Source organism: Pseudonaja textilis, chromosome 6 (genome assembly GCF_049901715.1).
Source record: "Pseudonaja textilis isolate UNSWEBS1 chromosome 6, rPseTex1.2, whole genome shotgun sequence".
NCBI classification, from domain to species: Eukaryota; Metazoa; Chordata; class Lepidosauria; order Squamata; family Elapidae; genus Pseudonaja; species Pseudonaja textilis.
Genome location: NC_141995.1, coordinates 7,630,797 through 7,774,650, shown reverse-complemented (window position 1 = coordinate 7,774,650; position 143,854 = coordinate 7,630,797). Strand labels below are relative to the sequence as shown.

The following is a 143,854-nucleotide window of genomic DNA, read 5'->3' as shown; positions in this document are numbered from 1 at the left end:
GCTCAATTGCGGTCGTAAGTTGAGGACCGCCTGCAAATTGAAAGCATAAGATGAGATCCGCGATCCTCTTCCAATCCTGAAGGGGGCGCAGCGCTCCCCTTTTGAGGAAGACGGTTATGAGCAGCTCTGCAATTTCGGATCTCGGATAATGCCTGTCTGATGACGTCACTCACGAACACCCGCGCGGATGAGGCCAATCGCTCCGCCCAGTTGCTGGAGCAACCATCAAAACTGTGCAACCAGTTTTGATGCCCTGGTGAACGACCGTTGTCGTTCATAGAGCTAGAAAATGAGAGTCCCACCTCTGCAATGATTTTTGCATGTAGTGTATATACCTCAACACGTTCCTCTTTCCGAAATTCAATCGACCATGAATCGAGCCTGTCACCTCTGACGACGCCGAAGGATTTCTATGACATAGCTCTTTTATATATAAAGAGTTTAGAATCAGAAAGTGTAAACCGAGCTCTATTCTAAAATATCGTAGATCTATAGTCCGCCTTCGGACCTTCTCTGTGGCTCTGTTTCCGCCCGGACGGAAAAAGTGACCGGACCTTTTGGAGGCTGTTGGTGGGGGCTGGTATTGGTGTTGCTCGTGTCTCGCCTCTGCCTCATGGCTTTCAACTTCGGGGCGGCTGCTGGCGCCGCGGCCGCCCCAAACCCGGCGGGTGAGTGTGGAGGCGAGGAGGGAGGCCAGAAGGCCTTGCCGGGACGAGTTTCCGGGCCGTGAGGGGGGAGGGAGGGAAGGAGGGAAAGCTCCACCCGTTGAATGCCTGCCTGGCTCTTGGAAACCGTGGCGGGGAGCGGAGGAAGGAGTGAGGAAACCCGCCGGGGTCTACGTGAGGTGATATTGTCGGTTTATTAAACCGCCGGATAGTTTACCTGAAGGGTTCTGGGCGGTTTTTGCGATTTGGGCTCGCTTGGAAACCACAAAGAGGGAGAACAACGAGGGAGGAAAATAAAATTACCTCACGGAAAATGGGGGGGTGTTTCAAGAAAAATGGAGGAGGGGTCAAGAGCCAATTCTTTGAGGCCGCTTCCAGCAGGCAGGGACCCCCCAACCAGCTGCCTACCAGCCCCGGCGAAGGAGCGGAAGAAAACTTGTACAAAAAATGTGGTTTATTTATTTATACAGGCGGTCCTCGACTTACAACAATTCACTTAATTACCGTTCAAAGTTACACCGGCCCTGAAAAAAAAAGAGACTTTATGGCCGTTTTTCACAGTTAGGACCTTTGCAGCATCCCCATGGTCACGTGATTAGAATTCCGGGTTTTTAAGAATAGAAACAGTACCTTAATCTGAAATGGTGTTGAGCAGGGGGCTGGACTAGAAGACCTCGAAGGTCTCTATTCTATTTCATATTTTCTATTCTATTTTCTACTCCATATTTTTTCTATTCTCCATATTTTCTATTCTACTTCATATTTTCTATATTATTCTCCTATTCTATTCTACTCCATATTTTCTATTCTACTCTCGATATTTTCTATTCTACTTCATTCTATTCTATTCCTATTCTCCATATATTCTATTCTATTCTCCATATTTTCTAATTCTACTCTACTCTATTCTATTCCTATTCTATTCTACTCCATATTTTCCATTCTACTTCATATTTTCTATATTCTACTCCTATTCCTATTCTATTCTACTCCATATTTTCCATTCTACTTCATATTTTCTATATTATTCTCCTATTCTACTCCATATTTTCTATTCTACTCTCGATATTTTCTATTCTACTTCATTCTATTCTATTCCTATTCTCCATATATTCTATTCTACTCCATATTTTCTAATTCTACTCCATTCTATTCTATTCCTATTCTATTCTACTCCATATTTTCCATTCTACTTCATATTTTCTATATTCTACTCCTATTCTTATTCTATTCTACTCCATATTTTCTATTCTACTCTCAATATTTTCTATTCTACTTCATTCTATTCTATTCTTATTCTATTCTACTCCATATTTTCCATTCTACTCCATATTTTCTATTCTACTCCTATTCTATTCTACTCCATATTTTCTATTCTACTCCATTCCATTCTATTCTATTTTTATACAGGTAATCCTCAACTTACAACAGTTCACTGAGTGACTGTTCAAAGTTATGATGGCTCTGAAAAGAGTGATTTATGACTGTTTTTCACACTTATGACCATTGCAGCATCCATATGGTCATGTGATCAAAATTCAGATGCTTGGCAACAGGTTCATACATATGAGTGTTGCAGTGTCCTGGAGTCATGTGATCCCCTTTTGTGACCTGAATGAGGAAAGTCAATGGGGAAGCCAGATTCACTTAACAACCATGTTACTAATTTAACAACTGCAGTGATTCACTTAACGTCTGTGGCAAGAAAGGAAAGGTCACTTAACTGATGTCTCGCTTAGCAACAGAAATTTTGGGCTAAATTGTGTTTGTAAGTCAAGGACTACCTGTATTTGGCATTTCTGGACTGCCTCTCTTCCTCAGATGAGGACTCTGGGCGGTGTGCAGTACAGTATCAAAATATAAAATGGCATATGAGCATTCAAAAGTTTAATTTTTAAAAGATTGTAAAATTATTAGAAATCAACATTCTAACACCAAGCTTTGAGGAGCCTTGCAGTGACTTTCCATAGTTCTGTTGATTGGAGCTGTTAGGAACACGTGTTCTTACATCCCTGAAAAATTTCTTATGTTCCCCTTTGGTCACCATGATTAAAAAAAGATGTTGAGACTCCAGAAAGAGTGCAGAGAAGAGCAACAAAGATGATTGGGGACTGGAGGCTAGAGCATATGAAGAACCATTGCAGACATTGAATATGTCTAGTCTAATGAAAAGAAGGACTGAGGCTGACATGATAGCAGTGTTCCAATATTGGAGGAGTTGCCACGGAGAGGAGAGGGTTGGCCTGCTTGGTGCCTAATGTTGGTTATTAAAATTAAGTTGTCCTAAAGAATTAGGAACAGAAAAACTCTTGTGTTTTATAATTCCTGCTATTGATATTATTGTATTTCTTCTAGTACTAAAGAAATGGATTTATTGCTTCGATGTTTGATTTCTTACTGACTCTACCTTGCTTTCTTTATGCTTCCCACTCATCAGGATTTGGTGGGCTTGAAGCAGCAAATTCCACTGCCACTGGGTTTAATTTTGGGGGTTTTGGATTAACTGCTAATCCTGCAGTGAACTTTAATATTGGGAATTTTGGTGTCTCTACTACTTCGGCGCCACCATTTAATTTTGGTAACAGTCTGGCCAGCGCAGGTAGAGAATATTAATGTGATGCTCATAATTATTTTGTTTTTGGAGGGATCCAAGAATTCAGTTTATACTTGCCAGTTTTTTAAAGTTCATCCATGAACGAGTTGCATTAAAATCTGTAAAAAGTCCTTCAAGCCAAGATTTGACAAAACATTTCTCTGCTTTTATTATTCATTTTAAAAATAATTTACATATGATTTTCTACCTGAAATGCTTTATTTATAAAAGAAAACCCAGAGTTTATGAAATGGACAGCCTATACATTTAATAAATAAAATGTATAACTACCCCAATCTGTTATGACTCTGGGTGGCTTACAAAATATATTGGAAAAATAGTCTGCCTTACAGTGAAATGGGCAGCAAGATTAATAAATAATAATAAAGTACAATTACCAGTAGACCAGAATAATAACAGTCAAAAGCAGAACATTGTTCAGGGGTCATCATCCAAGCATAAGGTCTGAAGTTATAGCCAGGTCTTAAGGATGCACTAAATAGTTCCAGAAATTTGCCAGATTTCTTCATTGTTTTATCAGTGATAATAACTAAAAATTCAGCTGTGCTTAGAGATGTAGGAATTATCATGAATAAGTGTTCTCATTTCTAACGGTAGCTGCATAAAAAATAGCAGAAATCAGGTTAACTCAGTGGCCAAGAAATTAAGCATGATGAACTGAGAGCAAATGTAAAATTTGCACAGAGCTGTAAGTTGATTTTTAATGCATTTCCACTCAGATAATAAATGCATAGCAAGAAGGTACACAGTCTTGCTGATGGAAGGGACACACATATATACACAAAGACTTGTGCAAATATGTGTGTACATGTAAGGTAAATAGTGTTCTGGCAAATATTCTCAGTTATACTTCTAGTGTATGTCTTTGAGTCTGTGTATATGAGCATGTTTTCAAATCATATGGATCAAGATTGGGATATGATTTTTTTGCCCAAACAAGATGAACCCAATTACCTTATAATACTTGCAGGGATACAGGGTTGTAATTCTATGGCATAAGGGCCAAAACTATTTCATAATTTAAAGGTATTTGTTTCTGTTTCTTGAATTCTTGGACTCTGCTACATTTATATATATTTTCCATTTCCTGTGTCTCTTCATTGGATTTCAATCATGAATCCACCATGCTTTTCTCAAGGTTCTGTGGAAAAACAAATTGTATACGATCAGCACCCAAAAAAAAAAAAAAAATTCCCGGCTGGCTCTGATTCAAAACATTCAACAACAAAGACTTTTTGTTTAAAAAAAATCTATTTTTGCTGACTTTAAGAGTAATTTTCTCTGTATTTACCTCTATTTTTTGTATATTTCTTTTGTATTAATTGTTATAGCTGCTCGTATATGAAATTATCTTCATTTCATAGTTCCCTTCATTTCTGTGCTATGTATGCAGACATTTCAACATTCAATGCATTGTAAATTCACATTCACTGTTAAAACAATCACCATCTTAAGTAGTAATCCTAATAACTCTGTTTTGTGATTCATTGGAATTGTTTTCTCAGTGTGCATTTTCTGTGGAACTGGTTTGCAAGGAAAAATGAAGAAGGATACAGAAATGTGATTTGATCAGTTCAATTCATGTAGAAACTGTGCTGCTTGTTTAGATAGGCTCATAGAACTTGCAAAGATGGTTCAGCAGTTATTGCTATCCAAGTAGCAATAACAAACCACTTCTGATCCTTCCCATATATATTAAATTGTTTCCCTGTGCTTGAGAGAGTCCCAGAATTATTAATCCATCCCACTTGCTTATATATGGTGGGACTTCATTAACATGTTCTCTCTCCTAGCATACTTTAGCTAATCTGGAAAAGAAGTTTAACAGGATTTGATCTGGTTAGTATTTAGATGCAGGTTAACCTGGAAAACTGTAGGCTACTCTGAAAGTTTGAAAACAAAAGTCCTGCAAGAAAGTTATAATTAATCCTTATCATGTTCTTATCAAGATAACTACATGAGGGCGTTCATAAAGTTTCTAGGAATTGAGCTTAAGTTCACTTCCTTCCTTCCTTCCTTCCCTTTTTTCTTTCTTTTTCATTACCACTCTCAGTGACTCTGGGCGGCCTACAAAAATTTATTTATTTATTTAGTGTATGGCAAATACATGGATTTATCAGACATTGGGCCGGAGTAAGCCCTTGATGGACATTTGGACACAATGTATTTTGTTCAGGAGCACCACAGTTACACTGGATGGTATTGTATGCTGCCGTAAAGTCGATGAACACATGTGGCTTTTAAGTCTTGCTGGAAACCAGCCTCGATATGTCCTGTTAGGCCCAATCTGTCTTGTATCAGTTGCCATGTATTTAGAGAGCCAGGAGTTCTGCAAAGATGTCTGGTTGCCAGCTGTCATTAACTGCCAATTCTTCAATGTAGTCTGGCTGCCAGTTGTTGCTAGTCGTTTGGTTCACACTACCATGCAATCCAGGGTGCACCATGAGGCGAACTAGCATCACACCCCTCCAATATACAACATAAGAATAATAACACCCCCAGCCTGATAGCAACAGAAAAACTGCTTGATGGGCTTCATCCTGCTGTGGGTTCCTTTAGGTCTATTGGCAAAACCAGGTCTTTGGGGTCTTGCAATAGAGGGTCAAAGTAGGGGGGGACTATCTAATCTCTGCAAGGATGATATTCCAAAGGGAGGAGGAGCCACCACAGAGAAGGCTCTTGTGGGTCCCACTGGGTGTACCTCTTTAGAAGAGGGAACCCACAACATTCCTTGCCTCCCTGCTCTAATGGGTCTGGTTTACATGACTGGGAAAAGACGATGCTTCAAATAATTACAATGATTATTTAAAAAAAATGTTTTCATTGTATGGTTGGCTGGGGAATACTAGGAGTTGAAGTCCACACATTTTCAAGCAGACAAGGCTGAGAAATACCAGCCTTCAGTAAATATGTCTCCTCCTCATCCGAATTGTGAGCAAATATATATTTTTACTAGATTTTCTCCTTCCGCCTAAAAAAGGGTCACAAGTGTATGTACATTTTCTCTAACGATGAACTAATGCTGGCTATTTTCTGCTGTCACTGGATCTTGTGTGAGTATCAGATCACATCAGCCTCATTCATTTGTCACCATCTCTCTTCTCCAATCAGCATGCTGTCATTGAACAATTGACTGCCTTGCAAGAAGTGATCCTCCTTTTAATTTACATAATTTGGTTTCCTAGGAGCTTTTGGGGGCTTCGGGACCAACACCACCACCCCGGGATCCACCTTCAGTTTCTCAACTCCTACAAATACAGGTAAGTGGCCGAAAGTCACCTATTGTTCTCGCCCAGCCTTGGCAAGTAGTGATAAGATGTTTCCTTGCGAGTAAAACAAACATTTTGATAACAGGGCGGGAACAGTCTTTTATTCACAGGGATAAACAAAAAATCAAAACGTAAGTAGTCCCAATAAACCTCGGTTTATCCAAGAATTCTGAATTGTTTGCTGTATGTTAAAAACAAATGGTCTGTGACAACTGGCCATGCCCAAAGCCCTCCTATTTATTTTCCAGCCAGGGAGGGGCTGGCTAATATTTGCGTCTGCCTCTCCCTGAGAGCCGGTTTATTGTCTTCCATTACTCCTCTCCCCTCCCCTTCACATGTATCTGGGCCCCATCTGTTCCTCCCCCTCACCCAGCTCAGGCCCCAAAGGCATCTGCGCCTCTACCTGGGGAGGATGGACACCCCCCCGCTGCCTCTGATGCTGTCTCTTTATCAGAGCCTTCCAAAGGCTTCAAAACTGGCCCAGGCTCTCCCTCCACCTGCTCCTCATTGACTGCAGCTATCTCTGCTGGCAGGCGAGTCAGAACACCTGTATAGATATGGCTTTCTGATTAAAATACATGCGCATTAAGGGAAATTAGCTTGCTTCTTGGCTGACGTTCTCTCTCCTTCCTCCAGGGTTGTTTGGAGCTACCCAGAACAAAAGCTTTGGGTTTGGTACCACCTTTGGAACAGCACCAACTACAGGAACTGGGCTTGGCACCGGCTTGGGAACCGGTTTGGGATTTGGTGGTTTCAACACTCAGCAGCAACCAAGTAAGTAGCGGTAATACTTGACTTAACGACCACAATTAAGCCCAAATATTTCTGTTGCTAAGCGAGACAATTGTTATGTAAGATTTGTATCATTTTGCAACCTAAGGGAATCACTGTAGTTGTTATGTTAGTGACACGGTTGCTCAATGAATCTGTCTTCCCCATTGAGTTTGCTTATCAGAAGGTGGTAAGAGGTGATCACGTGACCCACGGGACTTTGCAACCATGATCAATATGAACTAATTGCCAAGTGTCCGAATTTTGATCACATGACCCCGGGGATGCTGCTACGGCCATCAGTGTGAAAAACGGTCATAAGTCACTTTTTTCAGTGCTGTTGTGACTTTGAATGGTCACTAAATGAACTGTTGTTAAGTCGACAACTACCTATAGTTAGAGGTTAACTATTTTCAAAGAGTTTATGTAAACTCTCTGTGTTAAGCTGGAGAAATCTCCCTCTTCAACAGGATAGTTTTCTCGTCTTCTTTTGACCGACCTGCAGCTAGCCGGGGCGAAGCCACTGTTCTCCCACCCCTTTGTGAACTAATGAGTGCTCTGTGGGCGAAGAGACAATATCCTCAATCAATATTCCAATCAGCTATTTCCAGAAGTCATCACAGCTATTTCTGAACAGGACTTTGAAATAATAAAAAAAAAAAAGACGCTGAAAGTGTTTTTGATGAAAACGTAGGATCACATAGAGCTTGTCAATCATCACTGATCAGACAATACAAACCTGACCTACTGCAGGAGCATTCTGGGAAATGCCCCAATTCATTTGGGGCTGTCCCAGGTGAGACAAAGCTGAATTACGTTGTCGGAGGCATCCCAATGCTCATTCCTAGCTGCTCTTAAATTTGGTTTGGTTTTTTTTTGAATCTGGGACTTAAAACAGTCATGGGACTTTTTAAAGCAACTTTGCATGCTCCCTGGAGTTTTCAGAGAAAAAGGAAAAGTCCATAAGGCATTTCAGTCTTAACAACTGGTAATGCCTGAAACAAAAGTTTCCAGTATAGGTAGTCCTTGAGTTACAACCATTCATTTAGCGAGCATCCAAAGTTACAGTGGCGCTGAAAAAAGGTGACTGGTTCTTGCACTTACAGCCCTTGCCGCATCCCCAGGGGCACGGGAGCAAAATCCAGGTGTTTGGCAACTGGAACACATTTATGATGTCTGCAGCATCCCAGGCACATGTGATCCCTTCTACAACCTTCTGGCAAGCAAAGTCAATAGGGGAGGCTAGATTTGCTTAATGACTGGGATTCACTTAACAACTCTAGTTATTTGCTTAAACCACTGTGGCAAAGAAGGTCATAAAAATCAGGTGGAACTGACCTAATGACCACCTTGATTAGCAATGGGAATTCTGGTCCTAATTATGGCCTGTGGTATTTAATCATCTAAAGTCACCTGGCTGTATTTCATGCCTGAGGCAGACCTAGAACTCTTCATCTTCTGGTTTCTAGTGGTGCCTTTAACCACTAGACCAAACTGGCTCTCTAATTCTGTAGATCAGTGTTTCTCAACCTTGGCCACTTGAAGACAGGTGAACTTCAACTCCCAGAATTCCCCAGCCACTAAAGAATTGAAGTTGTTGAGGTAATTCCCCGTTAGGAGAATGAGCGTATACAGGGAGACGTAATGAGAATAATGTTGAATAATATACACACAACACACAGATACACTGTACAGTAAATGTAGTTTTTTTACTTCCAATAAACGTTTAAGCAAAGTTCAAACACAGTCCAAGTCATTCACAGTTAAATCAGTCAGTTTTCAATCCAGGGATAATCCAATAACAAAGTCCAGTATCAAAAAAAGTTCAGTAACAGACTTACATCAAATCCAAGAATAACAGTCAATTAGGAGGAACGGCAATACTCTCCAACAGAAGGGAACAGAAACTCACTGAGACTGAGACTCTCTTCTGAGACTAAACAACCCAGGTTTCTGGCTCCATCTTATGGCCGTTTTGTAGACTTGACCTGCCTTTTAATAGTGGATCTTCTAATCCAACTTTAGCACTTGGAGGTCTCTTCAGCCAGCCTGCTCAAGCCCCCACACAGTCCAACCAGCTGATCAACACAGCCAGTGCGCTTTCTGCCCCCACCCTCTTGGGAGATGAGCGAGATGCCATTCTGGCCAAGTGGAATCAGCTGCAGGCATTTTGGGGCACAGGCAAAGGGTATTTCAACAACAACATTGCCCCAGTGGAATTTACGCAGGAGAACCCATTCTGCAGATTTAAGGTAGGAGGTCTTTCTCTCATCCTTGTGTCTGAACTATTGAACTATTACCATCTGGCAGACGGTACAGAATAATAAAAACAAGGACAAATAGGCTTCTATCCCAGGGCAGTAGCTCTTTTGAATTCTGTTGTGTTGGTGTGGTGTTGGGGGTTTCTGGTTCAATGTGTGAAGGGTGAAGGATGTGTGTTTGTGTTAATTTTCATGGTCATGGTCATGATGTGCACTGAAGATGGTGTTTGATTTCATTGTATGAGGTGCAGTGACAATAAAGTAAACTAAATCACTAAAACTGGATTGAAACATTTGGTTGGCTGGCTGTGGGTGAGCTGTTCCGTCTGATGGGAATTTAAAGATAATCAGCTTTAATCTGTGTCAGCTCAGTGTTCACTTTTAATGTCTCCTTAGCACTTCTGTTGATACAGAAAAAGAATGAGCATCTGCAACTGAAAAGACCGTTGTCTCTTTTACAGGCCGTGGGCTACAGCTGCATGCCCAACAACAAGGACGAAGATGGCTTGGTGGCACTAGTCTTCAACAAAAAAGAAACAGAGATTCGTGGTCAGCAGCAGCAACTTGTGGAATCGTTGCACAAAATCTTGGGTTCAAACCAGACGCTTATGGTCAATGTAGAAGGTGTAAAGACAATGCCAGATGACCAGTAAGACAATTGGGTACTCTATATAAACCCAGAAAGAGCTGTGGGGGCGCAGTATTTCAGACTAACAAGAAAGATTTTTTGTAGCTCAGGATTGGAATGAGGGTCCTTGGTGCTCTCTGAGCTTGGTGGTTTTCTTACAGATGTTTCATTACCCAACTAGGTAACATCATCAGTGTTGATAATGTTACCTGATTTGAGTAAGAAAACATCTGCAAGAAAACAAGCTTAAGAGTACCAAGGACCCTTCATTTCAGGCCACTTCTGCCCACAGCCTGGAGTTCGATTCTGACCAGCTCAAGGTTGATTCAACCTTCCATTTTACCATGGGTAAAATGAGGTCTGAGATTGTTGGGGGCAAATATGCTGTCTGTAAACCGCTTAGAAAGGGCTGTAAAGGACTCTGAAGCGGTATATAAGTCTAAGTGCTATTGCTATATTTGATCCTATCAATAAACAGCCTGAAGTTTCCCAAACCAAGGCTAAACTTAAGATTTATTGTGTTTAGATGGCCTCCGATAAAACTCTCATTCATTTGTCCTCTGCCCATCTGCTCAATAGTCTGGTTCACACCCCACACTTTAAGAGAGAGGGTTTTTTTTCCCCCTGAATGCATCGGGTGAACTCCATCGTTATTTTTAAACAATGGCTTAGATTTGGGTTGTATGAAGAGAATTGTAGTTTATTCAGTAAATGCTGGCTAAACTAAACTGCAGATGTGTGGAGTGCTACTTCTGACCTATTGGTCTCCCTGGTAGCAAAAAAAGTGAAATTCATCCAGAGGTTTTTCATCCTGGGGAAATTCACCTGTACCTTTTCCCTCCGTACTATAATCCAATAAGACCCAACAGAAAATGGATTCTTTTTCCTGCACTCTGATTTTCAGTGCTATGAGATTTTCCTTTGAAAACAACAGGAACGGGGACATCTTACTTCCTTAAAACATTCAGTCGGTTGAAGTTTGCGGCGTGCCACTTGACGCCAAATAACTACATAATTCAAAAATCTTTCATAGGTTAATCCTCGACCTGCAAACATAACTGAGCCCATAATTTTGGTCATGGTCATTAAGCAGGCTGCCATGTGATCCCATCAGATTTTTACAACCCAAAATGCAGCCATGTGACTACAGAGAGGCAGTCATCAGAACTTCAGATCTTTTTCTGAGGCCTATCGTAACTTTGAACAGTTGCTAAGTGACCAGTCGTAAGTCAGGGCCTGCCTGCCTTCCTGCCTGCCTGTCAAATCTGAATCTTTTCCCTGATCTTTTAGGACAGAAATAGTGATCTATGTGGTTGAACGGTCACCCAACGGGACTTCCAGGCGGGTTCCAGCCACCACCCTGTATGCGCACTTTGAACAAGCCAACATCAAAACCCAGTTGCAGCAGCTTGGCGTGACCCTCAGCATGGCCAGGACGGAGCTCTCTCCAGCACAGGTTAAGCAGTTGCTGCAGCATCCTCCTGCAGGTAAACCAGGCTTGGGGTGGATAATCAAGTATTCCTCTCGTACAAGTGAGCGAATGAATGGGTGTTTTTAAGGAAGTGAGTGTTTGAGCAGTTCTTGGAGCAAATGCCTTATAAAGGAAGAGCTAGCTTTGTAAACAAGGATGAGGACTCGGTACTTTTGACTGCAAATGGTCTTCTCACTAAATTCCTGTGAGGTTGTTTGGACAGTAATTACAGTTTCAAAAGATACTGCATTAGGACAGGAAGGAAAGAATATTTGTTGAGTCTGTCAGCACTGAACATGAAACCAGTGAGAGGCCACTACCTAAGAAAAAACAATTTCCTGTGTTTGTGTTACATTTAAGCAAGGGAAACTCTATCATTCAGTTGTCTTTGACCCATTAAGGAGAAACTGCCTTCCCTCCCTCCCTCCCTCTCCCTCCCTTCTTTCCTTCTCTTTCCCTTCTTTCCTTTTCTTCTTTCCTTCTCACACAACCTCCCTCCCTCCCTCCTTCCTTTCTCACACAACTTCCCTTCTTCCCTTCTCTTCTTTTTCACACAGTCTTTCTTCTTTTCCTTCCTTCCTTCCTTCCTTCCTTCCCTTCAGCTTCCTTCCCTTCTTTCTCTTTGTTCTCACACAACCTTCCTCCCTCCCTCTCTTCTCACACAACTTCTCTTCTTTTTCACACAATCTTCCTTCCTTCCTTCCTTGCATCCATGTTTTATATGGCTTCTCATATCACATAGTGCCGCTAAGCAGCCTACAAAGACTAAAACTACAAACACGCGCGCACACACTCATACTAATGTAACCCCTGATATTAAAGGATTTGGGGTTTGTTACATGAATGAGTCTCAGAAATATGATTATGTTATTTATTTACTTATTAATCAAATTTATATAGCTGCCCATCTCACCTGAGACATTTATATACACTACATTTGCTTATATACACACCATTCCTTTGTATTAGAAAAGGGAATCTTTACATGACCCTGAGGATCTGGTTTAAATTGGTTTACCTGCTAACTTAAAAGGAAAAGCTCTTAGATCTTAATTGGCATGGTATGTTTATTATTTCAACTAGAATTTCCAGTATTTTACCTAAACTTTAAAGATTAAACCATAAGGGGTATTTCCTGTTCAAAAGAAAGGCAAACCTTTTTTTTTAATCCTTTGTTATACTAATAAAAGATGGAGAAGAAATCAGCTCTATTCTTCTCCCTTTTACAGGTGTTGATCCAATCATTTGGGAACAGGCCAAAGTGGACAACCCAGATCCTGAAAAGTAAGCGGGCTTGCAAGATGACTCATAAGAAGCTTACCTTTGGAGTAATTTGCGGAAAGAATAACAACATTTTCCAGAGGAGGGATGGAGAAATTGAAATAATTGGTTCAGAAAATAAAACAAAACAAGATTCTTGCTGCAAAGCGGCTGCTTTGATGTTTGGAAGAAGCTTTTTTCTCTCCCATATTAAATTACCTCTTTCCTTCTCATCTCCGCAGTTTTGTTCTCCATTCCTTTTTCCTTCCCTTCTTTCTTAGTCGGTCTTCATTTTTCTTCTTTTTGTTAATGAAAAACATCTAATTTTATAAAGTAAATCAAAGGCTCCTAATTATTTCTGTAGGAAATGTTGTATTTTTTTTTCACTCCTTTATGATGTACAAAAACATTATTACTCCGCAGATTCATAGCACTCCTATTTCTCCCCTGGCACCAACAGTATTTCATGTAAATGAGTGTTTCTCAAACCTCAGTGACTTTTTAAGACGTGGATTCCAACTCCCAGAATTCCCCATGGTTGGTTTGAGAAACACTGGCTAAAATTATTGTTCAATCTACGATCTGCAAGGTAATAATTGCCCCGCCTTTTAAAGTGTGTATTTTAATTTTTTGCATTTATGTTCATCTTACTTTAGGATAAATAGCTTTATTAATTGGTTTTTTAATTGCTCTCTGTGTATCACACCGGGGCTCCTTTGGCAAGAAGGGATTGATGGCAACGGTTGCCATTCCTCTATTTTTTGCTGATTCCATGCTCTTAACGTCCGCAGGCTGATTCCAGTCCCAATGGTTGGCTTCAAGGAACTCTTAAGGAGGTTGAAAGTTCAAGACCAAATGACAAAGCAGCACCAGAGCCGGCTGGATGTAAGTGTCTGCTCTTTGACCCCATCCCTCTCTTCTGAAGTACTCAAGGCTTGACCACGGATGGTGGAGATGGCAGTAGCACTTAGACCTGTATACCGCTTCATAGTGCCTTACAGCCCTCTCTCCACCTCCTCCCCCCTGGCTCTCTGCTCCCCACTTGTCCATCTTCTTTACGAGTCCTATGGGTGTATTTTCTTCTTCTTTGTTTATTATTTTTTTCTATTATTTTATTTTCGCTTTGTTTAAACTTCCTTTTTTATTATTGTAAGCCGCCTAAAGTAATCCCATGGAGAAATAGGTAGCAAATAAATGTAATAATTATGGCAATATTCAAGTGTGGGGTTTGTCACAGATGAGTTTTAGTGCATGTGTGTGTGCATGCATGTGTAGCTAGACAGAGAGAGAAAAAGAATTGAGAGCGATCATTTATTTCTAAAATGACAGTGACTCCAAATGGAGTTGCTTCCAGTTCCAGAAGTACCCAAGAGAAAATGGAAAAGGTGAAAAGATTCTAGGGATGGAACCAAACTGATTGTTCAAAGTGGGTTTCTTTGTCTGTACATCTGAGCCAATCTTTTATCTGTAGATAATATCAGAAGATATAAGCGAACTTCAAAAAAACCAGACTACAACCATGGCCAAAATAGCTCAGTACAAGAGAAAGCTAATGGATCTTTCCCATCGAACGTTGCAGGTAAGCCTGTGCTTGCAGATTTTTATTTTTATTTTTGCCTTTCAGTAAAAGAAAATAGAGCCTGTTTGCATTACATAAACTTAAAAATGTAAAAGATCCAGAAAACTTTAGTTCAGTCAGGAAGTCAACCTGATGAGATGGCTGGAGAAGAAAGTATATGCTAGTCCAGTGATGGCTAATTTTTTCGTTGTCGTGTGCCAAAAGTGCGCACGCACATGTGCCTGCACCCATAATGCAATGCATGTGTGACCTCCTCTGCCCCCCCTGGGCATGCATGCACGTCTCCCACGTGCCTGTTTCCCCCTGCGCATGCGCGGCAGATATCTGACAATCGGCTGGCTGGTGGGGGCGCATGCACATGCACAGTGAATCAGTTCCAGGCAATGGCTCACGTGTTGGCAGAAATGGCTCTGCGTGCCACTTCTGGCATGCATGCCATAGGTTCGCCATCATGGTTCTAGTCTAATAAATGTTCAGAAATGCAATTGTACTCTTAGAGTTACATTTTCCAAAGGTTGCAGTGCTGTTTTAGCCATTTATTAAAGTTATATGTAGTCCATCTGCTAACCTACAAAAATATATGTATTGGGAACAAGAATATTCATAAATATAATTTAATGTATGCATTAAAAATAGGATATATAATATATAGTAGAAAATTGCTTGATGAGGAGAGAAATGAACAAAACATTTGTAAAGGGAAATGCTTATATTAAGAGAAATATACATAGAAATACTTCCAGATTTTGGCAAGATTTTGCAATCGGTGTAAGAATGGGAAAATAATTAGCTAAATAGAGACTTAATTGCTAAGGTCTGCTACAAATCCATTCTTTTCTCTCCTCCCATCTATTATATATAAGATAAAATGGTGCCAAGTTCTGCAACCTTAATATAGCTAGCCAGGTGAACTATGCCCTTTCTCTCTTAGTATATATGTTACAGGTTTTACATCTCACTGTGAAACCTTCACATTGCCCTTGAGGCTAAAAGTAGGTAGTAAGCAGCCCTCACCAATCACAGAGAAACAGAACAACATTGTGAACTGACCAGAGGTGCTTCTTTATTGTTGCTTGCCTGTTTACAGGAATCTGGCCAGGCTGACTACATTCTACTGGTAGAAGAGAATATTTATAGCTCAGGGTTGAACTTTGGGATCCTTGGTGCCCTCTGAGTTTGGTTGTCTTCTTGCAGACATTTCGCCTCCCTGCAAAGGTTCCAAGCTCATCAGTCTTCTCACTCCTCCCCCAGCTGGAGGTTCCACCACAACGTTCTTGGAATGCTGTGGGATGGAGCTCCGTCGGAACAAACCTGGGCCAGGTTCTCCCTGCTTCCCAAAGGATTAATTTTCTTTAGAGAGTGCAGCCTCTGAGACGTGTAATTATTTTTTGAAACATTTGTTGCAGGTGTTAATCAAGCAGGAGATCCAGAGGAAAAGCGGGTATGCCATCCAAGCGGACGAGGAGCAACTCCGGGTGCAGCTGGATACCATTCAGTGCGAACTGAACGCCCCTACCCAGTTCAAGGTGAGCAGCTCAGAAGGTTGCAGTGAGACCCACCACAACCTCAGACAAAACTAATCAGAACAGATTCCCAAGAATGGATCAAATAGATTTCTGTATTGTTGATTGCCATGTTACAAGAATCTCGCTAGATTGTCTGCCTTCCCTTGTTAAACGGCAGGCCTAAGCGATCGACCTTTGGTTTCTCCTACCAAATGGACTCTTAAGATGGAGCGACCTTTAACACACACATACCCCAGTCAGGGTGTCTTCTCCCAGATAGTCCACCACACCTGGTGCCCTACAGGTATCCCTCAAATTACGACCTACAATTGAGCCCAAAATTCCCATTGCTAAACAAGACAGTCGCTTAGTGATTTGTGCTTCATTTTACAACCTTTTATTGCCACCGTTGTTAACTAAATTGCTGCAGTCCTTAAGCAAATACGGCTTCCCCCGCATTGAGGAGCTACAAACAATGGTCATATGACCCTAGGGTCATTCAACATAAATACCTGCCAGTTGCCAAGGGCCTGAATTTTGATCATGTGACCACGGGGGATGCTGCAAAGGTCATAAGTGTGAAAAGCAGCAATAAGTCACCTTTTTTGGTGTCATTGTAACTTCAGTCACTAAAGGAATGGCTGCAAGCTCAGGTCTACCTGTATGAGCCTTCAAAATGAATGTTTACATGCCATATCAGTCTTAAATTGCATTTAAGCTATTGGGAAAAGACCTCTGCTGTTTCTGAAGCTCCCTTGAGGGTTTCCAGAGAGATGCATCCAGTTTTAATAGCAGAATTCCTCTTTGAAAACCTTGAGTAGCAGATTAAGCCTGTGGTCCTTGAACACCTATGGATTTGTTTCAAATTAGATTAGATTAGGAACAGAACAGAACAGCTTTATTGTCACTTTGAATGTACGCTAATCGGCGTACATTAAAAATAAAATTTCATTGCATACAGCTCTCAAAGGGTCTCCACCTCCAATATACATTACCTAACCATGACTGCAACTTTAGTGAGAAGTTAATGAATTAGATCATCTTTCACCGTACCCAAACGCTTTTAAATTGTAAGCGATGAAATCACACTTTTGAATGCTTTTCCATGCCAAACAACAACAGTGAAGATCCCTTCCATCTGAGGCACTAATTTTATACACAGAATGGATTTTTTTGCAGGTAGGAAAATGTAAACGAAATAACACCGCTCGCTCTTCGTCCTTACTTCATGAATGCCTAAACCAGATTTGAATTTTGTAACTATCTTTTCCAGGGTCGGCTGAATGAGCTGATGTCACAGATCAGAATGCAGAACCACTTTGGAGCTGTCAGATCCGAAGAGAGATACTATATTGACGCAGATCTCTTAGGGGAAATCAAACAGGTGTGCAGTGGCTGGTATTTATTGTGAACCAAATCGATGAACATGGGGCTGAAATCTTTGCTTGAATCAATGAGCTCACCTTCCTTAGTGACTTTATCTAGATTCTTTATCATTGATTTTGAAAAAAAAACTGAATTGTAACTCTCTGTAAACATCAGACACATACAAAATCTATTATGAGTTATACTGGGACTCATTCTAGAGTTCCATCGTTAAAATAGCTATTTTGTGCCTTTAATGGTAATATTTCTCACTATTGGCAACTTTAAGAAGCTTGGTCTTCAACTCCCAGAATTCCCATTTCATGCCTTCTGCATCCAGTTATACAGACCTCAACTCCTAAAAAACTCAGGAATAGAATTCAGGGAATTAGTGTGTGTGTGTGTGTGTGTGTGTGGATCTTTGGTTATTCGGGTTTTTTCCCGCGTAAGATTGGAAGTATCTAGGCAACATTTCGATGAAGTCTCATTCATCATCTTCAGGCTTGTGTCTTCGGCTCTGTACTTCTCAGAGTGAGGAAGACAGAGCCGAAGACACAAGCCTGAAGATGATGAATGAGACTTCATCGAAACGTTGCCTAGATACTTCCAATCTTACGTGGGAGAAAACCCGAATAACCAAAGATCCACATACTAATACCCGCGAGAACCTCAGAAAGTGTGTGTGTGTGTGTGTGTGTGTGTGTGAAGGCTATCTATACTGGGAATGTCTGATTTAAAATATAATAGCAGAACCGTTAAGATTCTTGCATAAAAAGAAAAGAGCCAACAGTTTTTTTGTTCCACCATTGTGAAGGATGGTGTGAAAGAGGTAACAGTACTTTCATTTTTGATAAAATGGCTTAAGGAAACTGAGAAGCAAAATTTATGGTAGGGTGTTTAAAATAGAACCATCCTGTTCTCAAATAAAATCTTACAATGAAACCTTGCTGGAATGAGTTACATTCAGAACCAGAAATGCCAGTAATAATATTTTGTTAAAATGAACATAAGCGACAGAATGTTGATTAATGTTAATTAATTCTGTAACTAATTACAGAAACATGGTTGCATTAATAAATTCTAATTTGGAAATGTTGTGAAATACATGAATAGTTCCCGGAAATAATTGCTTCAAAATGAGAGCAAAACACCACAAGTTTCAGTGTGAGTTCCTCTAACCTCTTTCCAGGATTCCTTTCCTCTGATTACATGCTCATCTTTCCTCTGTCACCCCCATTTGAGATTTCAGAGAGAAGGGTGAAATTTGTGGGGGGGGTTTCAGTGTGCTCATAAAACGCCAAGTGGCAATGTTCAAAATCTGAGCAAAGCTTGGAATACATTGGAGCCAATTTGATCCAGTGGTTAAGGCATCAGGCTAAAAACTGGGAGATTGAGTTCTCGTTCTGTCTTAGACATGAAAGCCACCTGGTTGACTTTGGACCAATCACGCTAGGACAGGGGTCTCCAACCTTGGCAACTTTAAGCAAAGCTGGCTGAGGAACTTTGGGAGTTGAAGTCCACAAGTCTTAAAGTTGCCAGGGTTGGAGAGCCCTGCTCTAGGAGACCATGGATTCTAGTCCCACCTAGACATGAAAGCCGGCTTTTGGCCAATCACTAGGAGGTGATGAGTTCTAGTCCCATCTTAGACATGAAAGCTGGCTGGGTGACTTTTGGCCACTCTCTCTCTCTTCAACGCACCTCACAGGGTGGTGGTTATGGAGAAAAATAGGAGGAAGGAGGTGGTACATTCACCCCCTTGAGTTATTTATAAAACGAATAAAGACAGGATAAAAATAACATAAATAAATGCTCAAAGGAAGCAATCTATATGCAATTTTCTCTTTCTCTTTTTTAGCATTTGAAGCAGCAGCAGGAAGGACTGAGTCACCTGATCAGTATTATAAAAGATGACCTGGAAGACACAAAGCTGATAGAACATGGCTTGAATGAGAGCATTCCGGTTAGAGGGGGCATCTTCAGTTGATCGATGGGTCCTTTCCATTGACTCTATACCTTGTTTTCCTTCACTGAAATTCACCGGGTGGTTCTTTGGACCATAAATCTTAGTGAAGGTTCTGAGAGAGTGCCAGGTATTTGGCACTCTACCCTGAAGGTCAAAAGGGATAAAGGTTCTAGGAAGAAAAACCAACTGCACTTGATTTTAAGGTGGAAGGATACTTTAGAAACCGCTCTGTGATTTAAGCCTGCATTTCTATTATGTTCAACTAGGTCTCGGTTTTGTCTCTTGATTTTCCGAACAACACTTCCAGTGTTCAATTATTGGTGGGGAAAATAACACACCTACTCTGTATGAGAAACAACACAAAACAACTGGTTTAAAGGTGAAACACACCTGCCAATGTTTGGGAAAGAAACACAGGGCAAAAGTGTGTTCTCCACCCCACCCCACTCCACCCACCTTGTGCTTAACAATAACAAAACTCTCATAATTTTATATCAGTTTATCAGAATTTACAATGTTACTGAAAGGTAATAAAATCTGCTTTCTTTCTGTTATTTGCTCTCTGTAGTGGATGACTTGTTTTCAAGATTACTACAGATGGGAACTGGGTCTAGGAGTTTTAATCTTGCCCAATCACTAATTAATCTGTTGGCCTAAATATCCTATGAGATTTGGAGCTACCAACATCCCTATCCACCACCTTCTGCTTTCAAGTAATACAATAGAAACCTTCATTTGAAGCAGTGCCTGTAGCTTTAACCCAGGACTCTCCAAACCTGGCAACTTTAAGACTTATGGACTTTAACTCCCAGAATTCCTTAGGCAGCCATGCCTCTCTGGGAGTTGAAGTCCACAAATCTTATTTGGAGACACACAACCCCCCCTCCCACCTTTTAACGTCCTTCTCCTAATGTATGGCACAGAGGAGGAATTGTGCCCTCTGTGTTATATTTCCTAAGGTGAAAATGAAATCCTGCGTGCGAAAAGTTTTTTTTTTTAAAGTATTGCTTTACTTTACCTAGTGCCAACCTTTCAGATTTCTTGGCAGAATGAAACAGCAGCTCCTGTTATTAATTGCACCAGGGAGAATAAAGGCAGACTGTCAAACTGGACTGTGCTTACAAGTAGTTGGCTGCACTAAGTCATCTTGGCATCACTCCAAAATGCAAATGATCCATATCCAACTGGAATGAAAAACTGTATTTTTGAAATTTAGATGAGCAATTATGGTTAGAACCCAGTTTCGACCATTCTATGTTATTGCCTCTGCACAATGGTTTTGAAAAATTAAATAACTGTATACTATAGTGGTTTTGGAAAAATCTTAAACTGTTTGACAAATCAACATGCAAATGAAACAGACCTGAAACAAAGATACTTTTTGATTTTGGATTAGACATGATTGTGTAAGACTTAATTTTAAACCTTTCTTTTGCTAATGTATTAATCAGCCAAACTTGGCAATGATAACATTTTTTTTTTATTTGACCCACGTTGAAACTGTAACATAAAGGAAATGTCTGGTCATTGGATACTGTTGATAAAACTTTATTTGTATTATGCTTTAAAATGGAGTAAGACATTAAAAGCAATGTGGCTTTGAGTTTTTTCAAGCACTTTTAAAAAAAGCTTCAATGCTTGAAATTTACTGAGGGGGAAAAAAATTCAGATTTTTTTTTCCTGTTGAATTAAAAGTAAAAATAGCCCCATTTGCAGCAGTAAATAATTCACAATTTGGAGTTAGCTCAGAGGCAGATTTTGGAGTAAAAGAGGAGTACAGAATTAGCAACCTTGTTTTGAGGCAGCAGGTTTTACCCTACTAGCCCAGTTCATGGTGGCTTTGATCTTCACTAGGAAGGTGGTTGTTTGACTAGGCGGAATGCCTCAAGGAACTCATTGAAGTCGATTTTCCCATCCTTGTTGAAATCCATGCTGCGGGCCAAATCACGGATGTTTTCATCGGAGATATCAATATTCATATGGGCACTGAACAGCTTCCACATTTGATGGAACTCTTCGAGACAAATAAATCCTGCAGGACGAGAACAAAGCGCAATCTTTCTTGGGGTGGGAAGGTCGGAAATAACAGTAATATCACTTCTGTGTCTCCCAATTATGTGATTTTTTTTTAAAAAAAAGTCTGCCGCTTTTTAAATGTACTTGATTTGCAAAAAAAGAGTCTTGATTCTGAGATTGCAGTGGCCATCTTGACTCGGCACCTGGGGTCATCTTGTTTCTCTGTTTAGGTAAGGAAATGCCTCTGAAACTGTGACTCAGGAATCCCCTGGTTATTTAGTTCCTTATAAAATCAGCAGCAGCATTGTTCTGGCCTCTGCCGGTGTATTATAAAATGCTGGGATAGAAGTTAATACTATTGTACCTTCCACGTGCATATAAAACCATAACACTTAGCTTTGTACACGAATGATCACTTTGGCTATTAAAAAAGGAAATTGGCAGATAATAAATGGCTTTTACCTGAACAATCGGTGTCAATGAGGGAGAAGATCGTCTCCAGATTGGATAAATTTCGGTAAATGCTTTCCAGCAAACTCGACTGAAGGCGCTGAAAGAAACAAGCATGCAAAAACCCCTTAATCTGTTTTCAAAGCGTGGCTAGAATTAGTCAAATAGACTTAACATAGGGTAAAGATATGACCTTGAAAACAAATTTATGTTTTGTGAACGTCTATGGAATGATGGTTCTTCAGTCTCCCTGGTTCCCACATTGTCACCAAATTCCATAGTTGGCAAGAAATTTCAGGAAGAGAAGGAGAAAGGGAATAACAGAGTTGGAAGGGGCCTTGGAGGTCTTCTAGTCTAACCCTCTGCTCAAGCAGGAGACTTTATGCCAAGTCAGCTCCAGTGACGGAGCACCCACAACTTCTGAAAGCAAGCTATTCCACTGATGGTTCTTCTCACTGTTAGGAAATTTCTCCATAGTTCCAGGTTACTCCATAGTTCCCCTTGATCAATTTCCATCCATTGTTTCTTGTTTTGCCTTCTGGTGCTTTGGAAAATAGGTTGACTCCTCTTCTTTGTGGCAGCCCCTCAAATATCGAAACACTGCTAGCATGTCACCCAGTAGTGGGATTCAAACTTTTTACCACCAATTCAGTGGGCGTGCTTTGCGTGTGCGCAGAGGGTTTGTTACTGACGACCTGCAATCCTGCACTCTCCCTGTGTCTTCAACAGCTGATAGCTGCGCGAAGCAGCTGAGCTTCAAAACCAGGAAATAAAGGTCAGAATAGAACCTGGGAAAGTGGGCCCAGCAGCTGATCGTCGGAGCAAACCGGTTGGCTCACAGATGATACTTGGAGCTACCGGTTCAACTGAACCGGGCCAAATCGGTAGAATACCACCACTGATGTCACCCCTAATCCTTATTTTCAGTAGACTAGACATATCCAATTCCTGTAATTAATCTTCATGTGTTTTAGCCTCTTGACCCCTGATCATTCTTGTTGCTCTTCTCTGCACGCTTTCTAGAGTCTCAACATCTTTTTTATATTGTGACCAGACCTAGGTGCAGTATTCCAAGTATAGTCTTACTAAGTCTTTATAAAGCAGTACTGATACTTCACACGATCTTGATTTTATCCTTCTGTTAATGCAGCCTAGAGTTGTACTGGCTTTTTTTGGCTTCCGCCACACGCTGCTGGCTCATATTTAAGTGATTGTCCATTAGGGCTCCCAAGATCCCACTCACAGTTACTGCTATTAAGCTACGTTTCACTTAATCTGTATCCGTACGTTTGATTTTCCTTGCCTAAGTGTAGAAAAGGAACGTGACTATTGGTACGTGATGCTGGTTATCTTCATTCCCAGAGACCCTCTTGTCCGGAGGTCCCCAAACTTGGCAAATTTACGACTTCAATGCTGGCTGGAGAATTCTGGGAGTTGAAGTCCACAAGTCTTAAAGTTGCCAAGTTTGGGGACCTCTGCTCTAGTCTAGTGCAATACCTCTTGGGTTGAAGATTTCTCTTCTGTCACGATGTCTTTCAGCCACGCCCTGTAGTCCACTCTTCCATTGGTCAGCTGCAATATCAGATGTGGTCTCAGCATCCGCCATGGCAATCCCAGCTGGAGGACTGACTCGATGGCCTTGGCCCAGTCGTTTACACTGATGAGGCCTGTGAGAACACAAAAATAAAATGGTTTCAGAAGGACTTCGTGAAGGACCAGCCTTATACGTAGGGTAGTCCTTGAATGATGACCATAGTGGATCCTGGGTTTGGTGGCCATTAGGTGAATCGGTTTTTAAGTAGAAGGGTTGTTCAGGGAGTGCAGCAGTTGTAAAGTGAATCAGTGGTTCACTGTGGGCCACAGTTTTGCCAAAAACCAAAAGTAACCCAGTTTTTGGCAAAATTGTTGTAAAATGCAGTCACATGACTGCAGGGTGCCTCTGACAGTTGTAAATCTGCCTGGTTACATATTAACAGAGTTAGAAGGGACCTTGTAGGTCATCTACTCCAACCTCCGGCCCAAGCAGGAAACCCTACACCATTTCTGACCATCTCTTCTTAAAAGCCTCCAGTGATGAAGCTCCCACAACTTCCGAAGGCAATTTCTGTTCCATGGGTTGATTGTTCTCACTGTCAGAAAGTTTCTCCTTATTTCCAGGTTGGATCTCAGTTTCCACCCATTATTCCTTGTCTGGCCTTTGGGTGCTTTAGAAAATAGCTTGACCCCCCTCCTCCTCTCTGTGGTAGCCCCTCAAATATTGGAAGACTGCTATCATGTCTCCCCTGGCTCTCTTCACTAGACTAGCCTTGCCCAGTACTGTGGTCTCCTGGCAGCCTGCAGAGACGGCAGTAGAGTCGGACAGTGGGGAAAAACATGGGCCAGTCCTGGAGTCTGGGGGGGACTCGGACGATGGTCCTGTGTCCCATACAAAGATGGGGCCAGGGCCACGTGGAAGTTATGTGCTGACTCCGGAGCCTGCAGAATCTGGCAGCAGCGAGGCTGAGGAACCAGAGGAGCCTGTTCCCAGTGTGCCTGTGAGCAGAGCTGCCTGAAAGCAAGTGCAGTTAAGACAAAAGGGGCGACTTAGGAGTAAGGCTTGGAGGTGATTGCCCTTCCTATAAGATATAAAGGAAGTGCAAAGGGACAGGAACCTTTGCAGGAAGCAACATTGTTCACTCTGGTCGGTTTGGAACCTGGTGAATTTGTGCTCCATTTGGTTTTGTAAGACTAATTGGGACTTTAGCACTTCAAATAAAGATAAAGGTGCATTCTTATCCGACTTCTCCGGAAGGACTTTGGCAGACTTCCATGGGACTATTTATAACTGGTTGAGACTCATTATGGGCTGTGAAGGACGATAATTCACTAAAATGAAAGGGGTTTTGGATTTAACGTGTGTTTGTTGGTGTCTCAGGAAGCCTTGGTTAGAACACCCAGTTCCTGCAACCATCCATCGTATGTTTTAGCCTCCAGTCCCCTAATCATCCTGGTTGCTCTTCTCTGCACTTTTTCTATAGTCTCAACATTTTTTTTATAGTGTGGTAACCAAAACTAGATGCAGTATTGGTATGGTTACAAAGCACCAAAGTGACCATCAAAGCTTTGAATCTGGGTCATAAGTACGCCCCCCCAGGTAAGTCTCTTGGAATTTTAAACTGTCGCTAAACAATTGATCCTAATTCAAGGACTACATGTATCTCTCAAAGAAAACAAGCTTCTACCCGTGCCATCAAAACTCTGCCACATTTTTATGGGCAGAAAGACCATTTCAATAATCTTTTCTTTTTTAAAATATTTATTTTTTATTTTAATTATAAGAATACACGGTGCAACCGTTCTTGCATTACAATGGTTATACATATATATTTTACTTCACCATTTACAATCCTCTTGTTTGACACATTGTTTACTAATTCTTCTAATCATCATTGCTACTTATGTTCTGACCTTGCCTTCTTCTATGCAACCACCGATAGAATTTATTCCATGTTTCATAGTACTCAGATTCTCCCTTGTTTTTTAATTCTAGGGTTAACCGATTCTGCACAGGCCATAATTTTTCTTATTATCTATTTCTGGTGGTATGCTTTCCTTCTTCCAGTATTGCGCATTTATTATTCTAGCTGCCGTCAACATATGTACTTATTGATAAATTAAATCTTTCCCATATTTTTCTGGTATCATTCCTAGAAATTTGGTATCATTCCTAGAAAATTTCAGCTTAAATTCTCAACTTTCTGACCACGTTCATTCCCTGTCCAAAAAAAAAAAAAAAGTCTCTTGTTTAATCTTACCTGTGTTCCTCTTATCGTAACCCCTGAACGCTGCGATGAGTTCTGACCTGTGAGCAAACAATTGCTCCTTTAAAATTTGGTACGCTGACTCCTCCACTCGGCTGGTCCTGGGAGAAGAAGAGAAATTTCTGCCATGTGAAATCGCAGAACAAAAACATTCAGTCTGTGCCCTTTCGGGATGGCTGGCTTTGAGAGACTGGTCACATAACAGAATTGTCTTTTGTTTCCTGGAATAGATCAGCTGGATTGTGGAGTTTTTAACAAAAGAAATCCTTTTCCTTCACCTGAATTATCATTTAATTTTCTCCACAGATAGTTCTCGACTTACCGATGGTCACTTAGCTATGATCAAGTCCTAAAAAGGGTCCTTAGTGCTCTCTTGAGTTTGGTTGTTTTCTTGCAGACGTTTCATCACCCAAACTAGGTAACATCATCAGTGCTAGAAGGGAATGGATTTGTTCTCCCTTACTAGGCCGGCAGTTCGGCGGTTTGAATCCCTAGCGCCGCGTAACGGAGTGAGCTGCCGTTACTTGGCCCAGCTTCTGCCAACCTAGCAGTTCAAAAGCACGTAAAAATGCAAGTAGAAAAATAGGGACCACTTTGGTGGGAAGGTAACAGCATTCTGTGCGCCTTTGGCCACCACAGGTGTTAAGAGAATTTGTTCTGACCTAAGTTTCCCCAGAAAGCACTAAGCAGACTTTTTGTCCTGGCAAAACCCCTTTTATTAAACCAAGGTGAATTTCTTGCATTTATATTCAGCCAAAGGCCTGGCAAATAGTCTTTCAAGGATGTAATTAGGAGCACAGGCCTTATCTAGCTTGGAGATCTGCCAAGTAAATATTTCCAAACACAGTGCTGACAAGGAAGGACTCGGCACATAGTGTCTGTGATGCACAGACAACTCTTCACACTGCAACAATGAACAAATGGTTTCCTGCAAAAGCCCCCTCTCCTTTTGTTCCTCTTTTAATCCCTGTGGGAGGGGCCATTCACCGTCCACCTATGCTATGGGCTTACTCCCACATCGACTCTTAGTTCGTAATTGTTCTTTTCTTTTGGCAGCTCTGTGCATGTGCAGGCTGAGAACCGGCTCCCAGCTGCTTACATTACACAGCTCCCCTGTGTAATACAGTGGTTAAGTGGATCTGGCTTCCCCGTAGACTTTGTTTTGTCAGAATGTGGCAAAAGGGGATCGTACCTCCTTGAGACCATCATAAATATGAGCTAGTTGATCATGTGACCACGGGGATGCTGCAGTGGCCATAAGGGTGGGAAATGATCATAAGTCATTTTTCAGTGCTATTGGGATGTCGAACGGTCACTAAACAAACTATTGTAAGTTGAGGAGTACCTGTCAACCCTGAAGCTGACCTGGCTGAAGCCATCTTGGAGCTTCGGTGTTGCCACACTGGAGCTGAGGGATAGGGAGGGGGGGAATTTAGATAGATGGGATTTTGTAGCCAAAACAAAACAGAACATAGAATAACAAGAGTTGAAAGGGACCTTGGAGGTCATCTAGTCCAACCCCTGCTCAAGCAAGAGAGTCTATTCCAAATATTAGCGTCTACTTAGGATCGAAATCACAGCCTCCCGATTGTGAGGCGAGAGCTCCATCTCTAGGCCACCAAATACTTTCTCTTGGGAACCAAGGACATTCTCACACTTGGCCTGAGGAGGGAGGAGTGATGTCACCAGGCAACCAGACAGCGTCATGATTGGACCATGTGACTAATTGTTTGAGGGAAAACATTTACTTTTAATTAGGTGAAAGTGGCGGGAACCTTTAGAGTCGGTTTTCACCAGTCTGTGCCAATATGATATATCCAATAAAACTTTTCGTTGAGGAATCCGCCCGCATTGAAGTTTTGTTTGCTCTGTACTACATTTCAAGACCAACATATGCCTTGCTGGTTTGTAATCTTTTCAATAGTGGTTGGGCTACAACAACTGGCTGACCTTTGGGTTATGCTTAGTTGGCGGGAGACTCCTTTGGTGGCTTGAAACTGGACAAAATGAGGGATGAGGTCAGGTCCCAGTTTGATGTAGGCGCCCCGGTTGCTGCCTGGTGCATAATAGTTTGAAGCCGAAAATATAGTGATGACCTAGGTAAGACAAAACCGAGCACAACAGATTTAGAGCAGAACACATGTTAAAGTCTCCAAAATCCACATGTTAATCTTTGTTTTAATGCACGTTTGTGGGAGCGCGAAGCTCAGTGGTTAAAGACGCTGAGCTTGTCAGCTGGAAAGCTGGCAGCCAGGATTCGAGATGCCACAGGGGGAGCTCCCATTCATCACCCTCAGCTCCTGTCCACCTAGCAGTTCGAAAGCATGCAAATGTGAGTAGATAAATAGGTACCATTTTGGTGGGAAGTTAACAGTGATCCCGTGCCCCTTGGGATATAACAAGAAACTCTGGCAAGAAACTCACCGATTGACTACAGTAGTTGGATCTCATGGTGTCTGCTAGTGAGTTACTAGCAGAAGAAACGGGATGGCCTATGGAGCTTTACTGATCTCCATGCTGTCGATTCAACCCATGTTTTTATTTCTATGTGGTAAAAGTAAAGGTTCCCCTTGCACATATGTGCTAGTAGTTTCAGGCTCTAGGGGGCGATGCTCATCTCTGTTACAAAGCCAAAGAGCCAGCACTGCCCAAAGATGTCTCCCTGGTCATGTGGCCGGTATAACTAAATCAGGGGTGTCCAACCTTGGCAACTTTAAGACTTGTGGACTTCAACTCCCAGAATTCTCCAGCCAGCAAAGCTGGCTGAGGAATTCTGGGAGTTGAAGTCCACAAGTCTTAAAGTTGCCAAGGTTGGACACCCCTGAACTAAATGCTGAAGACGCATGGAATGCTGTTCCCTTCCCACCAAAGTGGTCCCTGTTTTTCTACTTGCATTTTTTTACGTGCTTTCGAACTGCTAGGTTGGCAGAAGCTGGGACAAGTAACAGAAACTCACTCCATTATGCGGCACTAGGGATTTGAACTGTCGAACTGCCAACCTTTCTGATCGACCAGCTCAGCGTCTTAGCCACTGAGCCACCACGTCCCTTATTAAAAAATTTAAAAAAATATTATTTATTTCTATAGGTCCTTGTTGACTTACAACTGGTTTCTTAGAGAGTTGATATGTATGAAACAGATGCTGAGGTCCTAGAAAGAAATGTGTCAGCTGTCCCAACTTGGTCAGTCAGAAAAGGAAAACTCTAAGGCCCATAATCAGCCAAAAAGTATAGGTTATCTAAAGCCAAGCACTTACAGAAGCAGCAAAGCAGTATTTGGTTAACTTCGCCCCGTCTCCTTCCACCCAGCCTCACCTCAGTTTTCAAGAAGTGTCCAATTAGGCCTAACAAATTGTTTTGGGAAACAGTCCCAGTCTACAGCTGGCATTCCTTTGCCTGGCCTTGATACCACTTCCTTATAGGACAAAGGCCTGAGTCCATTTCCTCATTGTATCCCTTGGCAAACCGCCCTTGCATGCATACCCTTTCCCTCCCCTTCAATGGCAGGTTGCCAACAGCAAGCCAGATGCAGCGTAGCATAATGGCAGCCCTGCCTGACAGAGAAGAGAATCACTGCACGAGCCGTGGTGGCTCAGTGGTTAGAATGCAGTCCTGCAGGCTACTTCTGCCGACTGCCTGCAATTTGGCAATTCGAATCTCACCAAGCTCAAGGTTGACTCAGCCTTCCGTCCTTCCGAGGTGGGTAAAACGAAGGCCCAGATTGTTAGGGGCAATATGCTGACTCTGTAAACTGCTTAGAGGGGGGCTGTGAAGCACTGTAAAGGGGTATATAAGTCTAAGAGTGCTATTACTATCAAAGATGACAAGCATCCGGATGCAAAAATCATAGGATGGAAAGGCTGAGGGGTCTAGTTATGTTTAGGCCAAGCAAAGGAAGGTTTAGGAGAGACATGATAACTATCTTCCAATACTTCAAGGGGATAGAGCTTCAATTTACTCTCCTTTGCACCCAAGGGCAGAACAAGAAGCAGTGGGTGGAAGCTTGTTAGAGGCTGATCCAACCTAGAAATAAGGAGGGTTTTTCTGGCAGTAAGACGAATTAATCAATGGAATAGCTTGCCTCCTGGGATTGTGGGTGTGCTCCATCTCTGGAGGTTTTCAATAAAAGATTAGACAACCATTTGTCCAGGATGGTATAAGGAGTCCTTCCTTGGCCAGAGTGTTGGACTAGAAGATCTCCAAGCTCCCTTTCTATGATTCTATGAGTTTATGATTTAGTGATGACTCTGTGATATTGTGATTCTGTGATTGTTTGATTCTTTCATTTTGTAATTCTATGATGGTTTGATTTTGTGATTCTATGATTCTGTGATTCTATGATTCCGTGATTCTATGTTTGATTTGGTGATTCTATGATTTGGTGATTCTGTGATTCTTTCATTTGGTGATTCTATGATTTTGTGATTCTATGATTCTGTGATTGATTGTTTGATTTTGTGATTCTGTTGACTGTTTGATTCTGTGATTCTTTCATTTTGTGATTCTGTGATTCTTTCATTTTGTGATTCTGTGATTCTATGATTTTGTGATTCTATGATTGTTTGATTTGTGATTCTATGATTCTATTCCCCGTGCGCTTTTGCATTCCAGAAGCCTTTGTGGATAGCCTGCATCTCTCCAGCAGCATCCTAGAGGCTGAGCCTACCTTCCGATTGTGATCAACTTCATAGCCCTCTGGCTTGCATTCATGAGAGCGGATGATGAACTGCAGGCGATGCTTCTGCAAAAACGTATCTGTCACGTCTGGTCCGAAGTAACAGCCTCCGCCCCTTTCTTCATTTTCTGTGCATCCAGGTTTAGGATCGGGGTCACTCCATAAAATATCTGTAACCTACAAGCAAAGCCACAGTTGCTTTATTTTTAATATCTTGTGCACGAGTCAGGTAGGTAAGTCCACATTCAAAACAAATGTCGGCAAGGCATAGCGTCAACATTTGAAATTCTGGGAGTTTTGAATTTGTATTAGTTTATCAACAGATGAAATACAAAACTACAAAGAAAAAAAAATAAAAATAATGGAAAAATAGGGGAAAGAAAGGGAAAAAAGAAAAAAAAACTAGACTAAAGAGGGGAAAGAAAGAAAAAAGCATTGACTTCCAACTCCTTTTGACACAGTAGAACCAGGTAATTACACACAACCTCAACTTTTTTACTTCTGTGTAATAATACTGTGTTTCTCCGCCAATATGGCCTCCACCAATAGTAAGGCCCAGCATGATTTCTAGGCATGAGGTGAAATTAAGCCCCAGCCCCCAAATTTAAGCCTATTTAAACCATGCATTTCCCCGCCATTTCTCACATCGTTCGTTAGAACTACACGAGGAAAAGAGAAATGGGGGGGAAGGGCAGGGGGGGGATGGGGAGAAAACTTACCTTTAGGAGTGCCCTGCAGGTAGCCTAGGCTAGAATACCCCGATCTACTACCAACAGAACATCAGCCGATAGAAGCTCCCTGAAGGCAGAGTCCCCAGCCGCTTCGGGCCGAGGCGTGGCTGCCCGTGTCCCCTCACCATTAGGCAGTGTCTTTTGGGTGATGGAAGCTGCCCAAGGGCAGTCACCAGCCACTTCGATCGGCCAGTAGAAGCGGCCTCGGGGCAAGCGCACACACACACACACACACACTCCCCTCACCGCGAGACCGCTTCTACCGGCTGATCGAAGTGGCTGGTGACTGCCCTTGGGGAGCTTCCATCGCCCGAAAGACAGTGCCTAATGGCGAGGGGACACGGGCAGCCACGCCTTGCCCCAAAGTGGCTGGGGACTCTGCCTTTGGGGAGCTTTTGTCAGCTGATAGAAACAGCCTCGTGGAGAGGTACGTGCACATGGGCCGCTCTAGGTGGGGAGGAAATTAAGTCACCCCCAAAAGACGGACTAGCGGTTTTTGGGGGAGTCAAAAAAAATAAAATAAGGCCCGGCCTTATTTTGTGAGAAACACAGTACATCCTAACAACAATCCTATCAAATCAGCAAAACTCAAAATTAAAGTTTCATTTTGATCTACCTCGAGCACAGCATCCAAAAGCGATTCCAAGCAGAAACAAAGTTAATTGCATTCTTTTCTTTAAACAAAGCCATCAGTTTTGCCTTCTCTTCTAATTACATCAAGTTTAGGCAGCCATTCGTCCATTGAGTGAATCAAAGTACCTTTCCATTTTTGTGCACAGAATATTCTTGCCGCCATCTGATTACATAATGTCAAAGTTCTATTATTATTTGTTAGGAATGTAAGTCACCAAACAGTTGGGTTGGAAAATATATAAACCAGGATAGATATTTTAATACTGTCTCTTTAAGGGAATGCTAAAATTGTAATTGGGTGTGGTTCCTCAAGCAGCCATAAGATGGAGCCAGAAACCTGGGTTGTTTTGTTCTGTTGTTGCCGTTCCTGCATTTCCCAATTGACTGTTACTGATCATTGTTATTCTTGGATTTGATTTGAGTCTATTACTGAACTGTTTTTGATACTGGACTTTGAATTGGATTATCCCTGGACTGAAAACTGACTGCTTTAACTGTGAATGACTTTGACTGTTTGTTGAACTTTGCTTAACCGTTTTACTGGAAATAAAAACCTACGTTTTACTATACAGTGTATTTGTGTGTTGGTTGTATGTTATTCTTCACCACTCTCACTACGTCTCCCTGTGTGAGCTCATTCTCCTAACGGGGAATTACCTCAACATTATTATTATTTTCAACTTCTTTATCCAGACATTTGAGACTCTGGAAAGGTTCCCTTGTTCAGAATTCAGTTCACCTGGAGCCAGGAACATGGGAAAGAAACCATGATACACTAATTTGGGAGTCTAGCATCAGACTGGGAAAACTCGCCCCAGGCGTCTCTCCCTGGCTGACTCGCTGCACTCAAGTTGCCAACTGACAATTCAACATGGGATAATTCCAGAAAGGGACAAGCAGAATTTCAGCTTTGAGGACTTCTAACTTGAGAAGGTTCAAACTTAAAGCAAGACAAAGGCCAGAGGTGGTATTGAGCAGGTTCTGACCAGTTCTGGAGAACCGGGAGCGGAAATTTTGAGTAGTTCAGAGAACCAGCCAATCCCACCTCTGACTGGCCCCACTAACCCCATCTATTCTCTGCCTCCCATTGAGTCCCAGCTGATTGGCTGGGTCTTCTTTGGTGGCCCTGCACAGGAGAACGGAGCTGCAAAGCAGGTTAGTGGGGTGGGCGGGAATGGAGATTTTACAGTAACCTTCAGTGGTGGGATTCAAAAATTTTTACTACTGGTTTTATGGTTGTGGCTTGGTGGGCATGGCTTGGTGGGCGTGGCTGTGGCAGGGAAGGGATACTGCAAAATCTCCATTCTCTCCCCATCTCACTAACCTGCTTTCCAGCTCCAGCTCTAACGGTTCTCCAGAACTGGTCAGAACTGGTTGAATACCTCCTCTCTTTCATTTCTACTTTTCCGCTTGCTGTAATTTTGGCGGTTCTCCAAATGCTTACCTGTTCAATGTCATCATCCTCATAGCTTGCAGAATCATTTGAGTCTTCCGATTCCAGAGATGGACTGGGTCCTAAGTTTTTCTGGGTTCCAGATGACTTGACGGCGGATTTTGAATTTGTCTGTTGTCCTCCTTGGGCGACATTGATTGTGGAACCACTCCGGATCAGTGGGCCACCTTCAGAGGCAGTATAGTCCAAAGTTTTTCTTTGCTTTGGTACTAGCACCGAGAAAATCTAAGTTGAGAAAGAGACACGAAAAGGATATATGTGACTTAGAATCAGATCTTTTCTAGAACCAGATTCTCAATCCAGTTATGCAGGGGTGGGATTCTACAGGTTCGCACCTATTCACTTGAATCGGTTGTTAACATTCTAAGCAGTTTGGACAACCGGTTGTTAGAAGAAATTACTGGCCTAATCCTGTAAGGAAGGCAGGAAGGAAACATTCTGGTGTTGCTTATAGAAACTGCCTCTCTGTTAACCCTGATTACATTCTTGGCAGGACTAGACTTCCTGTCTCTGGAACTTCTCTGGAGTTTTTTTCCCCCTCCTTTGCTGGTACTTTGCTTGTGTGGAGTGACCATTCAAAGTTACAATGGCACTGAAAAAAGTGACTTATGACCATTTTTCACACTTATGACTGTTGCAGCATCCCCACAGTCATGAGAGGCCAGGCAAGGAGATGCGTGCCTCGATGTGAGTGATGTTGAGTTGACCTCGCCCAGCCAGTCACATGACCACCAAGCCACGCCCACCAACTAAGTCACGCCCACAGAACCAGTTGTTAAAAATTTGAATCCCACAACTGCAGTTATGGAATTGGAAAGAACAAAGTGAGTCATCTTGGAGTGTCTCTTTTCAATCTTGTGTTCAGTTCCAATCACTACAACACAAAAAGGACACATGAAAAATTTCTAGCTGCTGACAAATGTTTACCAATGTTTTGTAAATTGAATACAAGATCAGCATTCTCCATAGAAATCTTCCGTAGTAAAACTATGAAATTGCATTTTGCTTAGCAAATTTAAAAGAAGTGGTTCTTTTGTGAATTCTAAATAATACTTCAATGTCCTTTTAAAGCATATCAAATCTAAAATATATAATTTTCTGGAAAGGAATTCAAGTATTTATTTTCTTTGTGTAACGTTTTTGGGCTCCTGTGCCAAAAATTGCGAGCGTGCCAGCATGCCCACACTCGCGTGCCAACACCCAGAATGCAATGTGCGACCCTGTGCCCTCTGCGCATGCATGCGCAATTCTCCCCCCACACCATCCCCTTACTGCCACTGCGCCTCACAGCTGATTTTTCAACTGGTTTGAGGCCTTTTTTGGCCTCCCAGAGGCTTGGAAAAAGCCTCTGCAGGTCCTTTCAGGACGAATTATAGGCCCGTTTCGTTACTTCCAGTATTACAGGAAGTGATGAAATGGGCCTATAATTCAGCCTGAGAAGCCTTGCAGAGGCTTTTTCCAAGCATCTGGGAGGCCGAAAAAGGCCTCAAACCAAAAAAAAAAAAAAGAGCTGTGAGGCATGCACATGTGCAGTGAGGTAAGTTTGCCTGCGGCTCATGTGCCACTTGTAGAACACGTGCCATAGATTCACCATCACAGCTCTACACCGTAACTAGTACAACCATACTAATATATCTCTTCGTCTGATCTGTTGCTTGACAACATTCAACTGTATTTTCTCTTGTTTTTTGAATAAATTATCATGAACTATATTGGAGGGGTGGGAGAGGACACAGGTAGTCCTCCACTTACAACCATTTGTGGAGTGACCATTCAAAGTTACAACAGCGCTGAAAAAAGTGATTTACGGTTGTTTTTCACACTGCAACATCTCCATGGTCACGTGATCAAAATCCGAACACTTTGCAATGGATTCATATTTATGACAATTGCAGTGTCCCGGGGTCATGGGATCCCTTTTTGCGACCTTCTGACGAGCAAAGTCAATGAGGAAGCCAGATTTACTTAACAACCCTGTTACTAACTTAAGAACTGCAGTGATTCACATAAGAACTTGGGCAAGAAAGGCCTTAAAACGGGACTATCTCTCTCTCTCTCTCTCTCTCTCTCCATCTTCAGTGCATATCATGACCATGAAAATAAACACAAACACACATCCTTCACGCTCCACACATTGAACCGAAAACCCCCAACACAGCACCAACGCTGCACTATACAGCAGAATTCAACACAGCCACTGACCTGGGATAGAAGCTGTTTTTCAGCGTATTTGTCCTTTTTATTATTGTTGTGGTTAGCAGGCAGCAGGTGCAGATGGCTGAGGAGAGCGATGACTCTGATGAGGGGCCAGGACCATCAGGGTGTGGACTGCTGCCTTCAGGGATTGGGGGGGCTGGCAGCAGTAATGAGGAGGTTCCCGAGGAGCCTGTGCCAAGTGCACGTGAGCGCAGGATGATTCATAGAAGAGAACAGCTGGAGCAGCACAGGCGACTCAGGAGTAAGGATGCAACTTAATGGCCCCTCCCTCCAGGGAATATAAGCCTGGTTTCAAAAGGTTTTTGCTTTTGCAGAAAGCAAAAATGTTCTAAGGACTCAGCATTGTGTATGGAGACTCTGCCTTATCTGAAGAATTCTGTCAAGGCTTTTCTGGTTGGACTAATTGGCTGCAAGCCATCTTTTATCTACAAAGAAGCTTGTTTGTAGATTAAAGCTGTGAAGGTTTGAGTTGCTGCATTTGTTTGAGATTTTCTTGCTGGTAACCGGGTTGGGTCAGAACAATTATCCTGTACTGTCTGCTAGATGGTAGTAGTTAAAAAAAAAGGGTTCCCAGGATGAGATGGATCTTTGAGAATGTTTTGAACTTTCTTAAGGCAGCGGGAGCTATAAAGCTCTTCCAAAGAGGGGAAGAGGGCAACCAATGATACTCTGGACAATGACATTAACCCTCTGGAGCGCTGTCCTATCTGCCACTGTGCTATTGGCAAACCATCCACAGGTGCAGTAAGTTAAGATACTCTCTATGGTGCAGCGGTAGAAGGTCACCAGCAGTTTTTCATCCAGTTGTTGTTTCCTGAGAAGTCTCAGGTAGTATAATCTCTGCTGGGCCCTTTTGACCAGGGCTGCAAGGTGAGCACCCCAGGTCAGGTCCTCTTTTAGGGAAACTTACAACTTAAAACTGGCCACTTGCTCTACTCGGTCTCCATTGATAAGCAAGGGCTGGATGTGTGATCTGTTCCTTCTATAGTCCACTGTAAGCTCCTTGGTCTTATTGGTGTTGAGGACCAAGTTCTGCTCTGCCACAAACAAAAGCAAGTTCTCTTCTAATGCCATACCTTACACCTCTCAACTTTGGCTAGCCGTTCCAAATCGGTCTTATCAGATATGCCTCCATGTACAATCAGGACCTTCCTGTCAATCACAGTTGCCAAGGGGATGCTGCTAAAAATGTTCTTGATCACCGCCAGGAGTCTGTGGGCATGATCCTAGAAGGAATAGGAGCAGAGTGCAAAAACTGCGACGGACAGTCCGGGGTCACCCGACAACACAGAAGATGCAACAGGTAGGCAAACTGGGGTACCTTATATTTCCGTGTGACTTCTTTGGTGAACCCGTAGCTAGAGGCAGAAGAGAAGGGAAGGTTTTAAATAGATGCCTCGGAAGGAGAGCAAAACAACAACAAAGACAATATTAAAAGTGGCACAGGTAGTCCTCACCTTACAATGGTTCATTTAGTGATGGTTCAAATTTTTGAAAAATATGACTCATAACCATTTTTCATAGTTACAACCTTTGTAACATCCCCATGATCACGTGACCAAAATTCAGATGCTTGACAACTGACTCATATTTATGACCTTTGCTGTGTCCTTTGGTCATTTGATCCCCTTTTGTGACCTCCTGACAAGCAAAGTCAATGGGAAAGCCAGGTTCACTTAGCAACGGGGGTTACTATCTTACACACTGAAGTGATTCACTGGACACCGTGACAAGAAAAGTTGTAACACACCACATAGAGCAAATAAAGAGGACAGTCACCATGTGTTTTACTGCTCAACTGTGCTATTGTAACAGGAAACCAGAAACTTTCCTCAGAAAATAAAGAAACCATGGATGATAACCATAGATGCACACGAAACACTGCCATCTACTGGCTGAATAATTATGTAGTTGTTGCAATACAAAATACATTCTAACATATATTCCAACACTTTCACAGTAACTTTCTTGGCCAGGACTCAAGAACCAGGGCTAAGGACACAGTGACTAAATTAGTAGACACAGTGACTAAATTAGTAGACCAGCAAAATACTGTAGACATAATATATTTAGATTTCAGCAAGGTATTCGACAAAGTAGACCACAACCTACTTCTTAGTAAGCTAGAAAAAAGTGGAATAGATAGCACCACCACTAGATGGACTTGAAACTGGCTGGCAAACCATACTCAACAAGTAGTCCTTAATTGGTCTAAGTCTACATGGAGGGAAGTAAGCAGTGGGGTTCTGTCTTAGGCCCAGTACTCTTCAATATCTTCATTAACGACTTAGATGAGGGAATAGAAGGGGAACCTACCAAATCTGCAGATGATACTAAGCTGGCAGGAATAGCTAACATCCAAGATGATAGGCTCAAGATCCAGATGCATCTTGACAGACTAGAACACTGGGCTGTATCTAACAAAATGGAATTCAATGTAGAGAAAAGTAAAGTCCTACACTTAGGCAAGAAAAACCAAAAGTACACATATAGACTGGGTGAAACCAGGCTCAATAGCAGTAACTGTGAGAGGGATCTTGGAGTCTTAGTGGACAACCAGCTAAATATGAGCCAGCCATGTACAGCAGCTGCCAAGAAAGCTAATGCAATCCTAAGTTGTATTAACAGGGACACAATCAAGATCAAGGGAAGTACTAATACCATTCCATAAAGCCTTAGCAAGACCACACCTAGAGTACTGCCTCCAGTTTTGTTCACCACACTATAAAAAAGATGTTGAGACTCTAGAAAAAGTACAGAGAAGAACAACCAGGATGATTAGGAGACTGGAGGCTAAAACATACAATGAAAGGTTGCAGGAACTGGGCTTGGCTAGTCTAGTAAAGAGAAGGACCAGGGGAGACATGATAGCGATCTTCCAATATTTGAGGGGCTGCCACAGGGAGGAGGAAAGGGTCAAGCTATTTTCTAAAGCGCATGTAGGCTAGACAAGGAATAATGGATGGAAACTGAACAAGGAGAGGTTTAACCTGGAAATGAGAAACTTTCTGACAGTGAGAACAATCAACCAATGGAACAGAAGTTGCCCTCGGAAGTTGTGGGAGTGCCATCAGTTGAGACTTTCAAGAGATTGGACTGCCATTTGTCAGAAATGGTGAAGGGTCTCCCGCTTGGGCAGGGGGTTGGACTAGATGACCTACAAGGTCCCTTCCAACTCTGATTATCTGTTATCTGTTACCACTTAGCTTGTTAACAGTTCATCCAGGTTATTTCCTATAGCTTTTACAGGTAGTCCTCAACTTATAACAGTTTGTTTAATGACTGTTCAAAGTTTATGAATATATATATATATATATATATATATATATATATATATATATATAATCAATCTTTGGTTGTTGGTTTCTCCCGCGTAAGATTCAAGTATCTAGGCAACATTTCGATGAAGTCTCATTCATCATCTTCAGGCTTCTGTCTCCGGCTCTGTGCTTCTCAGAGTGATGTGAGATTGCAGCTGCTTCTTCCTTTTAACTGCTAGTGGGGGTGGGACTTGATTGGGTGGGGGCTTGGCTGTGTTCTGATTGGGTGGGGTGTGTTCTCATTGGTAGGGGGTTTGGCTGTGTTCTGATTGGTTGGGGGTTAGCCGTGTTCTGATTGGTTGGAGGCGTGTTCTGTTCAGGTGGGGGCTTGGTTGTGCTCAGGTTAGTCTTAGTTGCTGGGGATTTGAGTTGGTGAGCTGTGATCTTGCTGTTTGGCTTTGAGTTCGTGGTCGTGCTGCATCTTCATAGTGGGTGTCGGTTTGCTTCATGTATGGCTCGGAGGGGTTTGAAGTGGGTAGTGATGCAGCTGCAGTGCAGCTTCTGGTCCATGGTCGTGTCTCATCTTCTGAGTGGGTGTGAGTCTGTTTTCTACATGGAAGTGTGGTGGTGGCATCTTGTGTGGCTCTCATGGGTGTGGGTCTGGTGTCATTCTTCATGTTAGGTACTGCCTGTTCATGAGGGCGGGTTTCCAAATGGCTGGAAGGCGGGAGGTGTCATCTTGTTTGTTCATGCTGTGTGGGCGTTTTTCTATCTCTATGGCTTCTCTGATTATTCTGCTGTTGAAGTGTTCGGTTTTGGCGATAGTTCTGGTATTTTTAAAATCAATTTCATGTCCTGTGGCTTTGAGGTGTTGGACCAGGGAAGAGGTCGTTTCTTCTTTTTGATTGAGTTCTTATGTTCTTCAATGCGTGCACTTATTCTTCTGTTAGTTTGTCCAATGTATGTGGTAGGGCAGGCAGTGCAGGGGATTTCGTATACTCCTTGATTTTCTAATTCGATTTTGTCTTTGGGGTTTCTTAGGATGAGAAGCACAGAGCTGGAGACAGAAGCCTGAAGATGATGAATGAGACTTCATCGAAACGTTGCCTAGATACTTTGAATCTTACGCGGGAGAAAACCCGAACAACCAAAGATCCACATACAAATACCCGCGAGAACCTCAGAAAACAAATATATACATACATACATACATACATACATACATACATACATCACACACACACACACACACACACACACACACATATATATATATATATATATATATATATATATATATATATTCACTCGCAGTACCTCTGGGTGACTTACAAAGCTAAATAAAATAAAAATAGAGAGCTGTGCACCTCTATGCTTCTACAAATGTTTTGGATTCCATACCGGAAATTGATCATGTAGTCCTCGTGGTTTCCTCGATTCAGGTGGACCTCTTTGGGGTAAATCAAGAGGAAAATGAAGATAATGATCAGGATCTCAATGGAATGCGTGCCTCGGTCAACAAAGTCCCCATTGAAGACATACAACTTCTGCGGAGAAGGAAGTCCGTTCTGTAAGGAAGAAATAGATCCCTAAAATTAAACTTCAGTAGGACGGCAAGATGAGGAGACAAGTCCCCAAGTGAGCCTCAATTGGTGGGGCCCTTGGTGATCTCTGAGCCTATTTACTTGCAGACGTTTCATGATCTAACTAGGTATCATCATCAGTGCCAGAAGAGAGTGGGATTTCCTCCCTGTTTATGTACTAATGCAGGTTGTCTGTTCTATCGCCAGGACAAAGCAGACTCGAATACCGGAGTTGAAATCAGCTCTTTATTAGCAACCAGTAACTTCAACTGAAGTCGAGCTGCGGCAGCCCTTTTTATAGCAGCTGCTCGCGGCTCACAACCAATGGCATGTGTTTAAACTTCCTGCCACTTATTGCGGCCAATCGGTTGTTCTTAACCAATCATTATGCTGTGTTAACTAACCAATAGGAGTGAAGTATTAGAAGTCTATATTTGAATACACTACAGTGTATTCTCAATTGTGTCAAACTCAATTTCACTGAGGACTGCATAAGGGCCATGGTTGACCTCGGAGGGGCCAGGTGGGCATGGCTGACTGGGTGGGTGTAGCCAGCTTGATGCCACCTCCCAAATTTTTGGCATGTTTCTTCTTCTCATTGGATAGACGGGCCGAAGCCATGTGGACCAGCCCCTTACATTTTCCAGGATGGGGATCTGACCATATTTTGTGCCGGACGCAGCCCGCAGGCCTTGTGTTTGACACCCCTGTACCGGGGTGGGATTCTAGAACAAGTTGTTATGATTCTGTGCAAATCATACCCCTGGCTGTTCCCACCCCTCTTTGCCCATCCCTTCACCCCCTGCCCAGTTAGTCCTTATCACACATGTGCAACATCACACACATGCCCGACATCGCTGACTGCATTTTCCCCCTTCCAGTCACTCCTTAAGGCATTTCTTTTTCCCCCCTCCCGATGATCAGCTGTTCCTATAATCAGCTGTGCCAGGATTCCTCTCACTGTTTTACTGCTTCACCCCACTCCATTTTTTGCCTTCTTGGGCCCCAGGGAAGCTTTCCGGGAGCAAAAACACGCCCCCAGGAGGTTTCCCCGAGGTCCAGAAGTGCCCCCCAAAGCCACACCCACCCAGTCACATGGCCACACCCACTTAGCCAGGCCCACCTAGCCACACCCACAGAACCAGCTGTTAAAAAATTTGAATCCCACCCCTGCCCTGTACTCGTGGCTTCTCCTGTCCGTATTGGCAGCAGTGTCCTTCACTCCGCCAACATCGACCGAGCGAGCCAATCAACACTGGCGGACAGTACTTTTGTACAGGGAGTCCTCAACTTACAACAGTTCATTTAGTGACCATTCTAATTTACAGCGGCACTGAAAAAAAGTGACCTGTGGCCTTTTTTTTTCAAACTCACAACCATTGCAGCATCCTCCATGGTCATGTGATCAAAATTCGGACGCTTGCCAACGGACACATATTTAGGATGGTTGCAGTGTCCTGGGGTCACGTGATCTGCTTTTGCGACCTTCTGACAAGCAAAGTCAAATGGGGGAATCCAGATTCACTTAACAACCGTGTTACTGACTTGACAGTTGCAATGATTCACTTAGCAGCTGTGGCAAGAAAGGTTATAAAACAGGGCAAAGCTCACTAACAAGGGTCTCCCTTAGCAGCATAAATGTTGGGCTCAATTGTGGTTGTAAGTCAAGGTCTACCTGTACTTTCAGACTTGCAAGATTTGATGTTGGCCTTTTCTGGTAAATCAGACAGGAACAAATAAAGATCAAATAAAGATCGAATAAATTTACTTTATTGAAAGGCTACATTAACAGAATCTTGCAGGTCTCGAAATACAAACTTCCTTCCCATCACTTTTTAACTGTTAGATTCATTAGTAGAGGTCCTTCTTAAATTTCTTCCTCTGGCCCTTAAGTGACTGAGGGCTCCCTTCTCTCTTATCTGACGATATGTTAGGCAGTCTCTCCTTTTCCCTTAAGATTATCCACGCATTCCATTACAAATGGTGACTAGTGTATGGGATATTAGGATGAGCTCATAGAGGTTGTGAGAATCAAGGATATAGCTTGTGGATCTATTAGATTCAATAACTCCTATGGGTGATAGCTGGCCCCAGAAGAAAGAGATGTGAAACAACTAGGATGGTTTCAAAATATACCAGAACTATTTGTAGTCCTGCTGAGCCATTGCTAACCATGAAAACATATTTTTGCAAAATACACACTTGGACGGTTAAGTTTAAAACAGGAAGAATGAAACGGTTGGAAATGAGGAACTGAGAGGAATGTACACAGGTGTTTAAGGAAAGTGACAGTGAAGCTGTGAAGCGTGTATGTGGTTAGAAGAAAAGTATAAAGGATAGGATTGAAGGCTAGGATCAGCTCGGGGCCCTTTGATTTATGGCAGTCCTTGCAGAACCTGCTGTATGTCATTGGACCCCATTGCAATGGCTTATTAATGTAAGTGTATTGCTGCTACTATATCTATTCATTTCTTATGTTCCAAATTATTAGAAACAATAAACCTCTGATCTTAAAGTAAGAATTTTTGTCTGTTTCCTATTGATATTTTTTTATGACAAGGTGTTGAGAGAAATCTCCATCTGGTTCAGTTCCAAGCTGGGAGGAAGACACTGGAAACACGGAGGCTGATTGGAAAGATGGTTTAATGATGAAGCAGAACCACAAAGCACATGGGTTCTGGGCAGCTGACCACATGGAGTTGAGAGTGAGGGATTTTTTATACCTTCTCTTAGGCTTTGCACTTGAGCTTCCTGTTCCTGTGCAAGAACATGCATTCTATCAGCTGTTGTCAGACTCCCATGGGGCCATGTGGGGTCATGTTTGTCTGAGATAAGTTTGGTTGAAGTTTGCTGGGTGATGCAATATCCTTAGGAGATTGTGCAATGCAGTGCGCTCTGCAGCTAGATAATCCTATTATGTCCTTGAGGGTCACGTCTTAATCCCTTCACCTTGGAGCTGAAGGTCTTTTGTTTTGTAGATAATGAATCTCAATGAACACAAAAATCTGCTGTGGGGAGAGAAATTGAGTCCGCTTCCTGCCTCTAAAAAAACATGTTTTTCCACTTCTCATTTAGGGAAATATAATATTGTGCCTTTTAAAATATTCCTCAAAATATTTCATTCTTCCCTTTCTACAGAGGGAAGGCTTAAAATCCTGGACAATTTTTGTTCAGTGAAAAAAATGGGGTGCAGATGAGAAACACTCGTGCAAATGCACAAACCAATGTAGGTGTGTAAGAAAAGAAAAAAATAAGAGAAAATAACTCTCTGTTGAAGCTAACATACTTCAAAGTGAAATGCTGTGGAAGAACCACATTTTTTAAAAATGGCCGTTTTGATTCTTTTTCATTTGCCTGAATAGATCATAGAGAAAAAAATTGGCCAAAACAGATTCACTGATGCCAAGGAATGTTGTGTGTTTTATTGCTTCACCGAAGCAAAATCTAACAACCAGCAAAATGTGTAATTACTTTCTTATACACTGGCTAGGAAGAGTTACCATGTCTTTTCTTGCATGGAAAATTAGAATTAAGGGTATTTTTTTAAAAAATAAAGGTTAGTTTATTTCAATTGCTTTTGACATATTGTGATCCAAGCTCTCTGCTTACCTTGTAAAATATGTGAAACAAGTCGAATATTTGCCCATGTAAGTCTCCTAAATAAAAGAAAGGGAGAACGTGTTGTCTCAGTGAAAGAATTTGATAGAATCCTAGAATATGGAAATTGGAAAGCATCTTTAAAGTCAATTTAATCCAGCTCCTTGCATAGTGCAGGAAGAATATCACACAGGACGTTCCTGATCTCGAGAGAAGACTAAAGAATGAACACAACGGTGGGATTCTCCCGGTTCACATCGGTTCAGGGGAACCGGTTCGCTCCGACAATCAATGCTCGCCCCTGTGCTAAACTTACCTATATCCTCTCAGCTGATTCGCGGCAGAGCGGATTGCTGCTCCTCAGCTGTGTTACTCCCCAGTAGTAACATAGCAGGTACATTTTTTCGGAAAGCTGTTCACATGCACAGCGAGGCACGCAATCACTGAACCGGTTGTTACACCAACCGCATCCCACCACTGAGTCAACATCCCATAATATTTCCTTATTGCTGCCAAGATAACATGGACAGGTCAGGACTTAAATTACATTTAGTCCTTGACTTACAGCAGTTCATTTAGCGGCAGTTCGAAGTTAAAACGACCTAAAAATGTGGCTTATGACCGTTTTTCACCCTTATGACCCCTTATGACCGTTTTTCACCCTTACGACTATTGCAGCATCCCCAAGGTCACATGATCCAAATTCAGACACTTGGCAACTGATTCATATTTATGACGGTTGCCATGTCCTGGGGTCATATGATCCCCTTTTGCAAACTTCTCACCAGCAAAGTCAATGGGGAAGCCAGATTCACTTAACAACTGGGTTTCTAACTCAACAGCTGCAAGGATTCACTTAACAATTGTGGCAAGAAAGGTCGTAAAATGGGACAAAACTCAGTTCACATCTGTCTCACTTAGCAACAGGTTCAATTGCAGTCATAAGTTGAGGACTATCTATAAACTCCTGGAAGGTATAACCTCTGGTACGCCATTTACCATCATAGCAGGTAGTGGTACATAGTCAATCTTGGCTGGACTGTTGAATCTCTGTGCCTGCTAATTTTAAAGTTTGGAGTAATGGTCGCACTGATGCCTCCTATCCCTCATTTAAGAGGCAAAATTTCACTGCATGTTGCAACGGTTTAGAGCAGGGATATCCCCAACCTTGGCAACTTTAAGACTGGTGGACTTCATCTCCCAGAATTCCTCAGCCAGCCATTCTGTGAGTTGAAGTCCACCAGTCTTAAAGTTGCCAAGGTTGGATATCCCTCGTTTAGACCTTTACACAAATATTTATATTTATGTTTATGTATTTATATATTTATAATTATATATATTTTATTTATTCTCTCTTCTTCTATCTATCATCAATAGATAAATATTTATTTTGATTTTTAGTCTCTCTCATCTATCTATCTATATCTATTTATCTATCTATATTTTATCTATTTGTCCATCTATATCTATCTATCTATTTATATTTATCTATCTCTATTTATCTCTATTTGTCTGTATGTCTGTCTATCTATCTATCTATCTCTATTTTATCTTTGTCTATCTTTTTTATCTGTCTACCTCTATTTATATCTATCTCTATCTCTATTTATCTATCTCTCTATCTCTATCTATCTCTATTTATCTATCTCTATCTGCCCGTCTGTCTGTCTATCTATCTACCTATCTACCTACCAGCATCTCTATTTATTGATCTATCATCTATCTATCAATATTTATATTTATATTATTTATTTTCTCTCTCTCATCTATCTATCATCTATAAATATTTATTTTTATTTTTATTATCTATCTATCCATCCATCCATCCATCTATCTATCTCTCTCAATCATCCAACTACATCTGTCTAATCTATCTATTAAATTTATATGCTACCCATCCATGGAGACCAGGTTTCCTTTGCTGGGCCCATGACTGACCGCTATTCTCTTTCTTGCAACTTAGCCAAGGGCTCCACCTCCACCTATTTTACAAAAGGTAGACTTACCACACACGGTGATCTCCTCACTGTAGCAGGTAGAAATTCTGTTGATGTTTGGCAGGTGGCTGAGATGCTGTTCCACCTCTTGGAAGAGTTTTAGTACATAGTAAGGATGAAGCTGCTACTGGGAATAAAGGGGAAAAAATTAGAAAAGGCATTTGGAGAGAAGTTGAGCATTGCTCTTCATTTACAAATAGTCCTCGAATTACAACCACACCTGAGCCCAACATTTGTGTTGCTAAGCAAGGCATGTGTTAAGTGAGATTCGCCACATTGTTTAAAATTTTATTATTAAATTTTATTTAGTTTTCAAAATTTAAAAACATGAAATAAAACTTTATACATCATTATATCAACATCAAGACATCTTTTACACTTCCTTATCATCTTTCTATACATACGTTTCTTTCATTATACAATTTCAACTTAATATATAAATAAATATAGACAGATATGAATATAGATATAAGTACCTATATACACTAGTTTCTTATTCTTTACCTAATTGTCATTTTGATTTATTTTTGTTCTTAAAGCATTCACACCAGACATTTGTTGTGGTTAGCCGGCAGCAGGTGCGGACGGCTGAGGAGAGCGAGGACTCAGATGAGGCCAGCCCCCACAATCCCTGAAGGCAGCAGTCCAATCCCTAATGGTCCTGGCCCCTCATCTGAGTCCTTGCTCTCCTCAGACGTCCGCACCTGCTGCGAGCTAGCCACAACGGTCATTAGGTGAATCTGAATTAACTCCAGAATGCTATACAACCATCATAAATACATGTTGAGGATCAAGCTTCCAAATTCTGATCACATGAGCACGGGGAATCCTCTCACCTTTTCAGCGCCATTGCAACCTCAAAGGATCACTAAACAAAGGCGTCAAGACTGGCTCGCACTTTCGCCGATATTCTGCTCTGCTCACCGCTTGACAAAGGGAGGTGGTGAATTCAAGGGTGAAGGAAATGGCATCCAAGCATCATTGGTTCCTGGGAGATACTGCTCCCCACTCAAGGACACCCTGAACAGATGTCCCAGCGTGGCCGGCTGGTTCCCATAACAAAATGAACAGTAGTGATTGGTGGATGTAAGGGACTGTGGACGGCCCATATAGGGAAAGGGAGAATGAATTATGCTTGCTTTGGGGCGGGAAATCCAGAGCTGGTTTTGTGTGATGACCCAGGGTAGGATACAAAACAAATACTGTCACAGAAAACAGGTGAAGCCCCTTTCATTCCTTCACTTTGCTTCCAAGCTCTGAATATTCTTGACAGAAGCGGAAAAACCCCCCACATACAAACAGTTACAAGAAGAAGGGAATAAGCAACACAAACCAGGCAAGATAAGGGCTGGAGAACGTCCAAGATAACACACATTGGGAAGGATGCCAAACTCAGAGAGGAACCATCAACTAGAGATATTTCCATGCTTTGTTTCCAGCGTTCGCCCGTACGCAAGTCTGTATTCTTATTCAGTTGTCACAGCTGCAGCCCATGAAGAGGATCAAGGCCCTCTTTTCCCAAGTAGACCACATCTCTCCCTTATCCTCTCCGCCCTGCATGCCCTAGGATGGAGAGGGATGGGCCTGGCTCCTCCTCTGACTGTCCTGCCCTTCCCCAGCCTCCTCCAGAACCTCCAGAGCCACACTTCCACTCCCTCTCCCTCAGAGTCAGCCTCCACCAGGGACATGACATTTTGCTTCTTCTGTGCCAATGTGGTTTATTCAGTAAAGTTTTATACCCTTGGTAAAATAATGTCCCAGGAGTTTCTTTTTCTGGATTCGCCAACTGGACAGTTGACAGAAGGATTGTAAGTAGAGGACAACTGTAAATAGTTGCCTCCTCTTTTAGGAATCTCTGATACATTCCAGTGGTGGGATTCAAATTGTTTTACTACCAGTTCTGTGGGCATGGATTGGTGGGTGTGGCTTGGCTTGGTGAGCATGGATTGGTGGGCATAGCTTGGTGGGCGTGGCAGGGGAAGGATACTATAAAATCTCCATTCCCACCCCACCTCACTAACCTACTTTCCAGCTCCGTTCTCCTGTGCAGGGCAACAAAGGAAAACCCAGCCGATCAACTGGGACTCAATGGGAGGTGGAGAATAGATGGGGTTGGCGGGGCCACTCAGAGGTGGTATTTGCCAGTTCTGCAAACTACTCAAAATTTCCACTACTGGTTCTCCAGAAGTGGTCAGAACCTGCTGAATACCACCTCTGGTACATTCCCTTGAGGAGTTGTGGTGGTGCAGTGTTTAGAGTGCAGCACTGCAGGCTATTTCTGCTGACTGCCTGCAATTTGGCAGTTCGAATCCCACCAGACTCAAGGTTGACTCAACCTTCCAGCCTTCTGAGGTGGGTAAAACAAGGACCCAGATTGTTGGGGGCAGTAGACTGACTCTGTAAACTGCCTAGAGAGGGCTGTAAAGCATTATAAAGCGGTTTATGTCTAAGCGCTATTGCTATTGAGACGGTTGTTCTTCAGTTACTTACTTGATTTTTTCTGAAGGCTTCTAGGACATTTACTGCATCATCTGGCGTCAGGGGGAAACCAAGGCGAGGCCCTTTGTAACTGGCTGGTACCGCTGTAGACTCCATTGATTTTTCCAGTTTGACCTGCCTCGTGGTATCCGACTCTGACAGGATACGGTTAATGAACTCCCCTTGGCAAAAGTAGAGCAATATTTGAAATATATTTTCAGATATTATGCATATGATCCTTTCTTTCAGGCATCAGAAAAGTGAAGAATGTGGCCACTACTATACAGGTAGTCCTCGACTTACAACAGTTCATTTAGTGACTGTTCGAAGTTACGACAGCACTGAAAAAAGTGACATGTGACATGGTCAAAATTTAGGTGCTTGGCAACGGATTCATATATACGACAGTTGCTGAGTCCCGAGGTCGTGTGGTCACTTTTTGCAACTTTCTGACAAACAAAGTCAGTGGGGAAGCCACATTCACTTAACAACCTGGTTACTAACTTATCAATGGCAGAAATTCACTTAGCAACTGTGGCAAGAAAGATAAAATGGGACGAAACATAGATTCTGTAGTCTTAAATTAAGAGTCAAAAGTAAGAGTTCTTTACAAGTAGTTCTCAACTTACAACATTTTACTTAGTGATGATTTGAAGTTGTGATGGCACAAAAAACGTGCATATATGGCTGCTGTCAACTAAAAAAATACTCCTTTGGTCTTTTTAATTGCCAGCAGAAAGGGAGTTGGGGGAAAGCAGTGCATTCCTTAAATGCTTCAAATAATCGCCTTGGCAGCCGAAGCTGTTGGCACGCAAGATTATTACTGGAGAGCATGGCTCTTGGCTATGGATGGGTCTCATTGGAGAATATACATCCAGGGGGTGGGGGGAAGACCAGGGGTCAAGGGTGAAATGAATGATGTATCAGAGTCAGCTGCAACCAGGAAACGCCGACATGTTAATTCCTAATAAACCAATCTTTTTTACTCTGATAGATGTGGCTAGAGATTTATGATTTGAATGGGGGTGCATGTTGGAGCCTTGACAGATGCTTTTCACCCTTATGACCATTGCTACATCTCTGTGGTCACATGATCAAAATTCAGATGCTTGGAAATTGGCATGTATTTATGAAAGTTGCTCTGTCCCGGGGTCGTACGATCACTTCCCAACTGGCTTCTGATAACCAAAAACAATGGGGGAGGGGGAAGCCAGATTCAAATAATGACCGAAAGATTCACTTAACAACTGCTGTGATTCACTTAACAACTGTGGCAAAAAAGGTTGTAAAATCATGAGACAAAACTAGACCACTGCATTCCTTAGCAATGAAAATTTGGAGCTGTATTGTCATAAATCGAAGACAACCTGTGTAGTCCTATACCTAAACCGATACATACACTTACTGTCTTTTGTGTTTTGGGGTGTGACGTTCTCTATGAGGTAGTCAAAGAAATGGTTGAGCTGCAGAAGATCAAAAGAATATTGTCAAAACATAGAGGGGGAAAATCATTTTTTCTTTTTCCTCCTGGGCTACCCTCCTTCACCACAACTATGTGTAGTATATCTAGTTTATGTCTTGGTATGTCTAGTCTAAAGAAAAGAAGAATTAGGGGTGACATGATAGCAGCGTTCCAATATTTGAGGGGCTGCCACAAAGAAGTGGGAGTCAAGCTATTATTCTCCAAAGCATCTGAAAACAGAACAAAAAACTAGAATAAAAGACCTCCAAGATCCCTTCCGACTCTTCTATTCGGTTCTGTTCTGTTCTGTTCCGTTCCATTCTGTTCCGCTCTGCTCCGTTCTGTTCTGTTCTGTTTATTCCATTCCATTCTTTTCCTATTCCTGTTCTGTTCTGTCATGTTCTCTTCTCTTCTCTTCTCTTCTCTTCTCTTCTCTTCTCTTCTCTTCTCTTCTCTTCTCTTCTATTCTATTCTATTCTATTCTATTCTATGCCATTCTATGCCATTCCATTCCATTCCATTCCATTCTTATTCTTATTCTATAGCACTGGATGGAAATTAATTCAAGGAGAAAAGCAAGCCAGAACTAAGGAGAAATTTCCTCACAGTTGGAACAATTAATCAGTGGAACGACTTCCCTCCAGAATTTGTGAATGCTCCATCATTGGAGGTTTACAAGAAGAGATCAGACAACCATTCATCTAGAATGGTGTAGGGTTTTCCACCTGAGTAGGAGGTTGGACTAGAAGACCTCTAAGATCCCTTCCAACTTTGTTACAGAACTCCGAGGCCAGTTGGTGCCTCAAAGAACAGTTTTATTAGGAGATGTCATCTTGGCACAAACTGGTGGAAAGCCAACTCTGAAGATTCCTGCGCTTTCCACCAGATTAAAAGTAAGCTGTTTGCTGTTTTCTCAAAACAATAAATCACTCTGTCCAATCTGAATGCTGGCTGGTTGCTTGATGACTTCTCTCTTCCTCCTCTGGCCAGCCAGCTGTTGGAATGTCTCTGATTCATAAGAGAGTTATTTTGTTTTGGCTACAAAACCCCAACTATCTCTACCCTCCCTCCTTCAACTCCAGGCGGTGACAACCTGAAGCCATATGAAAAGAAACCCCGATAGAAACAAAAGCCCTCACAGAAAAGAAAATGGCCACAGCCAGTTCAACTTCAAGCTTGGCACCCACACACCGTCTCCCACCATACCTTCATATGATCGTGTTCTCCGGCATATTCTATGGATTGGAAGATGCGCCAGGTGCATCTCCGACGCATTTCGAGCCGGGCGACATAGCGTCGATACCACCGCTGGATCAGAACAGCTGATTGAATGGCTGAGGTAGAAAAAAGGAGAGGCCCAGAGCAAAGGATTTTTTTAACCATTTTTTTTAAATTTTTAACAACAAACATAAACAAACACAAACACAAAACAACAAATAAAACCTTCTTTCAGTTGTACAATGTGTCGGTTGGTACATATTTCTCGTGCACAATATCAATAGTCTTTCCCTCTTAAATTTAAATTTATATTCATATTATATTAATCAACTTTCCATGTCATATTATATTATTATTACATCATCATTAGACTTTAATTGCAAATTCATATTATTCTTTTTGAGCAAACTTCAATTTTTACAAGTTCTAATTCATAGGATAAGTCCTTCTATAATAATCAATTATAACATATCATTACTATTGTATTATACTTATTTTATAAAGACTCAGAGCAAAGTTGAAAGCATTTGTATCATGAAGCAATCGCTATATTTAAAAGTCACAGTGTGATGACCAAGGATGGGATACAAAATAAACACAGTCACGAAAACAGGTGAAGCCCCTTTTATTCCTTCACTTTGCTTCAAAGCTCCAAATATCCTTGACTGGAGACAAAAAACTCTCCCAAAAGCAGTTACAAAAAGGAGGAAACGCCATTTAAACTAAAAATGCCTATAAATTTTATAATTTAAAACAACACAAACTACACTGAAGCAATTAAGGGAACCAGGCAAAGTAAGGGCTTGAACACCTCCACCGATATCAGAACACACACTGGGAAGGAAGCCAAACTCAGAGAGGAACGACAAACTGGAGATATTTCCACACTTTGTTTCCAGCACTGGCCCATACACATGTCCGTACTTTTAACCAGTTCTCACAGCTGCAGCACATGAAGAGGATCAAAGACTACACCATTCATGTCTCTCCGTTATCCTCTCCTCCCTGCGTGCCCTAGGATGGAGAGGGGGTGGACCTGGGTCTTCCTCTTACTGCCCAGCTGGAGAAAAGCCTAATGCTGGGAATGGTTTAGGGCAAAAGAAGAAGAAGGGGATGGCAGAGAATGTGGTGGCTGGATGGAGTCACTGAAGCAGTTGGCGTGACCTTAAATGGACTCCGGAGGACGATAGGGGACAGGAAGGCCTGAAGGAACATTCTCCATGGGGTAGTGATGGGTCAGACATGACTTTGCAACTAACAACAACAACATTTAAATCAATTGTGCCTTCATTAGGAGCACCAGCATCCCCGGCAAAAAAATTTTTCTCTCACCACAAGCTAAGAAGTCCGTCTGGTAGGGAGATGAATAGTTGTCTGCCGCATCTATTCATCTCCACCCTTTTATCCCCAGAGCTAGGGTGGGGTTTGCTAGCAGCATGGCTCTTCCATCCCAAGGACCAGCCTATAGATTTCCACTGCTCTCCTCTCCTCTGCCTTCTGCACATCTACACATCAGGCCCTGGACCCAGCTGTTCCTCCTCTTCCTCATCAGCCACCTCCAGACTTGGGGGCTGTTGACTATCCATCTGAGGGCTGACGGATGGCCCAGGCTCCATCTCTCTCTCTCTCTGCCAGCTCCATTCCCTCTTCCCCCATCGGAGCTCTCAGGTTGCCTTGATGCTGATCCTGATTCCCATGCCGCCTCCTCCTCCTCCTCCTCCTCTGATTTGGCTGCTGGAGGGGCCGGCAATCGACAGGCCACCATATCACTGTTGAAATTCCTCAGATCTTTTTTGGTTGTGTTCCTCTGGCAATACTTTTAAAAAGGGACACCATTTTGGCTACGAGTACTTCAACTCCCAGAATTCCCTAGTCAGCCAGTTGCAGGCAGTCCTCACCTTACAACAGTTCATTTCGCAGCCGTTCAAAGTTACAACAGCACCAATAAAAGTGTCTTCTGAATGCTCGTCGCACTTTGCAGCATCCCCATGGTCATGGGGACTAAAATTCAGACTATTGGCCATTGACTCATATTTATGAAGATTGCAATGTCCTGAGATCATGAGATCTCCTTTGGCGACCTTCTGATAAGCAAAGTCAAGGGGGAAGCCAGATTTCCTCATTGCATTACTAACTTAACAATGATTCACTTAACAACCGTGGCAGGAAAGGTCATAAAATGAGGCAAAATGAACTTGTCTTACTTAGCAACAGAAATTTGGGGCTCAATTGGGGGTCATAAGTCAAGGACTACTTTTAGTGTTTCTCAGAGGTAGGATTCTACCGGTTTGGACCGGTTCTTTAGAACCGGCTGTTATGATTCTGCGCAGTTCAGAGAACCAGCAAATCGTGCCCCTCGCTGGCCCTACCCCTCGCCTCCCGCCCAGTAAGTCCTTAATCGCGCATGTACGACATCACTGACTGTGTTCTTCCCCGCCCAGTCACTCCTTAAGGTATTTCTTTTTTTCCCCCTCCCGACGATCAGCTGTTCTGATGATCAGCGGTGCTGGGATCCCCCTTGCTGTCTACTGCTTCACCCAGGAGGCTTCCCTGAGGCCCAGGAGGCAAAAAAGGGGTGGGGGGGCAGGGGTGCTGTGCGCCCCCCCGCGCACTCAATTTTTTGCTGGTAGTAAAAATATTTTGAATCCCACCACTGACCAGAATGGGTGGATTTGAATCACTACGGCCATTTTGGCAGTTCCAACATGCCTCTGAACGTACCTTTCCGGGTCGTTTGTTTCTCCGTACCAACGTCTTTGGAACTTTTGTCCGAAGCTCCATCCTTTTTCTGTTGCTTCTTTTCCATGCTTTATAACTGCATTGTTTGAACCGGTACCCAAGGACATTCTAGGGCACCTAAAACAAACCAAGCCACCTGATTTGCGGTCAACTTCCCCATTGTCTTAAATCACCCAATGGGAAAAAACTGGAGAGGAAAGAAGAAACATTCTTGGCTTCCATTGGCCGGAATCTTAGATAGGAGAAGGGGTCCATTCTGAAGCTTGACTTGAGAACTTCAGACAATGACAGAGTTGGAAGGGACCTTGGAGATCTTCTAGTCCAACCCCTTGCTCAATGGGAGACCCTATACCAGGGGTCCCCAAACTTGGCCACTTTAAGACTTGTGGACTTCAACTCCCAGAATTCTCCAGCCAGCTGAAGTCCACAAGTCTTAAAGTTGCCAAGTTTGGGGACTTTTGCCCTATACCATTTCAGGCAAAGGGTGGTCCAATCTCTTTTTAAAAGCCTCCAGCAATAGGGCACCCACAACTTCTAGAGGCAAGCTGTTCCATTGAGTAGTTGTTCTTACTGTCAGGCAATTTATCCTTAGTTAGTTCTAGGTTGCTTCTCTCCTTGGTTAGTTTCCATCCAATGTCTATGGAGATTCTCAGTCATCCAGATCATGGTTGTCCCAAAGGTGCATTTTGAAGAGACAAATGGACTTTCTGTTTTTCCTTGAAGAGCTGGAGAAGCTTCTTGGATGAAAAGCAAAATGTCTTCAAGGAAAAACCAGTTTCCTCCAGGTGGGGATCAGTTAGTGGGGGTCAGAATAGGTTAGGGGGGTAGACATGTTATAGGGTTAAAAGAGATAATAGGTTAGGCGTGGCCCAGAACTAGAACTGCGTATAGGCCTGGGTGTGGTGAGGTGTGTCTCATGATAATGATAAATAAAAGGAAAGAGAGCAAATTCAAACCCAATGCTAACCTTGCCTGGCTTTTAGCCATTCTTGCCTGATTAGAGTATTTGTTGTTTGCTGAATAAACCATCATTGTCCTAAAGGGGAGCTGGAGTTTGGATTCATTTAAAGACAAATCTTCAATACTTAAGGACTGGCTGAGAGTCCTGCCTTCAGGTGCCTCGTAGAAAAGGTTGACCTCCTCTTCTTTGTGAGAGCCCCTCAAATATTGGAAGACTGCCATCATCTATCTTTTAATCAAACTAGACATACCCAATTCTTGCAACGGTTCTTCATATGTTTTTACACCCCAGCTCCTTGACAGATCAAACTAGGGTTGTAACTAATCTAGCATTCTGTATAACACACGAACCAATAAGTTGCTTCCAGGGCATTCGTGAACATGAATAGGAAGACTACATCATCTCCACAGTTGCTTCCTTAGGAGACATGATGGACATGATTTTGGAAGGTAGTAAACTATCATCCGATATCCCCATGGAGCCTACAAACCATTGAATTTAGCCAGGTTTAAGGAAAGCTGTAGGATATTTTGTGGACAGACCATGGATCACCTACAGCAGGGGTGTCCAACCTTGGCAACTTTAAGACTACCAAACTACCAACTTTTAAGACTATCAACTATCAAAATTCCCCAGCCAGCCATGCTGGGTTGAAGTCCACCAGTCTTAAAGTTGCCAAGTGTCATGCCCCTGTCGGAGTCTGAATCTGAGGAGGAAGACAAATAGCTGACAGGGAATGCGAGTGTGGCTCCGTTGGCTGTGGAGGAAACTGGGGAAGGGCAAAGTCTGGCTGGGCAGAGCAGGGAAGAGGTAGAACAAGGGAGAGGGAGTTCAGAGGAAGACCCAGGTCCACCCCGACTTCATCCTAGGGCATACAGGGAGGAACGGAGAAGAGAGCAATGTGGGTTGCATGGCTTACGGGGGAGGAAAGGGCCCTGATTCCCTTCATTAGCCACAGCTGGGAAGAGAGTTTAAGAGAAATGCAGGCTGAGTGCGGCAGCTGCTGGGAGCAAACATGAGTTTATCTTATGTTGACTTTGATTATCTGTGTTCCTGGCATCTTCCAAACTTTGTTGAGTTATTGCTATGCCTTCACGTCTGGAATTCTTGCTCCTGCCCTGCCGAACTAATTGCCTCAGTTTGCCTTGATTGGACTTATAGTTACAGTTTTTGTTGACCACGTTTTAGTCCTGATTCTCTGCAGCCAAAGGCTGTTCCTGGGAGAGTTTTTCTCCAGCCAGAAGGTAACCAGAACATTGGGGGCAAAGTTGGAGCTAATAAAAGGACTCCTACTGATTATCTGACTGTGTTGCCTTTGTGCCATGCCCTTGGTCATTACACCAAGATTGGCCACCCCTGACCTAAAGCAATGAAATCACTTTGAAAATATACCATGTTTATTAAGCATTCAAACAATATAGACCAAACTCCCATTAGCAACACGCTAATGAAAGGTTTGAGATGGCTAAGGGCCAAAGCACAACCACAGTGTGTATTCTTTTGATCTGAATGAAAATGAGGCACTGTGCAAATTACAGCACAGTGTTGGCACCCTTCTTTTTTTATTTCACATTTTTATTAAGTTACAAGGTATTGTAAAATACAAAATACAAAAGCAAAGAACAGGACAATGAGGGGGAAAGTAAAAGGGGGAAGAAAAATGAGAAAGGATAGGGGGAAAAAAAGAAGCATTGATTTCTGTTACAGAAGAATAAGGCATTAACATGTTTTTCCAGAGTAGTATGAACAAGTCTTTTGTATAAAAATCTGTCAATCAAATCTGTAAAAACCAAAGTCAAATTTTCATTCTTTTCCACGTCAAGCACAAAGTTCAAAAGTGGTTTCCATGTGGAAAAAAAAAAGTACTTGTGTTCTTTTCTTTAATCAAAATAGTCAATTTTGCCTTTTTAGCCAACTCCATTAAACTACTGCAACCATTCTTCCATAGTAGGAATTGAAGTGTCCTTCCATTTTTACACATACAATAGTCTTGCTGCTATCAACATATATAGCAGTGATAGCGAACCTTTTTTTTGAATATAAATTTTATTTGAGTTTTCACAAAAACATAACACAAATAAAACATCTTTTTTTGAGAATAGCATGATAACGGATTATCACTTCTTCAAACAGACTCAATTTCATATTCATCTTTGTGTTCTATTCCATATCTTATTACTATTTTAGCATTTTCTCCATAATTTTCCCCTCCCTTGGTTTTCTCAACTTTATTTTTAATTATCTCATATCTAAACTCAATTATATATCTTTTTCTAAGTTTCAATGTCTTTCCAGTCGTTATATTTATACCTTTGTCTGTCCTGTTTCAATTTCATATTATCTTTTCTCATTAAACAAATTTTCCCCTGAAGTTACTAATTGGAGTATGACACCTTTATATCTTTTAATTTTATCCATTCAACTCTTATTTAAACTTCAATTTATGCCTTTAAAATTATAACATTCAATATAGTACATAACTTCCAGTCAAATTCTGCTTGGTACATTCTTAAAATACACACTATGTTAATATATAATAAAACACTCATTCCAATTCAATTCTATCCAATTCAATTCTATCATTAATATTAGAATCTTAATGTCTTTAACAATTCTTTTCAATTGAATATCATACTTCCTTGGGAACACTTATTAACTTTCCATAATTAATTCTTTTTTTTCATGTTTCTCTTCACTTATGTTTTTATAAATCATTAATAATAATTAAAATGTTCTCATCCTTTCCTAATTTCATTCTCTCATTCTCTTTATTTCATTTATTTATTGACAAACATTCCACTGCATTCCCATAAGTATTTTATCCATCATTTTAATCATACATTGTTTCATATTTTCTAAAATTATTTCTATTTCTAATATAACAATACTATCTTATGTACCTTTGCAGAATCCCCTTTTCAATTAAATTTTCACCCATTATCTCTAAATAGGCTTATACTTTCAATTCTTAAACATTTTCCCTGTTTCTCTATATCTTGTTTCTATCTTTTATAACTTCTTTTCCTTTCCTTCTTCCCACACTTCTTCTCCCTCCCCTTTTTGCCCCCTTGTCTCTCTACTTCTAATTCTCTCTTCTGTAATCCTCTCTTCTGTTGCTTCCTAATATTGTAATTATTTTTCAAACTATTGGTTTTTTTGGTTTTTTTTCAAATCTTAAACTTTTCACTCTCTTTCCTCTCTTTCCTCCCCCCCCCCCACATAGTTACTTGATCATTAAAGATGGCTTCTTCTTTGTCCCGATCTTCTTGTTCTACAAGCGCTTCTTGTTGTTTCTCATAGTTTCAGATCTCCGTTTCTAAAAATTGAAATACGAAGCCAAAATAACCTCTTCTTTCTTGTGCATCTTCTTTCTGTTTTTTAAGTTCCATTTTCAGTTCTTCTAAAAGTGGTGCCATTTTAAACACTTTTAAACAACCACCCGATTGATTTTAGTCATTTAAAACTTAGCAAGACCACACCTAGAGTACTGCATCAAGTTTTGGTCACCACACTATAAAAAAGATGTTGAGACTCTAGAAAAAGTACAGAAAAGAGCAACCAGGATGATTAGGGGACTGGAGGCTAAAACATACAACGAACGGTTGCAGGAACTGGGCTTGGCTAGTCTAGTGAAGAGAAGGACCAGGGGAGACATGATAGCAGTCTTCCAGTATTTGAGGGGCTGCCATAGAGAGGAAGGGGTGAAGCTATTTTCTAAAGCGCCTGTAGGTCAGACAAGGAATAATGGATGGAAACTGAACAAGGAGAGATTTAACCTGGAAACAAGGAGAAACTTTCTGACAATGAGAACAATCATCCAATGGAACAGCTTGTCTTTGGAAGTTGTTGGAGCACCATCAGTTGAGACTTTCGAGAGGAGATTGGACTGCCATTTGTCAGAAATGGTGTAGGGTCTCCCGCTTGAGTGTGGGGTTGGACTAGATGACCTACAAGGTCCCTTCCAACTCTGATTATCTGTAAGAAATCCAATAGCCAACAATCCAAAAATCACCAAGTAATCCAAATAACCCAAAGCTGTTTCTTCTTGCTTCTTTTGTCCACTTTCTCTTCCTGGGGTTCTATTATTTTGTTACAAAGTTTCAGTTAGAATGCATCTTTTAGGAATCTTGTTTAGGTTTCACTATAAGTTCCTTTTAGTTCCAGGCAGTCTCCTCCATTTTTCCAGATCCCGCCCTTTTATTCTTTCCTTTTCTCTCCTTTCCTGCTTTTAAAGGTTTTTGAGTATCCAAAAGTCTTTATTATCTCTTTGACATTTTATTTTCAGCTTAAATGCCTATTGATGTCAAAGTGGATTTTTCTCAATTTCTTACTTAAATCTCTTAGCTGTCAGTATAAGGAAGGGAAGAAAAAAAAAAGGCAAACCCTTTCCCTTCCCTCTCTCCTTCACTGCTTCAAAGTCTTCTTTGGGAACAATGTTATTTTTTATAGTTCAAATTCCAGGGTACCTTACGTTGTTGCTTTTTCAGTTTAACCCTGTCAACCAAAAGTTTCTCTTCTTATCTTCCTCCTGCACATACTTTTTTGGTCGAGTTCTTCTTTGCGGTGGCCATTTCTGACCACCGCTGCAACCACCTTTGGGAAAGGGAGTAATGGCCAGCTGAGGAGGAGAGATGCGGCTCTCCTCGACCCTGCTGGCGGTCTCCCCCCTCTTCACCACCTCTACGGGATGGCTTAGCCCCAAATCCAGCTGGCTCAGGACTCTCCGGCGGTGAGCACGGATCGAAACCACACATGATCACGGATTCAGTCCATCACCGAAGTTCAAACCGGAAGTCGATGGCAAACCTTTTTGTTGTGGTGTGCCAAAAGCATGCACGCACCGGCACCCACAATGCAATGTGCCCCGCTTTCCCCAAGCATGCATGAGCAACACCCCAGCCCCGCCCCCTTACCTGCACTGCACATGCATGCATCTCCCAGCTGATTTTCGGCCCATTTGAGGCCACTTTTGCCCTCCTGGAGGCTTGAGGGAAGCCTCTGCAGCCTTGGGAGGCCCAAAAACGGGCCTTCTGGAAATACCGGAAGTGCCCATTTTCAGCCTCTGGAGGGCCTCTGGAGCCCTGGGGAGGCTGTTTTTGTCCTCCCTGTGGCTTGAGGGAAGCCTCTGGAGGCTGAAAACAGGCCCATTTCAGTATGTCCGGTATTTCCAGAAGGCCTGTTTTTTGGCCTCCCGAGGCTGCAGATGCTACCCTCGAGCCTCTGGGAGTGCGAAAACGGCCTCAAGCAGACCGAAAATCAGCTGGGAGGTGCACACATGTACAATGCTGGTAAGCTTGGCTGGGGCTCACATGCCCACATAAATGGCTTTGCGTGCCACCTGTGGCACCTATGCCATAGGTTCGCCATTATGGATATATAGTAACAAAGCTCCCATTTTTTTCTCCCGTTCTTTTTCCATCAAGAGGAAAAGTCCCTGTTTCATTTTAATCTCCATTTTCAGGATTTTCTTTATTAAGATATGAGTCCTAGTCCAATTTATTATTATTTTTTGGCTTTATCCCATATCTACCGTAGATGATAAAAATTGCCTTCTTTTTTTTTCACACTTCCAACATACATTTGACACTTGATGTTGGCACGCTTCTGATATCTGGGGGAACCATCTTATTATTTTGTCCTTGAATGGCTACTTGAGGAATTCTGGGAGTTGAAGTCCAGATAAAGTTGCTAAAATTGAAAAACAAGCTAGCAACACCTGCACCAGCAGGAAGCGTGCGAATCATTTTGTCAGTTGCAAAAGGATGCCATGGCACATGTTGCCATTTTGACATTATCCTCGCTTGTAACATAATCCTATAAATGGGAAGTCAATAATGAGAGCCCCCTATTTGCCCCCAAAAACATACGTCTAGTGGAGCAGGTTTCAAGTCTCAAATCCAGTTGAAATGTAAAGATCTTCATTCTTTCTGCTGTTCAACTTTTCAACTCTTTCTCTTGTAGTTGGAAAATTGGGGGACCTGTTTGACAGCTATCCTGTCTACCTGAATGTTGCAGTCTTGAATTCCCACCCTACAGCTATGTGATTCGATGTCCTGGACTGCGAATGGTCTTTTCATCTTTAAAATAGCCCCATTGCTGAAAGTGTAGATTCTCAGACATCCAGGTCATGGTTGTTGCATTGTTGGCTGAGAATTTCTACAGACTTTTAGCTACACAATTTGGGATGAGCACCCTTTGAATGATGTGGGAGTAGGAATGGATTTCCAGAGGAAAAATGGCAATCTACAGGAACCAGGACTCAAGTGACCCTGAGGACACAAACAAACCTCCAAGTGGCCTCAATGACCCTCTGAAAGGATGCAAATGACCAGCTGTCTGCAAGGAGTACAAATCCTTCTTTTCCCCAACCTCCTGTCAGAGCTGAAGAAGCTTCTTGGATGAGAAGCCTAATATCTTCAAAAGAAAAAACAAACAAACCAGAAAGTCCAGTTGCCTCTTGAAAAAAAGCACCTTGGGGCTAAGCAAGAAAATGATTAAATTAGTTTTGCCCCATTTTGATGATCTTTCTTGAAACAATTATTAAGTGACTCACTGCAGTTATTACGTTAGGGACACGGTTGTTAAATGAATATGGCTTCCTCACGCTGACTTTTTTTCAGCGCCATTGTGGTCACACATGGTAACTTTAAGGCAGTTGTAAGCTGAGGACTACCTCTATCGTGCAATTTCCATGCAACTCTCATCAGTCAAGTTTTATTTCCTTGGGAAAAATCAACCTCATCATATATTTTTTTTTGTTAGATTTATTACATCATTTCCAATTATCTGCTTACATCGCTCATTCTGTCACAACCAATTATAGTAGTATATTTACGAGAGGAAAGAGATGACTGAAGTATCATGTATGAGTTTAATTCAGAGGATTAGTGGATTATAATCATTAGTGATTATATCAGGTGTGGGTTGTATCAGCAAATCTGAACTTGTGTAAAATATCGACCTAGAAAGCAGTGGAACGAAAACAGGATTACAAAGCTTTTATAATTCAACAAACGTCCTCTGCTGGATTAGAGCCACGTCTAAGAGAATGTGTGGATGTTATAATTGGCTTTGTTAAATGCCTACTGCGCTTCTTCAACCTGTAATATGACTTACATCTTAATCCATATGCATTACCTCCTGAGGTAAAAGATGACACATAGTGTGGGGAATTTGCTTAAGTAGGCCATCCATCAGCTGCAGTGAACAGTTCTGTCCTAAATAACAACCCGGTTTCTGGAAGACAATAATTGTAGGGATGTCTTTTTAAGTGTGTATATCTTTCTCTATCATCTCTCTCTGTCTCTGTTTGTCTGAAGTGGTGTAGGGTTTCCTGCCTAGGCAGGGGGTTCGACTAGAAGACCTCCAAGGTGCCTTCCAACTCTATTATTCTGTACCCTCTCTTTCTCCTCTCTCTCTTTCTCTCTCGCTGTATCTCCCACCTTTATTATGTTTGCAAATAACTCAAGGCAGTGAACATATCTAAATGCACCTTCCTCCTCCTATTTTCCCCATAACAACAACCCTGTGAGGTTGGTTGGGCTGAGAGAGAGAGAGAGAGTGATTGGCCCAAAGTCACCTAGCTGGCTTTCATGCTTAAGGTGGGCCTAGAAGTCACCATGTCCTGTTGATTGGCCCAAAATCACCCAGTTGGCTTTCATGGCTAAGGCAGGACTAGAACTCATGGTCTCCTGGTTTCTACCCGGTGCCTTAACCCTTATCTCAAACTGTATGAATGCTGAGATCTAATCCCCCATGTGGTCTCCAATCTTCAGCCTTCCTGGATTCCTACACTTCTGTCCAATCAGAAGGAATGTGTGCAGGACATTTTTGAGGGCAAGCAAAAGGATACGAAGTCAGACAGAGATGTAAAGACGCAAACAGTTAAAACCTTTCTAACTCCAGCTTCCACGTTTGGGGAAAAGAGGCAATTCTCCAGGGTTGTTTGAAAGGCTACCGGGGTTGGGGCCAGCCTAATCTTGGGTTCCAACGGGTGGATACAGTGATAGAAAGGCATTCTTCCTGGGTCTCAGAAGAGGACAGTTTTTAATGGACAGGACACAGAGCCTGCCAAATAGCAGAAAAGCAGACTCTCAGATATCGCAGCCTCGTGTGTAAAGGGTTTACAGGTGACAATCAGCAACTAGAAGCCAGCGGAACTCATAAAGCAAAGACATGACCTGGGTGTACCCAGTTACACCCATAAATACCTGTGCCGCCACATTCTGCCCCGTCTGTAGCTTCGAGGAATTCCTCCGTAATATTATTTTAACTTCCTTGCCTAGTGTACAGCCTGGAATATGCTGATGGCTACCCGCCTAAGAATTAAACCCATCTGATTGTGTGGCACCCAGAGATGTTTTCCAAAAGAGAGCACCAAGGGCCTACCTTTTTAAGATCCAATCTGCAAAGCTGGAGATACAGGGAGCACCTTGTCCATCTTAGAAATCAACAGATTGTCCAAACTCATTTTTCCAGACTTTTCCATACAAGATAGGAGAGTAGAGTCACTGTAAATATTTACAAGGGTGTCTTGCTGTTGGCCAGAGACGTAGATCCAAGGAAGTCCATCCAAGTCTTGATATGATCCACAAATATCTTATGGTTTCAGTACATTTTCTCAGGAATATCAAATAAAAACGCATCTAATCAGGCACAGCAATGTCATACAGCCACAGGGAAGCTTGATTTTTGCAATAATGGCTAAAATAGCCCATAGGACATGATGTTTAATCAAAAACAGCAGGGATAGAGATATTGTCTCTAAGATTGGGAAGCTGGCTCTTATCCCAGGCCTATTATTTCAATATCCATTGCCCACATACTAAGGACTGGAAGGCAGTAATTTCCTTTTTCTTCCTTTTAAAGCTGCTAGTTCCGAAGAGAATACTATACACCAGTTAATTATTGTTCATATGCAATTAATCAACACAGCCCCTGCCTTTGCGTTTTCAAAGATTTTCATTCCTTCATTTTCTGGTTCAAGAGAGAGAGAGAAAAGAGAGAAAATGAATATTTTAAAAACATTTTAAGGTTTATTTGTAAAAAAAAATAAAATCAGCCATGTCACTTACTGTCATTATATTCCTTTTATCTCTAATTTTTGTTCATTTATTTGATATCATGCTACCCACCATAATTTTTTTTAAAAAGTCTGTAAGTGGCTTACATAAAACTTACTAAAGTTTGCTGAATTCAAAACGTAGTTTTTTCTGTACATTAAAAGAAAGCCTTCTATCAACAACTCTAGAAAAGTCCGTCTCACACCAAATAAAAGTTGGCGGAATTCAAGAGAGGTTGCACTTAGACCGTTTGTGGCAACATAATGTTTCTATTTGATGACTCACTTAATTCCACCCCTAGTTCTGCCTGCTCTTCTGCTACACCGTCTACCAACGGGTCTCTTTTCTTTCGCTGTTTTTTTTGGGGAATCAAAGAAATGAGGATGGAGGCCTTAATATTTTTAGAAGACATGAAAGTAGAATTGGAATAAAACTTCCAAGAGTCAACAAATGGCCATTAGCACCACAACGCTCAGGACTTACACATTTTCACTCTGGGGTCCAGATAAAAGTCTGATACTTGTCTGGGTCTGCATTACTCATCAAAGTGGTATAAATGGTGAGCCTGATAAAAGAAAAAAACACACACAGAAACCAATAATGAAATCCAGGAGTGGATCAAATTTTCAGTCCAACCTGACTGGAAGAGAATAACAATCAGATTCATGACGGTGTCTGTGTTTGTCTGACAATTATTTGGGCAATAAACCTGATGCCATAAATCACAAAGTTACCAAATTCAGCCGGTGTGTTATGTGACAGGAGAATGCCAACCCGTCTTAAATCTAAGATTTTTCAAGACAAGCATCCACCCCGTTGCAGTGTATGGTACTGAATGCTGGGCAGCAATAACAGGGACCCAAAGCTCTCTGAATGCCATGGAAATGCAAATGCTTGGTTGGACATCGGGCATCTCCCTTCTTGACCACATCACAAATGACACCATTCAACAACGTTTTGGTGTGGCACCAATTAGATGAGAAAAGGCCAGCTCCGCCGGCGTGGACATGTCCTGAGAGCAACGCTTTCCACCGTGGCCAAGACTGCCTACCAACTAGAAGTCAATGGCCAGCGACCTCGCAGCAGGGGTGGGATTCTGCCCGGTTTGGACCGGTTCAGGTGAACCCCTAGCTCCGAAGATCAGCTGGGAGAAAACTGGTTCTCAACTGGCCTCGCCTGTTTATCCCTGCGCTGTACTGGCCTTTATCGTACCAGCTGATCAGCGTGGAAGAGTAGACTGCCGCTCCTCAGCTGTGTTGCTTCCCTGAAGTAACATAGCAGGTAAGGATTTTTGCATTGATGTTCACGCATGTGCAAAGCATGCATCAGGTGCGTGCACAGACAAAGCATGTGATCACTGAACCAGTTGTTATACCGGCAGCATCCTACCCCTGCCTGGCGGGCATTCAAAACAGAGATGGCAAGACATTATCAACAAAGATATGCAAGCTGCAGGCCTGCGCTATGGAGACACAGCTGACCGCGCAAAGTGGAGTTCTGTGATCCGAAAAGCAGACCCTGCACCTGTAGGATTATACTAGGAAGAAGAAGATGATGATGTGTGAACTCAACCGAACTCCATTTTTTGCAAAGGACAACTGGATTTTTCAGGGATTCCTACCGAAGGTAATGACATAAAGAGTTCCCTCCTGCCATTACTACTTGCTCATAGCGCTCCCTGAAATGTTAATTTGCAGGGACATACGTGGAGTCCTTGAGAAATACGGCAGCGAAAAGGATATAGCAAACGAATCACAACTAAGCTCCCCAAATATATATATATATTTAAATTAGTGATGGATTTCCTAGAGTTGAAATCTGGATCCCACATTTGTTAGTGTGATGATCTGGAGTATAACACAAACGTAACAAAATCCAAAATGTAAATAAATGTCCTTTAATGCCTCCAAATTGGCCCCACTCTTCAATAATTTTCAGTTGGAGATAAAAACTTATTCAAAAAGTCTTCAAAAGAAAGCAACACAGTCCGAACTTAATGAGCAGATAAAGGTGAAATAAAAAAACCAAACAAACCACAATGAAGGAAATTCCACAAGGGACCAGGATAAGTAATAACCAAATTCAAGGAGATAACAAGGCACAGTCTGTTGGAAGGATGCCAACCAAGATTACTTCAACCCAAAATAAAATATGCTTTGCTTCTGGCAGCACTGTGCTTTAACCGTCTCTCTTATATACTATTCTCTCCAGCTACAACCAATGCGGGGGATCATGGCCGCTTCCTCTCTCATATGCCAAGTTGTTTCCTTCTCCTCATGCCCTAGGATGCAGAGGAGATGGGCCTGGTTCTTCCTCTGACTGCCCAGCCGGCCTCTGCCCTTCCCCAGCCTCCTCCACAACCTCCAGAGCCACACCTCCACTCCCTGACGACTATTCCTCCTCTCCCTCAGAGTCCGACTCTAACAAGGGCATGACAGTTAGCCTGCTGCTGTGTGAGAGGAACTTTTTTTGTCAGGGCTCCTAATAAAGGAATTATTGATTTAACTTCAGAGGGTTTGTCATGTTTGGGAGCTAGGTCAGAGCAGCAGCATGTGAAACCACCATGGCCCCTCCAGCCCACGAAAAAAAATATCTCTCCACAGAACTGGTCCCTGGTGCCCAAAAGGTTGGGGGCCACTGTGTGAAATCCAAAATGAATGCATTTTACTTTAAAAAACAAACAAACCCTTACTTGTTTAATACAGGTTTGGTCGAGAATACCTGGAAAAAAATAAAATACAAGATGGTCATGCGTTTAGATTTTTGAACAGTGAATACCAGTAGACTCCAAATATACTAAGCCAAGATTAACCAGTGCAGCTGTGCAGAATACAGGTAGTCCTCGATTTACAACAGTTCATTTAGCGACCGTTCAAAGTACAACAGCGCCAAAAAAAGTGACTTATGACTGTTTTTTCCACACTTATGACCGTTGCAGTATCCCTATGGTCACATGATCAATATTTGGATGCTTGGCAACTGGCTCGTTCTTATGACGGTTGCACTGTCCCACAGTTACGTGATCCCCTTTTGCGACCTTCTGACAAGCAAGGTCAATGGGGAAGCCAGATTCACTTAACAACCGGGTTACTGTTGCTGTTGGGTGAGGGGTTGGACTAGATGACCTGCAAGGTCCCTTCCAACTCTGTTAATCTAATCTAACCTTACCAATTTAAGAACTGCAGGGATTTGCTTAACAATCGCATTTCTAACTTAACAACTGCCGTGATTAATTTTACAACTCTGGCAAGGAAGATCGTAAAATGGAGTAAAATTCCCTTACCAACTGTTTCAGTTAGCAACAGAAATCTTGGGCTCAGTTATAAGCTGAGGACTACCTGTATTAGGGCAACTTTCTCCCCACTGAAGCTCTCCAAGTGTGTTGCACATCAATTCCCAACCAACATTTTTTGCAACTTTGCAAAAAAAAAAAAAAGTCCTACATTGGGATTGCCACAATCCACAGAACTTCACCAGAAATTACCTTGGCTGAGCCTAGAGATGTGCAAAATATCTAAGGCAGAAGTGTTCCAAACCTGGAATAATGGCAACACGTCTCAAGATAGAAGGCCAATCCGACTGGGCCAGAAGTGGTGTCACCATAAATTTGGCCCCTTTAATGTCTCCCTGACCATTTTAAGACTGCAATCAATTTCGGTCACCCTACTACAGAAAAGATGTCTGGACTTTGGAAAAAGTCCAGAGAAGAGGAACTAAGATGATCAAAGGCCTGTAGACTAAAACCACATGCAGGATTTGGGTTTGGCTAGTCTAAAGAAAAGAAGAATTAGGGGTGACATGATAGCAATATTTCACTATTTGAGGGGCTGTCACAAAAGAAGAAGGGGGGTCAACTTATTCTACAAATCACCAGAGGGCAGGACAAGAAACAATGGTTGGGAACTAATGCAAGAGAGAAGCAACCTGGAATTAAGAGAAACTTCCTAAAAGTGAGGAAAGTTAACCATTGGAACAGTTTGTGTGGTGGTATTCAGCAGGCTCTGACCAGTTCTGGAGAACCGGTAGCAGAAAGTTTGAGTAGTTCGGAGAACCAGTGGTAACCTTCCCCCAAGAATGAGGAGGGAATGGAGATTTTACAGTATCCTTCCCCAGCCACACCCACCAAGCCAAGCCAAGCCCACCAAGCCATGCCCACAGAACCAGTAGTAAAAAAATTTTTTAATCCCATCATCACAGGAAGTTTTTAAAGAAGAGACTGGACAGTCACTTATCTGAAATAGTATAGGTTAGTATGGGAACGGGCTTCAGCGGATAAAGAGAAAGTGGGAAAAAGTTAGATCGGGATTCTCCCGGGTCCTCCAGAAATTGACAGCAGAGCCACGCAGCTGGCGCTCTTTCTCTCTGTCTCTGTCTCTGTCTCTCTCTCTCTGTGTCTCTCTCTCTGTCGTCTTTCTCTCTCTGTTGGTCTTTCTCTGTGTGTCTCTGTCTCTCTTTCTCTGTATGTGTGTGCCTATTTCTCTCTCAGTCTCTCTCTCTCTCTGTGTCTCTCTCTCTCTCTCTGTCTGTGTGTGTGTGTCTCTGTGTGTGTGTCACTCTTTCTCTCTGTGTGTGTCTCTGTCTCTTTCTCCCTCCCGCCCTCTCTTTCTTTCTCTGTCTCTCTCTGTGTGTGTCTCTTTCTCTCTCTGTCTCTCTGTCTCTCCCTCTCCCTCTGTTTCTCTCTCTGTGTGTGTATCCGTCTCTCTTTCTCTCTCTCTCTTTCTCTCACTGTTTCTCTCTCTGTGTGTGTCTCTCTCTCTGTCTGTCTGTCTCTGTCTCTTTCTCCCTCCCGCCCTCTCTTTCTTTCTCTGTCTCTCTCTGTGTGTGTCTCTTTCTCTCTCTGTCTCTCCCTCTCCCCCTGTTTCTCTCTGTGTATCCGTCTCTCTTTCTCTCTCTCTGTCTCTCCCTCTCTCTCCCTCTCTCTCTGTTTCTCTCTCTGTGTGTGTCTCTCTGTCTCTCTCTGTCTCTCTCTCTCTCTGTGTGTGTGTCTCTCTGTGTGTGCCACTCTTTCTCTCTGTGTGTGTCTCTGTCTCTTTCTCCCTCTCTCTCCCTCCCTCCCTCTTTCTCTCTGTCTCTCTCTGTATGTGTGTCTCTTTCTCTCTGTCTGTCTTTCTGTCTCTCTGTCTCTGTCTCCCTCCCTCTGTCTCTCTCTCTATCTGTCTGTCTCTGTCTCTGTCTCTGTCTCTCTCTCTCCCTCTCTCTGTCTCTTTCTGTCTCTGTCTCTCTCTGTCTCTCTCTCTGTCTGTGTGTGTGTGTCTCTCTGTGTATGTGCCACTCTTTCTCTCTGTGTGTGTCTCTGTCTCTTTCTCCCTCTCTCCCTCTCTCCCTCCCTCTCTTTGTCTCTCTCTGTATGTGTGTCTCTTTCTCTCTCTGTCTGTCTTTCTGTCTCTCTGTCTCTGTCTCTGTCTCTCCCTCCCTCTGTCTCTCTCTCTCTCTGTGTATCCGTCTCTCTTTCTCTCTCTGTCTCTCTCTGTGTGTGTCTCTCTCTCTCTGTCTGTCTCTGTCTCTGTCTCTCTCTCTCTCTCTGTCTCTCTCTGTCTTTGTCTCTCTTTCTCCCTCTCTCTGCATTTGCTTCTGGGTGTTCGTATCGTGGCTTGCTGGCTGGTTTGCTAAGGAAGGGGACACTTTTCCTTGCCTTCAGAAGGAAGAGGAGGAGAGAAGTAATCGGAAATTAAGGGAAAACTTCCTAACAGTGAGAACAATTGTGTATAGGGTTTCTTGCCTAAGTAGGGGGTTGGACTAGAAGACCTCCAAGGTCCCTTCCAACTCACTCACTCACTCACTCACTCACTCATTCATTCATCTAGTTAGCTGCAATAAGTGTGAAACTTCAAATGAAGAAAAGGTGCATTGGGATAGTAATGCTTTCATGTATTGTAAGGGTATTTCGTGACATTGTAAATTAAAGGTGTACCATGGCTAAGAGCAATAATTAAGTTTTTAAAATCTATCTTGTCCTACGATGGCTTTTTATAAGTAAAAAATTTGAAAGCTTGATATTTAAATTTGCAGGTGGGAGAGGGATTTATAATTCTAAAAATTATAAAATTATAAAAAGGAAAATTGATTTTTTTCACGGTTATTAAGCAAATCACTGAAGTTGTTAAGTGAATCATATGGCCATTAAGCGAATCCAGCTTCCTTCATTGACAAGAGAAAAAAGGAGCATGATTTAAACTTGCCTTAAAGAGGGAATTTAGATCGATATGTTCCTGTCCTGTCGCATTTAGTGCTTTAATAGCTGGAGTCCTGCAGAACAAAAAAAAGAAAATATTAGTGGACCAATATAACCGATTTCACAAGTCAAGAGTGTGCAAACCTGGATTTTAAAAAGTTGCGTCCATTGCTGTGTACACCAAGATTTTACAGAGCTGAATTATTTCATACTGTAGGTAGAAGTCCACATATTTTCCCTTCCACACCCCATCCATGTTTCCCAGTTATAGAAAATACAGTTCTTTACTTCCTACACGGGCTTCCAAAAATACTTCTCTCTCAAGAATTTCCCCCCTTTCTTCTCTTTAGGAAAAACTATATTTTGGCTTGAGTTTTGCATTTTAGAAAATAAAAATGATACGTTATCAAAACTATTCATGCGAAAAATCACTGAATGCTTTTTATGGTTTACCCAGAACCAAAGCTAAATCCATACTGGGAGAGATATCAAGATTTCTTTAGACTGCCCAGTTGCTGGGTGGGCGTGGCCAAAGTGGGCGTGGCCTAGTCAGCCTCCTGCATCATGGCGGGGGGGCATTTTCACCCTCCCTGAGCTCCGGAAGCTTTCACTGAGCCTCCGGGAGGGTGAAAATCCCAAGGCCCTCTTGGAGGCCGGAAATGGGCCCATTTCCGGCCTTCCCTAAGTTCCAGGAGCCCATTTTTCACCATCCTTGAGCCTTTGCGCGAGCCCTGCATTTACCTGAGATCCGCGTGGAGACTCCTGAGAGGGGAGGGACGGGCGGGGCGGGGCCAGCCAGTCGTCGGAACCACTGGTTCGCCGAACTGGCCATAAAATTAGCTACCGGTTAGCTACGGGTTTGCCTGAACCGGGGCGAACTGGTAGTAGCTCACCCCTGATCTTATCACTGTAGATTAAAACTGATGTATGAACCTCCAGATTCACACATACGTTTTAAAACATCCTGTAGAGCTCATTATACTTTTGTGGGGGTGCGTACGGGTGTACCCTTGAGTCAGTCTTGACTCCTGTCCACTACAGTTTGTCCTCGACTTACAACAATTTATTTAGCGACCGTTCGAAGTTACCACGGCACTGAAAAAAAGCGACTTATGAACGTTTTCCACACTTAACGACCGTTGCAGCATCCCCATGGGCACATGATCAAAATTCGGATGCTTGGCAGCTGACTTGTATTTATGACAGATGCAGTATCCCGGGATCATGTGATCTCCTTTTGTGACCTTCTGAACAAGCAAAATCAATGTGGAAGCCAGACTAGTAACCGTGCTACTACGTTAACAACTGTGGCAAGAGAAATCATAAAAAGGAGCAAAACTCACTTCACGACTGTCTCGCTTAGCAACAGAAATGTTGGGTTCCATTGAGGTCATAAATCGAGGACTGCTTATACCAGGACAAATCCCTGAAGGTCTTTTTGGCCAAGTTTTTCAGAAGTGTCTTGCCGTTGCATTCTTCCTAAGGTTGAGAGTGAGGGACTGGCGCAAGGCCACCCACTTGGTTCCATGCTTAAGAGAACTAGAATTTACAGTCTCCTAGTTTCTCGCCTGGATTCTCTGATTCTACTCGTGACATTAAAAGCAGCTATGTCCAGGGGTGGGCTTCAAAAGTTTCAGCTGGGTGGTTCTCTGCCTGGTTGCTGGGTGGGTGTGGCCATGGTGGGTATGGCCTAGTCAGCCTCCTGCACCATGGGGGGGGGGCGGACATTTTCACCCTCCCCGGGCTCCGGAGGCTTTCCTTGAACCTCCAGGAAGGTGAAAACAGCCTCCCCCCGGGTTCCGGAGGACTCCGAAGTCTGGAAACGGGCCCATTTCTGGCCTACCAGAACTTCCAGGAGGCCTGTTTTTTGACCTCCCAGGCTCCGGAGGCTTTTCTCGAATCTCTGGGAGGACAAAAATGGCCTCCCTCGGGCTCCAGAGGCCCTCCAGAGGCTGGAAATGGGCCCATTTCTGGGCTTCCGGAACCTCCGGGAGGCCTGTTTTTCACCCTCCCCAAGCCTCCGGGCAGGTCCTGCCCTTACCTGGGATCCAAAACGGGCCACGTGGGGACTCCTGGGAGGGGCAGGGTGGTGTGGGCAGGGCCAGCCAGGGATGGGATTTACTGGTTCACCAAACTGTGCAGAATCTTAGCTAGAGAATCTCCCAAACACGTGCGAACCCCTAGCAGTCCACCCTGGCTATGTCCTCTTCACCAAAACCCTGCTTGATCCTAAACTTTTTTATTTTATTTTATTTTTTCTAGCCATTATATTTACCCCAGCACAGCAGATTTCAGGCCTAAGAGGGTTACATTGTGACACTGTTTTTATTTCTACAAAAAAAAAAACCCACCTTGATAGGGGCACCTTTCCAGAAAAACATACCTTCTATCATCATAAGGTGGTGGGTTGGTCCAGTGGTCATAGTTGGTCTCCACTCGGTACCACCTTTCAAACAGAAAATATATTTAAAAGCTGCCATGTTAGAACATTTATTTGTCTGTGTTCCACCTTTATTGTTTTTACAAATAACTCGTATCTAGCACACCTCCCTTCGGTTTTCCCCACAACAACAGCCCTGTGAGGTGGGTTGGGCTGAGAGAGAGTGACAGGTGTTTCGTGGCTAAGGTGGGAGTAGACCTCACGGGATCATGGGGATTGGCCCAAAGTCACCCAGATGGCATTCACAGCTAAGGTGGGCCTAGAACTCACCGTTTCCTAGGGATTGGCCCAAAATCTCCTAGCTGTCTTTCACGCCTAAGGTGGGACTAGAACTCACTGTCTCCTGGTGATTGGCTCAAAGTCACTGAGCTGGCTTTCACACCTAAGGTGGGACTAGAACTCACTGTCTCCTAGTGATTGGTCCAAAGTCATCCAGGCGGCATTCACGGCTAAGGTGGGATTAGAACTCACCGTCTCCTGGTGATTGGCCCCAAACCACCCAGGACCCTTTAACGCCTATGGAGAGACTAGAACTCACCATCTCCCACTTTCTTACTATTCAATTTTTGTTTTGTATCATTAAGTAAACACAGGACCAGTCTGTGCTATTTTGCTACAAATCCCAGTTAAAAGTCATAAAGGAGCATTTAAAGGTAAACTGAAAGGTTTCGTGTCTGATTCTGGCGGGTGGGGTTCATCTCCGTTTCTTAGCCGAGAGAGCCATAATTGTCCAAAGACATCTGTCCGTGGCCATGCAGCCAGAATGACTATAGGCCAAGGTGCAGTGAACAGTCGTACCTTCCCACCAAAGTGGTACCTATTTATCTACTCACATTTGCCTGCTTTTGGACAACTAAGTGGGCAGGAGCTGAGGCAAGGAACAGGAGTTCATCCCATCACGTGGCGCTTGGGTCTCGAACCCGGACTGTCAGCTTTCCAGTTGACAAGCTCAGCATCTTTAACCACTGAGCCATCATACCCCCCACACACTCCCATAAAGGAGCTGTTACATATTTGCTAAATTTATTTGCCACTTATCCGACCATGGGATAGCTAAGGCAGCTTACAACAACAAATTATGCTCCCGTCATCCATACCAATTGGTAAATTGCTTGCCATTTGCCTTATAAAACTCAGATTCTATGCAACTTACGCCCCATTTAAAGGATCCAAAGGCCAAACATCTACTGGGCCTATTCTGTTTCTTGTAATTACTGCCCCTTGTCTGGATGTCGAGCCTCCAATGATATAATACACACTGGCTATAATGGGTATTTTGGCGAGCATATAGAAAGCCGTTTCAAAGTCTTCCGCTTCGCTTAGAGTCTACAAAGAAAAAAAAAAGATTGCATGAATTATCCTCAAATTTAGATAAAATTCTGTTAGCCAGACTGTAGTACGGGGGGGGTCAAACTCAAGGCCCAGCGGCTGGATCTGGCCGGCGGGGTGCTTAGATCTGGCCCGCAGGGCCTCCCCGGAAAGAAAGGTCATTTCATGAGGCAAAATTCACCTCACAAATGTCTCACTTAGCCACAGAAATTTTGGGCTCCATTACAGTTGTAAGTCAAGGACCACATGTATATACATATTTTTTTAAAAAAGTTACATACACGTCTGATAAGCCAGCTGGCTGGACTGAATCGAGTCAAAAAGGCTGCCATGGCATTCTCCCACCAGTAGCCAACATCTGTAAAACAGAATATAAACATAATTTATATAAATTATAAACAGACTGCAGGAACCACTTGCATTACTCAGGTGACCCCGAGGACACAGATAAACCTCCTGTCAACTCAAAAAACATTTCTATGCCTGTTTTATAGTCGCCAACGGAAAGCGGAGTGGGGAGGAAGTAGTTGGAAACAGCAGCACAGCATTTTGGAATCGAAAGTGCATTCATTCATATTTTTCAGACTGTTTCCAAACTTGGCAGCTTTAAAGACTTGTAGACTTCAACTCCCATAATTCCTCCTCCAGTCATGTTAGCTCAGGAATTCTGGGAGTTGAAGTCCACAAGTCTTAAACTTGACAGGTTTGAAGACTCTTGCTCTAATTGGAGAACATCAGAGGTGGTATTCAACAGGTTCTGACCAGTTCTGGAGAACTGGTAGTGGAAATTTTGAGTAGTTCCAAGAACCGGTAGCGGAAATTTTGAGTAGTTCGAAATACCACCTCTGACTGGCCCCACCAACCCCATCTATTCTCTGCCTCCCATTGAGTCCCAGCTGATCGGCTGGGTCTTCTTTGGTTGCCCTGCACAGGAGAACAGAGCTGGAAAGCAGGCTAGTGGGGTAGGGAGGGAATGGGGATTTTGCAGTATCCTTTCCCTGCCACAACCACCAAGCCACGCCCACCAAGTTATGCCCACAGAACCAGTAGTAAAAATTTTTTGAATCCCACATGATTGATGACTCTTGGCTATGGATGTGTTTAGTTGGAGAATATGAATTATGATACACCCAGAGGGGTGGGGGAAAAACCAGGGTCAAGAGTGACAGTGAATTATGTGTCTCAGAGTCGGCTAGATCCAGGTCATGCCAACATGTTAACTCCCAATAAATCCTTTGAAATTTTGGAAGTTTGGCTCGAGATTTAATTGCGGTTGCTGGAATCCTGACACCTCCAGGTGCTTCAACAACCCTCTAAAATGATGCAAATGACCAGCTGTATGCAAGGAATATAAATCTTCCCATTCCTCATCATCCTGTCAGAGCTGAAGAAGCTTCTGGGATGAGAAGTGAAATGTCTTCAAAAGAAAAAACAAGAAAGTCCAGTTGCCTCTTGAAAAAGCACTCTGGGGACAAACCATGACCTGGGGAACTAAGAATCTCAACACGCTTTTAGAATATAAATATGAAAAACGCCTTAGAGAAACCAGTTATTACCAATGTAAAACCGATCCCCAAAATCAAAGATACGTATGTAGATTCGATCACTAAATTAACGCCAAGACTACAGATAATCCTTCACTTAGAACCACAAAAGGGCCCAGAATTTGGCGGTTATGGAGTCATGCCTCATTTTACGAACGTCTTGGCATGGTTGTTAAAGGAATCCCTGTGGTTGCTAAGGGAACTGTGTAAATGTGAAGCAAATCCAGTTTCTCTCCTTGACTTGGCCTGTTAGAAGCCAGCTGGGAAGGCCTCAATTAGCATCACATGGATGCTACAACTGTCGTAAAAGTGAGCCATTTGTCCAGCACCCAAATTTTGATCCCGTGACTGTGCGGATTCATTTAGTGACCATTCAAAGTTACAACAGTGCTGAAAAAAGTGACTTGGGACCTTTTTCACACTTATGACCATTACAGCATCCTGTCATGTCCCCCGTCAAAGCCCGAATCTGTGGAAGAAGGCAAGCTGGAATTGGAGCAGACTGTCATGCCCCTGGTGGAGACTGACTCTGAGGGAGAGGAGGAACAGCCGACAGGGAGTGGAAATGTGGCTCCGGAGGTTGTGGAGGAGGCTGGGGAAGGGCAGAGGCCGGCTGAGCTGTCAGAGGAGGACCCAGGTCCATCTCCTCTCCATCCTAGGGCATGCAGGGAGGAGAGGATAAGGGAGAGATGTGGTCTACTGGGGAGGAGAGGGCCTTGATCCTTTTCATGGGCTGCAGCTGTGACAACTGGATAAGAGGACGGAAATGCGTATGGGCGAGTACTGGAAACAAAGCATGGAAATATCTTAGTTTATTGTTCCTCTCTGAGTTTGGCGTCCTTCCCAGCTGCTTGTGCTGCGCCCCAGGTCATAACACATTCCCATGATCAAGTGATTCGTGTTCGGATGCTTGACAACTGACTCATATTTATAACGGTTTCAGTGTCCTGGGGTCACGTGATCCCCTTTTGCGACCTCAGACCAGCAGAGTTCAGCGGGGGAAGCCACATCCGCTGAACAACCCTATCACTAATTTAGCTAATTTGCCGGGATTCACTTAGCAAACATGGCAAGAAAAGTCGTAAAATGGGGCAAAATGCACTTCACCAATTTCTCACTAAGCAACATACATTTTGGGCTCAGTTGTGGCCGTAAGTTGAGGATGACGTGTGTGTGTGTGTGTGTGTGTGTGTGTGTGTGTATGTGTGTGTGTGTGTGTGTGTGTAACGATAAGAAGATAACTTTTCTTCAGTACTCTTGTGTTTTTGAATGGTTATAAATTGTACTGGAAAATGAAGTTAAATGGGCCCTAGAAAATAATAATAAATAAAGAATAAAGCCACACGAATTTGTGGAATATCAAATGGTTGTGATGAAGTCTGTTGGCAGGTATAGAAAACATAACACTGGATAAGAGACTGAGATCTTCTTGTACAGTCACAATAGCGTAGTCTGCAGAACCTCAATTTAGATCAGCTTAGGGTTAAGCCTTTTCTCCGATCTGAAACGTATTTCCTCTTTCTCAGCTGCCATAGAACTGATATCATTTAAGTGAATAATAATGTCCACTCTTTATTTAGCAATAGCAGTTATATACTGCCCCATAGTGCTTTGCAGCCCTCTCTAAGCTATTTACAGAGTCAGCGTATTGCCTCCAACAAGATGGCTCCTCATTTTATCCACCTTGGAAGGATGGAAGGCTGAGTCCACCTTGAGGCGGTCAGGATCGAACTCTTGACCGTGGGCAGAGTCAGCCTGCAACACTGTATTTCTTTTTTTTAAAATACATTTTATTGATTTTACAATTAAAACAAACCAACAACACATACATAAATGAAAGAGAGAGAAAGAAGAAAGGGAGAAGAAAATAGAAAGAAAAAAATAGAAAACAATGAAGAACATTCCCATCTTCAACAGTTTGTAAGACCTCTTTTTTATCCTTATTTTATGCCATATACACACACCTAATCCTTACATATATCTGTGTATCACTACTATGGATTTATCCTATCCTCTTTTGCCTTTTAGTGTGAAGTCTATCTTTGGTCTATCCATTTGTACCAGCAGTTCCAGCTGTTGTAGTATATTGAAGTGTCTTTATTTTTTAATGCCAAAGTTAATTTGTCAATTTCTGCAGAACTTGAAATTTTTTGAATGATCATCTCCTCTGATGGAACACGAGGCTGCTTCCAACATTGTGCAAAAGCCAATCTGGCCGCTGTCAAAATGTGTTTTATTATATATTTCACTTTTTTTGATTTATCAAAGATCCCTAGCAGGAAGGACTCTGGTTTGAATTCGATCTGTTCTCTTGTCATTTCTTCCAGCCAATTTCTAATTTTCTGCCAATATTTTTGAGCTTCTGTACAGGACCATCACATATGGAAAAAGGTTCCCCCCTTTTTTTTTGCATTTCCAGCAATTTGGACTTATATTGGGGTGCATCTTCGCTAATCTCGAAGGAGGAAGGTGCCATCTATAAAACATTTTGTAGGCGTTTTCTTTGTATGCTACCGATTTTGTAATTTTATTATTTCTACCCCAGACCTTTTCCCATTCTGTTATGGTGATGCTACATCCTATATTCCTACTCCAGGCTATCATGTTCCCTTTTACAATTTCTTCTTCTAATTCTACTTCTAATAAATAATTATAAAATTTTGTTATATTTTTTTTGCCTGATCCTAATAAAATTTTATCTAATTGCTAGAGTTTATTGTTAATTCCAAATTCTTTCTTGTCCTGTTTATATCTACTTTGAATTTGAAGATATGCCCACTGATCAATTTTTAGTCCCCGCTCTTGAAGTTCTTGCCGCGATTTCAAATTTCCTTGTGTATCCAATAGATCCTTATATTTAATCATTTTAGTGATATCCAGATTATTTGGGTGAATCGTCGCCTCCATTGTTGAAATCCAAATTGGTATTTTTAAATAGTGTTTTTCCGTATTTTCTTCCAATTAGTTAATAATGAGTCTCTGATTAAGTGTCTGTGAAAATATTTCTGGCTAGTTTTCCCTACATCCCATAAAAAAGCAGGCCACCCCCTTTGCAAGTCATGGCCTTCTAAGAATAATATTCTCTTATTGGTTAAATTCACCCATTCCTTCAACCATACTAAAGAGGCTGCACAACTCCCAATTTGGAAGTGCCAGCCCTCCCCTGCTCTTCATATCCTGCATTGCCTTTAAATTTATTCTAGGTTTTTTCCCTTGCCAGATAAATTTTACAGTTATTTTATTAAGTTCTTCAAAAATTTTTTCGTGTACTTTGATTGGGATCGTCTGAAATATATATAGGAATTTTGGAAGAATATTCATTTTAATAGCAGTGATCCTGCCTAATAATGAAAGTTGCAGCTTGCCCCATGTTTCTAAATCCTTCTTCACCTGTTGCATCAATTTATCATAATTATTTTCCTTAAGTGTCTTACAATGTGCTGTCAACCATATTCCTAAGTATTTAACTTTCTTTATCACTTGTATTCCCATAACTTCTTCTAGTTCTATTTTCTGTTTTTCTGTTAAATTTTTAGTCATTAATTTTATTTTCTTTCTATTAATTTTAAGTCCTGCTACTGCTCCAAATTGTTCTAATTCATTCATTAATTTTTGTCCTCTTTCTATTGGTTCCTCAATGAAAAAAATCATATCATCTGCAAATGCTTGCAACTTATATTCTTCTTTCTTAACCTTTAATTCTTTTATGTCTGGGTTCTGTCTAATTCGCATTAGTAATGCTTCTAATGATAATATGAAGAGCAGGGGTGAGAGTGGGCAGCCCTGTCTGACTCCTTTTTCTATTTTTATTGGGCGGGTATATTCCCCGTTTATTATAATATTAGCCTGTTGTGTACCATAAATGGTTGTTATAATATATTCAAATTTGGTGCCTAAATTCATATTATAATTTTTTTGGATTAAAAATTGCCAATTTAAATTATCGAAGGCCTTCTCTGCATCTAAAAATATAAATGCAATTTGTTTTTTGGGGTGGGCTTCGTAAAACTCTAAGACATCTAGTACTATTCTTAAGTTGTTCCTGATTTGTCTGGTCAGGAGAAACTAGACTAGACAAACGTATTTTGAGCATGCTAATAAGCCAGGGAGATGGCTATCATATAGACTAAAAAAAAGGAAAGAAAAGAGGGGGATATATAACAGGAGATAGAAGAGAAAAAAGAAATTGCCCATAAGTATTTTGAAGAGTTATATAAAAAGGAAGAAGTTAACGAAGACAGAATAAGAAACATTTAGATGAAGTGAAGGATAAAGCAATTGGGCAAGAAATGGAAAAATTATTAAACAAAGACATTACTTGGTTTGAATTGAAATCAGCAATAGAGAACCAGAAAAACAATAAATCCCCGGGACCAGATGGGATTCCAGGGGAGCTGTACAAGGCAACAGCAGAACAAATAGGACCTCTTATGGTGGAACTTTTTAATGATGTCTTATTGGCAGCCAGGATGCCGGACTCATGGAGGGGGGCATTGATTTCGCTGATCCCGAAGGAGGATTCGGATCCCCGATATATACATAATCATAGACCGATTTCACGGTTAAATACTGATTACAAAATATTCACTTCTATTATAGCAAGTAGACTAAAAAGAATGTTAAATGAGCATATATATGAAGATCAAAATGAATTTCTCCAGACCAGCCCGCAACACTGTATTTCTAATTGCTGCACCACCAGGGGTCATATTTATATGTTATATGGTGGAATCTCCAGGGAGGGAGGGAGAACAATTAACCAGTGGAATGTCTCTGCCTCCAAAAGTTGTGGGTTCCCCATCGCTGGAGGTTTTTAAGAAGAGATTGGATAGAAATGGTATAGGGTCTCCTGCTTGTGCAGGGGGTTGGGCTAGAAGATCTCCAAGGTCCCTTCCAACTCTGTTATTCTATATTCTATTCTGTACCCCCAAATCCCGTTCTGTTATTCTGTTCTGGAATTTTTAAGGAGTGCTGCATCTCTTAATTTCCCCCCAGAGTTTCAACCTGCCTTCTCTGGAAGAATGATCTAACACAGGGGTCTCCAACCGTGGGAACTTTAAGACTTGTGGACTTCAGCTCCCAGAATTCATCAGCCAGCTTTGCTGCGCTGAGGAATTCTGGGAGTTGAAGTTGAAGTCTTAAAAGTTCCCAAGGTTAGAGACCCCTGATCTAACAGACATTCCTTTACAAATGCTACAAAACTGGTCTTAGTCATCAGAACCAGGCAAGTGAGTCAGCAAATTAGCAGGTAAAAATGTGGGTAAAAATAAAATTTGCTTTACCTCGTTCATTCCCAGAGATGGAAAACTTGTGTGGACTTTGTCCTGTCCATAAACCGACATAGCCGAAGAACGTAGTGCCTTGGAATTTTACCTGGAAATAATGAAAGGACAGGAGAAGCTGTATTTATTCCACATTGTTTTCAATCTTAAACTCTCTCCAAAACAGGCCAGGGAAGTTGTGAGTCATTTAATTTGATGAAAAAAACCCCAGTCTTGACTTAAATGTAGAATAAGAGTTCAAATGCTTTAGGGATGTAAGGAGGTCATTACAATTTGTTTACTACAGCAAAAAAGAGGAACAAAATTAAGGAAGCAACATTTCTGCATTTGCTCAGTTCCTCTTCAAACCAATTCAGAAGAAAGGTGATCTCCCTTTATTATTTTTATTATTTATTATTTATATCCCTCAGTCTTTCTACTGTGTGCTGTTTGCCACATTATCCAGGGAAGGGACCTTGGAGGTCTTCTAGTCCAACCCCCTGCTTAGGCAAAAAATCCTATACCGTTTCCAACAAATGGTTATCCAATCTCTTCTTAAAAACCTCCAGTGTTGTTGGAGCATTTACAACTTCTCGGGGCAAGCAGTTCAACTGGTTGAGTGTCCTCACTGTTAGGAAATTTCTAATTTGTTCTAGGTTGCTTCTCTCCTTGATTAATTTCCATCCATTTTTTTCTTGTCTTGCCTTCTTTGGAGTTTTGGGGAATAGATTGACTTCTTTGTGGCAGCCCCTCAAATATTGGAACAATGCTATCATGTCGCTCCTAATTTTTGTTTTCACTGAATTAGATATACACAATTCCAGCAACCATTCTTCCTATGTTTTGGCCTCCAGCCCCCTAATCATCTTTGTTGCTTTTTTCTGCACTCTTTCCAGAGTCTCTACATCTTTTTTTTTAATATGATATGGTGACTAAAACTGGATGCAGTTGGTGTAGCCTTACACTTTATTCTTAAGTGTGGCCTTACTAATGAAGCAGCAATAACATGTCATGTGATCTTGGTTCTATCCCTCTATTAAATTATCTTGTTCAAATTCCACTGCAAAAGATATCAGATGCAGAGTCGACAGAAAACAAAAATGCAAGTTGGAAACTTTTAAGACTCATCTTATTTGTGGCATAGTATAGGTACAGAAAATCACATGATAACAGTGCTTTGTTGCAATCCTTATAGGGATCTCTGAGTTTCTGCAATGTGATTCTATAATAAGTTAAATATAAGAATTGTGAAAGTGCCAGATACAGCAAATAAAAGTTTCACAACAGTTTTAGCAAAGCAATCTTTGTATTTGTTCTAACCCAAAGTCAAATAGTGAGTGTATTTATTATTTAATGTATTTCTATCCAACCACAATTTTTTTTAAAAAAAACTGCTTTTGATGTCTTACATAAAATAAAAATGATATAAGAGTATAAAAGTGAGAAGTTTGTTCCGGTGAAGTAATTTGTATTTTCTTCTAATTTTCAATTACTTTGCAATCTTTTCCACATAGCCTCTATGTATTTTTCTCTCTCTCCTTTTCCTTTTAAAAGAAACACATTCATTTGTTGTTTTCTTTAATTGGAACAACTGGGTATTTATTTTTAATACCAAACTTTATGGATGGTTATGTTTATAAGGTTGGACAGAGAGATTCTGAAAAGCAAATGTTTCTAATAAAAGTTGATTTTACTGATGATACATAGCTTGGCTTACTAAATGCCTGTACAGGTAATTCCCAAGTTACAACCATTCATTTAGTGACCACTTGAAATTACAATGGTGCTGAAAAAGATAAATTTCCACTGGTTCTTGCACATATGAGCATCCCAGCATTCCCAAGGTCATGTGATCAAAATTTGGCCGCTTTCAACCGGCATGTATTTATGATGGTTGCAGTCTCAAGGGAGGTACTAATACCACTCTATAAAGTCTTAATAAGACCACACCTAGAGTACTGCATCCAGTTTTGGTCAACACAGTATAAAAAGATGTTGAAACTGTAGAAAGAGTGCAGAGAAAAGCAACCAAGATGATTAGGGAACTGGAGGTTAAAACACACGATGAACGGTTGCAGGAACTGGGCATGGCTAGTCTAGAGAAGAGAAGGACCAGGGGAGACAGGATCACAGTCTTCCAATATTTGAGGGGCTGCCACAGAGAGGAGGAGGGGTCAGGCTATTCTCCAAGGCACCTGAAGGCCAGACAAGGAATAATGGATGGAAACTGATCAAGGGGAGATTCAACTAAGGAGGAATTTCCTGACAATGAGAACAATCAACCCATGGAACAGAAGTTGCCTTCAGAAATTGTGGGAGCTTCATCACTTGAGACTTTCAAGAAGAGATTGGACTATTTGTCAGAAATGGTGTGGGGTCTCCCACTTGGGCGGGGGGTTGGAGTAGATCAGGGGTCTCCAACCTTGGCCACTTTAAGACGTGTAGACTTCAACTCTCAGAATCCCTCAGCCAACCTTGGCCACTTTAAGACTTGTGGACTTCAAAAGCAAAGCTGGCTGAGGAACTCTGGGAGTTGAAGTCCACAAGTCTTCAAGTGGCCAAGGTTGGAGACCCCTGGACTAGATGACCTACAAGGTCCCTTCCAACTCTGATTATCTGTTATCCCAGGGTCTCAACTTGTGAACATCCCTAGCCAGCTTCCGACCAGTGCCATCAATGTGGGAAGCCGGATCCTCTTAACAACCTCGTGATTCATTTAACAACTGCAGTGGTTTCTCTTAACAACCGTGGCAAGAAAGTTGTAAAATGGGGTGCAAACCTCCCCTCCCCTTAACAATCGCCTTGATTTAGCTAACAGAAATTGTGGTTGTAAGTCAAGGACTAGGAACCGTGTCCTATGCTGCTGCCGACAACGTTTTTAATCCCCGCCAGGCTCGCTTTGTACCTTCCCATCCTTGATAAAATCCACATCGATAGTAATCTTGTGTAAATACTCTCCAAAGGCATAGTCCATATTCCGACCATGATATATATTTCCTTGCTTGTCTTGAGCAACAATACTGGTGCAGAAGCTGTGAGAGAAAAACAGCAGGAGCTTCGTTAGAAAAGGCTAAACTTCTAAATTCATTTTCCAAGGGGGCTTATTTAAATTTAAATTTCATTTTCCTGGGATGCCTACTCATTCCCACAATATTCTTACACCAGAAACAGCCGGGGGGGAGAACTAATTAGAGGTAAAGGTTTCCCTCGTTCATACGTCCTAGTTGTTTCAGGCTCTAGGGGGTGTTCCTCATCTCCGTTTCAAAGCCGAAGAGCCAGCGCTGTCCAAAGACGTCTCCGTGGTCATGTGGCCGGCATGTCTAAATGCCTTCAAAGGTGCACGAAAGGCTGTTCCCTTCCCACCAAAGAGGCCCCTATTTTTCTACTTGTAATTTTTTTACATGCTTTCGAATTACTAGGCTGGAAGAAGTTCGGAAGAGTAATGGGAGCTCAGTCCGTTCCGTGGCACTAGGGATTCGAACCACCGAATTGCTGACTTTTCTGATCGACAAGCTCAGCGTCTTAGGCACTGAGCCGCCACGTCCCCTGCGGGACTAATTAAAGTGATGCAAAATCTAGGATTGAATTTCATTGGCAGCCACTTGTTTAATGACCGTTAAAGTTACAACAGCACTGAAAAATGTGGCTTACGTCCGTTTTTCACACTTATGACCGTTGCAGCATGGTTATATGATCAAAATTTGGGCACTTGGTAACTGCAAGTATTTATGATGGTTGTGGTACCTCAGGATCATGTAATCCTAGTGTCGCCCCGTAGAGAGATAAATGGCAAATAAACTGAACGAATGAATAATTAAATACAGCTCTTGTAATAAAAGCAGTCCTAACCCATATCGCATTTATTTCTGGTCTGTCTTCTTATGCTGACCTAATTTTAAATAAGTGGTCTGATTAAACCAGGGGTGTCCAACCTTGGCAACTTTAAGGGTGGTGGACTTCAACTCCCAGAATTCCTCAGCCAGCCATGCTGATGGGGAATTCTGGGAGTTGAAGTCCACCACTCTTAAAGTTGCTAAGGTTGGACACCCTTTGGATTTAGACTCTGGAAAGCATATGAGACAGAAAAAAAACCTAGCACAGGGGTGTCAAACACAAGGTCTGGATGTGGTCAGTGTCAACTCATAAAATATTTCTATGGTCTTTTTAGAGTTGCCAACAGAAAGGGAGGGGGGAGCAGTGTGGCAGCTTGCAAACTGAAAGTGCATTCCATAAATAGTTTTTCAAAGATAGTAACTAGGTGACTGAAGTTTCTGCTGGGCAAAATTTTAAGTGGAGAACATGATTGATGACTCTTGGCTATGGATGTGTCCCATTGGAGAATATGAATTATGAGACATCCAGGGGGTGGGGGAAAATCACCCCCTGGGTGGTCAAGTCAAAGGTGTCAAGGGTGACAATGAATTATGTGCCTCAGAGTTGGTTACACCCAGGAGGTGCTGGACAGTTTAACTCCCAGTAAACCCTTTTTAAGCTTTGGAAGTTTGGCTCAAGGCTCATGATTTAATTGGGGTAACTGCCGGAATCCTGACAGTCAGATCCAACACGTGGGGTCATCCTGGAAAATGTAAGGAGCCAGTCAGTATTGCTTCGACCCAGTCTTTCCAATGCGAAGAGGAAACATGCCAGCAGTTTGGGGAGTGGCATCAAGCTGACCACGCCCACCCAGTCAGCCATGCCCATCCAGTCAGCCACGCCCAATGAGTGGTGACAAGCTGGACATGCCCATCTCATTGGCCACACCCACCCAGTCAGCCACGCCCACCCGATGCCCTGAGGTCAATCACAGCCCTGATGCGGCCCTCAATGAATTGGAATTTGACACCCCTGACCTAGCACAATATAACAAAGAAAAAGAATGATGCCCATTTAGAAGGAAATAAAACATTCACATTCCTATTGGATGGTTTACCAACCACCCTAAGCCCCCCAAAATCCAAGTTTTAAAAGAACTTTAGGGCTGACCTAAATCTTCCCCGTTCCAGGCACAGCAGAAAGTCCTGGATCTCATCAGATGACACTGTCCCATCGATGTATTGTTAGTGTCCACACGTTTGTTTGTTTTTTAAGAGGAAGGAGAAAGCTAATTTAGAAGCTGACTCTTCCTTTGTGCCAGCTACACAACCTATCTTTTTCCTTGCAAAATGTTTGTCAGCCCTGAAGCCATTTTGGGAGCATCTTCAGGGCTGCCACAGCAAGGCCTGTCGGAGCTGTGGGAACAGGAGGCGAGACGATAGAGATAGCTCGGGGATGTGTAGCCAACATAAAATTCTTTCTCCTGGGAACCAAGGACGCTCTCACCAGGTGCCGGGAAGGCATGGACTGAAGCAGTGGTGGAATTCAAAAAATTTGCTACCGGTTCTGTGCGCGCACGCACGGAGCGTTGTAAAATGGGCAATTTTAAGCATGAAAACTTGCCTTTCTGTCAGCGTTGGTGAGTAAAACAGCTGAGGCGTGGGAATCCGCTCTGCTGCGCCTATCAGCTGAGCTACAAACAGAGGAAATATAGAACAGGAAAGAACAGGGGCGGGTGGTGCTGACTGGCGCTACCGGATCAGTAGAACCGGTATAAACCGGCAGCATACCACCACTGGACTGAAGCCACCGGGAGTTGGGACTGTGACCTGATTGGACCATATGATGGACGGGTGGCCCGGGGGCAAGAACTTTAGGGTTTGATTCAGGTGGGGAAAACTTTGAGGAAACTCCAGGCCTCGGAGTTTTGATTGTGTTGGGTTTGTTACTTGGAAAGCTAAGGAGAAGACAGCCTTCTTCCCTTTCCTGATCTTTGCCACGGTAGATTTCCCCACCCCCCTCTGTTCCTCAGACCCATGAAATTTGCATCGCAAAACTCACGCAGTGAATTCGTAGGCCAGGTTCAGCAGGAGCCCGTCGCCGACGTTAACCCCGAAGTGTTGGGCAAGTCCCCGAATCTCTCCTTCGTAAGGCTGAGGGATGAAGTCTTCTAGGTCTTCTGCGATACGTCGAATAACGGCATGGACCCATTTGGGGATCACAGAACTGGAAGAAAAGAGAACCATTGAGCCATTCGTAGCATCCTTAACCTGTTTTATTCTACGTACCTTTCCAGGGGAACGGCCGGCCTCTGGAAGTTGTGGGTGCTCCAACACTGGAGAGTTTTAAGAAGAGACTGGATAGCCATTCATGCATATTTTATTCCAATTCCATTTTAAATTGCTTTTATCAAATTATCAAACAATCATTTGTTTCTGGAATTCTGCACTTTGATGTGGCCCAAGGGCTAATCTATATATATATAAACATTCACGCATCATCACAAAATCTCCAGAACCGTAAAGCCTACAAACTTGAAAATTTGGCGTATATGTTCCTCTTGGCTTTTAGGTGCTCACTAAGAAAGCATTTTTCAAAATGACCATCAGAACATTAGTATTTCCTATATTATTATTAACATGCTCTGATGCTAAGGAGCTCTACTCCCCCTCCCCACCTGAAAATAAATCTGTTCCAACTGCAGTTGAGCTAAGCCACACCCAGGCTCCTTGCTGTCTCCTTCTTGCTCACATAGCAAATACTGTTTCAGTTTCCAAACAACCCTCATCTCTCTCACAGACTGACAGGACACTAGCCAGATGAATACCGATAGATGCTGGTAGGCAGAGGCAGAATTTTTTTCTCCTTATTTTCCTCCCCCAAAACTTGCCCGATCGCACAGTTTCGTAGCGAAGCACGGATACCCTACGAGTCAACAAATAAAATAAAGATTCATTCATCCAGAATGGTATAGGTTTTCCTGCTTGAGCAGGGGTTGGACTAGAAGACCTCCAGGTCCCTTCCAGCTCTGATATTCTGAATTCTATTTTGCACCTCCCAAAACCAATGAAATCTTGTTTATAGAAGCAAATCTGGTGAGTCTTCTTATGGGAATTTTCCAGAAAATTTCAGATCTATAAGCCGCATGGAAGAATATAAGGAAAGTAACCTTGGGGAAGGCATTTGCCAGCTAATTTGTAGAGGGAGTCCTCAACAGTTCACTTAGTGACGGTTCAAAGTTACAACAGCTCTGAAAAAAGTGTGACTTACGATCGTTTTTCACACTTATGACCTTTGCAGCATCCGTAGGGTCAAAATTCAGACACGTGGCCACTGACTCATATTTATGACAGCTGCAGTGTCCCGGGGTCACGGGATCCCCTTTTGCGACCTTCTGACAAGCAATGGGGAAACTAGATTCACTTAACAACCTGTTACTTGCTTAACAATTTGCAACGATTTGCTTAACAACCGTGGCCAGAAAAGTCATAAAACGGAACAAAGCTTACTTAACAGGATTTTTCACCTAGCGGCCTGAATTTTGGGCTCCATTGTGGTCGTAACTCAAGGACCACCTGTATGGCCATCCTATAACTCACCAACCGTGCAAGTTTACAACGGCACTGAAAAAAATGACTTGTCCCCATTTTTCATGCATGCCATCGTTGCAAAGTCAGGCATTTGACAACTGGCATGTACATCTTACTTACATGTATATTTACATGTATGTGTATATTTATTTACATGTATATTTATGACAGCTGTCCTCTCCTTGGTGACTTAGCCATCATTTGTGATCTTCCCAGCCAGTTTCTGTCAAGATTCTCTTCGCAACGGAGTCATTCACTTTAAGAACCGCCACGGTCCGCTTAACAAACGTGGCCAATTAAGTCGGTAAAATCAGGGTTCACTCAGTTAACAATCACCTCGCTTAGCATCGGAAATTCTGCTCCTGAATTTGGTCATAAGTCGAGGGCTATCTGAAATGGCTAAGGCAGAAAACTGAGCCACATAAACAACCCGATTTCCATCCAATTCAATCTCTTACAATTTTTCAGCCAGAAAATAGAATTTTACCCTCCTCCTCTTCCTCCTCCTCCTCCTCTTCTTCCTCCTCCTCTTCCTCCTCCTTTTCTTCCTCCTCTTCCTCCTCTTCTTCCTCCTCTTCCTTCTCTTCTTCCTCCTCCTTTTCTTCCTCCTCCTTTTCCTCCCCCTCCTCCCCCCTCCTTTTCTTCCTCCTCTTCTTTCTTCTCTTCCTCCTCTTCTTCCTCTTCCTTCTCTTCTTCCTCTTCCTCTTCCTCCTTCTCCTCTTCCTCCCCCTCCTCCCCCTCCTTTTCTTCCTCCTTTTCTTCCTCCTCTTCTCTTCTTCCTCTTCCTTCTCTTCTTCCTCTTCCTTCTCCTCCTTCTCCTCTTCCTCCCCCTCCCGCCCATCCTCCTCCTCTCCGGCCCTCATTAGAGAAGGTCACTCGAGTTTACCCAGCCAGGAGAAATATGCGCTTTGTTCCAACTCAAGTGTACTTGGCTCCAGTTTGAGAAGTTCAGTCTGAAAGAACAAACAAATAATTTTTTAAAAAAACCAACAGGGAGGGTAGAAGGAAGGAATGATGTTCCTGGTTTGCAGTTTTTCTCCGTTGGGAAGAATCTAACATAGAATACCAGAATTGGAAGGGGCCTTGGAGGCCATCTAGTCCAACCCCTTGCTGGAGCAAGAGACCCCATACTATTTCAGACACGTGGCCATCCAGTCTCTTCTTGAAAGCTTCCAGTGTTGGGGCACCACCAACTTTATTCAGAATAGAGCTGGAAGGGACCTCGAAGGTCTTCTAGTCCAACCCCTTGCTCAAGCCGGAGACCCTCTAGTCCCATTTCAGACAAGTGGTTGTCCAGTCTCGTCTTGAAAACCTTCCAGTGTTTGGAGCACCCACAACTTCTGAAGACAAGCTGTCCCACTGATTAGAATTTGAATAACAGAGTTGGAAGGGGCCTTGGAGGTCTTCTAGTCCAACCCCCTGCTTAGGCAGGAAACCCTATACACAATGGTTCTCACTTTACTGGAAGTTTTCCCTTAATTCTCTCCTCCTCCTCCTCCTCCTTCTGAAGGCAAGGAAGAGTGTCCCGTCCCTTAGCAAGCCAGCCAGCAAGCCAGGATACAAACACCCAGAAGCAAATGCAGAGAGAGGGAGAAAAAAAGAGAGAGACAGAGAGAGACGGAGATAGAGAGAGAGACACACACACACAGAGACAGAGTTAGAGACAAACACACACACACAGAGTTAGAGAGAGACAGACACACACACAGAGAGAGAAAGTTAGACACACACACACACACACACACACACAGAGTTAGAGAGAGTTAGACACACACACACACACACACACACACACACACACACACGGAGTTAGAGACAGACACACACATACACATAGAGAAAGAGACAGAGACAGACACACACACACAGTTAGAAACACACACACACAGAGAAAGAGCCAGACAGAGCCACACACACACACACACACACACACAGAGAGACAGGGACAGAGACAGAGAGAGAGAGAGAGAAAGACACACAGAGACAGAGAGAGAGAGAGAGAAAGACACACACACTCAGAGAGAGAGAGAGAGAGAGAGCAAGAGAAATCACACAGAGACAGAGAGAGAGAGAAAGACACACACACAGAGAGAGAAAGACAGAGAAAGACAGAGACAGCAGAAGAGCAGAGAGAGACAGAGAGACAGACAGAGAGAGAGAGAAAGACAGAGAAAGACACACACACAGAGACAGAGAGGGAGACAGAGAGAGAGTGCCAGGTGCCCGGCTCTGCTGTCGATTTCTGGAGGATCCAGGAAAGTCCCGATCCAACTTTCTCCCACTTTCCCTTTCTCCGCTGGAGGCCGTTGCCAGCCAGCCAGCGCGCCCCTCTCCTCCTCCTCCTCCTCCTCCTCCTCCTCGAAAGCCGCGTCCAGCCGCGCAGCGTCCTCCAGCGCTCACTCGACGATGTGGTTGAGGACGGTCCGCATGAACGCCGGGTCGAAGTGCTGGGCGACCGGGTCCCACCGACTCTCGGGAGGGCTGTCCAGGCTGACGTTGAAGCGCATCGGGGCCGCGGGAGAGCGGAGGAGATCGGCCCCGCCGCGGGGCAAAGCCAGCAGGAGCAACCCCAGAAGGAGCGCCGGGAACGAGCCGGAGCCCTCGCGCACCGGCCCGGCCATGGAAGAAGAAGCGGCGGCGGCGGCGGCGGCGGCGGTTTGCAAGAACGCGGCGGGGCAGCAGCCGCGGGTGGCCGCTCGGCCTTTCCACGGCCGGCCCCGCCGCTCCGGGATTGGCTGCCCCGCCGCTTCTCCAACGCCGCCCCCTTCCTGGCCTTGCCCTGCCCGGGAGTTGCGCTCCAGTCTGGGTGCAGCTGGCCAAGCGGATCCCCCACCACCACCACGTCCCCCTCCCGGGAGCTTTTGCCAAAGCAGGATCCGTCCAGGAGTTCCGCGGGCGAAGCGCTCGCTTCAAAAGGCGGAAAGCCTGGCGCCACGCGAGACGCTCAATCGGGGGTAGAGCTGGATGGGACCTTGGGAGGTCTTCTAGTCCAACCCCCCCTCCCCTTTGCTCAAGCAGGAGGGAAGGTTTTCAAGAAGAGACTGGACCACCGCTTGTCTGAAATGGGACTAGACTCGGTCTCCGCTTGAGCAAGTACAGACAGTCCTCGGCTTACAACAGTTCCTTCCGAGTCTCTTTTTTAAAAAAAAATTTTTTTTATTGATTTTTAAAAACAAACATAAACGAACAAAACATAAAACATAAAACATCTTTTTTGAAAGCAGCTTGATCCCGGGTTACATCTCTTCCTACAGACACAAATTCAAGTTCATGCTCATTTTTATATACCATTCCGTATCTTATTACCATTCTACATTTTCTATATACCTTCTCCCCTCTTCTATTTTATTTATTTCATCTCAGTTCAGATCATTACACTTATATTCTTTGTCTTGTTTCCAGCTGTCTATTATCTTTTCTCATTAACACAAAATTTCTCCTGTAATCACTGATTGGAGTATGACACCTTTATCTCTTTCCCCTAAATTTATAACACTTAATATAATACATAACTTCCGTTCAGATTCTGCTTGGTACATTCTAAAACTGCATTCTGAAACAGTTCGCTCCGAGTCTCTTTTTAAAAGCCTCCAGGGTTGGGGCACCCCTGACTTTATTCAGAATAGAGCTGGATGGGACCTTGGGAGGTCTTCTAGTCCAACCTCCCTTTGCTCAAGCAGGAGACCCTGTACAGACGGTCCTCGACTTACAACAGTTCGTTTAGTGAAGGTTCCGAGTGACCATGGTGCTGAAAAGAGTCTCTTATGACCAGTTTTACCTTGGCGGTATCCCCGTGGTTGTGGGATCAAAATTCAGACGCTTGGCAACCGGTTCATATTTATGACGGTTGCAGTGTTTCCTGGGATCCCCCTTTGGCGACCTTCTGAGGAGCGAAGTCAATGGGAGAGCCAGATTCACAGTCTGACTCCTTTTAACAACTGCATTGATTCACTTAACAATGGTGGGAAGGTTGTAAAATGAGGCAAAAACCCACCTAACCAATGTGTCAGTTGGCAACAGAAATGTTGGGCTCGATTGTGGTCGTAAGTCAAGGACTACCTGTGCAATTTGACATAATTTGCCTTCAGTCGAGGACCTGTATCCTGCATGAGTCAAAAAGAGGGCTGTGAAAATATCTACAGACCCCTCACATCCCGGACATAAACTGTTTCAACTCCTTCCCTCAAAACGACACTATAGAGCCCTGCACACTAGAACAACTAGACACAAGAACAGTTTTTTCCTGAACATCATCACTCTGCTAAACAAATGATTCCCTCAACACTGACCAACTATTACAAAGTCTGTATTACTATTACTATCAATCTTCTCATCACTCCCTATCACTCATCCCCTCCCACTTGTGATTGTAGGACTAACTTTGTCACTTGTATCCTAACAATCTATATTGACTGTTTCCCAGTATGATTTGATTGCTTATTGTACCCTATGACTATCATTAAGTGTTGTACCTGATGATCCTTGACTAATGTAGCTTTTCTTTTATGTACACTGAGAGTATCTGCACAAAGACAAATTCCTTGTGTGTCCAATCACACTTGGCCAATAAAGAATTCTATTCTATTCTGTTCTATTCTATGAATACTTTTTTTAAAAAAGTGTGTGTCCTTACCCCTATATTTAGTACAAGAAAGTGCAATGTGATCTAAACAAGTTGTCATCAAACCTTGCCACCACTAACTACAACTGTGTCATATTTTAAGCAACATTTTTTTGTTAATTCCATGGGAACTACGGCAATGGCTGGCCATTTGGAGTTTACACTTCCTGCATTTACTCACTAATGAATTTCAGTATATAATCCTCATGATTTAATGAAGGTGAATCTCCAGTTCTCTAACCACATGGACAGGTTGGGAGGATATTAGATATCCACCCCACATGGCGGATATGGCCGCATGCCTCAAGTTTGACACCCCTGGGATAGATGATCTCTATAATCCCTTCCCACCGTTTCTGTGAAAAGGTTCTTGGGTGAGGTCAGACAGTCCAATTCATGTTATGGTTTAGTCAATAAATGAGGAGGCAATATAGATATATATATTCATATATATTTAAAACCATATTTTACAGTCACGTACAAGCTACGTTCTTTTCCCGAGTATATAAATCTGTTGGCTGGTGCGGTTCTGCGGCACTTATTTCCTTGCGTAAAACAATCCCTTTGCAGTTTGTAGGATTTGGATTGGATTATAAACCATCATCCTAATTTTCTTCTTCTTCTTTTAACGACCCCATAATCCCTTGCTCTGTGGAGTCTGGACAACTGAATGGAGCTGAGTGTTTACTGGCCGGATGCCCTTCCTGTCACCAATGCGGATATATTATATTCAGCAGATATATTCTCGTTGTGCCCAGAGAGAGACAAATCTGCCTCTCCCTAGGATTCGAACTCGCAGCCTCCTGATTGTGAGGCGAGAACTCCACCTCTAAGCTAATGCACTACTCGGATTGGATTATAAATGCCAAAAAACAAATCACAAATAATCGTACTCATTATTTTTTTCCTGAATATTTGAAACGAATCTTCGAAGGCTGTCATGAGCTGAGAAAAATAGCTGAATGCCATTCATATTTTTCCTCTGCGTGTAATGGATAGAAGTATCTTTGTAAATTATCCTGTGAATGAAATCGGTTTATGGTTACAGTTCATCATTTTCAGTTGTCTTTTCTCCAGTCCTCTTAGTTTTTACTTTTCAAACCGTCATTTCCGACACTCCTCTGCTGTGCTGTGGTTATTTCATCAATCTTTTCTTCTGCCTCAAAAGGGCGTCCCGTAGAGCCAGCTGCAATAAGTAGAAAAGAAAAAAGGAAAAGGAAAGAAAGAAAAAAAAATGTTAGCATGCAAGAATTGCTTTGCAAAGGAAAACCTCTGAATTTAGACCTTGCACAATATTTGTCTTATAAAATCTCGTGTGTTTAATTCCCCAATTGCATAACCACTTTGTGCGTCCTGTTCTAACCCACATCATAAGCTAAGCCAGGGGTGTCTTTCACCTTCACCTTCCCTGGGCCACATTAGAAGATGAAAATTTGGTTCGGGCTGCACATAAAATAAAATAACAGTAACACCTGATCACCCAAAAAAACCATAGAAAACATAGTTAACATATTAAATTTATTTGGAAATTAAGTTAGTGAGATGTTTGTATTATTTATTATTAATTATTTATTAAAAATTATTTATTTTTTATCATGGTTTATCACGTTTTTGATGGCGGGGCAGAAGCGGCGGCAGAGGCAGAAGTGGTGGCGGGGGCAGAAGTGGCGGCAGAGGCGGGTGCAGAAGCAGCAGCGACGGTGGGGAAGAAGTGGCAGTGGGGGCAGAAGGGGCGGTGGCGGCGGGGAAGAAGCGGCGGCGGTGGCGGTGGCAGCAGCGGCGGCGGTGGCAGGGGCAGAAGCGCTGGCAGCAGCGGGGCAGAAGTGGCAGCGACGGCGGGGAAGAAGTGGCAGCAGGGGAAGAAGCAGCGGCGGGGCAGCAGCGGCGGGGGCAGGGGCAGAAGCGGCGGCAGCAGCGGTGGCAGCAGTGGCAGCGACGCGGCGGGGCAGAAGCGGAGGCGGGGCAGAAGCTGCAGCGACGGTGGGGGCAGAAGTGGCAGCGGGGACAGAAGTGGTGGCGGTGGCGGCAACAGCAGGAGGTGGCGCTCTGACGGCGCCCGCCTTTTCTGTTGCTGCTTGGCCTAGTGCTCGCCTCACCCCGCGCCTGCCTCTCCTCCTCCTCCTCGCTGACTCTGGCACGAAGGTTGGGGTGGGCACTGGGCCGCATTACGAGGCGACCTGGGCCGCATGCGGCCCGCGGGTTGGACAAGCCTGGGCTAAGCCATGGTAAAAACGATTAGATGGTTCCCATACCACATAAATGAAAGAAACCTTATTCTGCTTACTGCAGGTTTATCCTCAAAAGTAATCATCAGTAAAGTAGAAATGTCAGCATTTCAATGCTGTGTTTCATTGGACTTTCTAAGCCAAGATTTTTTTCAACCTTGGCAACTTTTAAGACGGGTGGACTTCAACTCCTCAAATTCCCCCAGACAGACATACTTGCCACCTTGAGTTACAGGTAGCTATGCTGGCTGGGGAATTCTGGGAGTTGGAAGTCCACCCTTCTTAAACCTGCCAACGTTGAAATACATTGTTTTTAACCATTACAGGTAGTCCTCAATTTGCTTAGCACCATTACGACAATCTCTCCCCGCAAAAGATATTGATTGCAAAATTCTGAAATTCCAATGGTTGCAGCCCCGGTCATGTAACCTGTCAGACACTTGGCCATTAGCTCAAATTTATGGGGGTTTGCAACATCTTGTGGGTCACGTGACTGCTTTTTCCTGACTTTTGTCAAAAAAAAAAAAAAGGGTATTTACTTCTGATTTTCAACAAAAACGGCCCACAATGAACGATGGGTTTGCTTTATGGCTATGCCGTTTGCTTTACGACCGGGGTGTTTGCTTTTAACAACTGCCACAAAATTGGGAGTAAAATCAGGCCGGTCATGTGGGTGCTCGGCTTTACTAGTGTTAGGACTTACGAAAGCACTGCGCATTATGGTCCATTATGGTCGTAAAATAAGGACCACCTGTATGTTTTACCTTTAGCAGTTTTAGCTATTCTATGAGTGGTGCGGTGGCCTAGAGGTGGAATTCTCGCCTCACAATCAGGAGGCTGTGAGTTCAATCCTAGGTAAAGGCAGAGATTTCTCTCTCTGGGCACAATGTGACTATAACTGCTGTAAAAAAAACCACCGCATTGGCAACAGGAAGGGCATCTGGCCAGCAAACACTCTGCTAGCTCCATTCAGCTGCCCAGACTTCAGCCTGGAAGGGATTATGGGGTCCTTAAAAGAAGATGAAGATTTTTTAAGCTATTCTACAGCCAGGAAAAATAGAAAACATGCACTGGGAAACAGAAGAGAGCAATGGCTATTAAGGGAACTACGCTGATGAATTAAAAACAGCCCACTCTACAGAAATAAAAACACGTAATTCACTCAAAGGGTTCATATGTGGCTCACAACTGACAACTATGTATTATCTCTCATGTTTAATTAATACGGAGTAATTTTTAGTCTTGTCTTCCTTCGGGCAAAGTGCAATCATATATCAGCAAACATTATAATTACTCCTTTCCAGCAATCCTTGATCTGCTGAAGAATTAAAAACAATCAGCATTAATAACATACAGAAACCCGTGTATTTGCTCAAGCGTACAGGCAGTTTTTGACTTAGAAGCGTTCGTTTAGTGACTGTTCAAAGTTACACGGGCACTCGAAAAAAGTGATGCGTGACCTTTTCCTCATGCTTATGACCACTGCAGCCTCCCCAAAGTCACGATTTAAATTCAGATGCTTGACAACTGGTTCATATTTATGATGGTTGCCATGTCCCGGGGTCGTGCAATCCCCTTTTGCGACCTTCTGGACAAGCAAGGTCAACGACGGGGAATCCAGGTTCACTTAACGACAGTGCGACCAACTTCCGGTTTGAGCTTCTTCGGCGACGGACCAAAATCTGCGATTGTGCGCGGTTTTGATCCGTGCTCGCCGCCGGAGTGTCCCGAGCCGGCTAGAACACCCCTCAGACCCATAGTCAGCTCCATAGGCTCACCTCTACAGAATCTTGCCAAATTTCTCGCCAAACAACTCCAGCCCTACACAGAATCCATCACCTCACAAGTACAAAACTCTTTCCACTTCATAGAAACAATAAAGAAACAAAACCTACAATACGACGACCTACTCGTGAGCTTCGATGTCATATCCCTCTTTACCCAAGTACCTATTAAAGAAGCCTTGACAGCCATCCAAAACAAATACAACCCCCCAAAGCACATCCTAGATCTGACCAACCACTGCCTAACCAACACATACTTCATCTACAATGGACAAAGATACAAACAGATAGAAGGAGCACCTATGGGATCACCCCTCTCACCCATCATCGCTAACCTATACATGAAACATTTTGAAACCAATGCTCTAGACAAATCAGAACCCAAACCCAAACTCTGGCTTAGATATGTAGATGACACTTTCGTCATTTGGCCACATGGGAAAGAAAAACTGGACAACTTCATCACACATCTCAACAGCTTACACCCCAAAATACAATTCACCATGGAAACAGAAGTCAACAACCAACTTCCCTTCCTGGACATCTTAATTTACAAAAAACCTAATGGCTCCCTAGGACACAGCATCCACTGGAAGAAAACACACACCAACCGCTACTCAAACACACAATCCCATCACCACCCTGCACAGATCAACTCTGTAGCCAAGACCCTCATCTCCAGAACCAAACGCCTAGCTGACAAAGACCACTTGAGAACGGAATTACACACCCTCATTAATGTATTAATTTCCAACGGATTCCAAAGAAACACAATTACCAACCTAATCCCAAAGGAGACAACCCCCAGAAACTGAGACACAGAACAGGACAATGGTATCGCCCTCCTCCCCTACATCAAAGGCACCACAGATAAAATCAGCAAAATTCTCCACAAACACAATATCAGGACAATCTTTGGCACTGACCAAAAAATAGCCAACATCCTAAGAAACCCCAAAGACAAGATCCAGCTAGAAAACCAAGGAGTATGGAATACCATGCAACAATTGCCCAGCCACATACATTGGACAAACCAACAGAATAAATGCACGCACTGCAGAACACAAGAACGTAGTCAGAAAAGAAGAAAATTCTTCCTCCCTTTTCCAGCACCTTAACGCCACAGGACATGAAATTAATTTTGAGGGAACCATATTAATCTCCAATACCGAACACTTCAACAAGAGAATAATCATGGAAGCCATCGAAATAGAGAAACACCCCCATAACATGAATAAATGGGACAATACTTCCCGCCGACCAGAAATTTGGAAACTAGCCCTTACCAACAAATGAGTCCCAGCCATGAAAACCAACACCGGACCCAAAACAACACATGACGCCACCACCAATCCTCCCTCACCAGACTGAAACCCAAAACCACCCCATAGACAAAAGGCAACCACCATCCAGAAACCAGACCACGGCTGCCTCACCAGCTGCCACGCACCCCGACCCCCAAACCAAGCAAACTGACACACACCATGAACACATAGCCAGGCCTCAAACTCAGAGCCAAACCAAAACCCGGAACGTCACATCACAGCCACCCGCTCAGGATATCACATCATGGAACTCAGAAGGTTACAGCTCAAAACCTCAGGATGTTGCCACACAGCCAACGACCCAGGAGATTACAGCACAAGACCCAGGATGTCAAAACAATAGAACTCAGCAGGTCATCACACAGCCCATTACCCAGGTCGTTACAATACAGGAGGCTGATAGACACACAGCCCATACCTCAGCCAGACATGTTCTTAAGAAAAAGCCAGCCAATCTGCAAACATCAACTCCATCAACCAATCAAGAAATGACAACACAGGCAACCTCCCCACCAGTATATATAGGGAAACGACAGCTCCGATCATGCTTTGCTTGCACAAGCACGAAGCCGAAAGCACCGGCCTGAAGATGGCGAGTGGGACCTTGTCGAAACGTTGCCAAGATACTCTCAATCTTACACGGGAAAAGACCCGAACACGCCAAGACCTGCATACCTGTATCTGTGAAAATCTGCTAAGCAGAATTCGACTGGAAGTTATGTACTATATTGAATGTTATAATTTTAAAGGCATAAATTGAAGTTTAAATAAGAGTTGAATGGATAAAATTAAAAGATATAAAAGATATATCTTTTAAAAGATATAAAGGTGTCATACTCCAATTAGTAACTTCAGGGGAAAATTTGTTTAATGAGAAAAGATAATATGAAATTGAAACAGGACAGACAAAAGTATAAATATGATTGGAAAAACATTGAAACTTAGAAAAAAATATATAATTGAATTTAGATATGAGATAATTAAAAATAAAGTTGAGAAAACCAAGGGAAGGGAAAAATTATGGAGAAAATGTTAAAACAATAATAAGATATGAAATAGAACACAAAGATGAATATGAAATTGAGTTTGTGTCTGTATGACGAAGTGACAACCCGGGATCATGCTATTCTCAAAAAAAGATGTTTTATTTGTATTATGTTTTTGTGAAAACCCAAATAAAATGTATATTTAAAAACAAAAAACGACGGTGTGACCAACTGAACGGCCGCAGTGATTCAACTTAACAACAGTGGCCCCAGAAAGTGTGCAAAACGGGGCACAACGCTCACTTTAACAACTTCTCTTGCTTTAGCAACAGAAATTCGGGTGGGGGGGGCTCGATGGTGGTCGTAAAGCGAGGACTACCCGTATTGGGGGATCTTTTTTCTGAATAACAAATGGCCAACTTGCCTGCTTCTCCCTAAAGGAACGCTTGTTTTTTGTCCGGACGTTGTGACTGTATCGCATCATCATGAAATTCTTCTGCTTTTTCTTCTCTTTGTTCGTGGAGCTGGCGTAAGGGTTCAGCTTCGTTTTCTTCTTCACAAACTCTTTTCGGTCGGTCTTGCCAGCCTAAAAAAAAAAAAACCCACGGGAGGGAAGAAAAGAGATGTAGCCACACCAGGCGCTTTTTATAACCCACTTTGCTTTTCTCCCTTTGCTTTGAAAAGCACAAATGTGTTTTATCTTTAAAACACGCAGCAGAAAGCTCACGAATTAAATTAGAGCTGCGCTGCGCTCTGTTTGGCGTTGTTTCCTTGGAACAAGGTTTGGGTCAGGATATCATCTCCACTGCTTGGAGAGACTCATTAGAGAGAGAATTTTTTTTTTTTTGCCGGGGCTGCTGAGGCTCCTACTAAAGGAATCGTTGATTTAAACTTCAGAGGCTTTGTCGTGTTTGGCGAGCTGGGACAGAATAGAATAGCCAGAGGGAATATCAAAATGGAGATAGGCAAAGAAAAGATAACCGGGGAATTGTGAAATTGAGATTGAGCTTTTTGCATGCTTTTTGAACGACTGTTGCCAATTTAAGTCTGGCCTGTTCGCAGCCACACAACTCACCAGCGCTGTGGCTAATCTTGTCTCTTTATCAGACCGAGGTTTTTTATGGAGGTGTTCGATGTCTCTAAGCGATAGCAGTTCCCCCCTGTAAAAGATCACAGAAGATACTAACAGCCTGGAGCCAAAAAGAAGAAAAAGAAAATATTCCTTCAAGAGAAGAAGGAGCTTGAGAGCTATTTTGGGTCGTGGTTAAAGCATCGGAAACCAAGAGATCCCGAGTTTTGCTGGTCTCCCTCCCTCAACCCTCAACGGAAGAGCCCCTCGCTTTTCGTATCCAGGGCTCCTTACCTTGATTCTTCATCGCTGTTTATTTCTATGTTTTTCCTCTTGGCTGCCTTGCCAGGGGCAGACTTGAGCTCTTTGCTCAGCTGAGCGAGACGGATTTTCTGGAAGTCTTCTTGAGTGAGAAGGCGGCTGCTACTGACTTCCGTTGCCTTGACCTTCCGCTCCTCCACTGGCATGCTTTCTATCTTTTTCGCCTTGTGAGGGAAGAGGCAAAACAGGGGAGGCCTGGAGACCCTTCGGGAGCCTCAGGCAACGTAATTTCATTTTAATGGATGCCGATTTAGCGTACATTCAAAGTGACAATAAAGTATTCCATTCCATTCTATATTTTCTATTTTATTCTATTCCTATTCTATATTCTCTATATATTCTATTCTATTCTAATTCCATATTCTATTCTATTCTATATTCTCTCTATATTCTATTCTATTCTAATTCTACATTCTCTATATATTCTATTCTATTCCAATTCTGTTCTCTATATATTCTATTCTATTCTATATTCTCTATATATTCTATTCTATTCCAATTCTATATTTTCTATTCTATTCTATTCTATTCTATTCTATTCTATTCTATTCTATTCTATTCTATTCTATATTCTCTATATATTCTATTCTATTCCAATTCTATATTTTCTATATATTCTATTCCAATTCTATGTTCTCTATATATTCTATTCTATTCTATTCTATTCTATTCTATTCTATTCTATTCTATTCTATTCTATTCTATTCTATTTCTATTTCTATTCCATTCCATTCCAAGTCTATTCTATTCCTATTTCAATTCTATTTCTATTCCACTCTATGATAGATGAAATCCAAACCCTTCTTCACTAAGAACAGATAGTCCTCGACTTGCGACCACAATGGAGCTCAAAATTTCTGTCGCTAAACGAGACAGTTTTAAGAGAGTTTTGCCCCTATTTTATGATCTTTCTTGCCACAACTGGTAAACGAATCACAGCAGTTAAGTTAGTTACACAGTTACTGCCAGATTCTAACAGTTTTGTTCCCTATGCCATTCATCTAGTAAACTCACAAGATTTGGTTTTTTTTGCTGAACTAGACTGTATGGTTTCTCTGTGTCATACAATATATGTGGGTATATGCATAATTCTTTTTCTTTCTTTCTTTCTTTCTTTTTCTTTCTTTCTTTCTTTCTTTCTTCCTTCCTTCTTTCTATTTTTGTCATGTTTATGTAGTATATATTGGTGGTGGTGACCCTTTGAGAGCTGCATGCAACGAAATTTCATTTCAATGTAGGCCGGTAAGTGCGCATTTAAAGTGACAATATAGTTACAAAGATTCTAAAATTAAAAGTCTAAACAGTTGTTAAGTGAATCTGGCTTTCCCACTGACTGCTTGTCAGAAGGTCACAAAAGGGGAAACCCTTGGGACGCTGCAACCTGTCATAAACTGAGCCAGTTGCCAAACACCCGAATTCTGACCATGTGACCCCAGGAATGCTGCAACTGTCATAAGTGTGAAAAAAAAAACCCCGATCAGTCACTTTTTTTCAGCGCCGTGTGAATGTTCACTAATCGAATGATTGTAAACTACCTGCATGCTGAGAAAGTTTCGTAGCAATGAATCACACCTACACAACAATGAGGGACTATTGGCAAGCGAGCATGCTTGTGAACATCACCCTAGAGAATGTGCCTGGCTGCCATGCCCCCCACCCCCCACCCCCCGAGTCTGAATCTGCAGGGGAAGAGAGCTGGAACAAGTGCCAACAGAGATTGAGAGGCTGGCTCCGTTGGCCTTGGAGGAAACTGGGGAAGGGCAGACTCTGTTCAGGAAAAGCTTTTCTGACTTTCCCTGAAAATATGACCTACCCTGAAAGTAAGTCCTAGCTTGACTTTTACACAGGTGCAAAAAAAGCCCTATCCCCCCAAATAAGCCCTAATTAAGATTATTATAAGCCCTACCCCCAAAATAAGCCCTAATTAAGATTATAAGCACTACCCCCCAAAATAAGCCCTAATTAAGATTATTATAAGTCCTACCCCCAAATAAGCCCTATTAAGATTATAAGCCCTACCCCCAAAATAATCCCTAATTAAGATTATAAGCCCTACCCCCCAAAATAAGCCCTAATTAAGATTATAAACCCTACCCCCAAAATAATCCCTAATTAAGATTATTATAAGCCCTACCCCCAAAATAAGCCCTAATTAAGATTATTATAAGTCCTACCCCAAAAAATAAGCCCTAATTAAGATTTCCCCCCACTCCAGAGTAACCGGGTAAAAATTAAGCTAGGATGGGAATGGGGGGAGGTTGAAGCTGCCCTACTACTTACCTTTGGACAGGTGTAGCCAGGCCTCGCACACCCCAACACCTACCTTGCCGGCCCATTTCTTCTGCACCCGGCAAGGCTGGCAAGGCTTTTCTGATAGCTGATAACAAAGCTCTGGATCGATCCAGAGCTCTGTTATCGGCTGCAGAGGCCTTCAGGAAAGCCTTACCGGCCACAGAAGAAGTTCCTGAAGGCCTCTGACAGTGAAAAGAAGGCAGGGAACAACGGGCGCAAGTGAAGTTAGTCAGTGGATGACATCCCCCAAAAATAAGACCTGGTGCCTTTTTCGGTGGCAAAAAAAATATAAGACAGGGTCTTATTTTCAGGGAAACACAGTAGTAAGGCAGGCGAGAGCTCAGGAGAAGAGCAAAGGACTACCTCTTCCTGATCTGAGAGAAGGCGAGATCGACGCAGATGGAGCCGGCTACGAGGGAGGAGAGTGCCCCACCCCGTTTCACAAGGCACACCTGGGGACTGAGATATAAGGTGGTGCTGGTGGGAGGGGCATTTGTCGGGAAGAAGCATTGAATCTGTGGAGCCTCGGGTGCACCAGGAGATTGCTGTGCCCTGTCAAGAGCAATCACTGTCAGGGCACAGCAATCTGAACGTCTGAACACAGCTTCACTGAACTTCTGGCTCTGGTTACTGTTTGGGCTAACCTGGATTATTGGACTTCTGGCCCTGGTTGCTGTTTAGTTAACCTGGCTTACTGGACTTAGCTTGCAGCCAGAGGCTTCTGAAGGTGTGTGTGAGAGTTACGTTCCAGGACTTGTAATGAATCAGTGGTGGTATTCTACCAGTTTGGCCCAGTTCTACCGAGCCGGTAGTGCCAATGAGCAGCAGAGACCAAACTGGTGTTCTGCTGTTGGGTCCACCTGGGCTCCCATACTAACCATTATGTCCTGGGAGAGTGCAGGATTGCAAGAGGTGACACGAAACGCCTCTGTGCCTGCACGAAGTGTGCGTTTGGTGCGTGCGGGCAAAGCGCGGCCATCAAGCCACACCCGCCGAACTGGTAGTAAAAATGTTTGAAATGCACCATTGTAGTGAATGTGGGAACATTTGGGGGCCCAGTTGGGAGCCTCGGTGGCGCAGCGGTTAGAGTGCAGTACTGCAAGCTACTCCTGCTGCAATTTGACAGATCGAATCCCACCACGCTCAAGGCTGACTCAGCCTTCCATCCTTCCGAGGTGGGTAAAATGAGGAGCCAGATTGTTGGGGGCAAGAGGCTGACTCCGTAAACCGCTTAGAGAGGGCTGGAAAGCACTATAAAGCGGTATATAAGTCTAAGTGCTACGGTTATTGCTAATAGAGGGGCAGTTGGAACTGCCCGCTGTTTGTGTTATCTGTGTGCCGCGCCCCGGGCCATCACCCTGGTCATCACATCCTGCAACTCAAGCCCAACTAAATTAGCTGGGAACTCGGCAAAGAATAATTATAATCCTAGAGGAAAAGGTTTGGTAAAAACATATAAGGATGAAAGAACACCCTACTATCTCCTGCTGTTCTTCATCTGAGGAGTGATGCACGTCCACCCATTCTCCCTCTTCATCGTCTTCCTCCTCTTCGCTGCAGCTGGTTGTCTCCCACCCATCTGTAAAGAGGTTTTTTTTTTTAAAAAAAAATGTGAGCAGTGCAACAAGAGTTGGAAAAAATATTTTAAGAGAGTGTGTTTTTGCTTTCTTCAAACCTTCGTTAAGGACAAGTGTCAGCCCGAAGGCTGCAACGGTCACTATAAGGTTTATGGAGGCCAATACATCTTGCATTATCAGAACTGCTTTGTAAATCATGGTTATTACTAATTGCTTTCAATATTAAATCTGCCTATCTTGTCTCTGCTTTCTACTTGTGCAGGTAGTCCTGGAGTTACGACTGTAACGGACCTGCCCGTCATGGTTATTCAGTTGTAAGCAGTGGGGTTTTTTGCGCTGATCGCCAAGGAAATACAGGTAGTCCTCAACTTACAACAGTTCCCTTAGTGAGCGTTCAAAGTTACAAACGGCACAAAATTCACATCAGTGGTCTGCGGGATTTAAAATTATGAGTTTGGTGGTCACGGAGGTCCAAAAGATTGGCGACCCCTGTTGTGGCGTGTCCGAAGTGCAGTCACGACTCTCCCACCCTAGCGGTCAAACTTTGGATCCACGTTGGAGGCCTCCTCTCAGGTCCGTTGGGACTTTGGGGTTGTTAAGTCAAGGACTATCTGTAATTATACCCATTGTGGCTAGCCCTCAGCTTACGACCACAATTGGTGGTATGTTGTTAAGTGAATGTGCCCCGTTTTAAGACTTTCCTCACATTTGTTACGTGAATCACTCCACTTCTTAAAATTAGTAACATGGTTACGTGAACCTGGTTTCCCCGTTGACTTTGCTTCCAAAAAGATCACAAAAGGGGATCGCCATAACTCCGGGACCGTCATAAATGTGAGTCAGTTGTCAAGCATCCGAATGTAAAGCGCATGACTGTAGGGATGCTGCAACTGTCCTTAGGTATGAAAAAACGGGCCTTTTTCAGTGCCGTGGTAACTTTGAAACGGACGCTAAATGAACCATTATAACTCCAGGACTACAACCTGTGTAATTTTCCAGCTATTTTGTACACCTCTGCGTAACAATCAGGATAATGTTTTCTGAATATGAAAGTGAAATTTCATCCACAAAATCTTTTGAACTCTTCTAACAATATCATTAGCCTTTAAGACACCGTAAGATTCCCCTTATAACACCTTAAATCAGGAGTATCCGACCTTGGTAACTCGAACGCCTGTGGATTTCAACTCCCAGAATTCCTAACCAAGAGGAGCAAAAATGGATGGCTGCCCAACTCAAACTGACCTCCTCCTTTTTCTTCTTCTTCGAGGTTTTTGTCTCCTTCCTTCTCGAGCTCCAGGATTTCAGCTCCAGGAATATAATCTTTGACATCCAATTCTCCGTATTCATGGATCTTGGCTTCTGATGTGGCTTCTGTTGGTTTACCCTACAGATAAATCAATGATAAATGAACGTGTTCTGACCCAAGCCTTGTTCAAATCAAACAAACATAAAGTATGTTTAAAAGCAAACCTTTTTAATGCGGTGCGGTGAATTCTGTGCATTTGCAGCCTAGAGTCATTCAAAGCTAATTATCCCAGTAAGAGCAAGCCCTTTCAAGGTTGCAAAAGTTTCAAAAAACAAACCAGAGTGCGCAGGGCTTCAACGAGGACTCCGAACAGGAAAAACTTCTTTGCTTCCTGCAAAGAAGCCAACCCCGAAGGCTAGCTTTTATCCCTTACGGGATGGGCCATCACCTTCCAGCCTTACTCCTGAGTTGTTTGTGCAGCTTCAGCTGCTCTTTCCTTCGAGCAGCCCTGCGCACACGTGCACTGAGCACAGGTTCCCCGGGGTCCTCTTTGTCACTGCTGCCAGACTCTACAACCTCCGAAGGGAGCACCCCACTCTCCGATAGTCCTGGTCCCCTCCCTGAATCACACGCAGGCCCCTCGTCCGAGTCCTCAGCCGTCAGCACCTGCCGCTGGCGAACCACAACGGAACGCTACATCCAACTGAGATATTTACGTCTTAAAAAACGGATGCTTGAAGGCAACCAGGATGGCTTCAAGCTTGAGGAATCTTCTTTCTTGCTTCTAGAACGGGGATGTCCAAATGTAGGCGACTGTTAAGACTTCTGGACTTCAACTCCCAGATTTCCCCAGCTGGCTGAAGAATTCTGGGAGTTGAAGTCCACAAGCCTTACAGTCACCACGTTTGGAGACCCCTGTTTAAGAAGATGCCATCGAAGGCCTAAAGACGATGGATGGCAATCGCAGAAAGTAGCTTAAAGAAGCCAGAAGTGTCTTCTACAACCCCAGCAGGTGCAAAGGGAATTTGAAGCTGGCATGGACAACGTCCAGCAAATGGCCGATGGCAAAAAAGCCCCATCCTGAACAGCTATAACTCCAGAATCAACCAAAAGCAGAAGATACAGAGCAGATACAGGAGGTCAGGACATAAGATGTGACTTACTAATGAGGCCAACAGGGGTGTCAAAAATCAAGGCCTGGAGACCAAATCCAGCCCATGGGAGGTTTAGTGTCAGGATTCCTGCAGTTGCCCTAATTAAACCATGAGCCTCGAGCCATGCTTCAAAAACTTCAAAGGATTTATTAGGAGCGAACGTATCGGCATGAACGTATGAAGTGGATTCTGAGACACGTAATTCACTGTCATCCTTGACCCTAGTTTTCCCATCGCCCCTTCTGGGTGTATCATAATTCATATTCTCCAACTGAAACATGTTCGTAGCCAAGAGTCATCAATCACACTCTCCAATTAAGAGATTTGCTCGGCTCATGTTTATACTTATACCTATTACCTTGTGATTGACAAATCAAATAAAGAAATAAAAATAAATAAATAAAGTTCACACCAACTCTTCATCACACTCGACGGTGAGCCATTCATTCTTAGACGTGAAAATGAAATCATTATTTACCCGGAATTTTTTCTGCAACATTTGTGGATTCAGTGACTGGAACAGGTGGATGAGTGTCCTTGCTGACATCACTACATCTGTGAAGAACAATTCATAATGCTGAGCATGACTTGCAAAGTGAAGTTCAGAAATATATACAAAATAGGCCTTTGGCTTTTATTCCTCCTGATGCCTTCCCACTGTTTCCGTTTATTATTCTTTAAATTTTTACACTTCCCATCTTCCCTACAAGCTGGCTCTGAAAACAACACTGTGAAGCTCTGAAGAAATGTTGGAAATAAAATTAAAAATTAAAAAGCCAATTAAAAGACAACACTCACTTGAAATTAGTAACAAATGAGCTCTGCAAAGCTACCTAGTATCTGAAACAAGTAAACAAGGACCCTCAGGAGGAAAATATGAGCCTACAGAGGTCATTAATTTTGTACACACAACAATAATGACTCACTCTTGTTTTTATGAGATCTGTATTGCACCAGGTCTTGAAGCAAATCTTCTGTCATGGCCAGTGGGCACCGAGCAGATATCTCTTTAATAGCATTGATCCTAAAAAGTTGGAAAATACAACCATTTTTTGAATGAGATACTCTTTCTCTCCCTCCCTCCCTCTCTTATACTGAATCAGAATAGAACTGGAGGGGACCTTGGAGGTCTTCTAGTCCAACCCCTTGCTCAAGCAGGAGATCCTATACCCGTGATGGCGAACCTATGGCACACGTGCCACAGGTGGCATGCAGAGCCATTTGTGCAGGCACGTGAGCCCCAGCCAAACTTACCTGCACTGCGTATGCACATGCCTCCCAGCTGAGTTTCGGCCCATTTAAGGCCTTTTGCAGCCTCCCTGAGGCTCAAGGGAAGCCTCTGCAGCCTTGGGAGGCGAAAACGGGCCCATTTCATCACTTCCGGCCCCGTTTTTCAGCCTCCAAAGGCTGCAGAAGCTTCCCTCGAGCCTCGGGAGGGCAAAAAGGCCTCAAACGGGCCAAAAATCAGCTAGAGGCACATGCGTGCATAGTGCAGGTAAGGGAGGGGGTGTTGCGCATGCATGTGCAGGGGGGGCAGGGCGCATTGCATTGTGGGTGCCGGCATGCGCATGCGCGCTATCCATCGTTTCTTGTCTTGCCTTCTGGTGCTTTGGAAAATAAGTTGACCCCCCTTCTTTGTGGCAGCCCCTCAAATACTGGAAGACTGTTATCAATTCACCCCTAGTCCTTCTTTTCTCTGGACTGGCCATAACCAAATCCTGCAACAGTTCTCAACTGGTCTCCATGATCACTTGATCAAAATTCAGATGCTTGGCAACTGACTCACATTTATGACCGTCACTCTGTCCCAGAGTCACACGATCCCCTTTTTGCGACCTTCTGACAAAGCAAAGTCAAAGGGGGAAGTCAGATTCACTTAACAACCAGGTTACGAACTTATGAACTGCAGCGATTCACTAAACAACTGTGGCAAGGAAGCTCAGAAAAAAGGGGCGATAGTCACTTTCACAAATGTCTCACTTAACAACATAAATTTTGGGCTCAATTGTGGTTGTAAGTCGAGGACTACCTGTAATCCAGGACAGTAGTCCTTGACTTACAACTGGTCGCTTAACGACCATTCAAGGTTACAATGGGAGTCGAAAAAAGTGACTCACAATTCAAAGTTACAACTGCTGCATCACCCTTTGGGGCAAATGATGGTATTTCAGAATCTTGGTAACTGGCTGGCCTTTAGAATTAGTTGAAGGATTTGAGTGATTGTGTTTTGCCATTTCATTTTATTTTGCCATTTTCCAGCAAAAAACATCCATTCGATAAGCTGACTCATACTTATAGCACTTAGGCTTATATACTGCTTTATAGTGCTTTCCAGCCCTTTCTAAGTGGTTTACAGAGTCAGCCTCTTGCCCCCCAACAATCTGGGTCCTCATTTTACTAACCTCGGAAGGACGGAAGGCTGAGTCAACCTTGAGCCTGGTGAGATTCGAACTGCCAAGTTGTAGGCAGCTGGCTGCAGAAGTAGCTTGAAATTCTGCACTCTAACCACTGCGCTACAGTCTTATGACCGTAGGATTCACTTAACAGATATGCGATTCTCTTCACAACCTGTGGCCCATTAAACAACCATCACAAATAGAGTTCAGTCAAATGGGGAATTCAACACGCGACCCCAATAACTTACAACCAAACTTCTGAGCAACATTGTGGTTATAAGTCGAGAACTACCTGCACTGAATTTTCCAAAGCTGCTTTATCTCCACCTTAGATGTTGCATCAAAGTTTACGGGCTGGTCCCAAGCTCTGAATGCTTACCCAACGGTCATGACTTCCCCGGAGTTTTTGTCCGTCACAAAGTTGTTGGCTATCGTCATGATGACTGGCTGTATCGTCTGTTGAAAAGAAGAAGCTAAAAAATCATGCCAAAGACTTAGCATGGGAGATTCCTCCCTTCCTCCCACTTCTTTAAAAGGTAAGGAATGGAATTTAATTACATCAAGATGTGCTGGCATGACGGTGTCTGAATTGCACAGAACACTTCAGTAAGCCCAGGGGTTTAAACTGGGCAAAAGATTGGTCCAAAGTCACCCAGCTGGCTTTCATGCCAAAGGTGGTTCTAGAACTCACCTGGTTTTTAAGTCAGCATCTTAATCACTAGCTCTCTAACTACACCACTGAGTCAATTTGCACAGGTTCTACTTTCCATTCTATCTAGGTCGTCAGATTAACAGAAAGGACCTTATAGGTCATCTAGTCCAACCCCCGCCCAAGCAGGAAACCCTACACCATTTCCGGCAGAGGGCAGTCCAATCTCTTCTTGAAAGCTTCCAGGGACAAAGCTCCTACAACTTCCAAAGGCAAGCCATCCCATTGGTTGATTGTTCTGTCAGGAATTTTCTCCTAATTTCTAGGTTGAATCTCTCCTTGTTCAGTTTCCATCTATTATTCCTTGTCTGGCCTTTGGAAAATAGTTTGACTCCCTCCTCTTTGTGGCAGCCCCATAAATATTGGAAGACTGCTATCATGTCTCCCCTGGTCCTTCTCTTCCCTAGTCTAGCCATGCCCAGTTCTTACAACTGTTTATCGTATGTTTTAGCCTCCAGTCCCCTGACCATCCTGGTTGCTCTTCTCTGTGTCAACTCATAAGAATAATTCTATGGCCTTTTAAAGTTGCCAACAGAAAGGGAGGGGGGAGCAGTGCAGCCGCTTGCAAACCGAAACTGCAGTCCATAAATGTTTTCAAGATAGTAACTAGGTGACTGAAGTTTCTGCTGCGCAAAAGTCTAACTGGAGAGCCTGATTGATGACTCTTGGCTATGGATGTGTCCCATTGGAGAATATGAATTATGATACACCCAGGAGATGGGGGGAAACCTGGGTCAAGGGTGACAATGAATGATGTGACTCAGAGTCGGCTATACCCAGGCAAGGCCGGACAGTTTAAATCCCAATAAATCCTTCTTAAGTTTTGGAAGTTTGGCTCGGGACTCATGATTTAAATGGGGATAAGTGCCAGAATCCTGACACTGTGCACTTTTTCTAGAGTCTCAACATCCTTTTTTATAGTATGGTGACCAAAACTGGATGCAGTACTCCAGGCGTGGTCTTACTAAGGCTTTATAGAGTGGTATTAGTACCTCATGTGATCTTGATTGTATCTGTCTGTTAATGCAAATACAAGGACAAGTAGGCTGAAAAACAGCTTCTATCGCAGAGCAGTAACTCTACTGAATTCTACTGCATAGTGCAATATTAATGCAATATCATGGGCTTTCAATTCAATTGCATAGAATATGAAGGATGTATGTTTTTGTTTTATTTTTTTAATGTATAATCCACACTGAAGACGGCAGTTCATGTTGTTGTACGGGGTGCAAAGACAATAAACTAAACTAAACTAAACTAAACTAAACTAAGAAGTCTACTTCTTCCTAGTGGTATTTGGCTTAACATGAGCTGTGAAAAAAAAACTCACCTCTGGTGGGACAAGCTGGTGAGATGCTTGTGCAGCAAAAAGGAGAATCTTGGTAACTTCTGCAAGAAGAAAAGGATAGTTTTAATGATGGACCAAGAGCTGCATGAGTTCCTCAAACAAAATAAAATCAAATTAAGTTTATCATTAAAATCATTAAGGGCAAAATAAAATCATTAAGTTTATCATCTTGTTTAGGACTGTTGGCAACAACTGGCACTGTTTCTCCATATTTAATAATATTTTCCTCCACATGACTTGAAAACACTGAAGATTGGAGAGGTTTCAAAGGTTGAAAAAAATGTCTTGAAGATTCTGTCAAACACCCAGTCCCACTTGGAAAGTGAGATAACAGAGCCTAAATTTGATAAATAAATCAAAATAAACTGAAGCTTTGGGCCTGAAAAGTGACTTGCCATTTTAAAGTAGTCTGACTTCCCAAAAAAGTTATATAATAACTGCTTTTAATACTATGCAATTCAGATTTTTTTACTGGCAAATGAGCAAGTCTGCCTTTATCTCTTGTATGTATCTTCTTTCAAAATCAAGGGTATTGTTGCCAAAATAAAATAAAATTTGTTGGAGAAAGCAGCAGGTAGAAAAAGGCTCATTTTTCCAGGAAGCTCCTGGAATAAAAAGAGAGGAACTTTTTTCACTGCTCATAAAACTGAGCAATATTTTTCTGCAAGCATAGAATTCATTTCTGTAGGAACACAGAAAAATCCACCTTTTACGCTTTTCTTTGGACCTGAGTAATTTGCTTTCTTGCTCTGAGTTTTTAAAAGATCAGAAAGGTCCAGGATGGGCTAAAATTAAAACCGAGCAGGCCTTAGCAAGAAGAAACACAAAGCAGAGCAAACAAGAATCTCCTTGCTTCTTGCAACGGGTAAACCACAAAGTGAAATGACATTGGGAAAGATATATTGAAATGATGCCACTTACCTCTTTGGTGGGGTTGCAGAAATCGTTGTATGAAAGGATAAAAGTTGAAGAGGAAAAGCTACGGAAACATAACAGAATTGTCAAGAGGTCAGCTATGAATGAAATGGGACTGAGTAAAATAAATAAATAAATCCCACCCATTAGCAAGGAAACTATGCAGCAAAGCCAAAGCGAAACACATCTGGAACATCATTAGCAGTTAAATCTAACCTGCCAACCTCCAGATATACTAAGTACAATTCCAACCGACCCCAGCAGACAGTTGTAGCTTAGAATCCAACCCACTAAACTAAATTTAAAATTTAAATTTAAACTAAAGATTAAATTCAACCCAGAGACCTTTCTACTTGGAATGACACAACCGACATGGGAGCAAAAAACACCAGCTTCTGATATCACATATCATTACAGTGGCAAAGATAATCTTTGCCCAAAACTGGAAATCAACAATGATTACCCATGGACCTGGCAATAACTAATAAAATCCACTAACGTGCAGAAATGGTTAGACTAACCATGTTACTAAAAAACAAGGAAGAGGGGGAGTTTTTTACAACTTGGAATATATGGTACAAATGGTTGTATAAAAAGGAAGTAAAGATGTCGAGTGAAACTGATTAAACAAACAAGGGAAAATGGAGATAAGGATAAATGTATATATAGCTATGTATATTATGTAAAGTAATATAATTAAATACTGTATAATAATTTTAATGATAACATAAGAAAAAGTTAGGATTTAAGAAATAAGTTATAGATTTACTTGTAACAAATGACTTTAATTGACCCTAATAGAAATGTACACTACTATGAAAACGTTGAAAAAAATAAATAAAAGAATCCAACCCTCTTGAAAAACACTTCCTGAGTTACAACAATTAACCCACGGAACAACTTGCCACCAGAAGTTGTGGGTGCTCCATCACTGGAGGTTTTTAAGAAGGGATTGGACAGACGTTTATCTGAAATGGTATAAGGTCTCCTGCTTGAACAGGGGGTGGGACTAGATGACCTCCAAGTCTCTTCCAACTCTGCTATTCTAATACTTTCACTACTGTATCACAACGGTGTTCATATTTTTCGGACTCTAAGACTCACCGGACTACAAGATGCAAAAATGGGACGCGCAGAAGGTTTGGGGACCAAAAATGGACCCGTATTCGCTCTATAAGATGCGCAGATATTTCCACCCACTTTTTTGGGGGGGGGCGGGGGAAGAGTGCGTCTTATGAAAAATACAATAATTCTGCTGATTCCAAAAGCTGAAACTACGCATGCTAAGGTGGCATTTACTATCAAGCCACGTAAAAGTTTTACAGACCGTCAGCAATTCTCAACGTATGTTGAGATCCAGATGGGCCCCACTTTGTTCTGATTTAGAAGAGCTGTGAAGACCCGAACTCTTCACCCAGATCTCTAGCAAGGGAATGAGACCTCCTTGATTTGTGGTGCCTGCCATCTTTTGTCATTCACTGATTTTATTGTAACTGTTTCTTGCAAGCCACCGAGTTATTGAGAACTGGGCAACACGCAAGTTTTAAAAACACGATTACAAATTAGCTTCATTTTGAGGATTGCTGAAGGCAAGAATTGTTAACATGCAGAAAAACAATTAACGCAGTGATTTGTGGCACTGAATGCTTGGCCTCTAAAACAATCAGAATCTGGGCCAGAGGTAGGATGTGTGTTCCTAAATATAGGTAGTCCTCAACTTAGAACCATTCATTTAATGCTTGAAGTTACAACAACCCTGAAGACTGACTTACGACCGTTTTTCATGCTTATGAGTGTTGCAGCATCTCCATGGTCACATGATCAAAATCTGGCTGCTTAGCAACTGGTTCATATTTATGACGGTTGAAGTGTCATGTGGTCCGCATTTGCGACCTTCTCACAAGCAAAGTCAATGGGAAAGCCAAATTCACTTAACAACCGTGTTACTAATGTAACAACTACGGTGATTCACTTAACAACTGTGGCAAGAAAGATCATAAAATGGGGCAAAACTCCCTTAGCAACTGTCTTCCTTAGTAACAGTAATTTTGTGTTCCATTGTGGTCGTAAGTCATAGGTTAGCTGTATTCTTTATCAACGGCCACAAAATTTGGAAGCACATTTTACTTTTCTGCCGCAGACCACCCAAAAATAAAACAAAGGGATGGAAGAGATAGACAGATATATAATTCAAACTCGAATTGATAATAAAAAGGGAAGAACTTTTGAATGGAATAATTGTGTGTGGAAAAAATTGCAAGTGTGACGGATATAAGAAAATGTGTATAATTATTACAGAAATTGAACAAGAATATGGTTAATATTGTTAAATAAGATAAGAGAATAAAGAAAAATGAAATAAGCTGCAATATGAAATGAAATTATATAAAATAAGACAATATTGTTAAGTAATGCATGGGAATATTTAAAGAAAAATGTGATAATATGATATGAATTTGGATATGATATGGTTAATATTGTTAAATAAGACAGAAAAAGAAAAATGAAATAAGCTACAATATGATATGAAATTATATAAAATAGGACAATACTGTTTAGTAATGCATGAAAATATTTAAAGAAAAATGTGAAAAGTAATAATACAATATGAATTTTGATATGAAAGCTGGTATGTAATTATGGTCACGTTTGTATTGAAATGTGAAAACCTGGAACCACATTGTTCACCTAAAGAGATGTTTTTAAAAGGGAAAAAAAATAATTCAAAAAGAAAAGAAATATAATTCAGAATATTAACTTTACCTCATGAATCGCAATCAGCCTAGAAATTAGATCCATCAGCATCATCTTCACTTCAAACCTCTCCTTTGAGGATTCCAGATTCTTTAACAGTTTCTCTGCAAAGTCTGAAAACAACAAAACCTTGATGAAGATCACAGAAAGCATCTAGCAGGGTGAGCTGACCTGATGGGCTCGAAATTAAAGATTGTTTTTTTCCTGTGTGACAAACTGGGCTCAGTGTTACACGGATGCTGAGAAGTTTTGTGCCCGATCAAAACACACTGATGTAGGTGTGTTTAACAACTAATTCCCACAACACTGTCAAACTATCTGGTAAGGTTGTATTGCTATTCTTCTTCTCATCTTTCCTATTACCTATCTCCTTACCTTCTTTTGACTATAACTTGGTTGCTTGTACCTTACAATTTATATTGTTTTATCTATGTATCTTTTCTTTTTAATGCACATTGATAGCATATGCACCAAGAAAAATTCCTTGTGTTTAATCACACTTAGCCAATAAAGAATGCATTCATTCATTTAGTATCCTATCATGATTTATGTAGATTATTTAGTATCCTATCACTAAGTGTTGTATCTTATGATTTATGATGTATTTTTATGACGACTTATGATCATGATTTATCACTTATTGCTTGTATGTACACTGAGAGCTTATGCACCAGAGACAAATTCCTTCTGTGTCCAATCATACTTGGCTAATACAGAATTCCATTCCAATTCCATATTTTCTGTTCTGTTTGTTCCATTCCATTCCATATTTTCTTTTCTTTCTTTTTTCTTTTCCATTTCACTCCACTCCACTCTAATTCTAATTCCATTCCTATTCCAGAGAATACCCCAAAAGAGACAGCGTTAAGTAGTGGAAGAGGAGGTGGTTGAATATTCCTGAAGCTGGTTTTGTATGGTGTGACCTGAAGATACCGGAGTATCAAGGTATAGGAAGAATCTGCAACCGAAGACCATGCCTTTCCCATCTAAACTCTAATCAGGATTGACTCCACTCAGCTTCCAAAAGACAATAAGGTAAGTCAGACGCTCCTCCTTGCAACGATTTATCTCAAACCCAACGAACTTGCCTTGGGGATCGTGAATCAAATGGATTGCTGAAAAGTTGAACACTTCTGGTTTCTTCTTTTTCTTGTGTTTCTGGCGAAGAAGGGAACAGGCGTGTTCAGTAAAGAATGGGATCAATAATTACATTTCGTTAGCCTCTCTGAATTAACTTCCTCCTGGGAAAAGTGATACAGATGGAAAGAATCAGCCTGCAATATCTAGCTACTGGGAAATGTTTCCTCTAGACCCGTTGAGCTTCCATGTCATAGCTTAAAATCTATTTGGGGGCCATGCAAAGTGAAGTCCAATAGGAACATCCTGTGTATTGTGGCCATTTTCCAGATTGTTAATCTATCCAGTTCACGCAAGATCTTCCACAAATACACTGAAATCAAGATGCAATAGCAATAGCACTTAAGACTTATATACTGCTTTACAGTGCTTTACTGCCCTCACTAAGCAGTTTACAAAGCCAGCATGTTGCCCCCAACAATCTAGGTCCTCATTTTACTGACCTCGGAATCATGAAAGGCTGAGTCAACCCTGAGCCGGTGGGAACAGCTGGCAGTATGTAACCCACTATGAGTCTTCAGTAACTGGGTGGCATTTATGGCCAATTTGCCCAGTCCCTCAGCCACATAACTGTGTTTTGCTATGGTTTTGAAAAAAATCCTGGTATTTATTTATTTTTCTGGCAAAATCACACCCACTGCAACCTATCAGTTCACTTAATGACCACTCCCCCCCAAAAATTCAAAATCAGGCTGGTTAGATGACTGACTACAAGCTCCACTCCAATCAGGGATATTAGGAGAGGCATAGAGAACAGGTTGCAGGATAGATCTAGATCTCGTTGGCTGAGCAGGTCTACCAAACCACACATTACTCACTTTTAAAACACGCATAGCTTTCTCTAGTTTCTTCTTGTTCTTCGTCGTTTTCTTTCCCGTGGCGTATCGTACCATTAAGTCTCTTGCTGAAGGACCATCATCCTTGGAAAATAAATATTTTACAAAAGAGGAATTGAAGAGTCAGTAAAGCTTTGCATTAAGGAACATGCAAAATACCACTCTTTATCAAATTCTATTCCCTAGGTCAGGAGTCGGTCACCCGTGGCTCTTTCATCCCTCTGCTGCGGTTCCCTGTCACCGGTCAGCGCCCCAATTTTGAAAGGAGCTTCCAGGTTCAGTTTACAGAATTTCACTGATGAATTGTTCTGACTGTCAGGGAATTTCTCCTTAGTTCTAAGTTGCTTGTCTCCTTGATTAGTTTTCATCCGTTGCTTCTTGTCCTCCCTTCAGGTGCTTTGGAGAATAGCTTGACTCCTCCTTCTTTGGGGCAGCCCCTGAGATATTGGAACACTGCTATCATGTCTCCCCTAGCCCTTCTTTTCATCAGACTAGACATACCCAGTTCCTGCAACCGTCCTTCATATGTTTTAGCCTCCAGTCCCCTAAACATGTTTGCTGCTCTTCTCTGCACTCTTTCTCTTTCTTTTAATGGAAGGGCATTCAATTAGGGTGGTACAGCCCAGACATAAGCTGTGGGAGTGGTACAGTCCAGGCGCACACTTCTCATCTTTTGAGAATTAGGCCCAACGCATGTCGCCGAGTTATTTATTCTGGATTCCAGGTGCACTGACCTCCGATTCTGAATCACTGTCTTTCTTTCCATCTTCGTCTTTTCCGAGGAAAAACGTCAAGCCAGCAACTTGGATCTACAGAGCCATGAGAGCCAAAAGGATGTTTTTTTTAAGAAAATCCAACACCTTGGGGCAAACAAATTTCATACACTGCTGAACTAACAAAGTCAGAAATATTATTTCCGCCCGCCTGCCCACCCCAAATTAGGGAAAAATTTCACGTGGACCTCGACTTACGACAATGGAGCCCAAAATTTCTTTCGCTAAGTGTTATGGCCTTTCTTGCCAAGCTGGTTAAATGAATCATTCTAACTGTTATATCAGTGACTCGATTAAGCGAATCTGGCTTCCCCATTGACTTGGCTCGTCAGAAAAAGGTGATCACACGATCTCAGGACGCTGCAACTGTCATAAATATGACTCAGTTGCCAAGCAACCTAACTCTGATCGTGCGACCATGGGGAAGCTGCAATGGTCTTAAATAGGCATAAGGTTTTTTTTTTCAGTGCCGTCCCAACTTTAAACGGTCACTAAATGAACTGGCATAAGTTCATTTATCTACACTTGGACCAAAATGTTTATTTTACCTTGGTGACTTTGGAAAAACAAGCCAGCGTGATGACATTCACAGTTCGGGCATCATTCCTGTTTAATAAAAAAAAAAAAGGATACTTTACAACAGAGACTGAGAAATTAAATACCATGTTATCCCGAAAATATTATTTTTTTTGCCTCCAAAAGAGGCATTAGGTCTTATTTTCAGGAAATGTCTTCCACTGTCTCACCTCACAGTGATGGTATTGAAAGCCCCGCAGAGGAGGAGCCTGTGTAGCTGCTGTTGGCCCATTTCTTCTGTGGCCACTTGCACGCGGTGACTCCTAGCCTCCGTTTCGCTGTCAGAGGCCTTCAGGAAACGAGCTCTGACAGCATCTTTGACAGAGAAATGGAGGTCGGGGGGACACGACGTGCCTCAATCTGGAGCTCTTTTCTCGGCAGCAGAGGCCTTTCCTGAACACTGATAGTGAAACGGAGGCCGGGGGCGATATACGCAAGTGGCCACAGAAGAAGTGGGCTGACGAGGAAGATGTCGGGGTCTGGGAGGCCTGGCTACAACTGATAAGTGCGTGCGGGGCATGTGGAGCAGCTCCACCCATCCCCACCCTAGCTTTTTAACCTATGCGCCGTGACCCACCTCATGCAATCAGGTGCCAAGGAGTGGGCGGGGGTCTTTATTAGGGCTTATTTTGGGGGTGGGGCTTATATTGGGCGCACATGTAAAAATCAAGCTAAGGCTTATTTGGGGGAAAGATCTTATTTTCGGGGGCAAACTCTATATGTGTTTTATTTTCTCTGATATGTCACCGTTGTTCCTGCCCGCTGTGCACCCTAAATCTTGTCCGTGCCTTGCAACCTACCAGATGTTCCTTCTATACAGCTCAACCATCACATCCAGTGAAATCTTGGCTGCAGTTGAGTTGCTGTCTTGCAGCATCGTGTACATGAAATTCTGAAGCATCTGCCAAAATAAATAAATAAATAAATAAAAAAGGGACACTATTTTTGAGGAAAGAGCTTTCCAACTTGAAAGCTGATGGATCCAGCCAAAAACTTACAGTGTTCATTTTGTTGTTCTTATGTTTGGCGTTGACATTCTTGATGTCGGTAACGATGTGAGTGTACAATGTCTGTCAAAATGAGAAAACTTAAATGTCAGTAGGGATAATTGTCAATCTTTCTTTGAGGAAAAATGAAGAGAAGCCAAAGCAGAGATTCCATGGCAGACCAGATAAGATTTGTTGTCACTTTTCTGCGTGTGCAATAGCACACGTTAAAATGAAATTCCAATTCAAAAGAATCACACCCATACTGTATTTGCCAGCTATTATTGTTATGTGTATATGCACAAATGTTAATCAGTCTATTTTAAATACATAGCGTAAAAGAGTCTTGAGGGTTAACAAGGTTGATATTATATGGTACAAAGCTATTACAGAATTGAGCCTAATCTTGCATAAGGAAATGCAATGTAATAGTAATTTAATAAGTATAGATGGAAAATGTGTAACTATTTGTCAATTTGTAGAACGAGGGGGAAGAGGACCTATTAGATTTGTTTGAGATATAGGTATCAGCATTCAACTAGGGTGGAATTGTAATGTTTACTGTTAATTTTATATTTTTATGTACACTTTTTTCTCTTTTTCTCGTTTGCAGTTGTTTTGTTGTTTTCTACTTTGCATTTTGGGTTTTATCTTCGGGGGGTAATCCTTTTTTTTTTTTTAAGAAACAAATGTGGAATTTTGCAGCATATAATTAAGAGACCAAATGCAAGCATTTAAAAAAAATTATCCCGTGTCTTGCTGATTTTTAGTTCTTCTCACAGCTGTTATTGCTTCTCATTAGATTATGCAATTCTGCAATATTTCCATTAACTTCTCTCAGACACAAAAAGACAAACGAGGTTGGCGGATAGCTTATAGTATTGAAATTAGATCGTTCAGACTTCTCAGACTTTAAAGGAAATGCTAAATGTCTTGTAGCTTTTACTTTTTTTCCATTAACATTTTTTTAAAGTCAAATTGGCACAGGTTTTTATTTTAAAGTTAGTTCAGCTACTCACTTTTCGTAAAAATTTATCATGGCAACGGAGAAGCTCAAAGAACAATTCCAACAAACTGGTGGGATTAATCAGGTTTTTGTTTCGTAGCAAGATCAGAGCTCTGCAAAATGTCTGCAAAAAGGAGAAAGGAATTACTAAGAATGACAATAATGAACTGTGAATAGACCAGATTGCAACACTAATACTAAAACAACCAACCTATTTTATTCTTTCATCTCATTTCTGTCATCTTGCTACTTTTTAAATAACACTTGGGACTTATATCCCGCTTTATAGTGCTTTGCTGCCCTTTCTAAGCAGTTTACAGAGACAGCCTATTGCCCCCAACAATCTGGATCCTCATTTTACCCACCTTGGAAGGATGGAAAGCTGAATCAATCTTGAGCCGGTGAGATTCGAACTCCTGGCAGTGGGCAGTCAGTCTATAATTCTGCATTCTAACCCCTGTCCCATCACGGCTCTCAGAACAGAAAATCACTGTTCTTTAATGTTAGTAGACACAAGCTTCAAAGCACGGGCAAATATCAGTCATTTGAGGTGGACCAGCAGAATTCAATTTTAATGAGATTTTAGTAATAGAATATTTCAAGCTTGACTGTATTTTTCGCTGGCTTCCTGCTAGCTGGGGAATTCTGGGTGTTGAAGTCCAGGCACCTTAAATTTGCAGACATACGGGTAGCCTGACTTACGATTGGCTGCTTAGTGGCCGAAGTTGCAATGCACCCCCCCCCAAAGTACTTAAAATCTGCTTCCGAAGTTGGAGCAGCTATGCACTTGTAGTCACATGACCACATTTTAGGAGCTTGATAGCCAATCCATGTTTATGGCTATTTACAGTGTCCCATCGTAGTGTTCTGCAGTCACATGACCATGATTTTTTTATTTTTTGCCATTTTTGTGTTTTCTTCCAGTTTTGGAAACAAAACACCCTATAGCAAATGATGACTACAGATTCACTTAACAATTGTGGTGATTCACTTTAAAAGATCATAAAATCAGTCACAGGATGATCTGCTTTATGACACAATATCCCACCATAATTTGCAAGCTCCATAATTGTCATAAGTTGAGGACGACCTGTACTGACCTAGGAGGTCAGGAAGAAGCCAACTGAATCTCTTCCCAATGCTTTCTCCTTTTCCTGGGCTCAAGGCATGTTTCGACCCCTTTTAGTTTTGTAACAGTTTCTGAATATTTTTTTTCCAAGTTGGGCTGTTAGTTTGAGATCTGAGCTTGGAAATTTGGTTGCAAACATTTCACCACCATTCGAGGAGACATCGAAGAGTGACGACCTCGAATGGTGATGAAATGTTTGCAACCCAATTGTCAAGCTCGGACCTCAAACCAACAGCCTAACTACCAACTCAAGCTACTAATATTCAAACACATTTCAATATTTTTCCCAAGGTCACTTCCACGATTTCCTACAAGCTGAGTAGAGGCTCCAGCAACCATGAAACAGAAACCGTGTTTTTCACAGCTCTTTTTTCACCTTCCTTTAACAACAAAGTATGATATAAATTTATCAGCATGGCAGCATGAGATATGCCAGTCTTATCTATTCCAAAACATTGGCTCCAATCTCCTAAAACAAGAAACTGAAAGAACACTGGACAAAGTTGTCCCACCCCCCTAAAAGAGAGTCCTCTGCTCCCAGTGATCAAACATCTGGACTGCAGATGCTCACCATCCGAAGATCTGGATCCAAGACCGTGTGACAATAGGACAACAATTCCTTCAACTGTTGCGGAAAGTCTTCTAGATATTTAGGGTAGCAATGGGCAACCTGTTTCAAAAACCAAAGAAATTGAAGTAAAACTATTCCCACGGCAATCAAAAGGTTTATTTGCATTAAAATAACATTAAGGGTGGAGTAATCAGATGACTGAAGTGGATTTCTTGAAGAATCTTTAAGACAACCTCTAAAGTCTCACTAGGTGCCAGAATACAGGTATCAACTCTCTCAGGTAAACCAGAAAGGAAAACAATTAAACGAGCCAAATCTACTGTACTGCAAGGCTACATTAACAAAATCTTTGAAGTCTGAAGGCATCAACTTTCTGCTGCCATTGTTTGATCAACTAGGGCACGTTCTTCCCAAAATTTCTTCCTTTGACTGCTTAGCCACTGGGAACCCCTGCCTTTCTTGTCTGATCGTCTACGGCAGGGGTCCCCAACCACCGGTCCCTGGACCGGGACCGGTCCGTGGGTCATTTTTTACTGGGCCGCAAAGCTTGGGCGCCGCCATCTTGTTTCGACGGCGCTTCTGGGTTTTCGGTTGGAAAGCGGCGTTTGGGTGCTCTTGCCTTAGTTTCGTCAAAGGGTGGGGCAGCTTTGAACGAAGAGCCGTCCCGATGGCAGTGGAGTCTCGCGTTACTCAGGTACCGGTCCGTGGAAGAATAAATAATTGTGAAACCGGTCCCTGGTTCAAAAAAGATTGGGGGCCACTGGTCTACGGAGATTCTCAGTCATTCCGGTCATGATTTGTCCCACAGGTATTTTTTCAAGAGACAACTGGACTTTCTGGTTTTCTTTTGAAGATGTTTCGCTTCTCATCCAAGAAGCTTCTTCAGCTCTGACGGAATAGTGGGGAATGGAAGGATCTATACTCCTTGCAGACAGCTGGTCATTTGCATTGTTTTAGCGGATCGTGGAGGTCACTTGGTGGTTTATCATCAGGGTCACCTGAGTGGTGCAAATTGAGGTGGAGCCTCCTTGGAACTGTTGAAAGGACTGTGTTGTAGATTGGAGATAGATGATATCGCATCCTTCCCCCTCTGTTGACAAAGGGCTGTTCAATTTTGACATAGATGGTCATCTCCAATCTACAACATGGTCCTTTCAACAGTTCCAAGAAGGCTCCACACCAATTTGCACCACTCCGGTGCAAAAGGATGCAAACGACCAGCTGTCTGCAAGGAGTATCAATCCTTCCATTCCGCACGATCCAGTCAGAGCTGAAGAAGCTTCTTGGATGAGAAGCGAAACGTCTTCAAAGAAAAACCAGAAAGTCCAGTTGCCTCTTCAAAAAAAGCACCTTTGGGATTCTTGTCTGATCACCCACTAAAGCATCTTTCCTTCGTCCAAGGTCATCCACACATTTCATTACAATAGGCGATCCTGTCACCCATTCAAAATACAAAATATCTAAAAACTTGCCAAGATTTTGATTGTCTTACACGAACCCTCAGCTTTGAGGTCACTGGAACCTTGGAAGATTTGGGGTTCTCACATTTTTCTGTCTTAGGAACTGGGACAATCCCATTTCTGAGGACCCCGCTAATCCCTGCCCCAAAGGGAAATGCCTCTTAACAGCTTATCCTCTCATTCCCATGTCCCACAGATAACATTCAATCCACAATAATCACAATGCAGTTTTCCCTAATCTGGCATTCCCTGGAAATATTGGGTATCATTGGAGAAGGTTTCACTACCGAAATGAAGATTTTCCCCCTTAAAGAGGCTTGCTATCAACGGGACAGCAATAACTTGAGGATGTTTTATCTCTACATAGCCATTTCCATTTAATATGCATGAATGCGTATTTCGAACTGTATTACAATGTTTGGGAAAAGTATTTCAGAGGACAGAATGATAGTTCTGAAGACTGCTCTTTAAAGCACCTATGTCATTTCCGAGGACTGTGCAGCTATCTTCTGAAACATGACTCAGTGAAGATCAAGTTGTTTTAAAAAATTACAGTGGGTAATACGTTCATGCTCCCACCCATTCCAAACCAACTTTTTGAAATTAAATCTGAAAAACTGCACCCCTTGCTGTGTAACTTCTAATCCATACGCTGAGTTTTATTTCCATCACGGTATCCTTGCAACTCAAGCGTGATGAGAATTTTCTATGAAAACAGTGTTAAAGCCACATTCAAAAATGATGATTCAAGCAAAGGAAAATTCTAAATCATTTTAGCTCCATTTATTAGAAATGTTAGAAGTGATTATTTTCACTTGTTTACATTTGGGACTGTCCATTAGAATTATTGGAAGGAAAAGACTCTGTGTTTTTACTCTGTTAATAATTTGATTCCCCCACCCCTCAATAAAGGAACCTTCAACTAATTCAAAGGTCTCCAAACTTGGGAACTTTTAAGGCTTGTGGACTTCAATTCCCAGAATTCCTACTGGCCGGAAGTCTTAAATTTGTCAAGTTTGGAGACCCCCGATCTAATTCAAGCAAAATTCTCTCTCTTTCTCTCCCTCTCATTTGCACACACACCATATACACAGATAAATTTTACCTGGGCCAAGAACATCACCAATTCACCCAGTTCTTTATTGGGCTTTGCTGGCTGAAGTCTGAATATTTCCACATTGGATTTATAATGGCGATACTGTTGAAGGAACTAGAAGAAAAAATATTTTCCATTGTAGTTTGTGCTAAATATCATACCTGAACTTCAGCTGGGAGCAAGCACTGAGAGGGATTCTCAACAAAACAAATAAGAATATTCTATTCAAAAGGAACAGTGGGATTGAAAGATTTACTAGGAATGGCAAATTTCCTGAATGTGCAAACAAAGCTTTTCAGTATATTATCCAACGGAGTGAGGTAACATACAATCAGTTAAAACAGTCTTATCAAATGACTGGATAACATCTTCCGTAATTCCATTTATTATACTCGTATCAAATTACAAGAGCTAGATGATGTACTGGGAATAGTTGCCTTTAAAGTCCAATGAAACACTTGATGGCAAATTACAGGTAGTCCTCGACTTATGACCACAACTGAGTCCAAAATTGATGTTCTGAGTGAGACATTTGTTAAGGGAGTTTTGCCCCATTTGCTTACCACGGTTGTTAAGTGAATCACTGCAGTTCTTCAATTAGTTAATACGGTTGTTAAGTGAATCTGGCTTCTCCAATGACTTTGCTTGTCAGACGGTTGCAAAAGGGGATCAACGTGACCCCAGAATATTGCAACCGTCATAAATATGAGTCAGTTGCCAAGCATCGAAATTTAAGGGATGGTGCAAAGGTCATTAAGTGTGAAAAGCAGCATAAGTAACTCTTTTCAGCGCCGTTGTAACTTTGAACGGTCACTACGCGAATGGTTGTAATCATGTCACTCCCCTAGTCCTTTTTTTCCTTTAGACTAGCCAAATTCAAATCATGCAACCATCAAATCCATCCCCTCCCACTTGTGACTGAATAACTGTAACTTTGTCGCTTGTATCCTTACGATTTATATTGTTTCCTAGTATGATTTGATTGCTTATTGTACCCTATGACCATTAGAAAGTGTTGTACCTTATGATTCTTGATGAATGTATCTTTTATGTACACTGAGAGCATTTGCACCAAGACAAATTCCTTGGGTGTGTAATCACACTTGGCCCAATAAGGAATTCCATTTCCCATTCCCTTCTGTTCTATTCTTCATATGTTTTTGCCTCCAGGCCTTTAATCGTCTTAGTTGCTCTTCTCAGCACTTTTGCCAAAGTCTCAACATCTTCTCTGTAATGTGGTGACCAAAACTGGACGCAGCATTGCTGGTGTGGCCTTACCCAGGCTTTATAAAGAGGAACATTTATACTTCACGCAGTTTTGATTCTATGCTTCTGTTTATACCAGAGGTCTCCAAACTTGGCAAGTTTAAGACTTGTGGACTTCCACTCCCAGAATTCTCCAGCCAGCTGGAGAATTCAGCTTAAAGTTGCCAAGTTTGGGGACCCCTGGGTTATACAACCAAGGATTGTATTAGCTTTTGGGGCTGCCACTGCACACGGCTGGCTCATGTTTAAGGGATCGTCCACTAGGACTCCAAGGTCTCTCTCCCAGTGACTGTTTTTGAGCCTGGTTTCGCCTAATCTGTACTTGTCCCTTTGGTTTTCTCCTGCCCAGGGGGGGTAAAACTTCGCTTTGCTCCTCGTTAAACTTTACTTCGTTGCATAGGGCCCATTGCTCAAGTCACTCTCTGCATACGCTCAGAGGCGTCTTTTCCGCTCCTATTTCATCTGCAAACACCGTCAAGCTCTAACACCACACAGAAATAGCAGAGTTGGAAGGGACCTTAAGAGGTCTTCTAGTCCAACCCCCACTTGACGCTTGACCACTCTCCAGGCTATCCTCGAGTGGAGACAGCAGGATGCCGCCGCCGCCGCGCCATCCCCCGCAATTCCTCACCTCCTCGGTATATGACGGCGGGTCCCGCTTGATCAAGTTCTGCAACTGCGGCAGGTTGAACGGCAGCTTGTTGTTATGGCGAGCGGCCATGACGGCGGACGGTGCACGTTCTTCTGTACCGGCAACGTGGGGCCTTCGCTGGGCGGCGCCATACGGTAGCCGTGAAGGGCCTTTTGTCCTTAAAACGCGAGAGCGCCTCAGATGCAGTACTGTAGCAAAAACAGTAGAGGCCCCTTCGATTGCTGCTTCCGGAACCCCCAGCCGGCGCACAGAACTCTGGGATCTGGAGTTCCAGCTTATCTAACGGGCTTTTAAGGCAGAGCAGTTTTTTAATCTCAGCAACTAAAGGAACGCTAACCCTCACATTATGTTCATACAATACACTGGCTGGGGAATTCTGGGAGTTGAAGTCCCCAAATCTTAAAGTTGCCAAGTTTGGAGACCCCTGGCGTAGGATATATGGTCATGGTGCCAAAATGAATGATTGTAGAGAATCTCCATCAATGTGTTAAAATATTTTTTTTATCATATGGTATTAGGATATTGTATTTGAGCATTTGCACTTTTATTAAGGCTCAGAGACCATGTCTCCCTTTGTTGACTTTAAGATTAGTTGGCTGTCTTGCGCTTCATTGTTCACAGCACTTGAAAGTGAGATAAGGTGAATATCCCAAGAATTCTGTAGAGATTCTCCGTTATCCAGGTTGACCCAAAGGTGGTTTTTCAGGATTTTCTTGTTTTTTTTTTCTTTTGAAGATGTTTCACTTCTCACCCAGGAAGCTTCTTCAGCTCTCAAAGATGGTGGGGAATGGAAGGATTTATATGCCTTGCAGACAGCTGGCCATTTGCACCCTTTCAGAGGGTCATTGAGGCCACTTGGAGGTCTATCTGCATCCTCAGGGTCACCTGAGTTGTGCCCCTGGTTCCTGTAGTCAGCAATTATTTCTCTGGAAATCCATTCCTACTCCCACACCATTCAGAGAGTGTTCAACCCACCCTTTGGGTTTCTTGGATGAGAAGCGAAACATCTTCAAAAGAAAAGAAAAACCAAGGAAGTCCAGTTGCCTCCTGAAAAAGCACCTTTGGGATTCCAAGGAGTCTCCTTAATTATTCTTATAGAACATGGAATATTAGGGCTGGAAGGGACCTCAGAGGTCTTCTAGTCCAACCCCCTCCTCAGGGCAGAAGACCTTATAACATCCCAGTCAAATACTTGTCCAGTCTACTTTTGAAAACCTCCAGTGATTGACTATGGAGATTCTCAGTCATCCAGGTCATGGTTGTCCAGAAGATGGTTTTTCAAGAGGCAACTGGACTTTTTTAAAAACAATTATTTATTTTTTATTTGTCAATTGCTTACAAAATAATAGGTATAAGTAAAAACATAGTTATAAATACATGGATACATATAAGAGAAATAAAACAATGAAAGAAACAATAGGACAGGGACGGTAGGCACATTGGTGCACTTATGCATGCTCCCTACAGACCTCTTAGGAAAGGGGTGAGGTCAATAGTAGACAGTCTAAGGTTAAAGTTTTTGGGGTTTGGGGAAGAAACCACAGAGTCAGGTAGGGTATTCCAGACATTGACCACTCTGTTGCTGAAGTCGTATTTCCTGCAATCAAGTTTGGTGTGATTAACCTTGAGTTTGTATCTATTGTTTGCTCTTGTGTTGTTATGGTTGAAGCTGAAATATTCATTGACAGATAGGACATTGCAATGTATGATTTTATATACTGTACTTAGATCGGACCGAAGGCGGTGTAGTTTTAGGTTTTCTAGGTCTAGAATTTCGAATCTGGTAGCATAAGGTATTCTGCAACGAATAGAGGAGTGGAGAACTCTTCTTGTGAAATATTTCTGGACTTTCTCAACTGTGTTAATATCAGATACGTAATGTGGGTTCCAGACTGATGAGTTGTATTTGAGTATTGGTCTAGCAAATGTTTTGTATGCTCTAGTTAGTAGTGTAATATTACCAGAGAAAAAGCTATGTAAGATTAGGTTAACAACTCTTAACACCTTTTGGCTATGTAGTTACAATGGGCTCTAGCACTTAGATCATTAGAGATGAGTACCCCAAGATCCTTGACAGAGTTTGGATCATCAACAAGGTCTTGACTATTCAGCCTGTATTTTATTTTCTGATTTTTTTTGCCAATATGTAGGACAGAGCATTTATTTGTTGAGATTTGAAGTTGCCATTTGTTTGACCATTCTGATACATAGTCGAGGTCCTTTTGAAGGGTAGCAGTATTGTCTGTGGTATTGAACAGCTTTACATCATCAGCGAAGAGAACGCAGTTACTCTTAATATGATCACAGAGGTCATTTATGTAGAGTATGAAAAAAGTTGGTCCTAGAACACTGCCTTTCTGTTTTTTCTTTGGAGATGTTTCGCTTCTTGAGCTGAAGAATGAGCTGAAGAAGCTTCTTGGATGAGAAGTGAAACGTCTTCAAAACCAGAAAGTCCAGTTGCCTCTTGAAAAAACACCTTTGGGACTCCAGTGATTGAACACACACACCTCCAAGGAGGCAAGCAATTCATTATTAATTGTTCTCATTGTCACAACATTCCTCCTTACTTTCTCTCTTTAACAAGGCTCTACCCATTACTTCTTGTCCTGCTCTCTGGTGCTTTGGAGAATATATCAATCACCTCTTCTCTGTGACAACCCCTTCAACTGCCAGGGGAGTGCTACCATGCCCCCACCCCGCCCGCAATAATAAATTATATGCTCAAATACAATGTCATTTGCACTTTTATTAAGACTCAGGAACCATGTTTCCCTTAGTTTATTTTGAGATTAGTTGGCTGTTTTATATTTCACTAGCCGATAACCTGGCATTGCCCAGATATTTCTTTTTCCCAATCCTGTATTAGACAGGAAAATCCTGTTGTCAGGACTCATCCTGTTGTACTGTCTGTCATGCAATTCTTCTATTCCTCCACAAGAGGGAGCCCTGTGAAGCCGTTACCGTGGCAGAAGCCATTTTTAGGCATACACACACCCCAAGGGGTATCAGGGGTGTCTTTTACCTCCCAAAGTATTTGTTTTCAGAGGGTAAGTCCGTGTACCAAGTTTGGTTGAAATTGCTCAAGGCATTCCAGAGTTATGCTGGAACATACATACAAAGAAGAAGAAGAAAAAGAAATAAAATAATATAGAGAGAAGATAGAGAGAAGATGATAGAAAGAAGATAGATAGAAGATAGAAGATAGAAGATAGAAGAAGAAGAAGAAGAAGAAGAAGAAGAAGAAGAAGAAGAAGAAGAAGAAGAAGTAGTAGTAGTTTGTTCATGCAACTTGAATTTTCCACCCATTACTTCTTGTCCTGCCCTTCGGTGCTTTGGAAAATAAATCAATCCCTTATTTTCTGTGACAGCCCCTCAGGTTCTGGATACACCAGGCATACTTAGCTCCCTCAACCATTCATTATTCAGAAAATCTAAATACCACAGCAAAGAAGGAAGTCCCTTACATGGAATGAGGTGAAGAGGGAAATGAGTAACTGGAGAAAGAGTAGGTATTCTATAGGAGGACACTTATATACTTGTATATAAATTGTGCTGGTTGTGTGTTTGCCGCTATCCTGTAACTGCTACTGGTAGCTGCCATCGCTTTTTGATGAATAATAAAGAACTTAATCCATGCATCTGTTTGTTTTCTGGAACTCAGCTTGGAAACAAGTTTGATAAGGAATAAAATATTCCAGCAATGAGTGTTCCAGTTGGAGATTTGACTTCCAAAATCATTTTGGAAAAGAAAATCTTTTCCTATGTTTTTGAAAAGGGAAATCAAAAGATTGGTTTTAATAGATGAAGAATACAATAAAACGAGTCTGTGCTTTGTTACCTTTAATTGAATAATTTATATTTTCTTAGGTAAAAAGTTTTTTTCCTCTAGACTTAATTTACATTATTTTCTTTAAAACATTAACAGGCATATGTTTACAAGGCATCCTGATATTAATTTCATTTTTCCTGAATACACATAACAAGTACAAGTTACATATTCAAATATAGCTGTAAACAATATCTGTAACAGTTTAAGAACTGATCGAATGTGTATTACATCATCCGTGGTTTAAATGTACCTGTTTCACATATTTGACAATACATTTAAGAGAAGCAAATCTTTAGAACTGACATGAAAAAATAGTTTTGCCTGTGTTACATAAAATAGAAAGGAGGATTGAATTCTACAGATTTCTTGGAGTGAAGAGATTAATTTTAAATTCCTATCCAATGTGGGTTGAATAATATAAATTATATTATTAACTTTAGTAGATTGAAAGAGTTAGATATGTAGGCATATCTAAAGTCTTAAGAGCATATCACAGTGGATTCCTTGCACATGTTTATATTTTATACATTTTAAAGCAGTTCCAACAAGACTGAGAAACTTTCTTCAATAATAGTTTTCCAGTTTAGTTTTCCATTCCATTCGCAGATATTTCATTGCTTGCTGAATCATATCTACAATGCTACCAGCTGGGATTTTTCCATTGTAAAATATATTAATATATGTTACATGTAATTACATGTAACATTTACATTACATGTCATCGGTGAGCTACCCTGTTAAATGCGGTGTTTGTCTGCAAGACTGTTCTGTTGGGTCATTGGGTTGATTGTTGAGTAAGAAAGAGAAGTGATACTGTGATCTCATTCCAGCTTAATCTTTGGTTATTTCTGTGGTAAATTAATTTGTGCAGCTGTCCACTCTGCGAGGCTTACCACACATTCAAAACAATAAAACAATGTCAATGAAACATAAAAGAACCAATAAGGGATGCTGACAAAATTAACCAAAGATTATCAGCAGGCCAACAACAATGCCATTTAACCTATAAAATCTCATGTTCTGGAATTCATCACTTAGCAGGGTCCAGGCCAATATAACCTTTAAGGGTAGAGTGTTCACATTATAACATTGCTCATTGCAATTTGCAGCCATAAACATTTGCAATAGCCATGGAAATACTGACTCGGAAGACTTCTGCAGTCCAACAGTGTAACCCTGAGCTATATATTTTCTCTATTTTCAAAATGTAGGTTCAAAGGTACTTGGTTACTTAAAGTTAATCGCATGGCTTTTTGGAACCCACCAATAATGATTACATGTTTTTTGGGATAATTACTTCGATTGCTCTGACCCACTTAGTTTGCACTACCTCTCAGACAAAACCTAGAGCCTACATACTTCGTTTGATTTTGGTTTTAGGCTCACAACTGGCTTTTTTCACAAGTCCTGAACGATGGCTTAAATGCAACTTGGGTGGGATCATGCTACATATACATTTGATAAATAAAAAACACCTAATTAGCCCAGATAAAAGTAGCTGCTTGATGTGATATAGTATGCAACCAAGTGGGAAACCTATAGGACTCTCCCAAACAGACTGGCTTCAAACACTTGTTTAACCATTGTTTGGTTCATTCAACACAGTTTGGCTATATTTAAATAGCTAAGCCATAGTGCTAACAAAGTCCAGCAAATTGTATGATGCCTTAGCTTGTATATTACGTACAAAAATATATAACAACCCTGCAGACTTCCTCTTTGGTTGAGGCAGTTTTGTTCCTGAGGCATCCATGGGCCATCCAACGGAGACCATCACCCTTTGCCTGGATGAAATTAGTTTCTTCTTCTATGTTGGGTCTTCTTCGAAGCTTGGTCTGGTTTAAACAAAATGGAAGAGGTGAAAACAGATTTCCTGGAAGGACTATTAATTTCAGCCAAATACAGCATCTTCCTAGCCAATTCTGGCTCAGGTGTGCCAGTGCCAAACCTTAATAGCTTTTGTGTTTAGCCTTCAGGTCTTTAAAGGTCCTCTTGAACATGTGCTAAATTCCCTTAGGGGAACAAAGTGTTTTTTAATATGACCCAAACATTGCTTAAGGATGTATAAATCGTCTTTCTAAAGCAAGTGTCTTCACACTTGGCAATTCCCGAGCTAACATGACTGGAGGAAGAATTCTGGGAGTTGAAGTCCACAAGTCTTAAATCTGTCAAGTGTGAAGACCCCTGTTGTAACTCAGAAGTCTCCAAACTTGGCAACTTTAAGATTTGTGGACTTCAATTCCTAGAATTGCCCAGCCAACATGACAAGCTGAGGAGCTGAAGTCCACAAATCTTAAAGTTGCCAAGATTGGAGACCCTTGCCCTAACTGGAGTTTGAAAAGTCCAACTTGGGCATCAACTCTTCCAAAAAAGAGATATTTCCCACCCTTAGTTGCAAAAAGAAGGATGTTGCTATCCAACATTTGCTCTTATTTCTGATGTAAAACCTAGCCCGAGATTCCTTGAGCAAGGCAACCATTCTGCCTAATCTACTCCGTACAGGATAACATGGGATAGATAATTCTGCTATGGATTCCTATTGGGAGTGCTGCAAATCCCAAACTTGCAGCAAGTGGAAGATTTAGAGCAGGGGTGTCCAACCTTGGCAACTTTAAGACTTGTGGACTTCAACTCCCAGAATTCCTCAGCCAGCAAAGCTGGCTGAGGAATTCTGGGAGTTGAAGTCCACAAGTCTTAAAGTTGTCAAGGTTGGACACCCCTGATTTAGAGGAAGAAACAAAAAGAAGACATATTCAAACACACAGTTAATAGCTTAGATCATCAGGAGCAACCTTGGCAACCTTAAGACTTTTGGGTGTTGTCCACAAGTTTCAAAGTCGCCAAGGTTGGATGACCCTGATTTAGATTGTATAATTGCAGCTAGGTATCATGGGAGTTGTAGTCTAACAGATGAGGATGCCAAGATGAAATAAGCTGTGTTAGATATTAAATAGGTGGTTTTGTACAACATACTCAGCCAGGTCTGTCAAGGACCTAACAGTTGCCTTTTGCATAACCTGCTAGGGTCAGCTAGCTTTAAAATTGGGTAGGTTAATGCAAAGTGTGTTAATCAGGGTGCGCTGAATTGTAGAAACTCAGAAAAAAATAATTTGGTAACTACTTTAAATGGTGTTAGGTAAGTCTTGCTGCTCACATTATTGCACATGGAAAGTGATAAAGTATAAAATATAAGTATAAATGTAAAATATAAAATGTCTCCACTCCAAGCAGCCGAAGCAGCTTACATTTTGCTACACTTGATCTCAGCCAAAAGACCAAGAAGCAATTGTGAAGTTTATGAGTCTTCAGCAAGAAGTTATCTGGCTATTTTAAAATCTAACCAGGAAGACATACATTTTATAAATATGTATCAAATATATAAAATTTACCTGCAGATGAAAATCCTAAGATTACAGTGGCAACAGCCAAATTTTTAACTATGGCTACGTAAACAAGGGTTTTAGTAATAAATCAATGAGCTGGAGTTTTAAGTCTATTCTGATATGTTTATTAAACATTTTGCTTGTTAAATGTTTTACTTGTTAAAATGCCAAGTTTCAATTATGTTTGTAACCTGCTTTTGGTCCTTTCAACTGTATATAAAATTGATTAAACTTACACTGTTCATACTTTTTCAGTACTTCTGGTGAAGGGTTTAGGCACAGCTCTCTTGAGAGTTTCCCCAAGGAAAGTGTCACTCTTGAAAAGAAAGAAACAATGAACAAACTCCTTATTTATTACACTTACAGGTAGTTAACAGCTCACAACGCTTCATTTAGTGATGTTCAAAGTTACAACCAGTCCTCCTCTTGTGCTCATCACAGCATCCCAACAATTACATAATCAAAATCTGGGCACTTGGCAACCAGCATTTATATATGATGGTTGCATCGTTTTATCGCATGCGAGTGCCATTTGTAACCTTCCTAGCTGACTCCCCTCCTCCAAATCGATGGGAAAAGTTAGATTGGCGTATGGCAAAAAAACAATTGTAAAATGAGGTGCAACTCCCGTAACCAAATTGCTTAGCAAAAGGAATTCTGCTCTCTATTTAAGAAAATTCATATGGTCATCCAACTCATTCTTAGTGACTCTGGGCAGCTTACTAAGATAAAATCTCAATACTAAAACAATTTGTTGTTGTTTTAACCATTTACTTGTGCCCATTTCTTGGAGAGTTTGTAAGCAAGTGCTTTCCGTGCTACCCTATCAAGTACAGATTCTTTCAGTTGCTGGATGTTCATATTTGTATCAGATTTAATATTATCAAGCCAGTGTGTCTTTTCTTTGCTCCTTCTTCTTGTGCCAATAACCATTTCTAGCATCACCAGCTTTCCCAATAAATTTGCATGTCAAACACAATACAAAAAAAGCCAATAAAGGAAATATTTGTAGCTCAGGCTTGAAATGAGAGGTCCGTGGTTCTCTCTGAGCTTGGTTGTTCTCTTGCAGACATTTCATGACCCTACTAGGTAACACCATCAATGGTAGCCTAGTGAAACATCTGCAAGAAGACAACCAACTACAAAGAGCATCAAGGACCACAATACAAAAACCAATAACAATCTCATTCCACAACAATTTTAAAAAACCCACTTGATGGGCTCTGTGTCATTCTGGAGTCCCCAGACCCATTGGCAGAACCAGGTGTTCAGAGTCTTGAGAAAAATAACATTTGGGGGCCAATCCTATCTCTGCAGGGATGTTTTTTCCACAGAGAAGGATCACAATTGTGGTCATAAGTGGAGGATTACTTATATATTCCCATCCCAAGCATTGTTGTGCATTCTTTGAGGCACACATTAAGGGATAAAGGCAGCAGAGACAACTCTACCTTCTGTCTATGGCAGAAATATTCTTAAATCAGAATTTTCTGGGTTTTTTTTTCCTTTCCTCTCTCCCTGCTTTACTCTGGAGATAGAATAGAATAGAATAACAGAGTTGGAAGGGACCTTGGAGGTCTTCTAGTCCAACCCACTGCCTAGGCAGGCAACCCTACACCATTTCAGACAAACAGTTGTCCAATCTCATCTTAAAAACTTCCAGTATTGGAGCATTTACAACTTCTGGAGGCAAGTTGTTCCACTGATTAATTGTTCTAACTGTCAGGAAATTCCTCCTTAGTTCTAAGTTGCTTCTCTCCTTGATTAATTTCCACCCATTGCTTCTTGTCCTGCCCTCAGGGGCTTTGGAGAATAGCGTGACTCCCTCTTCTTTGTGGCAGCCCTTCAGATGTTGGAACACTACTATCATGTCTCCCCTCATCCTTCTTTTCATCAGACTAGACGTACTCAATTCCAGCAACCGTTCTTCCTATGTTTTAGCCTCCCGTCCCCCTAATCATCTTTGTTGCTCTTCTCTGCACTCTTTCTAGAGTCTCAACATCTTTTTTACATCATGGAGACCAAAACTGGATGCAGGATTCCAAGTGTGGCCTTATAAAGTGGTATTAACACTTCACGTGATCTTGATTCTATCCCTCTGTTTATGCAGCCTAGAACTGTGTTGGCTTTTTTGTCAGCTGCTGCACACTGCTGGATCAGATGATTCAACACTTACATATATTCGAGTTTGTCGCAGGACTGGCTGGGGTGGAAGACTTTGAAGTCGATCACATGTCTCGGATGTATAGCCCTTCCGGAAGATGTCCTTTGGCACAAACACCTATTCCTCAAAGAGGTGATCATGCCTAGACGCCGTACAAAATAGGGAAGAGAATGTGATTGCAAATCCCGGCGGACATTTTGAAACACATCTACAGATAGCCCTTGAATTACGATCAGAATTTAGCCCCAAATTTTTGTGACTAGGCGAGACATTTATTAAATGAGGTTTTTGCCCCATTTTACGACCTTCCTTGCCAATGTTGTTAAGTGAGTCACCGACCTTGTTCAATCAGTAACACAGTTGTTAAACGGATCTGGATTCCCTGCTGACTTTGCTCATTACAAGATTTCCAAAGGGGATGGCGTAATGCATAACGTCACAAATATGAGTCAGTGTCAGTGAACAAGAATCAGAAGTGGAGAGGCCCATTTTTATTAGCCAGCTTTGAGACTGTATGAAAAAGAAAGCCATCCATGGATGGGAAAGCAGCACAATTGCTTTTGCACGGTTGCAAATGGCCACAAAACCTAGGACTCCTCGCTGAAACAAAAAATTGTCCTGAAAAACTCATCCATCATTTCCTATTGCAAGGCTAAAAATAATCAACACATTTTACAGATCTCAAGTAACCAGTGGTCTGCTTTTTTTTCTTACTACTGCTATGCACGAGACTTTATCAACCCTAAACAGTGAAAATGTGTAGACTTGCTCTGAGTTTTAACAAAATAATTCAATTGGCCAGTGTTTTTCAACCTTGGGACTTTAAGATGGGTGGATTTCAACTCCCAGAATCCTCCAGCCAGCAAAGCTGAGAGTTGAAGTCCTCCCATCTTAAAGTCACCAAGGTTGAAAAACATTGCAATAAGGCAATATAAATTAATGCAAATTAATTTCCAGTAATTAATCAATTCACATTCTAGGGTAAACATATCTCAGCCCTCAAAGGCTACAATTCCTCCTTACCTTCTATTCCCACTGCAAGCAGGAGGAGCAAAGAAAGAGAAACAGCATTGACTGTCTTCATGGTGATGGTGAGTTCTTGAGTGTTCGTTTTCTCTTGTAGAAAATGCTGTGATTTATAGGCAGGGAATTGTCCCTCCTTGAAAGCTGATTGGTCATAACTCATTAAGGGAAAGTCCCCACCAGGCTGCAAATACCAGGAAGAAGTTCCTGTTTTAAGGAAAAAGGAAACTTTTACTTTTCATTTCGGTTCAAAATCATGACACAAGCTCTCTTTCTCTTTCCTGTCATCTACAAGCCTTGACTTATAATGCCCTTGCCTTATAACAGTGCATTTAGTGACCCCGAAAAATCAGGACCATGAAAAAAGTGACTGTTTGTAAATCTATGAAGGAGGAGGATGTTTTTATGTTTTATGTTGTATGTTTTATGTGGTTTTGTTTGTTGTTAAAATCAATTTATTTTTTTTTAAAGTGACTTATGGCCCTTTTTCAGACTTATGATCGATTCAGCGTTTTCCTGGGATGTGATCAAAATTCAGATGCTTGGCAACAGATGCGCACTTATGATGGTTGTCTATAGAGATTCTCAGTCAATCCAAGGTCCTTTTTAAGGAGCAATGTTGTCATTCCGTACATTGCAGGAATCTCTGCAAAACTCAGGAGGATCTTCAGCCAACACAATGTACGTGAACACTTTAAACCCAAGAGTACACTAAGACAGAAGCTTGCCCACCCCAAGAATAAAAGACCCAGACACAAAATGAGCAATGTGATATATGCAGTACAATGCATTGAACCTTGTTGTCATCCCCCTGTTGGAGTCTGACTCCAAGAGAGAGATGGAACAGCTGACAGGGAGTGGGAATGTGGCTCTGGTGGCTGTGGAGGAAACTGGGGAAGGGCACAGTCCGGCTGGGCATTCAGAGGAAGACCCAGGCCCGCCCCCTCTGCATCCTAGGGCACGCAGGGAGGAACGGATAAGGGAGCAACGTGGGTTACGGGGGAGAAGTGTTAGAAATAAGAAAAATCAAAAATAAAATGCAGGTAAATAGAATAGTATATTATAGGATTAAGAAGACAATTGCTCTATAGACATTTATTATCTTGATGTAACCCGTAAATATGTCTTCTAATACATTTACTCATCGTTAAACATGTACCTGCAATCTAATACATCCTCCTGTATCAAGTAATGCCACTCCTACTTCCTCCAGGAATCCGTTCGTATCTTAAACTGTCAAGGCAATTCACATACGCATTTGACATAACAAAAGTTCAATTAGGAGGAGAATAGGAGAAGAGATAAACCATTGCTCTAACTTTCTTTAATCAATTGAAGCTAGATTTTGTTTTTCAAAACATCAGCTTAAGTTTGCCAGACTTTTACTTTGCATAGCTGTTAGAAATGCATATACGAAGAAGTGCTGAATGTAACATTAATATGTAACAAGTGTGGTGTTAGGAATAGATATTTCTTTGTTCTCAGACCGGTAGAAAAGGGGACATTCTTTAATGCCAAATAAGATAAGATGTGATGGGAGGTCATTGGGAGGTATCAAAAGAGATGATGTGGTCTCCATAAGGCGCCCCGGATTAGCTGTGCTCGATCACTGGGTCGATGTAGGAGGGGCGTGGCGGGGGGGCGTCGGGATAGAAGAACTATAAAATGTAATGTATTGAAATCTTAGGGGCGGTTCTTGGCTCAAACTTCTTGTTGAGGTCAGCTGAGATCCCCCGCTTTTTGCAAACAGCTTAACAAAATAAAATCTCTGTGTTTTCACCGATCCAAGTTTTTGTCATTTGGATTTATTTTAAACAGGTGTAATACTATTGGATGGATTTAGGATGATATAGTGAATTGTTATTGTTCTGTACAGAAATCTGCATACTCGAAATCCGGCAACCCGGATTGGCTAAAACGCACAGCCACCGGATTGGCTGAGTGCGCGGCACTGATTGGTCGCTCGGAATCGACCGCGATTGGCTGAGCTGATCGCGGGCGATTCAAAACGACTCCGATTGGCCGCAGCACTCAGCAGAAAGCCTTTTAAGCCGCACTTCTTCCCCACTTGCCCCACTTGTGTTTTGACCCCAATAAACGAGCTGAACCAAGTCACTGACTCAAGGCGTCATTTGTTCGTATGAGATATACGACACTGGCGACGAGGTGGGATTCTAGCAAATCCCACACCGCACGTGGCTCCACGGGACCGCAGAACCGCAACATGGCCAGCGCAACGTGCCACCCGCTCCTTTCAACGCTGCTACTGAAGAATGGGAATCTTACATCGACCGATTCCTCATGTTCTTAGAGAGCAACAATCTCAAAGACGCGAACGGACAGAGGAAGCGGGCCGTCTTTCTCACACACTGCGGCCCCATGTCTTCAAAATGGCAAAAGCCCTTGCCAAGCCGCTCGATGTGAAGATCATGGACTGGGACGATCTCGAACCCCTGCTGAGGAGCCACTCGCACCGCTGTGCCCACCCTCATTCGTCGGCACGAATTCTATCGCCGCGACCAGAAGCAGGGTGAGAGCGTCAGTAAGTTTGTGGCAGAGCTCAGGGACCTCGGAGGACTATGCGGGTTTACCGATCTAGACGAGGCCCTGAGGGACCGCGTCGATCCTCGGCCTCCGGGATCCCGTCCTGCAAAGCCGGATCATGGCAAGGGGCGACATCTCCTCGCTGATGCCCTCGTGAGACGCCACGGCGGCAGAAGCGACCGGAGATCCGCAGCCCAACTGAAGCAAACCGGCACCGCAGAACGGACCACGCGCAGCCGCAACCGACGACAACCTACCGAACAGCCACCTCCACGCACCACGGCGACCTCGAGTCCTCCTCAGGCTCGGAAGACGACGAGGAAGATGTCCATCGCATGCAGACGGGGCGCGACCGGCGCGACCCACGGAACCGAAGATCAAAGTTCCAGTGTGCCGGCTGCGGGGTGAGCATCCAAGATCAGAATGCCGTTTTTAGACGCGATCTGCCGCCATTGGCGACAAACGGGACACATCGCAAAGGTCTGCCGCCTAAAGAGGAACCACAGCCCCGCCACCGAGACACAACCCCCCGAAGACGCGACACCACCAGGCGCAACAACACTCCACCAAGAAACCGCGATCGGGACAGCGAGAGCCGCTGGAGCCGGGAAGCGAGGAACCGCCGTTTACACGAAGGCCGCCAGCGTGAGAAAACCCACCAAACGGTCATCGTTGGCCATTCCTCCAACTGGGACAGCCGGAAGGTCCACGTGGAGGTCGAGATCGAGGACCGCCCTGCAAAATGGAAGTCGACTCCGGGTCGTACCTGTCCATGGTGGCGTGGCGGGAAATTAAGCGACTAGTACCTTCCATGAAGCGGCACGAGCTGGAGAGCCAAACGCTCGTCCTTAAAGATTACCAGGGGAATCGCATCCCCGTGGTGGGGACCGGGCACTTCAAGGTCACCTTTAAAGGGCGCACCGAGATACTCCCGCTAACAGTCGTCGAGCGAGACCGCCCCAGCCTATTGGGACTACAATGGTTCGCGCCGCTGGGACTAGAAGTGACCGGCACCAACCACGTCGCCGAGGCAGACTGGGAGGAACAGCTCGGCGCGACTTCCAGGAGGTTTTCGATGGGAATCTAGGCAAGTACCGGGGCCCCCAATATCGTTCAGCCTAGACCCCACCATTGCACCCATCCGCCTCAAACCCAGGCGAGTACCTTTCGCCCTCCGCCCCAAAATCGATGAGCAATTAAACAAGCTCATCGAACAGGGAGTCCTCGAGGCCACAGACCATGCCCGATGGGAGACCCCCATAGTCACCCCGATAAAGCCAGACGGGTCGGTGAGAATCTGCGGGACTATAAGGCCACCCTAAACCGCGCTACAACAAAGCGCCTACCCCGTCCCCAGTAGTACAACACCTCTTGCACTCACTGGGAGGGGGCAGGGTCTTCGCCAAGCTCGACCTGGCACAAGCCTATCAGCAATTGCCGGTAGACGAGGAAACCGCGGAAGCACAGACAATAGTCACACACCGGGGGCCTTCCGCTGCAAGAGGCTGCAATTGAGTCAGCGTAGCCCGGGCGATTTCAAAGCCTAATGGAAAGACTCCTCCGGGGCATAAAAGGGTGGTGCCGTACTTTGACGATGTGTTGGTAGCCGGGCTGATCAGAAACAATTAGAGGACCGCCTACGGGAAGTACTGAGGAGATTCCAAAACGCGGGCTCAAGGTTAAGAGAGAGAAGTGCCAACTGCACACAACACGGGTCGAGTTCCTAGGGTATTTACTAGATCAGCAGGGGATCCACCCCACCGAGGGCAAAATAAAGCCATTAAAGAAGCCCGAAGCCCCGAAACAAAACGGAATTACAAGCGTTCCTGGGGTTAATAAATTTCTACAATGTTTTCCTGCCCCAAAAGGCGACCGCGGCGGAGCCATTGCATAGGCTGCTCGACAAGGCAGCCACCTGGACGTGGGGAGACGAGAAGAGGACGCTTTCAACAGAACCAAGGACCTTCTCACATCAGACGCTGTCCTCATCCAGTACAGCGAGACACTCCCCATCACGGTAACGTGCGACGCATCCCCTTCGGAGTAGGAGCCATCCTCAGCCACACCCTCGCCGACGGAAAAGAAGCGCCCATCGCTTTTTCTCGAGGACCCTCTCAAAACCCGAACGAAACTACAGCCAATTGGATAAGGAGGCTCTGGCCATCGTCGCGGCCGTAAAGAAATTCCACGAATACCTTTACGGCAGGACCTTCACCATAATCACGGACCACAAACCACTGCTGGGAATACTGGCAGGAGACCGGGCCACACCAATCATCCTCTCCCCAAGAATGACAAGGTGGTCCGAATTTCTTGCCGCCTATAATTACCGGCTAATCCACCGCCCGGCAAAACAATTCCGCACGCAGACGCCCTCAGCCGCACACCGTTGCCAACCCTGGACGACGACCCAGCACCAACCACGCTCTACCCTGAGCATCGAGACCTTACCCAACCTACCCCTGACCGCGTCAGACATTGCCCTAGCAACCAATAAAGACAGACGTCTGGCGCAGGTCCTGAGATGGGTGGGGAAAGGCTGGCGGAAAAAGAGGAAGACAGCGAGTTCAAAGCTTACCGGAGCCGACAAACAGAGCTGTCAACACAAAAAGGTTGTTTATTGTGGGGGGACAGGGTCGTAATCCCGAAAAATTACAAAAAAAAGTCCTAAGCATGCTGCACTGAAGGGCACCCAGGCATCGTTAGGACAAAAGCCCTGGCCAGAAGCCACGCCTGGTGGCCAGGGATGGACAAGGAGATCAAGCCTGGGTAGCCTCCTGCAAACAGTGCCAGGAATCAAGACCAAACCCCCCGCCGCCCCAAGCAGAGAATGGGAAACCCCCAGGGGCCATGGTCCCGAATCCACGAGATTTCAAGGGACCAACCAGAGGACACACCTTCCTGGTAACCGTAGACGCTTACTCAAACTGGCTGGAGGTAAGCAACATGAAGACGACCACCACAGACTCCGTCATCAGAGAACTCAGCAAACTCTTCGCAACCCACGGCCTCCCAGATGTCATCGTATCGGACAACGGCCCCCAGTTCACCGCACTACCGCTCGAGAAATTCCTAGCAGAACGAGGAATCCGACACGCATTAACAGCACCGGCGCACCGGCGGCGAATGGTAGGCGGAGAAATGGTCCAATTACAAAAAAACCATCCAAAAGATCGAAACCGCGACATACAGGACAAGATAAATCGAATGCTCCTAATTCAACACATAACCCGAGTACCACAACGAACAAGAGCCCAGCGGAGCTACTAATGGGAAGAAAACTGCGATCCCGCCGACCGCCTGCACCCACATACAACCCGGAAAGACCCCCTGATTCTACCAGCAAACACAGAACATTCTCACCGGGAGACAAGGTCTACGCAAAAAACCTCACCGGAGACCCCCTCTGGGTACCGGCACGATCACCCAAGCAACAGGGCCACTCTCGCACCGCCTCCAAACAGCTGACGGACGAGCGTGGAAGCGCCACATCGACCAACTGAGATCAAGAACCACCGCGGGAAACACAACCGACACGCAGACACCAGGTACAGTAGGGAACCGGCAAGACACCAACCAAGAGGGGAGGGAAGCCCACAAAGAACAAACCCACCCGAAAAGGAACCAGCAGTACTCACCATCTGAAGAACCGGAGAGCGACCCACCGAAGCCTCACCTGGAAGGAGCAGCCGAGCCAGCTCAACCGACCCGGAAGCCCGAGCGGGAGCAGCCAAGCCAGCTCAACCAGCCGGAAAAGCCGAGCGGGAGCAGCGAAGCCAGCAGCTCGACCGACCCGGAAGACCAGGAGGGAGCCGCGGCGAGAGGCCTGACTCACCCTTCCAGGCGGTTCCATCAACGAGGCGGAGAGCGACAGGAGTCCCACCGAACCGGCCGACAACCAGAAGACAACTGACCAACGCAAGTCAAGTCGGAAAATACGGAGCCCGCCTACTTACGGGACTACGTCACGTAGGACCAAACCAAGAGGAGGGGTGTTCTGTACAGAAATCTGCATACTGAAACCGGCAACCCGGATTGGCTAAAACGCACAGCCACGGATTGGCTGAGTGCGCTGGCACTGATTGGTCGCTGAATCGACCGCGATTGGCTGAGCCGATCGCGGGCGATTCAAAACGACCCGATTGGCCGCAGCACTCAGCAGAAAGCCTTTTAAGCCGCACTTCTTCCCCACTTGCCCCACTTGTGTTTTGACCCCAATAAACGAGCTGAACCAAGTCACTGACTCGCGTCATTTGTTCGTATGAGATATACGACAGTTATCATATAAATTAATTTAAAATTTTGAACATCTCGTATAAAGTGAAGGAATAATAGTTTAGTCAAATAAACGATTAACGATAATAATGTATACATATATATTAGATTGATAATATGAGAATTTATACAAACAGTTGTAAGTGAGGACGATGGAAAGAATGCACAAAGAATTTGTAACCAACCGACACACTGCATGTATGTAACTGGAAGATGGTTTTGTTTTATGTTTTGGTTGTGTGTGTTTGTCTAAAAATTTAAAAAAAATTATATATAAAAACATTTTTTTAGCAAGGGGTTCTCTGCCTGGTGGCTGGGTGGGCGTGCCCATGGTGGGCGTGGCCTAGTTGGCCTCCTGCACCCCGGTGGGGTTTTTTGCCTTCCTCGGGATCCAGAGGCTCTCTGGAAGCCAGAAACGGGCCCATTTCCAGCCTTCCTAAACTTCCAGAAGGCCCGTTTTTTGTCCTCCCCAAGCCTCCGGCGGGCCCTGGACTTACCTGCGTCCAAAATGGGCCTTGTGGGGACTCCTGGGAGGGGCGGGGTGGGCGGGGCCAGCCAGGAGTGGGATTTGGGGATTCCTCCGAACTGCACA

General features: G+C 42.8%; 4 protein-coding genes and 1 long non-coding RNA gene across 7 annotated transcripts; 2 read left to right on the top strand and 3 right to left on the bottom strand.

Moving 5' to 3' along the window:
• Positions 1 to 538: 538 nt before the first annotated feature.
• Positions 539 to 20,954, top strand: NUP54 (nucleoporin 54). 2 transcript variants are annotated; one of them, XM_087935769.1, is made up of 13 exons: positions 556 to 668; positions 3,103 to 3,264; positions 6,465 to 6,539; positions 7,185 to 7,322; positions 9,345 to 9,571; positions 10,042 to 10,229; positions 11,499 to 11,695; positions 12,909 to 12,963; positions 13,731 to 13,824; positions 14,411 to 14,518; positions 15,925 to 16,044; positions 17,297 to 17,407; positions 19,244 to 20,954. In XM_087935769.1, exons 1-13 carry the CDS (start codon positions 614 to 616, stop codon positions 19,370 to 19,372), a joined length of 1,659 nt encoding a protein of 552 aa, XP_087791895.1. In that variant the 5' UTR covers positions 556 to 613; the 3' UTR covers positions 19,373 to 20,954. The 2 variants fall into 2 exon arrangements, with proteins under 2 accessions (XP_026572919.1, XP_087791895.1); XM_026717134.2 differs by lacking the exon at positions 3,103 to 3,264 and having other exon boundaries at positions 539 to 668.
• Positions 20,884 to 51,032, bottom strand: PPEF2 (protein phosphatase with EF-hand domain 2). The gene is made up of 15 exons (XM_026717210.2): positions 50,909 to 51,032; positions 49,646 to 49,703; positions 48,253 to 48,422; positions 45,772 to 45,886; positions 43,778 to 43,824; positions 39,987 to 40,153; positions 36,647 to 36,683; positions 36,402 to 36,551; positions 33,100 to 33,333; positions 30,283 to 30,468; positions 27,568 to 27,713; positions 25,612 to 25,718; positions 23,315 to 23,484; positions 21,830 to 21,917; positions 20,884 to 21,383 (listed from the first exon to the last, which is right to left on the bottom strand). The coding sequence occupies exons 1-15, from the start codon at positions 50,975 to 50,977 to the stop codon at positions 21,202 to 21,204; spliced, it is 1,926 nt and encodes a 641-aa protein (XP_026572995.2). The 5' UTR covers positions 50,978 to 51,032; the 3' UTR covers positions 20,884 to 21,201.
• Positions 51,033 to 56,647: 5,615 nt separating this feature from the next.
• NAAA (N-acylethanolamine acid amidase) lies at positions 56,648 to 90,550 on the bottom strand. 2 transcript variants are annotated; one of them, XR_015744036.1, is made up of 12 exons: positions 90,232 to 90,550; positions 86,303 to 86,467; positions 83,334 to 83,460; positions 80,450 to 80,540; positions 73,905 to 73,981; positions 73,448 to 73,620; positions 72,238 to 72,300; positions 69,862 to 69,928; positions 66,375 to 66,403; positions 64,166 to 64,247; positions 63,009 to 63,596; positions 56,648 to 61,856 (listed from the first exon to the last, which is right to left on the bottom strand). XR_015744036.1 is itself a non-coding variant. In XM_026717141.2 (11 exons), the coding sequence occupies exons 1-10, from the start codon at positions 90,450 to 90,452 to the stop codon at positions 64,172 to 64,174; spliced, it is 1,089 nt and encodes a 362-aa protein (XP_026572926.2). In that variant the 5' UTR covers positions 90,453 to 90,550; the 3' UTR covers positions 56,648 to 63,596; positions 64,166 to 64,171. The 2 variants fall into 2 exon arrangements, 1 of the variants encoding a protein (XP_026572926.2); XM_026717141.2 differs by having other exon boundaries at positions 56,648 to 63,596.
• Positions 90,551 to 92,883: 2,333 nt separating this feature from the next.
• SDAD1 (SDA1 domain containing 1) lies at positions 92,884 to 126,229 on the bottom strand. The gene is made up of 22 exons (XM_026717133.2): positions 126,024 to 126,229; positions 124,136 to 124,240; positions 121,571 to 121,669; positions 119,884 to 119,994; positions 118,877 to 118,948; positions 118,679 to 118,779; positions 117,851 to 117,908; positions 117,264 to 117,338; positions 116,512 to 116,613; positions 115,645 to 115,714; positions 114,566 to 114,669; positions 111,809 to 111,866; positions 110,870 to 110,928; positions 109,210 to 109,286; positions 107,361 to 107,458; positions 106,913 to 106,989; positions 105,277 to 105,418; positions 103,933 to 104,033; positions 100,136 to 100,326; positions 99,848 to 99,932; positions 99,197 to 99,358; positions 92,884 to 93,638 (listed from the first exon to the last, which is right to left on the bottom strand). The coding sequence occupies exons 1-22, from the start codon at positions 126,111 to 126,113 to the stop codon at positions 93,588 to 93,590; spliced, it is 2,088 nt and encodes a 695-aa protein (XP_026572918.2). The 5' UTR covers positions 126,114 to 126,229; the 3' UTR covers positions 92,884 to 93,587.
• Positions 126,230 to 129,105: 2,876 nt separating this feature from the next.
• On the top strand, positions 129,106 to 138,231 carry LOC148125389 (uncharacterized). Its single transcript, XR_015744035.1, has 2 exons — positions 129,106 to 129,549; positions 137,084 to 138,231. It is a non-coding gene; the product is annotated as an uncharacterized LOC148125389 (long non-coding RNA).
• Positions 138,232 to 143,854: the final 5,623 nt, after the last annotated feature.

Coding starts and splice junctions, on each gene's coding strand:
- NUP54 (XM_087935769.1), top strand. CDS start 614: ATGGCTTTCAACTTCGGGGCGGCTGCTGGCGCCGCGGCCGCCCCAAAC. Junction 13,825..14,410: donor AGCACCAGAGCCGGCTGGAT/GTAAGTGTCTGC, acceptor TTTTATCTGTAG/ATAATATCAGAAGATATAAG. Junction 17,408..19,243: donor TCTTAGGGGAAATCAAACAG/GTGTGCAGTGGC, acceptor TCTCTTTTTTAG/CATTTGAAGCAGCAGCAGGA.
- PPEF2 (XM_026717210.2), bottom strand. CDS start 50,977: ATGCGTCGGAGATGCACCTGGCGCATCTTCCAATCCATAGAATATGCC. Junction 43,825..45,771: donor TGAGGAGATCACCGTGTGTG/GTAAGTCTACCT, acceptor TCTTTTATTTAG/GAGACTTACATGGGCAAATA. Junction 30,469..33,099: donor AGGATGATGACATTGAACAG/GTAAGCATTTGG, acceptor CTTTGCTTGTAG/GTTACAGATATTTTATGGAG.
- NAAA (XM_026717141.2), bottom strand. CDS start 90,452: ATGGCCGGGCCGGTGCGCGAGGGCTCCGGCTCGTTCCCGGCGCTCCTT. Junction 86,468..90,231: donor GTCCTCAACCACATCGTCGA/GTGAGCGCTGGA, acceptor CTTTTCTTCCAG/TTCTGTGATCCCCAAATGGG. Junction 66,404..69,861: donor ATCTAAATTCCCTCTTTAAG/GCAAGTTTAAAT, acceptor ATTTTTTTCCAG/GTATTCTCGACCAAACCTGT.
- SDAD1 (XM_026717133.2), bottom strand. CDS start 126,113: ATGGCCGCTCGCCATAACAACAAGCTGCCGTTCAACCTGCCGCAGTTG. Junction 114,670..115,644: donor TTTGATTCACGATCCCCAAG/GCAAGTTCGTTG, acceptor TGTTGTTTTCAG/ACTTTGCAGAGAAACTGTTA. Junction 106,990..107,360: donor CAGATCTCATAAAAACAAGA/GTGAGTCATTAT, acceptor TGTTCTTCACAG/ATGTAGTGATGTCAGCAAGG.